Raw genomic sequence first — 141,112 nt, 5'->3', positions numbered from 1 at the left:
CTATCTTGTGCCATGTGTTTGTGAAGTGGTTGTTTTGTTTCTCCAATGTACAGATCTGCACATGTCTTACCGCATTGTACTGCATATATCACATTACTCAGTTTGTGTCTGAGTGTTTTAAGGCCTTCCTTGACATGTTTTAGTTCTTTTTCTTTCCCAACTTTGCTGGTAGGCAAACTTTCAGCCCAGTGTAGAGTTCTGATCAGCAACCTGAGAGGCATTCATTATTGATTGGCAAAAGGGATGCATTTTTATCACAGGTGTCACGTGGCCATAAGAACAAGCTGTAAGAGCCGTGGTGGTGCCATGGTTAGAATGGAGTATTGCAGGCTATCCTGTTCACTGCCAGGAGTTTGATTCTGACCTGTTCAAGGTTGACTCACCCTTCCATCCTTCCGAGGTTGGTAAAATGAAGACCCAGATTGCTGAGGGCAAGATGCTGACTCCGTGTACTACTTAAAGAGGGGTGTAAAGCATTGTGAAGTCTAAGTGCTATTGCTACTCTATAGATCCACAGTTGCATTCAAGGTTTTGGGAGAGGGAGCCAACTCTCTTGAAAAAGTTGACAATAGAGGCCTTCTGTAATTACTACACTGTCTTATACTATTAGTGAAAATGAAGTCAAGAACGAACCTGATCCTTACAAAACAAAGATTAGATGGAAACAAGCTAGCTTGTTCAAGAGGTGCCACATAATCTAATAGGACAGAAACAAAAGTAGGAAGGTTTGACTCTAGTTTTATAAATAGGGCTACTTCTTGAATATTTGCAATTGATTACATTGTTTTTGTAATATGTCCTATATTTTTAAAGTGATATTACTTATCACAGTTTTGTGATTTTCTTATTAGCTTATTTAAGTTGTTCCAATCTGGCTTCCAGTTTGAGCCTGACATCTCCCTTGTATATTTCTGTACATTGCTAAACAATGCCTGCAAAATATAGCAGGCATAGCAAATTTCTCCTGTGCTTCAGTAATTGGTACCTTGATACCATTATGTACCATAGACATTTTATTAAAGACCACATTACCACACCTATTCATTAGTCTTTTTTTTCATTGAGACATGTTTTTGTAAACGGTCTCCAAAACTTTATTGTAACACATAAAATACAGAGAACCTATTAGAATAGCCGCAGTACTGAAATATTTTTTTCATACAGTCAACCAACTGCTTAACTGAGATCTTTCTTTTCAAGACATCATCAGCTTGTTTATTCTCTTACTTTACTGAGGCCTTATGGATAAATTATATACCAGCATGCTGATGGATGAAAACATCTTTTCAATCAAATTGTAATTGATAAATCAGTGTATTTTGGGCTGAATATATAACCATAGATCTGTAGATTAAAAACTTAAGTGAAGTGAAAAATATACTTCCTCTTTTTTATATGGCATACTCATATGATATAGGAAGTGCTATCTCATTAGCATTTTCTCACTAGCAACTTAAAATATCTTCTAAGGTCACTAATCATTGTTATATTAAAATACAATAATGAAGAAAGACTTTATATCATTTCAAAACAGCTGGATGATCCTATATAAAGAGTACAAGTCTCTAAATGTGAAATGTCCATTGAAGAAAAAAGCCAGTACATTTGTTAAAAACACACACAATTATATTTAAAACATTTATTTTTAATTTGCTGCCCAATTGTTAGATGAGTACATTTAATGTTGAAAAATAACTGCTGATCTGCTGCAGCCTGAATTATTATTAGAAACCTCATTTTGTTGTTGTACACTATATAACATTGGGCTTGATGCAGAGCAACTGATAGCTGGAATATTGAGATGACAAGAACATAAGATTACTATGCATCTGATCTTTCCTGAATATGGATTAAGTTTACCCAAGCTGTAATGCATGAAGCCAGGAAGAAAAATTACTCCGAAATATCTGGGTCTGGAGCCTTCAAATAGTGGGGAGCAATGAATAGCATTTGCAGCATCAGGGGAGAAATGGAAGTAGTGCTGGGAAACATCTGTTCCTGGCAAAGAGCATCACCACTGTTTTCTCTCCCTGATACATAAAAGAGAAAGGGAAAAATCAGATAGAGAAGCTGCTAATCAGGAAGCACTACAAGATATAATTTTGTTTGGTTTAGGCAGTGTTTCTCAACCTTGACAATTTTTCCACTGGCTGTGGAATTCTGGGAGTTGAAGTCCACGTGCCTTAAAATTGTCAAGGTTGAGAAACACTGGTTTAGGGCTTCTTGCTATTGTTTCCTTTTAAGAGTAACACTTGTTGAAAAGAGATTTATTTACACTTAAGTTTAAGTGGCAGAGACTTATTATTTCATATGGGAAACACTGGCTTAGTGGTTTAGACTTGCATGGGTAAATCTTAATAGTTGAGGTTAAAGCAAGATCACCCATGTAGTTAATGGAAGGTGTTATAGTGAGATTAGTGTACCATCCATATGTTCTTCTACATGTATAGATACATCTTAAGGCAAGGACACTTTTACATAACCATCAGCCTCCTACTTCTTATCCTCTGTGGTATCTTCACACACTGCATGAACATTTTTAATTCCAGTATTCTAATTAATGTACATTTGGTGCAGGTATTTTGAGTCCTCTATGAGTATGAATACATATATGGTACATTGAAAAGATTGTTGTTGCATCCTATTAAAAACCAAGATTGAAAACATATGCACAGTAAAATGTTTAACTCAGTGAAAATATACAGATGGTGGTATACAAAATGTTTCCTGGATACCTAAAAACATCTTATTGCAATTAATGGGGAATGACAATTTTAGTAAATTATAATATTGAAGGATCCATTAAATTACCCAATTCCCAAACTTTAAAATTAAAAATATAGCATAGTAAATTTGATATCCAGTACCAGTCATTCATGACTTTTCAGAAGGCTTGTCCTCTGACTACAAATGCAGTAGGATTTCCGATCAGTTAAAAACAAAGGATGGGAAAAGTGCTGAGCTTGTTATTCAAGAAAAATCAGAACAGAAAGATGGGAAAAGATTCCCAGTTCAAATTGGTCTTTCTTGCTTTAGGACACATTGACAACAGTATCTGAACAACCATCTTTTTTTAAAAAAAGTCTCAGATCCAGAACTTTGAGATTTCAACATTTTGAGGAGCAAATTCAATATTTTGAAATTTTGATTTTGAACATATTCACATTTAAATGGGAACTGCTTACTATTGAAATTTTAACTGAATTGAAAATTTTGTCTTTGGGGTTTTTTTATATAAGCAAAAAAAATTTTTTAAAAAAATTTTTTTTAAGTAGACAGTGATGAAGCACCCACAACTCCAATACACAGGCTAGTGTGAAAACAGCAAGCACTTTCTTTATTTCCCTCCCTCCCAGGGTCTGCAGAGCAGAGTTGCCAATAAACAGCCCCCTTGATACAGCTGAAAATAGAGAGAAGTCAAGAAGAAGAAAAAACAACCCCAAACCCCCAAACCACCGGAGGAATCGACCTCCAGTGACTGAAAGTATAGAGACATAGTGAGGAAAAGAACTACTTCAAAAGGAGCAAGATCGCCACCTGTTGGCCATTAAATGTGACAACAGAGAACAAAGAGAAATCTCAGGGAGAGATTAAAAAAAAGAACATGATGTGAAAGAACAAATCATCAATATGTACCAGGTAGTAATATAGAACTATGTTAAAAGTGTACATAGGGTTCCTCAAAGTGGTCAGTATTAAATCTCAATGGGACTATCTTATTATCTGAAGCGCTATTATTTAAAGCCACACTTGGAATACTGCATCCAGTTTTGGTCACCACGATGTAAAAAAGATGTTGAGAGAGCACAGAAGAGCAACAAAGATGACTAGGGGACTGGAGGTTAAAACATATGAATAACAGTTGCTGGAATTGGGTAGTTTAATGAAAAGAAGGACTAGGGGTGACATTATAGCAGTGTTCCAACATATTTTCCAAAGCGCCTGAAGGCAGGACAAGAAGCAACGGATGGAAACTAATCAACCTAGAACTAAGGAGAAATTTCCTGACTGTTAGAAAAATTAATCAGTGGAACAACCAGCATCCCAAAATTATGAATGCTCCAACACTGGAAGTTTTTAAGAAAAGACTGGACAAACATTTGTCTGAAATGGTATGGGGTTTCCTGCCTGAGCAGAGGGTTGCACTAGAAGACCTCCAAAGTCCCTTCCAACTCTATTATGTTGTTGTTGTTGTTGTTGTTGTTATTATTATTATTATTATTATTATTATTATTATTATTATTATTGCACAGTCAGCCAGATGTTCAGACTGGACCTGACATCCTTGTCCACCTATTGAGTCCTTACCAAGGACCTAGGACAGGCAGTTGTGGATGTTTGATGGTATTACAGATATCGTCACAGGATGGAAGCAGTTCCTAGTAAGGCCGCCTTTTGCAATTGACTAATGGCAAATTTGTCAATGCCAATGGTGTTCAAGTGATACTCCAGTTGTTTTGGGATTGCACCCAAGGCGCCTATCACTATTGACACTACCCTTGCTTGTTTTTGCTACAGTCTTTCTATTTCTATTTGTAGGTCTTTGTATTTTGTTATCTTCTCCAGTTCTTTCTCTTTTCTTCTGCTGTCTCCAGGCACTGCCAGGTCCACTATCCAGACTTTTTTGTCTTTCTTATTGACAATTGTTAAGTCTGGGGTGTTATGTGGCAGGTGCTTGTCTGTTTGAATTTTAAAGTCCCAGAGCAATTTAACATTTTCATTTTCTAAGACTTTCTCTATTTTATGGTCCCACCAGTTCTTGCTTACAGGCAAATGATATTTCTTGAAGATCTTTCAATGCACCATTGTTCCTACTTTGTCATGCCGCTGCTTGTAATCAGTCTGTGCGATCTTCTTGCAGCAGAACTTTGACTGTTCAAAGTTACAACAGCACTGAAAAAAGTGAGCTATGACCGTTTTTTACACCTACAACTGTTGCAGCATCCGTATGGGCTTGAGATCAAATTACAAATGCTTGGCAACTGTCTCATATTTATGACGGTTGCACTGTCCCAGGGTCATTTGATCACTGTTTGTGACCTTCTGACAAGCTAAGTCAATGGGGAAGCCAGATTCACTTAAAAAACATGTTGCTAACTTAACAACTGCAGTGATTCACTTAACAACTCTGGCAAGAAAGCTTATAAAATGGGACAAAATGAACTTAAAAACTGTCTCGCTTAGCAACAAAAATTTTGGGCTTAGTTGTGATAGTAAGTCAAGGACTATCTGTATTAATAAGTGAATTGGTGGTTTCAGACTCAAATGAATGGGATTTAATAAGTTAGGATTTCAATAATTCTACTGTATGCTTGGATCCAACTCTTTATTAGTTAGCCTAGTTTCCAAGGTTATCTGTTAAAGTGAGCCAACATTTTATGGAAAGTAAGCCTTGGCTTATTTTTGATAATTACTGAACTCAAACAGAAACTGAATTTGCTAAGTACTTGTCACAGCAGCTATCATTACTAACTTGTCCTTTCAAAGAAACTGATTATATTATGGCTGATTGATAACTTATCACTGATTTTCTTTGCTATTTTCTTAGCAAAATTTTGATAATCACTCACTTTCTTTTGTTGTTTAAAAAATCAAGGGCACATAGTATTTAAATTTATTCTAATTAAAAAATTGCTCTTCTAACCTACCCAGTAAAACAAATATGGATTTTTGATATGAATAATGATATAGGTAAACAAAAGTAAAGAAAAAATCAGCAGAGGACAGCTATTGGGAATATAAAGCTAGGGACACAACAGTAATAACTCTGCACCTAATTTTTGAATCGTATTGATGGAGACATCATGAAGTGGGTGGTTCTGACACTAATGTATCTCCACCTATCAGAGGAAGTGGAGGGTGTGTGTGTTTCAGTCAATTGTGGCAAGACTAAGGATCTATCAAGGTTGGGTAACTGAGGACATACAGTACATTGCCAAAATTACATGGAAAACTCATAATCTTATCTTCTTATCTTTATATAATTATATAAATAAACTGACTTAATAAATCTTCCCTGAATTTTTAAGGCTCTCATTTTTTAATCCATTCAGAAAGAAGTCCAGAGCTGGTTTTCTATGTATCTGTTTTTGTAGCCACAAAACCTTTAAAACTTTAGCATATTTATTTTGTAAAGGAAATCAACCCTTACTGTTCTTTAGAAGGACAGGTACTGAAGCTGAAGGTCAAATACTTTGGCCACCTAATGAGAATTGAAATCTCATAAGAAAAGACACTGATGTTGGGAAAGATTTAAGCAGTGGTGGGATTCAGCCAGTTCACACCAATTCAGCAGAACTGGTAGCTAATTTTTTGTTGCCCAGGCCCAGAATGAACTTCCAGAAGTGGCATCCACATAACTGGTTGTTCACATATTTGAATCCCATCACTGGATTTAACACAAAAGGAGAGGGGGACAGCAAAGGATGAGATTGTTAGACAGTGTCATTGGCAAAATGAACATGAATTTGGGCAAATTCTGGGAGACAGTGGAAGGGGGGGGGACTCCATGGTCCATGGAGTTGCAAAGAATCAGACATGACTTGCCAATTGAATAACAAAAGTAAATAACATTTGTACTTTTGTTTGCCCTCCCCCCGAGAAATCATTCAAATAATTCAATAATTCAATCCAAATCCTTTTGTATATCCAGTAAGAAGGAGTTATACAAATTCATTTTTGGGTTTAATACTTACACATATCCTTTAGGAAATAGATCATCCATCTGTTCCATTTGTATATCCATATCTTTCTCCATATTATTCCTTACGATGGTTAATCCCTCTTCAAAGTAATTTCAAAATTATCCATTGCAGCTTGTCCTTGATTTATACATTAATTACTCACAACAGAATTTGTCCATTTTGTCAAGAGGTTTGTCTATTTTTTTTTCAAAAAGATAGGCAAAAAAGCACAATAACTCCTGTTATAGAATTCTGCCCCATTTTTTTCTTATCATAAAATGTGAAAAGCAAACACCATTTTTTTGTGAGAAAATTTCCCTAATTATATTAAAGCTATAACTCCAAATCAGTCTGGATCCTTAATCCATAGTTATTTATTTATCTTATTGTATTCATTAGATTTTATCCTGGTTTTATTACTTTATTAGCTTTTAATTTTTAATTAACTTTTTGAAATCCATATCTTGGGTACTCTTTTACTGTATAATCCAAAAACTCATATATTCCAAAAGTTCTTAAAATCATATTTGTACAATCTTCCTCTAAGGGCTACAGGGACACCTCAAATGATTATAGGAAAATCTTGCTGGCTTGAAGGGGCTTTGTCTCTCCAACAAAACAACAATAATTACAAACAGAAATCCAAAAAGTGATTAGGAAATAAGACTCAGTAGAACTCAATGTCCATAGAAGGCTGTGCTGCAGGGGTGAGCTTGGTAGCATCCAAACTTCCAACTGTTCATAAGCCACTCACAGAGTGACAATTTCTGTGGTCTACTCAAGAAAAGTGGCTGTCTGGAAGTGTGAATAATCTCAACAGTCCCTTTGGAGAGATTTCCCTGAACTGGATCCTGCATCCAGGAGTGATTTCTTTACAAATACAGTACAATCTTATAAATCAGTGGAATGTCAGCTCGTCATGGTGCTCACTGGAAGTCATTGTGTAGAATACTAATTTATGATTATTAAATAAAAATATGGAAATCTGAAATAGTAGTTCAGCTTATGTTTCTCACAGATAAATGAAATGTGAAAAATGTTTTCATAAAATATATGAAGGATTAGTAGAAAATGTGAGTTGGAAACATCTCTGGCAGATTGTTCCACTTGAGAATTTGGGATTCTTTTACTTTCACAACTGGGAATGGAAGGATGAATTGATACAATCTGGTTCTGGAATATCAAATTTCATGCAGGACAGAACTACCATTTTTTCCAAGGTTTAACAAAACTTTAGTAAGCATAAATTGAATAAAAGGTAACTTTGTCTAACCTTACAAAGATACTAGAGCAACTGGGATTATTCATTCATTTTCCATTAGTTCTTAAAACAATGGAGCAGCTTCCAAGGAAACTGATTATAGTTTTCCATATTGATATGTTATCATATATTATCTTTGCTAGCAGGTAAGGCTTTGTGAAGCCAAATTCTATTAGTTTTTTATTTAACATCAAGGGCAAAAATTCAATTGAAACTAAATCAAACAGAATTCCTATTATCCAAAAGAAAACAAAATATGTTGGTATTGGCTTGTTACAATAAGATTAAACAGAGAGATAGGGGCACAAGAACAAAGAGATTAAATAGCAGTGAACAGTTGCCTTGGATATAAAAGTGGAGTGAGAGCAGCCTAGTTGTTGGCAAAATTTTTGGATTCCCTGAGATAATCCCCCACGATGCCAAGCATCATGAAGTCGTTGATCCTGGCATTAGTTTGTATCCACCTGTCAAAAGGTATACATAGGTGAGTATCTCAGTTAAGATCATATATTAAATGAAAATAGCATTGAAACAATCTAGAGCACATCAGTTTTAGTCAAAAAATAATGGCAAAATTACGTTTTTATTGTTCCATGGCAAGCTTTAGCATTCCTGCTTCTTCGCTTAATCTCCTGTTTGTGTCGTATTTGTTCGGTGGGATACTATTGTTTCTAGTAACAAAATATTAAAAAATATACAGATTGTTGTGATAGTAAAGGACATTCTGACTATCTTTCTTGGCATGTAGAATCATTCTGAAGAAAGGAAAATCCATTCGTGAAAATATGAGAGAGAATGGAGTGTTGGAAGAATTTTTGGAAAAATACCATATTGACCCTGGATTAAAATATCAGTTCAATAAATTTGGTGTTACATATGAACCAATGACCAATTATTTGGACGTAAGTATTTAAACCACAGAAATCTGTTTTTTTTTTTCATTTCCCGCTCCTTCATCTGGCTTTGTAGTTTTTAGTTTATTATTATTATTATTGTGATAGCTCTTCTCAGAATCAAATAGGATGTTGTTTATGTATAATGAAGTATCACTTAATTATTTCATCTTTTCTTTTTCCCATGAGTAACTGTAAATTGTCTGCTGATGCCTGAGCATAGGAAAGGACACAATCCATTTATTTATTTCAGTCAATTTTTGATGCTACCTGATTATTCAGTAACATATTTTGCAGATTATTAGTTTTTGCTGATTATTATTTCTGATTATTATTCAGCAAAAATAGTTCTCTGTATTTTATTAGTGTCACATGATTGGATCACTATTTTCTGACAATAATACCCAGATATGTCCATCTTATTAAAGAGCAACTTACTGTAATATCGTATTTGGAATTTTTTTTTTTTACTATGACCAGTGAGCTTTCTGGGTTAGGGCTGCAATTTCTCTTTATTGATTTACTCCGATTAAATAAAAGACAAGGCAAGCAGTCCATGCATAACTTACTCCCAAAGAAGTGACGTAGTCTACAACTGGAATCATAAATCCATTTACTTCTGAATAAGTCACATTGGATCCAAATACTATATTTGATAGTAACAAGATAGTAACAAATCATACAGTCCAGTGTACTCTAAACCAACATTTGGTGTATTTGTTCATTTCATACTCAACACTGCTAAAAAGACAAATAACCCTTCAGATTTTTAAATGTTTTTTTCTCCTTTTCATGGAGAATGGGCAAGGTGAGAATAGAAAATAACTGTTTTTGTGAATGAATAGAAATCTAGTTTCTGAATAGAAATCTTCTGCCAAGATTTGCACTTCAAAAATCTGGAGACTGTGAGATGGCAGCAAACAGTACACTGTGCCTCTTTGCTGCCATTTTGTAGTCACCTGAATGTTTGTAGCCCCAGAACAGGTTCCTGTAGTCATAGAGATACTTCTGAGGTCCCACTAGATGGCAACATTTCAGGGAAGGGACTGGAGAGTGTCTCCCCTATTTAATCTCTAGGACAGGCATGTACTGTCAGGGAGAGGTAGGCCCCTACTTATTTAGCTATTCTGAAGTTTTTGTGAAACCTGCCTCATAAATATTTTCATTTGATAGTCTTTTTACTTTGGAAAAATAAGCATTGGGACTCCACCACAAGATTTTCTTGTTGCTTTGGACACCGGCTCTGGTGATCTCTGGGTACCTTCTACATACTGTACAACAAAGGCCTGTGGTGAGTAATCTGCTCCCTTGCTGAATGTTTTGAATGTCTACTTCTAGTGAAAATATTTATTTTTGTCAAAACCAAATACATCTTCCCTTATTTTAAACCATTTATACCTTGTCCGTTGGCAAGGAACCTTTTTCTGAGTTGCAGATCCTAACTCAGCTTTCCAATCAGTGATGGGATCACTGAAGGAAACAGCTGAAAGGGTGGACCCTTTTTTCATCATTTTAGGTCCTTTGAGGGGGTAAAGATAGGAAATAAACAGTTTCATCTGATTTTGCTCTTACCTGCACTCTTATTATTATTATTATTACTATTATTATTATTATTATTATTACAAAATTGAAACTAGTTGGTGCCTACAGCACAGTACTGGATTTCCCATTTGGTAACTGTATATTTCATTTACCAAGGCAAAAGTGACGATCAGTTTATGAGAATAAATTCAAAATTCTAAGTGTGTCACTGGTCCAAAATGACCCGAGTCATGTACAGCTCTATACATAATGGAAGTGCACTTCCTAATACCTCGGGAGTTATTTTAAAATGTTAAAAGTTGCCAAATTGTCCATAGTTTTGCTTTGATCTAGGTCCACAAAAGAGGACATCTTGACCTACTAATAAGGATGTTTCTTATGCACATCTTTGTGAGAAATGCCTCTTTCAAACACTTTCTACCCCCTTGCCATTTCACTGTAAGCAATTAAATTTTTGATGTGGGCTTTTCCTACAAGATGAGAGAATGAAAAAGTGTGGGCTGATAGTGATTTAAGTACAGGTCTGTTGTGATTTAAGTATAAAGAAAAAGATTTTTCACTACACATACAGCAAAACTTCTACTCTTTATTTTTTTCTTGTTTTGTTGTAGGAAACCATAATGTATTTAACCCAAAACAGTCATCTACCTATTACAGCAATAGTGACCAAACCTACGTCCTGGGCTATGGATCTGGTGACTTGAGTATAATGCTAGGTTTTGATACTGTGCGGGTGAGTGGATTAATTCATTAGAATTAGCTCTTATTTATTTACATTACATTTATAACTATTTTAGGGGACCATTGCATAAAATAAGCATTAAAATGATCATAAATCTAAAGAGAATAAACACAATGAAAGTAAATTGGTATCATAATAAAAGCCATAGAAACAGTGTTCTGATTAAAATAACATACTAATCTAACATTGAAGGTCCAACATCAGATTAACCTTCATTATTTCTTAAATGAAGGAAGCCACTAGCAAACCTTCCAGTGAGAGGATGCTATTACAAAAAGTCTGGTCTTGCAGTACTCACCTGCTCTACTTTTTGTGTGTGTGTTACAATGTCAATAAAATAAAATAATAAGGATGTAAGGATGAATTATGACAATCAGACATCTGCTACCATTGGTGGGTATAACTGGCATATTTGCTAAAGATGATATAATTCATTTAGGACAATGGCTCTTAATGAGATTCTACCACGTCTTCATCCTTTAATTGGGGTAGCTTCTTTTGTATTTGTGATCAACAACAAAAAGACAACCTCTTGACTTTTTTACTGCTTCCCACAAACAATACCATTTTCACATATGGATAACCTCAACGTTTCAGCAAGCCACCACTGTCCTTGCTAGACAGTGGCAAGCCATTTCCATGCTATTGCAAACAAAGTGATATGGAAGTCACCAGAAATCAAGCTTGACTTGAACAAGACATTATGCTTTATTTATTTTTATTTATTATTTTTATTTCATTATTTTATTATATCATTATTATGATAAAGAAATGTGAATTTCAAGAGACAGTGCAGAGTTGCAATGCTATAACCTACAAGTGAAATCCATTCTTCAATCTTGTTTCTCAGATCCAGAATATTGTAGTTCAAAACCAAGAGTTTGGATTGAGTGTGAATGAACCCACCCATCCCTTCTATTATAGCTACTTTGATGGCATTTTGGGTTTGACCAATCCTTCTCCAAATTACGGGGGGTCATACACACTGTTGCACCAGATGATGAGTCAAAATCAGATTTCTGAACCCATTTTTAGCTTTTACTTCTCACGGTAAGATTAACTGCATCATATTTGTGATATAGCATGTAAGAATAATTATGGTTTTCTTCCAGAATGAGTTATGTGGAATACAGCAATTTACTTTTATTTCATGGCTCAATCCCATCATCACAAATATAATCAAGTTCAAGCAATGAATGATATTGAAAGAGAGGGGAAACATCAGGATAAGAAAGAGATTTAAAATTATTTTTGAGTTAAATCATTGCTGGTTTAAAACTTATGTTCTTAAGTGCAAGCAACCAGAACAGATCCAAGGTCAAGAGATTTGTTTATTGTTGATTCACTAACTCAGAAGAATCTCACCAAATTGCCCACCTTCCCTTGGGAAAGCCTGATTTAACCCTAAATGTTTAATCTCATACATTTCCTCCCCCTCCAAAGAGTCCAAGATAGTATATCTCTTAAGTCCTATTCTATCCTCCTTCCTTTCAGCTGTTGATTCCACCACATATATTAAGGATTACTTTATTCAGAGTACATGTGTAAAAAGAAGATGCGTACCCTCATGAGTACCTCTAATTATATTCTTATCTCACAGCTGGAATTGTGAAAAGTTCAATGTTTCATAGCCTTTAAAAACATGATTCTCAATGGAGTGGGCAGTTGAATGAAGGATGCATATGTCAATGAGGGAACCTGGGATGGGTGAATATTCAGAATTAACTCAGTTTACTTAATTGTTATTTTTTAATTTTACTCAACAACTTTTTTTAAAAAAAAATTTTTGGCCACATTTCCTGGTGAAAATGATCCTAGGGTTGTTTATTCTATACAGAAAGTCCACATATAGATGAAAAGCTATAGCTAATACTCTTTCTTTTGCCCATTTTCTCATTCTTCTTTCAGCCAACCAACTTTTCAATATGGAGGAGAACTGATATTGGGAGGCATTGACCCCCAGATGTACACTGGGGAAATTACCTGGGCCCCTATGACTGACCAGGCTTACTGGCAGATCGGTATAGAAGAGTAAGTGATATTCTTTCTTCCTGATTTATATCTTCCATTTTATTTGAATGAGCTGCTCCTTCTTCCGTTGGTTAGGTACATTAGACATTTGGCAGAACTGATTAATCTAATACTTGTTTGCTACCTCTAAATACGTTTGTGGAAGGAAAAAGAGACAGGCCTTCTTCTGCCAAGGACACAAACTTGGAAAACAGATGGGCACTTCTCACCATCCACCCAGCCAGCCAGCCAGCCTGCCTGCCTGCCAGCCAGATCCTCAATTGGCTAGTACTATGCCTGCCAACCTTGGGTGGAGTGCAGAAAACTAAAAAACTTACTGTAAATATAAAACCTTCGTAAGAATCAACAAAGAAAACAGACCAAGGAGCAAGATGCAGTCAGCAGAAACAATAATAGTAACAATAGTCATAATGTCAAATCATCTTAATGCATTTATATATAAAAAGAGCAGTATTATAGTAATATTTTATTTGTAAGAACAATAAAATATTTTAAAACAACTTATTAAAAAAGGCTTCATCATCGAAAAGAGTGAGATGTAATTTTCAGGTGCGTTTCTCATTAGGCAAATTTGAAACCTTAACTTCCATCACCACATTCAAAGCCCTAGAATTGCAAGCCACAAGTTTGAATTAAAAATAAATAAATAAAAAGAAAAGTAAAGGTTGTTTTAAATACAAATAAAAATAAATAAATAAAAACGACCTTTCGATCAAGAAGATGGAAAGCCTGATGAGTGTTGACATACATTTATGAAGAAAAGTTGATAAAAACCCATTAGCAACACAATCCTTTTTTTTAATTAAATTTTTATTGAATAACAAAAATTAAAAACATTGAACATGGTAAATCAGATTTGACATACATTACAGTTCATATTCACAATTAACTACTAATATAAAAAAAAAAACCTTTACAATAACATCACTCTAATCTCAATCTTAATTTATCTCATTACAATGACTACCATATTTTTCCCCCCACCATCTATAAAATTTATTCCAGATTTGGTAAAAATCCGTTTCATCCTGATTTTTGAGTCTCTTAGTTAACCTATCTAATTCTGCGCAGTGCATAATTTTATGAATTAAGATTTTCTCACTAGGTATAGCCGTAGCTTTCCAATTTTGAGCGAATACAATTCTTGCTCTGTAACCACATGAGTGAATAAATATATATCTTCTTTACTAACATTATTTTCAAGAATTCCTAACAACAATGTCTCAGGCTTATACTGGATGTTTTGTATACTCATTTCTGTTACCCATTCCCAAACCATACGCCGATATCTCTGTGCTTCCTTACATAGCCACCAAACATGAAAATATGTGCCCTTTTCTTTTTTACATTTCCAACATAATGATGAGTATCCTTTGTACATTTTGGCTAATCTTGCTGGAGGGGGATGCCATCTGTAAATCATCTTATATGAATTTTCTTTGTATGATGACGCCAATGTAATTTTATTATTTCGCATCCACACCTGCTGCCATTGATCCAAATTGATGTTGTGTCCTAAATCTATCGCCCATGTCACCATTGTTTCTTTAACCTGTTCTTCAAATAACCTGTACTCCAATAGGTGTTTATAAATATTCCTTATTTGTTTTTTTTCCGGACCAAGCAAAATTTTATCTAGACCCGTATCTTGTCTATAAATATTCCATTCATGTTTATCTTTCAGATATCTTGTTTGAATCTGGAGATAGGACCACCATTCTATCTCTATTCCGTATTGTCTTAACTCTTGCTTAGATTTTAAAAGACCCTCTTCTGTCAAAATGTCTTTGTACCTAATAACCTTATCTTTCCTGAACAAATTTGAGTATATAACTGCCTCCAATGGCGATAACGAAGTCGGGATTTTTGTGTAATATTGAGATTTGACAGTATTCCAACTTTTAATTAACCCTTGCCAGACCTTGTGTTTTAAAAAATATTGATAATTTCTATTTTGCCTCTTCCACATATGAGCATGCCATCCCTGCTGAAGATCATAACCCTCTAACTGAATACATCTTTGATTTTTTAAGGTTATCCAATCACTAATCCAAGCTAGGGCCGCAGCCAGGTAATATAATTCCCAATCAGGAAAACCTAAACCACCCCTTTCCTTGGCATCCTGTAAAGCCTTTAATTTTATTCTAGCCTTTTTACCAGCCCATACAAATTCTAAAGTTATTTTATTTAACTCCTTAAAGACATTTTTATCCAAGAAAATTGGAATATTCTGAAACAAAAAAATTAATTTGGGTAGGATATTCATTTTTACAGCAGCAATTCTCCCAAGTAACGAGAGGTGTAAATTTTTCCAAGGTTCTAGATCAACTTTAATTTTTTGCATTAATTTAACATAATTATCTTCTTTAAGTGCTGAACAACATGCAGAAATGATTATCCCTAAGTATTTAAATTTAGAAACTACTTGTATACCTAATTTAACCTTGAGGAATCTTTTTTGAATATCAGTCATATTTTTAGTGATAATTTGTTTTATTTTTGTTTATTTTTAAACCTGCATAATCTCCATAATCTTCTAAAATTTCAAATAATTTCTGCCCAGAGTGTTCTGGGTCTTCCAGAATAAATGCTAAATCATCAGCATAAGCCTGAAGTTTATATTCTTCTTTCTTAATCTTGAGTCCTCTAATCTGTTCTTCTTGCCTTACCGCTCTAACAAGAATTTCTAGAGTATAGATAAACAGCAATGGCGAGAGAGGGCATCCCTGTCTAGTGCCTTTCTGTATGTTAAATCTGTCTGTTGCCACCCCGTTTATTATGATCTGCCCGTATTGTTTGGAATATATTGCAGTTATAACGTTTAAAAAATTTCCTCCGGCTTCCATTAATTTTAATTGTTGTATCATAAACTGCCAATTGACATTATCGAAAGCCTTTTGAGCATCCAAAAACAAAAATGCCACTTGCCGATCATTATGTGATTCATGTTTGGTTGAAAGAAAATGCTACTGAATTTAGCAAAGTATACCACTGAACAAATATATTAAATAACTTAATATACTATGGAATATTAAATCTATAGAGGAGATACATTCTCTCACACATGAAGCTATCAGATATCTGAAGCTCATTCATTTTGCTTTAAAAAAATTTTTTGTTGGTAATTAGCTTCCAAAATTTCTAGTAGAGATCTTTCCAAGGAGATCTCTACTAGAGTTGCAATATTCATGTCTGTTTGCTTCTGTAAATACAGTAGAATGTTTAGTGGACTTACTAATTGTAAAATATTGACCCATATTTATGCATGGTCATAACTATAGGGCCAACATTAATAGCTACTCCTCCATGAAGTATGGCATCTGCAATTAAATGTCCCATTGATTCTTGATCAGCCTTCCTCAAATTGATGCTTTCCACATTTGTTAGATTTCAACCATCCTGAGCCATCATGGCCTTTGTGGGCTATCTGGTCGGTAAAGGCTGATTAAAGGCTGTATGTAGAGTCCATAGGCTTTTATTTGTTTTACCAATTGTTGTCTGCTTTAGTTGTTTGTAACTGTTTTGGTAATATTCTGTGTTCTTATCTATAGATTTTCTATTGGCAACAAGGCCACTGGCTGGTGCAGGGAAGGCTGCCAGGGCATTGTGGACACGGGAACATTTTTGCTAACTATTCCACAACAATATTTAATGGATTTTGTTCAGACTGTAAATGATGGTTACGATGGTTCAGTAAGTAGAGGAAAGAATTTTGAACAAATTTTGTGACTGTTCAGGGTAGTATTACTATTACAACTCAAGAAATCTATCAGTTTTGATTTCATGCAGTTTCTCATTTCTTGTTCTTATGTTTGTTTTGGCTGCTTTCCACAATAGGATGTGAACGTGTTGTTGTATTTTATCTCCATGAGCATTTGTAACAGGGGTGGGGTGGGGTGTTGCAAGCAATTTCTTACAATATACCTTTCTGTGCACACTTGTACATTGCTGAGCTATAACAATATAGAATACAATTTTTAAAATTATAAAAAAAGAGTTTTGTTAGTGGTTTGCAAGTAAGCTCAGAATTATAAAATTTATGTCTATTCAAAAAAAAATGCCAAAATAATTATTTTTTCTATCACTCTAAATAGCCATAAATAATCTGAATATCATTTTATTGACCCAAAGACATTTTGCACAGCTTAAAGGCAAGTTTGACAGGCTGAAGAAAAGGTTTAGTGCTGGCCAACCTCTCTTATAGCCTCAATTTAACCTTCCCTTACATTTGTTCTTTCACAGTATGAGGTGGACTGCAACAATATCCAGAATATGCCTACCATTACCTTTTTCATTAATGGCTCCCAGTTCCCACTTCCTCCTTCTGCTTATGTCTCCAATGTAAGTATGCTTTTCTAAATTCTCCAGTGCATTATTGGAAACCACTTCATTTTAAGACGAATTGATGTTCCATATCTCAATAATAACCTCACATAGAAATAGCATTATGCTCATGCTACTTTTTTTATACAGAAAATATGTTGCTTAGTTTGGAGCTATTAGATCTGTAATTTACCTTCTATAATTTAGTCAGAATACTTGCAGATGACACAGGCAGCTGCCTTGAAGAATCAGCTGTATCAGTATAATATGGATTTTGTACCATGTCTTTGCAAGGAAGCCCTAGAAAATTATATTGCTAAACAATTGCATAATAAGGTGGAGAACCCAAGTTAGACAATTTTTTATGTCATGTAATTTAATCACAATCCAAATCCAGATTCCATTAAAATATGCTTGATGTTCCTTCTTTTCTGCAATAGGGGCAGAATCTGAAGCAGTTTGTTTATTATTCTTTTACAGAACAATGGCCGCTGTTCACTTGCAATTGAGCCAACATATGTGTCTTCCTCAACTGGGCAGCCTCTATGGATCCTGGGTGATGTCTTCCTTAAAGAGTATTATTCTATTTTTGACATGGGAAACAACCGGGTTGGTTTGGCCCCATCAGCCTAAACAAATACTAGTTTTCTTTTTGGATTAATGGAGCTGATTTTTGGATCCCAACAAAATATTTCTAATTAACTTTGTACAGCAAATTGTACGTTTCTCAACTGACATCCAATCTTAGTAGCCCCTTTACATAAAGTTTGTTCACTTATCATTGCTACAAAGAAATAAATTCGAACATGCCAAACTAGTGTTTGTAATATTCATTCTTTAACAATGTATATATTTTGGGTTTCCTTCCACAATATATTGTTTTTTGTTCCCAGTGAAATTCATCCTTTTCTCAATTGCTTTTTTGTAGTAAGAAAAAAAATGGGAAAAGCTGGCTCAAAATATGGGAGAAATGAAAATGGAAAATAATACATACTAACTGCGAAATGTCATGCTTGAGATAAGGCATTTTGGTAATATTTTTTTTCTAGAAGAATTTTTACCAGAAGGAAACATGTTTTACAATACTGCCACCTAATGGATTTTGGTCCATTTGTTGGTTGAGAAGTTTGCATTTATTTCAACTATGAACCTTTTTTCCATTGTCCCAAAAGGCAACTGGACTTTGTTTTTTCTTGGAAACATTTTGCTTTTCATCCAAGAAGCTTCTTCAGTTCTGACTGAATTGTAGAAGGTAGAAGGATTTATACTCCAGTCCTTGTAATCATCTGGTCGTTAGCACTCTTTCTGAGATTGTTGTGGCCACTTGGAGGATTTCTGTGCCCTCAGGATCAGATGAATAGTGCAAACGGGTATGGAACCAAATGGATATGGGCAACTCGCCACGGCCAACTCACTATGGCCAACTCACCATGGGACAGCTCACTGCAAGTCAATTTCACAATTCCATTTACTTATTTAAAATAATTTTTAAAATAAGTTTACTTTTTATCTTTCACATTTTATTTTGTGTGTCCTGTGGCATCCTTTCTTTAAAAATTCTTTTGGACTATTCCTTCAATATTAGTATAACTCCTGTGGCAAGTTATTCTGTAGTGAGTTGATCATGGCGAGTTGTCCCATGGCGAGTTGTCCCAGCAAGTTGGCTGCAGCAAGATGGCCATGGAGAATTGGTTGTGGCAAGTTATCCTAGTCCCTTTTTGGAACTGCTGAAAGGACTGTGTTGTAAACAGGAGATACATGGTATCATATCTTTCCTCCTCTGTTGACGGAGGGCTGTTCAGTCTTAATGTAGATGATCTCTTTGACCCCTCATTCAAACCTATGGTCCTCTGTGTACAGAATGTGGACTTTGCTGTCTTCAAGAAAGTGACCTTTATCTTTCAAATGTAGGTGGGCTGCTGAATCTTGTCCTGATGGGTTTGGTCTCCTATGTTGTGCCATGCGTTTGTGAAGTGGTTTTTTTGTTTCTCCAATGTACAGATCTGCACATGTCTTATTGCATTGTACTGCACATATCACATTACTCAGTTTGTGTCTGAGTGTTTTAAGGCCTTCCTTGACATGTTTTAGTTCTTTTTCTTTCCCAACTTTGCTGGTAGGCAAACTTTCAGCCCAGTGTAGAGTTCTGATCAGCAACCTGAGAGGCATTCATTATTGATTGGCAAAAGGGATGCATTTTTATCACAGGTATCACGTGGCCATAAGAACAAGCTGTAAGAGCTGTGGTGGCACAGTGGTTAGAATGGAGTATTGCAGGCTATCCTGCTGACTGCCAGGAGTTTGATTCTGACCTGCTCAAAGTTGATTCAGCCTTCCATCCTTCCAAGGTTGGTAAAATGAAGTCCAAGATTGTTGAGGGCAACATGCTGACTCTGTACACCAATTAAGAGGGTGTAAAGCATTGTGAAATGGTATATTAGTCTAAGGGTCTTGCTATTGCCACCCTATATATCCTACAGTTGTATTCAAGATGCAACTGTGGACTTAGTAAACTTAGATTTCAGTAAGGAATTTGATAAAGTAGACCACCACCTACTCCTTGGTAAGCTAGAAAAAGGCGGAATAGACAACATCACCACTAGATGGATCTGTAAATGGTTGGCAAACCATACACAATGAGTAGTCCTACACTACATCCGCATGGAGAAAAGTAAGCAGTGGGGTACCACAAAGCTCTGTCTTAGGCCCTGTACTCTTCAAAATATTCATCAATGAATTAATTGAGGGAATTGAAGAGGAACTCATCAAATTTGGAGATGACACTAAACTGGCAGGAGTAGCGAACACCCCAGAAGACAAACTCAGGATCCAAAAAGATCTTGACAAACTTGAACTATGGGCCCTATCCAACAAAATGAGTTTCAATGTGGAGAAAAGCAAAGTTTTACATTTAGGCAGGAAAAATCAAAGGTACAAGTACAGATTAGGCAAGACCTGGCTTAAAAACAGCAACTGTGAGAGGGACCTTGGAGTCCTAGTGGACGATCACTTGAATATGAGCCAGCAGTGTGCAGCAGCAGCCAAAAAAGCTAATACAATCATGGGTTGTATAAACGAGACATAGAATCAAGATCATGAGAAGTATTAGTACAGCTTTATAAAACCCTAGTAATACCTGGAATACTGCAACCAATTTTGGTCATAATATCACAAAAAGATGTTCAGAAAAAATTCAGAGGAGAGCAACTAAAACGATCAAAGGCCTGGAGACTAAAACATATGAAGAATGGCTGCAGGACTTGGGTTTGGCTAGTCTAAAGAAAAGAAGAAATAGGAGAGACAGTGTTCCAGTATTTGAGGGGCAACCACAAAGAAGAGGGAATCACGTTATTCTCCAAAGCACCAGAGGGCAGAACAAGAAATAGTGGTTGGAAACTGATCAAAGAGAGAAGCAACCTGGAATTAAGGAGAAACTTCCTGACAGTGAGGACAATTAACCAGTGGAACAGCTTGCCTCCAGAAATCATGGGCACTCCATCACTGGAGATTTTTAAGAATAGACTAGACAGTCACTTGCCTCAGATGGTATAGGTTCTCCTGCTTGAGCAGGGGGCTGGACTAGAAGACCTCCAAGGCTTCTTCCAGCTCTATTCTATTCAACTATTCAAGATTGTGGAGAGGGAACCAACATTTCTTGAAGAAGTTGACAAGAGAGGCCTTCTGTAATTGCTACACTGTCTTACACTATTAATCAAAATGAAGTCAAGAACAAATCTGATCGTTGCAACACAAAGATTAGATGGAAACAAGCTAGCTTGTTCAAGAGGTGCCACATAATCTAATAGGACAGAAACAAAAGTAGAAAGGTTTGAATCTAATTTTATAAATAGGGCTACTTCTTGAATATTTGCAATTGATTACATTGTTTTTGTAATATGTCCTATATTTTTAAAATGATATTACTTATCACAGTTTTGTGATTTTCTTATTAGCTTATTTAAGTTGTTCCAATCTGGCTTCCAGTTTGAGCCTGACACCTCCCTTGTATATTTCTGTACATTGCTAAACAATGCCTGCAAAATATAGCAGGCATAGCAAATTTATCCTGTGCTTCAGTAATTGACATCTTGGTAACTTTATGTACCATAGACATTTTATTAAAGACCACATTACCACACCTATTCATTAGTCTTTTTTTTTCATTGAGACATGTTTTTGTAAACGGTGTCCAAATCTTTATTGTATCACATAAAATACAGAAAACCTATTAGAACAGCCGCAGTACTGAAATATTTTTTTCATACTGTCAACCAACTGCTTAACTGAGATCTTTCTTTTCAGGACATCATCAGCTTGTTTATTCTCTTACTTTACTGAGGCCTTATGGATAAATTATATACCAGCATGCTGATGGATGAAAACATCTTTTCAATCAAATTGTAATTGATAAATCAGTGTATTTTGGGCTGAATATATAACCATAGATCTGTAGATTAAAAACTTAACTGAAATGAAAAATATACTTCCTCTTTTTTATATGGCATACTCATATGATATAGGAAGTGCTATCTCATTAGCATTTTCTCACTAGCAACTTAAAATATCTTCTAAGGTCACCAATCATTGTTATATCAAAATACAATAATGAAAAAAGACTTTATATCATTTCAAAACAGCTGGATGATCCTATGAAAAGAGTACAAGTCTCTAAATGTGAAATGTCCATTGAAGAAAAAAGCCAGTACATTTGTTAAAAACACACACAATTATATTTAAAACATTAATTTGCTGCCCAATTGTTAGATAAGCACATTTAATGTTGAAAAATAACTGCTGATCTGCTGCAGCCTGAATTATTATTAGAAACCTCATTTTATTGTTGTACATTATATAACATTGGGCTTGATGCAGAGCAACTGATAGCTGGAATATTGAGATGACAAGAACATAAGATTACTATGCATCTGAACTTTCCTGAATATGGACTAAGTTTACCCAAGCTGTAATGCATGAAGCCAGGAAGAAAAATTATTCTGAAATGTCTGGGACTGGAGCCTTCAAATAGTGGGGAGCAATGAATAGCATTTGCAGCATCAGGGGAGAAATGGAAGTAATGCTGGGAAATATCTGTTCCTGGGAAAGAGCATCACCACTGTTTTCTCTCCCTGATACATAAAAGAGAAAGGGAAAAATCAGATAGAGAAGCTGCTAATCAGGAAGCACTACAAGGTATAATTTTGTTTGGTTTAGGGCTTCTTGCTATTGTTTCCTTTTAAGAGTAACACTTGTTGAAAGGAGATTTATTTACACTTAAGTTTAAGTGGCAGAGACATTATTTCATATGGGAAACACTGGCTTAGTGGTTTAGACTTGCATGGGTAAATCTTAATAGTTGAGATTAAAGCAAGATCACCCATGTAGTTAATGGAAGGTGTTATAGTGAGATTAGTGTACCATCCATATGTTCTTCTACATATATAGGTACATCTTAAGGCAAGGACACTTTTACATAACCACCAGCCTCCTACTTCTTATCCTCTGCAGTATCTTCACTCATTGCATGAGCATCTTTCCATATTGTTGACCACACTCCAACCTTAATTATTCCTCCTGCTTCTGTTTGCAATATTTATTTTTAAAAGAAACTAATTGGTCATGGCAAAGGGTAATGATTAAGCTAGTTCCCCCATACAAACACTAAGGATGATTCAGTTAGTAGCAAAGCACCATATAGCCTTTCCATCTAGAACAAAGAGGGAAATCTCAGGAACCTTGACAAAACACCTTCAAAGGAATTGCTGCAGAATAGCCATTGCTATGTTTCATGTAGAAGGGGCTGACAGCAAGATCACCAGGTACTTAGATGAAGGGGCTCGTGATTCCCAATGAGGTCAGTATATGACCACCCATCTGTACGTAGATATGTTAAATCCCATGTCATCGGATGTTCTTGCTTTGACAACAGATGGAAATGCAGCCATTTTACTCTTTTGCTTTTAGAGTTAGTTGATGCTGGGAGGGGGAATGTGGACGAGAGTCCAGTTAGTCATAACAATAATAACTCAGCCATGGGAATCCAAGGTTATTGCGCCCAGAGTTGATAAAGATTTGGCAGGCTGGGGAGCTGGGGAGAAAGTAATTGGGGAATGTGATTTATGACTGTTAATTGGAGGAGGGAATTGTGCTTCGTAACTTTGTGCTCAGGTGAGAGGAATTCAGTTTTTAGCTTTAACTATGTAGTGCTGATACTTTGTTTCTGGAATAAAAGATTCTTTAAGACAATGCCTCAAAGTTCTTTTTGAAGAGTTTCATCTGTCAGAACCATGACATTCCAATCCTTGAGATTAAGGCAGGATGATTCAAGTGCTTTAGGGAAAGATGCAACTGATTTACAATTTTACAATGAATTTAGAAATTCATGAGCCATCTACAGATTTAATACCATTTATGTGAATTCAAGGACATGACATGTCATTATAAACAGATGTTGGTAAGTATCAGAAACTTTTTATTCAGAAGCACTATATCAGGCACTATTAGCTCTACTGGTGGAAATCATCAAAATAATTGATTTAATGAGCAATGTATAGTTTTCCTGTTATAGGAACACAAATAACAAAACTTCCCCTGTGAGCGTAGCAGAGTGCATTATATAAAATACCCCATTGATTTCACCAGGTTCCTCATATTAAATAAAGGACCAACCCATAATGAGGTTTCTGTTTCTAAATCAAAGTCTCTATAGTAACTTTTGCATGCTTCAGCATAACTCTAGTCTAATGCAAAACATCTCTGGGGTTAAGACAGCCTGTTCATATTTTTGTTTTGCTGCTTCAAGTTAATAAAAGAACAATCTTCCCTTATTTGTTCAGAATCTCTTTTTCTTGAATTTAGCTAATCCTCAAGAGCTTTATGTCAATTTTGTTGGAAATAATTCAGCTAAAATCAAAGGGCATTCCTTCTGAGCATACAAGTACAGGATTGCATTGTTAGATTGCATTGTTAATTTTTTAATAGCTGTGTATTCAACTTATATGTATAGAAATTCTTATATTTGGCCATTTTATGTATGAATATTCAGAGTATTAACTTTCAGTAACTCATTCTCTTTCTTATACCAGCCTCTCCCCTCCATTCTCCCCTCTCCAAAAATCCATTTCCGGTTTTCAAATTCATGTGCATAGTAAATAATAATGTAAATGTAACATATAAAACATAAGTAAAAGTAACTTGACTGTCCTTCTCAACTAAAACCAAAAACCTAAATCTGAAGTCCCCTTTAAGCTTGAGCTCTAAGCTAAATACTGATAACTCTTTCTTGCTTTCCAACCATGTCCCCCCATTAGCTCAGTGATCAGTCAATTCTAGACCAAAGAATTGTATTTTTAAAACGATCACTGAATCTTCCCTCTTATTTTAAGAATGTGAGTTATTCCTATTAAATTATATTGTGAATTTTTAAAAGGGTGAAGGCATAGCAACATTTCAGACTAGTGTTGGGACGATTTAACTTCATTGTTTGTAAACCTGAACAAGATACTATTGTTAAGAATGTTACATTATATGCAGAAAAAAACCAACAGCAGAAATTCTGAAAGATGCTTAGAAAACGGAACAGGCGAATTAAAAAACAAACAAACAAACAAACAAACACAAAAGGCATGCTATTTTTCTGTGAGCGCAATTTTAAGGCGGGAACTCTCTGAACTACAGTTCCCAGCAATCCATGCAAGAGGGGCGGAGTCAGAAATGGTTGAGTGCTGCCCTCTTTTGGGTATGCCTAGGAAGTTGAAGAACGAGAAGGTGACAGTAAATGAGGGGGACAGAGAGCTGTCTATAAGGGGGTCCCGGGACGGCGGTGAAAGTTGTGGAAGGAAACTTCTGCAACAGGTGGACTACTTGCTGTCCGGAAGAGCCCCCAAGAGGAGCCGACCAGCAGACGAGACCAAAACGTAAGTGAGTTCGCGAAGCGGCGCGGTAGTAGCGGCGGGGTTACTTTCCTCCCTTAGAGATTACAGCGGTTTCCTGACCTTCACGGCAGGGTGAGTAAGGAAGGATTGGAAATATTTTAGACAGGCCAGGCAGAAATGCTTAACACCGTGTAGCGCCGCGAGCCGGTGTTAACATGACCGGCAAAAGTAACAGTAACTCTTGCCGCCGCTCTGCCCCCCCCCGCCCCCCACATCCGCTGGTTGGGGCGGCAGCGGTGGGTCCAGCGCCTGGTTTGACCTGAAAGACATTCGGGGGAATTCCCAAGCCAGCAGGTGCAAGAGGGCGAAGGGAAAGAAGATGCCGCGTAGGGCAGAACCCGAAGCGGCTCGCGAGTGTCCGGGGAAACGCCGGGGAGGGGGGCGGCGGGCGAACCGGCAGACTAAGCGGAATGACTCGGCTGGGCGGACGCGCCAGCGGGGCGCCCCCTGCGTCGTCTTCTGTGAGCGGCCCCCAAGCAACTTCGGGGGGGGGCGGGGACCCCTTGTTGGAGAATCCTACTCCCCTGAGCACTTGGGGTCACGCGTGACGACAGGGAGACGAGTGGGAAAGAAGCCCGGAGAAGAAGAAAGTTCCTTGAGCCTGCGCGCCTCCCCCCCCCCCCCAGGCGGCGAGAGTTGCACTTCCGAGCCGATGGCAGAACCCGGAGTTGAGCCGCAGAGCAATTAAGGAGGAGGAAAAGCCGAGAGCTGCTGCCGGGCGGTGGGGGGGGGGAGGTCAAATTGGAGAAAGGAGGAAGCGGGGCTTGGAGGTGGGGCTGGCCTGCCTCGCCTCCTCTGCAGCGCCGCCAGGAGATTACGGGGATCCAGGGAAGCTTATATAACAGTTACTTCAGAAAGAGGAGGATTTAAGCGGGGGCTACCGAAGTTCTGGCCGTTTTGCTATTGGTCTAGCAGGCAGGACTAGGACTTAGTTCGCCTCTGGACTTTGTCCCTTCGCTGCCTCAAGACAAATCCTGAACAGACGAGTTCATTTCATTCTACTTGTCAAACGGAAGTTTCCGATGAGAAGCGCCGGAGGGCTCCTCGTTAGCTTTAATTGACGTTTATTATTGTTCATACAAAGTCTCGGGGAGTTCCCACGTGCTTTGGCGTTAGAGGTGTGAAAAAAAAAATGCCGGCCGCGTCATCCGCCGCCCGGCCTGTCTCCGGAGCTCTCTGGTAGTCAGCGCTGCTTGGGTGTAAATGCCTCGTGCTGGGGAAGGCACTACCACGTGCCCTGCTCCCCAAACTTGCCGGTGATTAAACAGTGTAGGAAGATGCCAGTTTCTTTTTTAGGCTCCTGCTTTAGTACTCTTTAGCAGTGGTGTTGTCCTGGAAATGTAGCTGCTCGGAGGTTTTGTTTTACAAGGGAGTTTACAAGTTTGTACAAGGGAGGAAAAAAAAATATCTGGGTGGCAAACTTCTTATCAGAACTTTCTTGTATCCAAAATACCTTGGCAGGTCAAAAGTTAGATCTAGGAGTAGCATACCAGGGCTGCAAAAAAAGAGAGAGATAATCATCAGATGGTAGCAAAAAAAATAAAAATAAAAAATACAGTATGTAGCATCTTAAAACATTACTGGTTTACTGTATTTATGCAGCTCTGATATGATACATTTATTAATAGCAGTTCCATGAACTTTCTAATGGCAGTAAATTTAAAGAAGGTGTGAATGTGTTTATAGCTCTAGTGCTAATACAAGTTGTAATTTATTGCTGCAATGCTGTAATGTTCTGCATAATCCTTAGATTTCTGAGAAGTACTGTACTCAGAGTATTTTCTTAATGCTTGTTGCTTTGAGGCTTGCACATTTTTTCTTAATGAACATGATGAGGAAAAAACAAACAAACCCCTGAACAGATGGTAACTTTGTGAACACATCTTACTGTTCTTTGTGCTTTTAATTTCCTCTACCATATTTGTTTAACTTCATGCATGGCTACTTCTACCACCCGTATGTGGGCTGGAAAGACAGGTCTCTGCCTGATTTTTCTTGAATCTGTTGCTTTCCTTTTTTGTTTACAGATGCTATATATGCAGGTCACACAGTATTGGACAAGCAAATGCAAGTAACCTGTCCTTTGGAGAAGAGTTTGGTTTCATGGACTGAAAACAAAACATGGAGTCCTGAGCATTCCTAGGGCTTGGTACCAATATATATACTACACATACAACCTCTCGGTGGCCATAAAACCACCTGCTGAGGAATAGTTGGGATTTTATGGTAGTATAGGCTACTCTAAAGTAATATCTGTCTCAACACATGCAACAGGAAACATAACTGATCTGCTTTCTGTACCGGTGTAGGAAATATGACTTACTAGTGGGAGAGTTGAGTAATCTTTATGGCCATGATTGGCTAGTTTGGGAGTAAATGGTCTCAAACTTCTGCAAAGCTGGGAATGTTGATTATTTTGGTCTATCCCCTGCTGGGGCATCTTTGTAGAGAAGATAAAGCCTCTTGGGAGTTTCCTTGTAGATTTTTCTGAGTAGTTGGCAAGGCTTACATCTAGGAAACATATCTGTTTCAGTCTGGATGGCCTATGCTGGAGGTGTATATATATCCAGTTCCTATTCTTGTTAGATATATTTTTCATCTTTTTCAAGCAGGGAATGAAGACAAGCTCTTTTAAGAGATAAGACCTACAGTCTGTTTTGGTGATCAAGTTCTGCAAAATTTTCTAGAGTTGGCTTCTCTGCATATATATTAGAAGTGATAATTGCCTCCCCAAGGATGATGTTTTTTAAAGGCAGTTTTTTAAAAAGCAGTTATAAAACTAATTTTGAAAAGTTACATTTACGTTCAATAGCTTTAGAAAATAATTGACAGGAAAATGCAAATTCAGCAATTTTAAATTTTGGCCACACATTTAATTAAATCATGGTTTAACTATGGTTTACTGAATCTATCATAGTGACTGGCATTATGCAATATGATGAAAAACTTGCTAAAATGAACAGACTTCAGAAAATCCCATTCCTTAGTGAACCTTGGTGTGATGTATAAATCTAATCTTAGATAGGTGGAATTGCCAAGTCTGAACGTGGCTCTTGTATTTTTAAATTTTTCATTCAACGTACTAACAAAAGGCAAGCTATATTATTGCATAAATTATTAATACTTTAACCATGATTTAACATTGTGTTTATTTAGTAAACTGTGTTTAAACAAATTGTATCTTAGCATGAAGCTAACTTCACCCAGTTGTTGCCACAAAAAGAAATCCATCTGATATCCCTATTATTTTTCCACGTGACAGAAGAAGCTGAATGGCTTAAGACTAAAAGATGACTTATTTTTCCTTTTACAGTGTCTAGAAAAAGTAGTGGAAAATAGTGAGCTTTTCTTTGTGACCTTTGGAAACATATAGCATGAAATAATGCTAGAGTGAACACACCTTTCATCAGCATCAGCATTTAAGTGCTACTTGGATACCCATAGGCACCTAGGAAGTGTATTCAGCGAAGCATGAATACATGATATGGTGCAACATACACTGATAACTCATCCTCAGTGTGCTCATCCGTTCTTGCTTGCTCACCAAACTGGAGGGAGCTGTCAATTTTGCATATGGCACAACACTGAGGGAAAGAGTCAATAGCTAAAGAGTGAGAAATAAATTTCAATTAGCTAGAAAAATAGCAAAATTAAATTTAGCAGAGAGAAATGCAAAATTTTTCGCTTAGGAAACATCAAGTTTATCAGAATATGGGGCAGGGTATCTTGTTTGGTAATAGTACTTAGACAGTATTGGAATAGGTCTTGGAATAATTAGTTGATTTGCAAACTGAATATAAGGCAGCAATATAATATGATTACGGAAGGGACAAATGAAATTTTAGGCTGCATCAAGGGAAGTATAGTCTTCAAATAACAGGATATAATCCCATGATTTTATTCTATATTGGTGAGATCCCATCTTGAGTATTCTGTGCATCTCTGGACCACATACTTTAAAAAACATTCAGTAAGAATAATTAGGAGACCAAAAACCAAACCCTATGAAGAGACATTGAAAGAACTGAAGATTCTTAGCTTTATTATTCCCACAGAGAGAGATTGATTGGCTCAAAGTAACCCAATGGATTCCATTGGTGAGATAGACTTGAACCTGGATCTCCTCTCCTAGTGGTTCTCTTATTATATATAAATTGTGGTATGACCAACAAAATATTGAGTCCTCCAACAATTTGTAGTTAAGGACAAAGTATGAATTAGTCATAGTATTGAAAAAAATGTTTATAATTAAGGTGTCTTCCTCTTTGTCATTAATACAAGCAGTATTTCTTATATAACTGAAAATAAAATGGGACAACTGAGTGGAACTTTGAATGGATGCATGAATATATTCATTATTTGGTGCTCTTTCAGAGCTTGATATTAAATGCATAGAAATATATATTATTGAACAACCTTGCTGTTCTTTCTTGTTGAGTGACTTAATATACATGTATTTATATTTGTATGTGTGTGTGTATATATATATGTATGTATGTGTATGTGTATGTGTATGTATGTATGTGAATGTGTGTATATATATATATATATATATATATATATATATATATATAGTTACATGATTAATTAGCCACATATTATGTGACCAAAGCAACTATTCATGCTATCTTGGTATCAAAGGGGAGACGCCAAATTATTACAAGGGACAAGAGGAGATGACTTTAAATGTTGACTCACTAAATGATAGTTAATTGGCAGAGTTAATTTGATCTCCCAAAATAAAACTTGCTATTACTTGTGTTAAAGCTCTACTGCAATAAGCCCAGGGGTATATTATCCATCCCAGAAGCATTCACTCCACCACCAATATAATTTTACGCAAGGATTATTCAAATACAGCACAATGTTGTCACCACATGCTGGAACTTTGACTCATTCTGTGTCTTCTATTATATCTAGTGAATCCCTTTTTCTTTGGTGCCTCAGTTTTTTATATTGGTTAATATTCTCTGCCATAGATTTATGACTTATAGTAGTAAATTTAAAAAATAGTTTTAAAAGAAATTATTGTAGAGGTGCACTTATACTAAATTTAATATTACATTCTATTTTCAGAATTTAGAGCTGAGTCTTGCTTTTTATATAACTAAAATAGCACCCCTGACTAGAGAAAAACATTGGCATATTTGCAGAAGCAGATGCTTTCAAGAAGTAAAAAGAAATATTTAAGCAATAAATGCTGTTGAGGGGCAAGCCAGCCCAATAAGAACTGAACTTTGCCCATGGACAAGGAATACTGACTGTCTGCTAGGCGAGTGGCAAATGGGAAAGAGAATTGAGTATTTTGGAAGAAAATATTTGTCTGATTTTATGTTATTTTAAAATACATTTATCAGGCCTCTCAACTCCAAACAATTTAGGGTAGTGTATAAGAATAAAAACAGGCAAGAAGACAACCCAATCAGCAAAAAAAAGATTAGCTCAGAGGGAAAACCCCATGTTCTTTTAACACAATGGTTCTCAACCTTTTTAATGCCGCAACCCCCAACCGGTCGTAAGTCGAGGACTACCCAACCGGTTGTAAGTTGAGGACTACCCAACTGGTTGTAAGTCGAGGACTTTCCCTGCCTGGGAACGCCGCGCATGCGTGGTGCCACCCCCCTGCGCTGGCCGAGGCGTAGCTGGCAAGGGGCAGCGATGGCGCAGGGCGACCACCGGCTGGGCCACCAGCTGACCCAGCCCAAGGCAGGCAAGGCACCCACTGGGCCCCACGCGCACCAGCAACCTTCCCTGTGCTAGCCTTACCTTGGCCACTGCCCGTTTGGGGTGGTGGCAGGCAGGCTCAGGCGCTCCTGGGCAGCCACGGCAAGCGGCAGCGACGGCGCAGGCCGACCACTGGCTGGGCCACCAGCTGGCCCAGCCCAAGGCAGGTAAGGCACCAGCAACCCTCCCTGCGCCCGCCGGCCTCCCACCTCCCACCCCTGGCCCTCTTTTACTTACATTTTTAGTAGTTGCTCAGCAGGGAGGGGTGGAAGCTTCCAGACAGCTCGCCTTCGCTGCAGACAACTTGCAGCACCGTTTGCAGACTGGGGCTTTTGGCGGGCTCAGCAGGGAAGAGACGGAGTAGCACAGCTAAAGAAAAGGGGGAAAAAATGGCAGACAGCCTTGTTTGGCGACCCCCGTAAAATGGTCGTTCGACCCCAAATGGGGTCGCGACCCACAGGTTGAGAACCGCTGTTTTAACACAATCATATCCTTGAGCCCCCCCCCCATCCTAGCCCAAAGTCTAGGAAGAGAGCCAGGTCTTCAGGGCACATCCAAAGAACACAGGATGGGGACCATCCAGACCTCGGGGGGGGGATATTGTTCCAGAGGGGAGGTACCATAACAAAACAGATATAAAAAGGAATATCCCTTAGTGCCTGTACTGTGGCATTCTGAACTCATTGCAGCTTCTGAGTAGTCCTCAGGGCAGAACCACATAGACTGCATTGTAAAGTCCATGCGCAGGGTGACCAAAGTGTGAGTGACCACGAGTGACCCCAGGAATTGGCTCAAATGGTACACAAGATGAATTTGTGCAAAGCCCCTCCTGGCTATAGTTTCCATTATTTTTTGAGCAGGCGCTGAAAGTTCAGGAGGAGCCCCAGATTATGCACCAGTTCCAAGTGGAGAAGTTCAATCTCATCCGAAACTAAAAGTCAAGGACTCCAGCTCCAAGTGCCTCAAGACAGCGACAGCCATCCAGTCTTGCTAAGGTTGAGCCTGAGTCTGTTTCTCCCCCTCCCATCCACACTTCAACAGTCTCCAGGCACCGGGACAAAACTTGGACAACATCACTCGGTCAACTTGGGATTGAAATGTATAGCTAGCTATCATCATGGTACTGATGATATTTGACCCCAGTTGACAGATGACCTCACTCAGTGATCTCATATAGATGTTAAAAGGAGGATTAAGAGCATTAAACATTCTGGTACCCTATAGATCAGGGGCTTTGGGCTTGATCTCTCCTTCTTGTTAATACTGACTGCAAAAACAAAGGAGGAGAAAAGAACAGGGCAGAATACTCTTGTCGGACTTGTAGAGAATCCATAAGGAATAACAGTAGTAATAATAAATTCCTTGTGGTAAGGAAAACATTACATAGTCAATTTCTACAAAAGGTTGAGGGAAAAGTAGAATAAAGATATAAAAATAAAATTTTGCATATAACTGGAACATTAAAAAAAATGGAAAGCTTGATTTTTGGCTGCTCAAGAGCAAGCTATTCAAACTAATGCAATCAAGGGCAGAATTGAAAAATCATTAAATGATTCAAAATACAGATGTACAAAGAGGCAGAAGAAACTGTAGAACACACACTCAGTTTGTGTAAGAAGATTGCACAAACTGATGATAAACAATGACATAACACAATCACCAAAATGATTCACTGGAACATCTGTAAAGATTTATCATGTGTCAGTAATGAAAAATTGGTGTGAAACAGAGTTGAGAATGGTCAGGTTCATTGGTTGGTTTGTTTGTTTGACTTGTATGCCACCCATCTCAGCTAGAGGTGACTGGGTGGCTTACAAACATTAAAAGACAGTAAAACATTAAAACAATAAATAATAAACTCTGGAATTTCCAAATACAAACTGATAACTAATAGTCATAACACATCAGATTTAACTGTAGTTGAAAAGAATAAAGTGTGGATAATTGATCTGGTAACATCAAGGGATTGTGGACAGAAGAGAAGATCACAAAGTATCAAATATTCATGTTGGGATGTTTTGCTGCCCCCTGACTTTTATCTTCCATTTCATAAATTCACAGTTCCATAAAACACACCAGTCATTACAGAATATCCTTTCCATTTTGTGAGATTGTTTCCATTGTTTCAGTGTAAATGTTGCTTTTTTTTTTAAATAAAAAAACCCAGATGTGTGTTCTTGGTACGTGCAAATATTTGCCTTCCATTTTCAATATATGGATATTGAGATACTTTCCGAGTGACACTGGATGGCCCAAATCCAGGAATTCTTATCTGCAGGAAGCTGTAGGAGGGTGCAAATGTAATTTCATTCCCCCCTCCCCTTCTTTCTATGTGTCTATGTTTTCAGTCTATAGTTATATCTTAATATATTGTGGATACTTAAAAATCTGACTGGTTTCATTCTTCGGTGTAGATTTATTAAATAAATGTTGCTGTTGTTTGGAAATAAAGAGGATACTCAAATCTTTTGATTTCCTTCCCAGAGGCTAGAATGATTAGTCTTTATGTATGAACAATACTCCTGGCTGCATTCACTAAAACTTTTTTTTAAAATCCAATTTATAACAATCAGTTGTAATATAAAATAGTACTAAAGTGGGGAATATGAGATGATTTCAAGGACAAAAAAAAGAGTTTTCTAAATAATTCTCCTTCTTGTCATCATTCCTCTGCCATCAACAAAATTACCAAGTGTTGGCAATTATTATTTTACTACTTGACAACTAGCAATTTCCTTCAGATTTCTGACTCTATGTGGTTGTGATCTCACTTTTGAATTTTGTGACATCATTCAATCAAAAGATGTATAGTATGTGTACAAACCAACTGGCCTATATGCTATGTGAAACTTTGTTTAACAAGCTTCCATTGTCTAGATCCACACAACTCACTAAGCCATAAATCAGGTTTACAAATCACAGCACTGTATTCACAAATTGGGCAAATCAATTTAAGGATGCACAATATTGTTTGATGGAAAAGGCGGTCCAGGATTGTTGTAATCCTGTAATGTTGATATTGTAGCAGCATTTCTTTCTACAGAATCCTTTTAAAATACAATATCTGGTCAAGGACTAGGATAGCATTACAATCTTCTCTCATCCAGATTGTACAAACTTTAAAAATCTGTAGTGCTAAGCAGGTTTGGGTGAAGCCTAATGATTTTTGTTTGTTGCTTTAATGGCATTAGCTGAGTTTCCAGAGTTGCCTAGCAGCTGTATAGTGCATTTGGCACAAAGCCTACTGGGTGAACGGCTGATGGAGACATGGACATCATGTTTTGGAGAAATTGACTTTAAAGTCTCTTTTAAATTGGAGAGACAAGCTTTTTCTCAGACAAAACCTTGAACTGTTTATGGACATGGTAGTGAAGTCCACTGGCACATGTGTATATTTATTTAATTTATGCAGTTTGACACTGCTCCCTTTGAAAGTAGCTTTGGATGACTTAAAGTGTATCTGCTTTGTGTGAATGTAGGTGGATCAAGATCTGGGATATTGTAGCAGCGATTTCTATGATTTGGGTTTCTCGGTAGTTTTTTCATCTTTTATTGATAAACTAGCAAGAGGCTTGTTTGCAGAATTAAGGGTCACAGGGGAGTTTTTGCTGGATATTTATCTCGAGAAATTGACATATGCTTTCCCTTAGAGCAAGTTATTTTAGAGTGTTTTAGTTAGCAAAAATATATACTTTCTTAGATCCTACAGAGCTGGTCTATGAAACTGTCTAGGAAAAGCCTGCCTTTCATAGAAGACCTATATATTGCAAAGGTCAGTAGGAAGGCTGAGAAGGTATCCTTGCATCCTGGACATAAACTGTTTCAACTCCTCGCCTTGGGATGACACTACAGGGCTTTGCAGGCCAAAACAACTAGACACAGGCAGAGTGTTCCCCCCCCCCCAGGCCCTCATTCTGTTAAACACCTAATTCTTGCAGTGCTGTCTATGTGTATTTACTCAAGTAGTGTGGCTGTAGCATTATTATTTATCCTTCTCACTCCCCTTATTATTATCATAATCATTATTCTGTTGCTTTGCATGCACACTGAGATCTTCTGCACTGGAGGCAAATTCTTGTGTGTCTAATCACACTTGACCAAATGAAGTATTTTAATAGTATGTATATAAAATGATGAAAAACAGATAAATCTTTCTGACCAATAACATTCTTGGTTTCTAATCTGAACAAAATGGAGGAAGAGAAATGAGTAGTCCTTGACTTATGACCATTTATTTAGTGCTTACTTGACGTTATGATGGCACTGAAAAAAGTGACTTGCAACTGGTCTTTGCACTTATGACTGTCACAGCATCCCTGCAGTCATGAGATCAAAATCCAGGCACATGGCAACTGGCATGTATTTGCGACAGTTGCATCATCCTGGGGTCACGTGATTGCCATTTGCAACCTTCCCAGCTGGTTTTAGACAAGCAAAGTCAATGGGGGAAGCAAGATAACACATACCTGATAAGTCATAAAATTGATGCAACTGACTTAATGATCACCTTGTTTAATGTCAGTCCTCCCAGGTAAACCAGACAGAAACACGACTAGATGAGCTAATTTCACTTTATTATAAGACTACATTAACAGAATCTTGCAAGTCTGAAGGTACAAATTTCCCAACCCTACTTTTAATTGCTTGATCAGTTAAGGGCAGATCTTTCCTAAGTTTCTTTCTCTGGCCACAAGGAACCACAGGGAACACCTCTCTCTCTCTCTCTTGTCTGATTGTTTCCTAAGCAGCATCTCTTCCCCTCATTTCCCAAGGTCATCCCCACATTCCATTATACTGACAGAGGGAAGTTCCAGTCGCAATTGTCATAAGTCAAGGACTACTCACTTCTGAGACTCAAAATTCTTTTCATTTCATTTAAAGCTGTCTCTATTTTAACAGATATTGATATAAAACAGAATGTTTCCAGTGCATTTTGGCAGCCCATTTCTGATGAATTCTCAAAACCTAACAACTGCTGCCAACAGATTACCAACAGATTTTAACTAATGGATTTCTTCTCCTTATAATAGAGTGAAAGAAGATGGGAAAGTAGATGAGGTAAGATCACTTACCTTCCTGCTAATGTGTAAAAGGAAAACTTAAGGATCTCTTACATGTGAGGTAATCTATAGAATCAAAATTCAAGAGGGGCTTGGGTTTGCCCCATTGAGGAAATATCATCTCATTTTTCTATGATCCTGTATTATAGAGGCATACCATTTTAATTGAAAAGCATATTGTATTTTAGAGGAGAAGATGTTGACAATATTTCCCATACACCGTGTTTTTAATTAAGAGACAGTTTGGTGTAATAGTGAAAGACATTGATCTAGAAACTATAAGAAAGAAACAAGGTGATTAATAGAAGCCAGCATAGTATTGTTAAAAATAGGTCATGCCAAACAAATTTTATTGCTTTTTGGGAGGTCAATTAATAAATCAGTAGTCCAAGGGATTCTTGTGAGAGTGGTGCATTTTGAGTTTGGTAGGACATTTCATAAAACTTGGTAAAAGGGGACAAATACACTTAGTTGAACAACTGTACCCAACACTTGGTCCTTAATATCTACATGGAAGGAATTATATGGTGGGGTTCTTTGAGATTTTGTCCTGGACTCAATATTCCAAGATTTTCATAAATGAATTGGATGGGAGGATGCTCATTGAATTTGCAGGCAACACAAAACTTGGGGGATTCTAAAACGTCAGAAGATAGACTCAAGATTCAAAAGAATCTTGATAGACTTTAACATTGGGCCCTATTCTACAATATGCAGGTCAGTAGTAAGAAATGTAAAGTCAGATGCATGTGCATGAAATACGGCACATTTGGCTTAGCAGCAGTACTTGTGATAAGGATTTTATGTCCTGGTAGAACACAGATTAAGCATGAATTACGCATGCTGCAGCTGCAAAACCAGGAAATGCAATCTTAAACTTTATCAATAGAGGTATATTGAGAAGTGATAGTTCTATGCTGCACCAGTTCATCCAATTTCACTTGCCTCAGTTCAAAAAGAATGCTGAAGAAGTGGAAAGAGTGCAGAAAATAGCAGCAAAGATAATAAGAATCTTGGAACAATAGTTAAAGGAGCAGGGCACATATAGCTTTAAAAAAAGAATACTAAGGGGAGACATGATAGTGGCCTTCCATTTTTGAAGGGCTGTCTCATGGAAGAGGATTTATTCTTCATAGTGCTCAAGGATAGGACAAGAACCAATGAGTGGAAGCTTTACCAAACTCGAAGGAAGAATTTTTTGCTGTTTGAACAGTTTGTGAAACTGCCTGCTTCCTAATGGGTGATCCATTACTTGAGATTTGCTGTGGACAAGGCGTGGTACTAGAAGACCTGAAAGTTTGTTCCAACACTATGATTCTGTGATTTCAGATGGCAAAGCCTCAAGCTATAATTCTGCATACTAAGCCAGGATTTTAGCATAATTCATATTTGAGTTGATGCCTGATATGAAAGTATGTTCTTTCCATAGACGTTGTTGAAACTTTGAGCCTCTTTCCAGAACACTGGAATAATCAGTTCCCAGAAAATAATTACTAGAGCCATTTGCTCATTTTAGATTTATAGCTTCTTTTAGTATTATCATGTCATCATTTTTCTGATGTTATAATAATAATGAGATTTAGATAACCTCATTGACTAAGTGATGCTGGAATATGTTGTAAGTGAATGGGTTGAATAGCCTCAGATTTACGAAGTTTAATATAAACTGTTTTAGAATGGTGGGATAATGCGAAACATTTGAGCTAAAATTAATGGAAAGGAAATAGAGGGAAGATGTCTGAAGTTGTATAGCAGTTCTGTGGTAATGTTTGGAAAAGAATACAACTTTCCTCTATTTTTGGCCATGTTTGCTACACATACTTTTTACTTGGTAGCATGACTTGCCATTCACTTCACAGACATGACTGGGTTTGGTTTTGTATAGTTTGTAGGCAAGGAAAGTGCAACCAAACTGGCTGACTTTTTTTCCTTAATGTAATTCACGTTGCATTTTGGGGAGGTTGCATCTAGATGAATCCCAAAACTCTTTGTCATGGTTCCGACAGATGAAACCCATCAAAAGAACTTTGAGGCATTATTTTCCTTAAAGAATTTTTTATTCAGGAAACAAAATATCAGCACTACATAGTTGAACCCCAAAACTAAATTCCCCTCTCCTGGATACAAAGTAACAAAGTAACCCACCCCAATAAACAGTTATAAATCACATTCCCCAATTAGCTTGAAGCGCGGTCTTTCTCTCCAGCTCTCCAGCCCGCCAAAACGTTATCAGCTCTGGACCCAGTTTGTCCTTGGATTCCCACGGCAGAGTTATTATTATTATGACTAACTGAACTCTCATTCCAATCCCCCATCCCAGCACCAACTAATTCTAAAAGCATAGAGAAAATGGCTGCATTTTCATCTATGGTCAAAGCAAGAATATCCGATGTTAGCAGCGTTGACACTCTTCTGTTTGAGGTTGGAAATCTGAGGTTACCTTACAAGTGTAGAATGTTCACAATGAGACAAAATTATATGTTCACAGTGAGACAGAATTATATTGCCACTTAAGGATCAAGGGCAGACAAAAATAGAGAGCTCCCATAACTGAGATATAGAGTCTGGCAAAAATTAAGCAGGAAACATGATTATTTGCATATCCAAATAGCTAGTGAAGATTTATGAGGCCTTGACTTTTTAAAATTATTCCATGCATTACTCTATCTGCATTACACTCTTAACCTATATTAATCCAGATTATGATAATTTGAAAGAACTAAACTCTGTAATGCATAAATGTATACCATGTAGCTCTTTTGTTGCTTTTTTTGCATGCAAATTGCAACATATGTTGTAATCCTCCAAATGGCCCTAAAGAGTAAGAAAGGAAAGAAGGAAAGAAAGAAAGAAGGGGAGAAATAATAATAATAATAATAATAATAATAATAATAATAATAACAACAACAACAACAACAACAACAACAACAGAACTAAAAGCAATGGATAGGAAGACCAGAAAAATAATGACAATGAATCACGCCCTTCATCCACGCAGTGACATTGACAGACTTTATGTACCAAGGCAAATAGGTGGGCGTGGAATGCTACAAGTACATCAGATGGTTGAAGAAGAAAAAATGGCTTTGGAAGAATATCTGAAGAACAATGATGAAGATGCACTGAAATTAGTATATCAGGAAGGCTTACTGACTACTGGAGAGACCAAACTGGCCTACAAGAAAGACCAAATGAAGAACAGAATAGAGGCATAGGAAAACAAAGCACTACATGGCCAATACATTAAAAAATAGCTTGGAAAGCAGATAATAACAAGACCTGGCAATGGCTAAGAGCAGGAAAATTGAAGAAAGAGACCGAGGGACTAATTCTGGCTGCACAATACCAAGCCTTAAGGACAAATGCATACAAAGTCAAAATTGAGAAGACAGCAACAGACAGTAAGTGCCGCCTATGCAAAGAAGCTGAAGAAACAGTGGACCACTTGGTAAGCTGTTGCAAGAAGATTGCACAAACTGATTACAAGCAGCGGCATGACAAAGTACAACAATGGTGCATTGGAAGATCTGCAAAAAATATCATTTGCCTGTAAGCAAAAACTGGTGGGATCATAAAATAGAGAAAGTCATAGAAAATGATAAATTAAACTGCTCTGGGACTTCAGAATTCAAACAGACAAGCACCTGCAACATAACACCCCAGACTTAACAATTGTCGATAAGAAGGACAAAAAAGTCTGGATAGTGGACGTGGCAGTGCCTGGAGACAGCAGAATAGAAGAGAAAGAACTGGAGAAGATAACAAAATACAAAGACCTACAAATAGAAATAGAAAGACTGTGACAAAAGCAAGCAAGGGTAGTACCAATAGTAATAGGCTCCTTGGGTGCAATCCCAAAACAACTGGAGCACCACTTGAACACCATTGTCATTGACAAATTCGCTATTAGTCAATTGCAAAAGGCGGCCTTATTAGGAACTGCTTCCATCCTGCGACGATACCTGTAATACCATCAAACATCCACATCTGCCTATCCCAGGTCCTGGGTAAGGACTCGATAGGTAGACAAAATGCCAAATCCAGTCTGAACATCTGGCTGACTGTGCGATGATCCATAATAATAAAAAACTTGGGAGGGACTTTGGAGATCATCTAGTCCAATCCCCTGCTCAGGCAGGAAATCCTATACCATTTCACACAATTGGCTGTCCAGTCTCTTCTTAAAAACTTCCAGTGTTGGAGCATTCACAGCTTCTGGAGGCAGGTTGTTCCACTGATTAATTGTTCTAACTGTCAGGAAATTTCTCCTTAGTTCTAGGTTGCTTCTCTCTTTGGTTAGTTTCCATTCATTGCTTCTTGTCCTGCCTTCAGGTGCTTTGGAGAATAGCTTGATTCCCTCTTCTATGTGGCAGCCCTGAGATATTGGAACACTGCTATCATGGCCCCCCTCGTCCTTCTCTTCATTAAACTAGAGACATACCCAATTCCAACAACTGTTCCTTATATGTTTTAGCCTCCAGTCCCCTAATCATCTATGTTGCTCTTCTCTGTACTTTTTCTAGAGTCTCAACATCTTTTTTACATTGTGGTGACCAAAACTGGATGTAGTATTCCAAGTGTGGTCTTACCAAGGCATTGCAAAGTGGTATTAACACTTCACGTGATCTTGATTCTATCCCTCTGTTAATACAGCCTAACACTGTGTTGGCTTTTTTGGCAGCTGCAGCACACTGCTGGCTCATATTTAAGTGATTGTCCACTAGGACTCCAAGATCCCTCTCTCAAAGAAGAGAAGAAAGAGCATAAGCAATGCTCTACTGGATCAGAGCCCTGACCCATCTAGTCCAGCAGTCTGTTCTTACAATGGCCAACCAACTGCACAAAAAAGCCCATTAGTCTCTCAGCAGATGGTCTTCAGATGCAGTCATGTTGCCATCTAGGCTAATAGCCATTAATCCACATGACTTACATGGATTTGTCCTATTCTTTTTTGAAGACAGCCCAAGTTGGTAGCCAATACCACTTCTCATAGTAGTCCATCCATTGGTTCTAGGAATGTGGAAGAATTCTCTTTTATGGACATATAGCACACTTTAACCATGTCAACTAAATACCCAGCATATTTATTTGTGCAGCATGCCAAGCTTCATTCATGTTAAACTTAATTAGAGCTTTTTTGTGTGTGATTTAGCAGGTAGTGTGAAGCCAGCTTGTTTATTATGATTCAAATTCAAAAAAGTGTTAATTTGATAACCGTGTTACATATGCTTGTAAACATAGCAAATGTATAAACAAAGTGTAAAAATCTGTACAGCAAAACACAGAAGATAGCCAATTGCTTTGTGCTTCATGTAACATGAAGTTTAGCTTCACTTCACTTTAAGTGAGCTAAGGTGTAGGAGAAATGATATATGTGAAACAGACTGATTTAGGATGAAGAAAATGTTTTCAAGATGACAGTATTTTTTCCTTTTCTACCCACTCCTCTTCTCCTGGTGTTTTGAATATGATGCCTGCTTGCTTGAGGCTTGAGCATGAGACAGTTTTCTTCTTTTTGCTTGGGTGTTCCCAGGAAGAAATGCAAAACTGCTTTTTGTAAATGGCTACTTCTACCCTTCCATTTTTGGAAGTGCCTTCAGCAAAGAACTAGACCAGTGATGGTGAATCTTTTAGAGACCAAGTGCCCAAACCACAACCCAAAACCCACTTATTTATCACAAAGTGCCAGGGCTGCATCAGCATTGTGGTGCCTTCAGGGGGAGCATAGGGGCATGGCCCACTGGGTGGGCATGGCTCCAGTTGTCATGGCAGACTGTGTGGGCATGGCTGGGGTGGGCATGGCCACCTCGATGTTGCTCATGGGGGGGATGCCTGTGAGGGCCGGGCAGGGTTGGGGGAGATCCAGGGGGTCTCTGGCAGATAGGACAGTGGGCAGGAAGCCCAGCATAGATGGGGGAGAGGCATGCAATCCTAGCTGGGACTGGGGGGCCATGATGCTGATGGGGATCCGGCTTTCCCTGCTCGGGGTGGCCTTTGGCTTGCTGGGTGTGGGCATGCTCTACCACCTCTACTCGAGCTTGCTAGCTGGCCACTTCGCCTCCTTTGTGCTGGGTGGGGCTGCCGCTTTGGGTGGTGGCAGCAGCCTAATGGACATGTGCAAGCTGCTGGCAGCAGCAGTGCGTGTGCCCACAGAGAGGGCTCTGAGTGCTGCCTCTGGCACACATGCCATAGGTTTGCCACCACTGAACTATAGGATTGCAGTTAGGTTGATAGGTATACTGGGTTACTTGGGTGCAAGTTTCAGTAACGTATCCTGAGAATCTCTGTTTTCAAATCAATTTAATGACCTATGAAGATTCCAATTCTGTAAATTTTATAATTGTAATTGCCAGTTTTACTCTTAGTGGAAAACGTGCTTAATTTCCCTGGCGTTGATTTGAGTTGTATAAGCCTGAGTCTTCTTTGGCTGTGTTAATGGTTGACCAAAGCTGGAAACTGGATTCCCCAAAAGTCATGCCAGTTCTTTTTGGCCTCTCAAAAGCTTTCAGTATTATCAATCGCAGTATCTTTCTGACTGCCAATTAGAGCTGAAGATAGGAGACACTGTTTTTCAGTGGTTGCAGACTGTTTTCAGAATTTTCCATGAGACTTACTTATTTACTTACTAGCGTATTTATTTTATTTAATCGATTAATTAAATAAATTAATTTGTATCCCACCTTTATTATTTTCATAAATAAGGAGATGAACACCTTCTTTCTTCTCCTATTTTCTCTATAAAACAACCCTGAGAGATGGATTGGACTGTAAGAGAGTGATTGGCCTAAAGTCACCCAGCTTGCTTTCATGGCTAAGGCAGGACTTGAACTCATGATCTCCTGCTTTCTAGGCTGGTGCCTTAACCATTGGACCAAACTAGCTAGTGTTTAAGTAATGTTTTATATCTAAGCCTTTAACCTATAGTATCTCAGAGGATCATATCTTATCCCCTATGCTAAAGAGTTAGGGGAATGATTCCCTGATTACTCCCTTATTTTCCTTGAGGAAAATAGATAACTTTACATAAGCAAAAAGGGCTGAAACATTCCCTAAGTTCTGGAAAACAAGATAGTATTTTGAAGAGGTTTTAGTAGACTTCTCCCTGATTGTCTTCTGTAGCTATATGAAACAGTTGTGAGAAGTCATCTAGTTCTTGAATGAGGTGTCAAGAGCCTGTGGATGACTTACAGTGTTACTGCTTTTTGCCATCTAATTTTAAGAATGCAGGCATTTCCCTTGAATAATAGCTAAGATGAACAAACTGATGTTAAACCCAGACAAATAAAGCTACTATTGGTTGGGAAGCAAAGTTCTGGAATGACTGTTTCAGAATTGCATTGAGACCGGAGTTGTGGGAGCAATCTTTGGCTTGTACTTGTGCATGGTTTTCCATGCACAAGTACAGTGGCAAGTAGTTCATTTGTACAGTTATGTCTGGAGCACCAGATGTAGCTGCCCCTAAGCCAGTTATCCATGCTAAGTTGCATCCTGACTTTCCAGAAAAGGCATAGATTTCCTGAGACCACAATGCTTGAGGTATCCTACAAAGCTCTAGGACAGGTGCTTTCTATAAGGCTGTAGTTGAAGAATGTCCAGAAACTTAGCAAAATGATAGCAGCCAAGCTGCTAACTGATGTAGAATACTGAGAGTACATTACACTTACACTGAAATGCTCCCAGTCATTTAATAGTGAATTAAGAGCTGTTTTCAAAGAAGACATTCTGTAAATATGGCAGCAGAGAAACATTGAAGTAGGGTGTTGGTGGCCTATTCTTCTCTATCTCACTATCCGCTGGCCTGGTACACAGGGGATTTCCCCTTTCAGTCCATCTGTTTCCCCTTCAATCATTTGAGTTCAATGTAAAAACATACATGCAATGAGAAAATGCTTCCGCTCTATGCCTAAGCTTGTACTGTGAGATGTAATATACAAATAAAAAGATTTATTGCTATCATTCTGTCCTTTTCATCACTTCCTTCTGTGACCCACAAAAATTGCAAAATCTAAGGAGTTGGTTTCCATTTTATATTCTTCATAATATGCCAGCAAGTTTACTGTTGCTGCCATTTGCAATGGTGACAGAATAAATAAAAAATATGTTGAGTTAAATAAGCATATATGAACAAAACCTCTTTACTGATCAGCCATTGAATTGTTGATCAATTCATCTTACCACTGGAGAATTTAAGGAAATTATTCTTTTGATTTTTCCCTGCACAAAATAAGGTAGAACAACGTAGTATATTAAATAAATCTTTACTATTAATTGACTTTCAGCTCTTTCTGATTTGGCAACCCCTTTCTTATAAACCCAAGGCCAGAAATTTAGGATAAATCACATTATTTTAAATGCATTCTTAAATGTTCCTGTATATTCACCACAACTTTTAATTGTGAATATAAGCCCTAGGAAAAGGCATTTCCAGAAATTACAAAGCTTGAAGTATCCTACAAAGCTCTTGGACATGTCAATTTCTGCAGCGTGTGGAATTTAGCCTAAACTCTTTTGATGTATATTTGCATTTATGAAATATTTGAATACTTTTTGCTAAATGCTGTTGCAGAAAGAAATATTCTGGAAATGGTGGACTTAAAGAGTCCTTGGAGCTCTCTGAGCTTGTTTTTTTTCCCTTCCTTGCAGACACTCATTACCTGAGTAGGTAATATCATCAATGCTGGTGAGTTTGCGGTTTGATCCCTGTTTATGTACAATAGCTTGCCCTGATGTAAACATCTGCAAGCAAACAACCAAGCTCAGAGAAGACTCCACAATTCAACCTTGAGCTACATATATTCTATTTTTTTTAATGTCTTGTGACAATCACATTGGGTTTAGCATACTCCACAGTTCTTGATCCACAGCTACAGTCTGCACATCCTTCCATTTAAGATTAATGTTGTTCAGATCTTCCTGGAATGTTTGGCTCTAGGTTTTCTTTGGCCTTTGTCTTCTATTAGGCAATCATTATTAATAAGAAATTAAATTAAATTGGGGCACAAACGTTTTCTGCAGTTTTATTTTTTTATATGTCACTTAGATTGCAGATTCACTGCAGATTTTTTGTGATCCAACATCCAACAGAAAGCAGCAAATTCTATTCAGCTGATAAACTGCTGATAAACCCAATATCAGAATAACAGAATTTATTTTATAAGTTGAAGAAAAAACATTGAGAAGGAGATATCTTCTACCACATTATCCAGCTTCAGGAATGTACACCTTCTCTTCTTCTGCCTCCATTCTCTCACAAGGTATTAGAAGATAGCTTGGGACATCATCAGCAACTGAATCCATTGTTGCTTCATTCTTTTCACATATCTGCGATTTGGAGGAGGCAGAAGGGTAAAGTGATTATACCAATAACGGGGCATGTTATACACATACAAAGACAAGGAAATGTTGTAAAAATCTCCGTGGATTTACTTTCCTCCCAACCTTGGGACAAGAACAAAGACTGTTAATTTGAGAACCACTGTCTCCATGGCTTTCCTCTTGCTGTGACTCAGGAACAAGAGCAGCAGGATTGCTGTCCTCGCAATAGTGACATTTCATGGTAATGATGCTATCAGAGGAGGAGTGAAAAGCAAGGAAAGACACTGTTCTCTGCTGCCTGTCCCTCTTCATCCATGGGCTGAGCATGGATCATTTGCTTTCTCTAGCTTTTCCATTACCCCTTCACTGGCTAGAAGGCATGACTGTGGTCCCAACAGTAGCAGCAGCAGGTCACCACCACCTGGGAACTAAATGCAGATCCCTTCAGGGCTGACTGTAGTTGTTGTGGTTGTGAGGCATAATAGTGTTCTCCAGTGAGTGCAAAGGTACGAGAAGGTGCAGAAGAGAGACGGAAGCAGAAGAAACTGAGAAGAACTCCTTCCCTGATCTTCATTCCCCTGACAGCATTGCAGCTTGGCCTGGGTGCTTGGCTATGGGATACAGTCAGATATGCAAGGGGGAGAAGTAAGATGTGGGACAAGAAAGAGGCTGTGATTGGTGTGAAGGAAGGTGGTGGACTACGCAGAAGTTATTGGTTTGTGGGAGGTATTCCACAAGGATGGTTTCTGAGGAAGCGAAAAAGAAAAAAATAGTTGTCAAAGGGTATTGGCTCTTTGGCAGCCCAGCCAAAAGTATCATCATGGCAGGACGAGAGGACAACATTTCTATAGTGAACCACCTGCAGGTCACTGGCCTCCCTGAGATGACTCCTCTGTGCAGCCCAGAGGTTCATGTAGCATACTGAGTTTTGTTTTCTGATGGAAAATATCCCTTTCCATATTTTTTTAAAAAGTCAGGGGCCATCCTAGAGCAAGGAAGCTATGAAATGAGCCTAGGTTATGAATAGGAAAAAACCAGATGATGGTAACAGAAGTTAGCAAAGGTGAAGACCACAGAAATTTTGAAAATGCCATATAAAGTGAGTTTTGTGAATTATGTATGATAAAAATGTGCCTAGTATTCATTCATGTCCTTTTATTTTTTCACATTAATTGGAAAAAAATCTAATGATTGAGTCATTGGGTTAGAGAATTGCCCAGCTTCCTGAATCAATTAAAAAAATCCTAATAAATCTTCATCTACTACAATGTTGTTTAACTGTCTGGTTCAGGAAAATGTGTAACACAGGATATGTGGCAGGGTATCTTTGAGCTACTTTTTATGTCATACTCAGTAAGACATTGTTAGGTAAACTATGACTTTTTGGATAAAATGCATCCCTCCAGTGCTCATATTCTTATGTAATAACGTGAAGACTTTCTTATATGCTGAACTTCAGTCACATTGACTATTGGCTTCACATTGACTATTGGCTTCCTACTATGGAATGATAGTCCAATACTTAACAGCGGCACAAGGGAAAAGCTTCTTATGCTGTGGCATTAACAGAAGACAGGATTCACATATTGCATTGATCCATAATTTGATTAGTTTTTTATCTACTTTGCTGTGTGAAGCCAGCCAATCTGGTTATATGGCTTACAATGATTTAATCCAGATACATTTAAAATTGATTATAACTTAGTTATAGTCTTTTGCAACAAAAATAATCTTCACTCATAACTTCACTTCTCTGCTCACATACGCACAAATACGCATTGATTCTTTATTGCAATCCCTTGTAAATAGTAGTAAATATCACTTTGACTAACCTCTGTACTCCAGATATGTCTGGATCAGTTCCTATCTTTATTCACCCTCTGACACACACCTATAAATTTATTATGTCATAGACTTTATGGAGTTGAATGTCATGTGAAATAAAGCTTTCCTTGATTTGCTGGATTAAAGTAAAATGTTATTCTAGTGTTTGACCTATGTAAGACCCTCTTTCTTTTCCTTGATAAAGGAGATTGTAATGTAAATATTAGGAGAGAAAGCTGAAAATAATTTTAGTTGCTCTGAAACATGATAATAATTTACCTATAAACCTTATGAGATTTTTCTAAAAGATGTCATTGTATCAAAGTAGTCTGTAGAATTCTTCTTATATTAATTTTATAAACCTATTGACAGTTGTTACTTGCAAATGTATAGTCATGAGAAGAGGTCATGAAGGGCAAAGAAGTGTGTGAGTTTGATTTGAGCAACAGTTGAGGTCTTATTCGGAACTTAAGTCACAGTCTGTTCTTTTCACTTGTTTATTATTGGGAATGAAGGACAGCTGCAGCCCCTGTACACAAGAGAGGCTAATACAACCACTGAAATAATTATATAATGGTAGCCCTCCCAGCAGAGAACTGCATATTTATAAATATTCTGCCTAGGACTGTGTGGTATACTTGCCAAATAAACCAGGAGAAACAAAGAGACAGTCTACAGTATAATTTCAGGGAGACTAATTTCTCTCAAGTAATTTTTTAAAATGGTTTGTATACTTGTGAATTTAGTATTGGTATAAATGCTGTTTCAAGAAACTGAATGCAAGACAAAATTGTAAGTTGAGGAATATGTTACACTGCAAAACTGTTAAGGAAGTTTAATTTGTAGTACTTTATAAGAAATGATAATTTCAATTCATTTCTGATTATGATAATTATGTGATAAGAGATCCTTATATTTTCAGTTCATTTTCCTGGCCTTGGGATGTGGTTGAAACCTGGAATCGTTATTTCTAAATTCTGATGCTGCTTATAACTCCTTATTTTCAAAGTTATATCTGGTGAGTGGACATACCTTTCATGGCATATGCCAGTTGGGATAGTATTTTCTCTTGCAGCCTTGTATGTGTAGCAAAATTCAACTGTGCACTTTTGTAGTATTTGTAAATTTAAAAAAGAATTGTAAGAAAAGAGTTGGATTGATATTTGAAGCTATCTTAAAGTCAACACTGAACCTGCAGAAAGAGGTGCACCAATTGCCTACATAGACTGTAAAAACCACTATGTTAGAGGCAGAACTCTAGAGAGAATATCAACTAGCAACCAGAAGACATGATGAAACTAATCTCACAGCACATGGACAGAATCCACCATAGTTTCAACTAGAAAACTGTAAGCATCCTAGTTCAAGCTAAATCCAAAAATACTAGAGAATTCCTGGAAGCTTGGCATTCAGATAAATCAGCCATCAACAGGCCTATAGAGATAAGCAACATTTACACATCATTCAAAAGAGACAATAAAAAAGCTAAAAAGGAAACAAAAAGACCAGAACACCTCCTCATAAACTGTGGACACCCAGGTAAACAGGGATTAACACTAGACAAACAAGTAGTAAATAATGCTCTAATCAAGGAACTACCAGCTCAGACAATCAAGCAGTAAATTACAAGCAACTACCTAGGAAAAAACAACACCCCCACCACTACTGACAGGACAAGCCACTGAATATAAACAAAGAGCAACTGTTCATATACTGGTATCTACTGCCTTCTAGTACTAAAGATGTTACCTAGTTGGGTAATGAAACATTTGTGGGAAAATAACCAAACTCAGAGAGCACAGTAAAATAAACTGTTTCCCCACTCAAGTTTCTACCTTCCCCAATAAGTGATAACAAGTGACTTTAAAGCTGGCTTAATCATTTAACTCTCTAGCCCAGCGCTATTCCTGAGGCCACAGGTTAGGCTAGGTTTCTGATATATAGTAATGATATGTTACAGTTGGGTGACTGGAATAGAATGGAACCACTGTCTTTACTATATGCAAATCAGAAGTTCTGTGCACATGAACACATGGCAACATCTATTTTTAGTTGCTGGGAAAAAAGATTAAATCTGGCAGGCTTCTGTTGTCTGTACAAAATTAATGTTTGTATGCTGTATTGATTTTCTTTCCTGGTTTAATTGTAATTTCTACTTGCTGAAAGCAGTCTTTAATTGATGAATTTGCCCCAGAAAATGCATGCATGAATGAATGAATGAATGAATGAATGAATGAATGAATGAGGTGGTTGTAAAATTAAGTCTTCAGTGTGGAAAGGGGAGTCACTTACTGTAATTAATGGGTACATTGATTAGAAAGTAAAGCGATATTAGGTTATATGCAGTGCTCAATTTGATTAACACTACTGTGTTACTGGAGTCCACAAGTGACTGTTGATAAAGCAGAGTAACTTGCGTAAGTCAGTTTTGGTCACTTCACAGAAAATATTTTGTCATAATTTGAGAAAGACAGGAAAATTGTTGTGGACATTCCTGTAAAAATCCAAATGCAGGATTGTTCAAGAGCTGGCACAAAATGTCACTTTAGTTGAACTTCTGAATAAACATATGCTTAAAATTAGTTTGTTAGAGTTAATTTATTTATCTAGTTTTAATATTAAATAGAAAGGCTTTTGCTACTTGTGCCAGTCTTTGCCAAGGAGGAAGCTAATAATATAATTTTCATACATTTTTGTATGATTTGTGAAATCTCAGATAATCTTTTTGTTAATGATGCTGCCATTCAATTTGCTGGGTGTGCAGTTAACACAAATATTTCTGCAGACAAGTTAATTATTTGTATCAGTAGATTAGTTTTAACTTCTGGTGCTAGAAAGCTCACTATATTTTGCATTTTGAAAAATTTATTTTTTTATTTATTGTTCTTTGAATCAGATTTTTGTCTAAACTAGAATTACCAAAATAGCTAACAATGAAATATGAATAAAACTATGAAGTTAAATGATTAAGAAACATCAATTAAATACATGGTGGTTTTTTAAAAAAAAAAAAACCCAGCAAGAGTAGCATATTTAAGTTTATTTCAACAAAAAGGTAACTTATATGTCAAAAGCTTTTCTGTGTAAAAACATTTTTGCCTATAGGCAAAAGAATCAAACAGGGATATAGGTAGCTTGGGTTTTATGAGGGAGGATGGTTTGGCAGAAATGCATGTCATGGCATTAAAGAAATCAATAATAAAACTGATAATTATAGGAAAGTTTTATAATTTAATTTAGGGCTGCAGTATAATAGAAGAAAGGTACCGCTATTCTTCCTGCATAGAGACAATAAAATGGAAAAGAGAAATGAATTGTGGTAAAATCTTACTTCATGATAATTTTAGAAAAAGCACTTCATTTGACAAACACTCCATACTATATGAATCCAATAGTACAAACCATGTCCAGACCAGCCATGTAGGCCTGCATTGGTTTTGTTTTATGTAGATGATAACAGTTATGTTCTGTATGTCCTTAGTAGATCTGAAAAATCTTAAGGCCCTTACCATTTTCTGTTCCTAATCTATGGATGACAAATATGTAAATGCCATTTTATAGTCCTTCTTGAAACTGTTTAATCAGAATTTCTAATGACCTTGTTTGGCATTTTCAATCATGTCTCTAATTTTCTACTTATGCCAGCATCTAATGCCTCAAATATAGATGAGTTTTTAATCCTCGCCAAATATGTAACATGTTACCAGGAGCTGCTGCAATAGCTTCCTTATAATGCCCTATGGGAAAAATTGAATCTGTTGGCCTTATTCTTCTGCATTGTCCTTTCTATTCATCTTAGCCTAAGGGTTTATTTACACTGTTTTTTTTTCAATTATCATGGAAATCTAAATGATAAATACCTTGTTCTTCTCTTTGGGAATATGTGAGTACTGTAATCACAGCTAGCAAACATACACAATTCAGTACAGTTGGTACAGCAATTAGTTGTAAGATTGTTTAGTTTTGTACTATACATTGAGGACTTTAAATTTTCTGTTCATTTTACATAATAATAGGCTAATATATCATTGGTGATTAACTATGATGCTACCTTTTATACCTTTTTTTGATTGTACAGGTAGTTTTCATTTAGTAGCCACAATTCAGACTGGCAACTTGGTTGTTAAACAAAGTGGTTGCTAAGTGTTTATGATATGATCTTACTTCAGCTTCCCTTTGCTTTACAGACATGTGAAAGTAATAAATGTGAGGATTGCTTGTAAAGTTACTATTTCATCACCATAAATGTAAAGGGTTGCTAAATGATATAGTCAGCAGTCAAGAACCATCTATATTGTCCTGTTTGTTTTGGTCAACTCCATCATTTATTATTATGATAGTTGATCGCATAATCAGACAGTGTTTAGATAGAATGTAACATGTTTATCCAGCTATCAAGTCCTACCCAAGGCCCTGGGAGAAGCAGATGTTGTTTGATGCTGTTAAAGATGTTATTGCAGAATATAAGCTGTTCTAAGTAAAGCTGCCTTTTGCAATTGACTGATGGTGATTTTGTTAATGCTGATGGTGTTCAGATGGTGTTCCAGATGTTCTTGGATTGCATAAAAAGCATCTATCACTATTGGTATTATCTTTGCTTTCCTTTGCCACAGTTGTTCTTCCATTTGTAAAACTGTGTATTTTATGATTTTTTTTAGTTGTTTGTCTTCTATTTTGCTGGCTTATTATTATTATATACATAACAATGTGAATTCACAGCTGGCTGTTCTTTAGCTGTTATTCTATTTATTTGTATTCTGACTTTATTATTTTTACAAATAATTCAAGGTTTTTTTAATAATTCAAGTTATTTTTACAAATAAATCAAGTTATTGATCTTCATATATATCAAGTTCTTCTTCAGAAGCCTAGGATGTCATAATGTATTGGCACAGTATATATCAGATCCAAATAGTGTGGCTTTTTGTCAATGCACAGATTTTCTAAGTGCCATTCAAGATTGTATAGCTGCTTTTAACTCCGATGCTATATATAATAATATACAGTACTATAACATGTAGATTTTTAAAAACTGCTTGAGCCTTGAGATTGGAATGGCATATAAATATAAATAAGTTAATTCTGACAAGATTTTGAGAGATCAAAAACATCAACTGGGGTGAAAGTTGATTTGCTTGTTTTTAATTTTAAGAATATTTTGTAAAATTCTTTTTTTTTGCCATGACAGGCTTGCCAACATTCCTCAGCATGTACAGCTGGAATCATCAGCATGTTGGTGCTATTAGTAAACCAAAGTCTGGAAAGGCTGGGATGATGCTGTGAAATGAATACAGCTGTGTCCCATGTGGATGAAATCAGGATTTTATGGATTTTGTTTTGTTTTGATTTTGGAACAGGAATTTTAAACTCTGTTACATCTATTTTAGGGTTACTCTTCAATTTTCATGCATTTTCCACCTTAAAAGGTAGGAGAATAAAATCAGGCAGTGTAGTCAGAGATGATTCAGTGAACTGTAAAAAAAGGTAGAGGGACAAAATTTGGGCTTATAATCAGCAATATAGAGTGTTTTTCTTTAAAATCCTTTGTCCTTTCCTCATATTGTTCCAAATTTTTCCCTGGAATTCCCAAGTATTCACTAGTACTTCCAGTTAAAAATATTCATGTAACTTGTATTATATATTGTTGATTGTTGAAAAGCTCTTACACTTTTTAAAGTTTGTCAAAACCAAAAAAACTTCAATGAGAACATTAACATTGAATGGATGAAAATCTGATAAACACATGCCATGTAGGTAGTAAGCAGGAATGTGAAGAACTTCATAGGATTAACCAATGCATCAATTGTTTTCTGTGGGAAAGCATGTCGGTAGTCCTCTCAAATGAGCCCTTCCCCTTTATTTGGAGTTATCATTCAGGATCTGCCACCTACCCAGAGTGGTAATGTTTTGACTATACTAAATATCTCAGCTTCAAACTGTGGTATTTGAGGCATGGAAGGGAAAACATTTGGCCTCTGACCCAATTACTTGTTAACAACACAACAGCCTACATCGCTGGAATGCCTGGGCCAAAACATTCTCACAGCTGAGTTGCTTATGGGCTATGCTGTACAACTCTTGCTATTATTTGCAGCTATCCTTTGGTCTGTAAAACTGCAAAACTGCTGCAGAGGCTATTAATGGCTTGCTTCTCCTCTTTGAGATGAGGGAGTCATTTTCTGTCAGTCATCATGTCTAGTTATCATTGTATATTTCAACCTGGTTGAAACGGCAAGGAAGAATTCTATTGTGTGATCTTGGGCTTTATAAAGTTTCCAATAGATTAACTCTGTTACTTTTAGAATGATCTCATGGGGAAAAAGAATCAGGAACAGCTAAAAAATACCCATGAACAAGAATTAGTATGCCACTGCCACTCTCTTCTGCAATATCCAATGACAAGCACTGCCTATTCTCCTTTCATGTCAGGTAACAATGAAACTCAACAGGCTTGTCCAGCAATCACATGAATTTAGTGTTGGTTCTAAATCATGCCCCTTGTCCTTGATGCTGCAGGCAAGTGAAAGGCAGAGAGTTTAAAACAACTGGGTTAATCTGATCCCATAGCTCAGTAGCTGTTCTACTAGGATTTCACTGTTGTCTGTTTTGCTATTTTACAGGGAGAATGGAGACCAAATCATAACATTTGTGTTAACTTACAGTAAACAGTGCTCTGAAAGCTGTACTATTTCAGAAACATAGACTACTTCACATATGGCGAACCGATTTTCATTACTATTACTATTTCAAATTATTTTGAGAACATTCATAAAATACATTTTAAATTAAGCATTACAAATGAAATATAGCAAAGCAGTAAAACAAAGCCCAAACAGCCTCCCCTTCAGATCTGTTAAAACATTGTTAATATTGTAGTATAATTCATCTTGCCCTGTTAATTTGTTCATTGACTGCATTTACATCTGACAGCCAGGTTTACAGATGGTGGTCCCCTAATTTACCTCCAGAAAAATGATTGTAGACTAAGAGAAAGTGAACTACTGGTAAATTCATCTAAATTCATCATGGTCTAAAGCTGATGTCTTAACACTGCTATACCTATATCGGTTCTTAATTAGGTAGATCTGCACCTCTAACAAAGGAAGAGCTAAATAATTGCTTTACCTAAGTGTTTTATAAAGAACTACAAATAGCTCTGCAAGGATGTGCAATAAGTACTTTAAGTAGAATGAAAATCATTAATAAATAAAGCTGTGTGCTGTTAAAAGGAAAGCTTCTTAATTATTAAAAACAAAATAGCAAATAGATTGCATTGGTTTGGTGTTAATAAAGGATTTGTTGTATGGATGGATTCACATAGTCTCTTATATGTTTCTATATATATAGCGCCTACAAGCCTGAAACAATTTGGTAATTCTTCAGTTTAGAGAGAATTCCAATGTATACTGAACTGTAGTTGGAGTCCACAACCTCAGTTCCATACCACTGCAGCAGGATTATTATTTTTTTGGCTAATTTTTGGTAGAAGATTATAGTTGATGCTCAGATATATTCTTCCAGGTACTAGTGATTGTATAAAACAGCTGCTTTCCATTAGGAAAGTGCAGTGCATTTTTCTAAACAAAACTTGAGGACAAAAAGTCCACACTAATAGAGTTTATTTTCCATAAAAGTATGCTCTTTCCAATGATATGGTGGCATGGAGAAAAGAGACTACTCGGAGCTGCTCTTCCATTCCTACCTATTTAGCCTGGCTAAGCACATCAGAGAAACTAGCCTGCTGCGACTAAATCCTGAGTTTTGGAATTCTTTTCTTGTGATGTAGGCTTCAGCAAGATCTGTCAGCATCTGAGAATAGCCTAAACGTCACCAGAAATCAACTTGATGCCTTGCCTCTCAGCAAGTACTTATGGGATATTGTTTTCTGTTTGTTCCCCTAAGTAGGATTATGCAAAAGCTGGAGTGTTGCAGATACTTGGTTTCTGAGCATGGTTGTAGATGTTTGTCTAGCCTTTTATTGGTGCTAATGCAGCATTAAACTGAAGGTCTCTCACCTTTTGGGAGGGGTAACATGTTTGTTACAATATAGTACGCTACATAATTAAGAAGTATTGCAGACTTCTGCATAATACAGGGTATATGCAAACACAATCCTTATGAATGTGAGCCTGTAATGGTGGTATACTGCCAGTGGTGGGATTCAGCCAGTTCACATCAGTTCGGCAGAACTGGTAACTAATTTTTTATTGCCCAGGCCCAGAATGGACTTCCGGAAGCAGCATCCATATAGAGAACTGGTTGTTCACATATTTGAATCCCACCACTACATACTACTACAATTACTAGTTTTCCTGCAGTTACGTAAACAATGGATTCCATGTGGGAAATTTGGGTTTGGTCTGTCTGAGGTTGATACTAATGGAAACCAGTTTCAAAGTTGGCATTTCAGGGGATGCCTTCTTGATTAGGACTGAGCTCTCTGAGTTTAATAACTGAAGCCTTCTGTATTTTCGACGGTTATTTAAAGCTTTCAATAAGGGAAGAGCTAAATATAGTCTCTTCAGCTGGTCCTTGGAATATGTACAGAGAGTGTCTTCTGAATATGCCTTGAGTGTCCTCTGAATCTCATACTCAAAGGAGAAAATGTGAGATGTATCTAATAACTAGTAAAATGTACTTCTCTTTGCCACTGGTACTAATTGGGCTAGCTGTTTACAAATTTCTTGCATATCTGGTTATGAGCATGAGGCTTCTGAATAGTGCCAAGATAGTCCTATCCCATATCCTAAATACTTGGCATGCCAAAACATTTTCTATTGGTGATTCAGTATATTTATTAGCCATGTAGAATTTTTTTTTTGCAAAGATGATTGTGTTCTGTATTAGTACATAATTATTTCAAGCAGCAGGAGAATTAAGGAGAAGCTTCAAGGAATGGCTGGTACCCCATTTTCTTTATATATGACTCACAATACTATTTAAAATATAAAACATATAAAATTGTTTGGAAAAAGATGAGCCTCCATTGCAGCCTATACTCACTTCTTACAAACATGATTATGGGTGGATGATCATGTAGCTAAGTGCCCCAAATGATCAGGTGTAATGTGGTGAAAGAGAAATATCCATGTGACTGTATTTTTTACATGTGACTGACTTACCATGTTGACACGTCTTCACACATTTGATATTTTAGGCACCTACAATCTCTTTAGTTGAATGAACTGAACATGAGCATTTTCTGTTTTTTTTTAGGAAAACCTCTTTTGACTAGCAGCAACAGAAACGTACATCTGTACTTGCTGTGTTTTGGTACTGCTGGAATCTTAACTAAATGCCTTTTCTGATAATGCTTTCCAGATGCCTTTGATTGTGATTCCAGTTTATGAGAGGTTTTCAGTGGCTTTCTGAATGTGAGATATTTTGTGCTACTATGGGAAAATAATTATCTTCTATATAAAAATTATTGTAGAATATTACTGTTTACAAAATGGCGGTCAAATAGCTACTTCTGCAAGCCAATATGCTGTTATTATTGTATTTGGTCCTGGATTGTTTTGATTTGATTTGTTTAATAACAAATTGAATTTAGTCAATTCTTCAAGTTTCCACCCTCCAGATGTGGTTTGACTGCGTGATTGTTCCTACTTCTGGAATTGCCATTCTACCATATCTAGAGCTGTTATTGTTTCTACTTTTTTCTTTATATATTCTTAATTATTTATTTAAAAAATTTGTATGGATGCCCATCTTCAAAACTTTGGGCAGGTCATGGATAATTATGCCCATTTGGTCCTTTGTCCTTGAGAGGACATGTGAGATGTATGGAACAATAAAAAAAGGTCTTGCTAGCTGTATAATGTGTTGCATTATACAGTATATGCAACTGGTTGGAATAAATGTTAGAAACAGTGAATTATTTTAAAAACTAGAGAGCAGATATATATTAGCTTTCCAAACCACTTGATTATTTGCAATCATGATACTTTGGCTGAAGTTGGCATTAGGATTAAGCATATCTTTCAACAGGGAAGTGAGAAAGACATTCATTCTGTATATAAGGGCCTTGCAGTATTCAAGGAAGAATCCTGCAAAGTAAGAGTTACTTGGTTATGTTCTTCATAGATGATAATGATCATCTTCAGAGAGAGAGAGAGAGAGAGAGAGAGAGAGAGAGAGAGAGAGAGAGAGAGAGAGAGAGAGAGAGAGAGAGAGAGAGAGAGAGAGAGATCTGTGTTTGACCAAATTAATGTAACAATATACAATTTGTTGGATCTCTTCTGGTCATGCTACTATATCCTGAGTAGCTAGTAGTCTTTTGCTTTTCCACTGTCAGAATGTAATAGGACATTCAGAGGGTGCTGAAAACATAGGCGGATGAGGTATTACCATATAGTTTTATTTATTGTGTTCAGTGTAAGTATTTATCTATTTGTTCATTTATAGGAGAAGAGATCATTTTTATATCATTCAAAGTCATGTGACTGGCAAATATTACCACTGAGCTCGTTAAACTCAACTTTGCTTTCTGCTCTAGATAAAAAAAATGTGTAGCCTTTTGAAGTAGTATTCAGTTGTTGAATTTTCAGGGGCCTGTTTGTAAATGGAGATGACCTTTTTCAGTCAAGGTCCCAAATGCTTGTCAGCTACTGAAGATCACATGAAAATATTCAGGTAATGGTCAAATTCCAACATTGGTACTTACATATAAATACCATCAAACATTTGACCAAGCCTTTCATATTTAGGTTGCAGTGTTATACATATTTACCTGGTACTATCACTCAGTAAACTCAATGAAACTTCAGATAGTATGAATATGGGCAGGGCTTGCTTAATGGTCATTTGAAGTAAGGACAGACCTCCCCAGAGTTATTTATCACCTGATTCCAAAGCTCCAACATCTGCAACTTCCTTTCATTCATGTGATTTCATTTTGGCAACCGGTTCACATTTAAGGTTATTTGTAGGATCCTATGGTCATGTGACTGTGGTTTATGGCATTTTTAGTCAGTTTCCACTATTTACTTCTGGTTCCGAGCAAAAAGCATCCATCAAAGAAAATGGGTTTGTTTAACTACTATGACCTTTAGTTAATAACCACATTTCGTTAACGATTGTCACACAAAAGGTAGTAAAATAGGGTACAATCACATGGTGACCTGCTTAATGACTGCCATGACTTATGACCATAATTCCAGGCTCAATTCCAGTCATAGGTTGAGGACATCTGTGGTATCAAATGTTTGACCACAATTGTTAAATTGCTTTTATATAAAATGTATATGAAATTTGCACCACTATTGGCTTAAACGGAATTCTGTCTATGTTACACTGAAGTGTCTTATCAGGTGCCTGTCCAAATTTATTTTGAAAATCTGAAATGAAAATCATTCCATACAGGTGAAGGTAGACTTTAATAATATTCAGTGGAGAGTCTTAAATTTTAGAAGCCTGTTTTTTCAACATCAAAAGATGTTCATGTTTGGAGGGGGGAGGAAAATGTGAACAAGGGAGGTGGAATTCTACAAAAAAAGAAGGAGTAGGGGGTCTTAATTCATTCCCACAAGCCAAACATTCCCAAAGTGAGCATTTCTCCTGTACTAGGACTGTTTCTGAGCAACTGTTCACTTATTGTAGGCATTTGAGCTGTCATTGGGAAATAAGTGGACTCTGACTTACATGTATTTTACAGTGGTCTAGTTAAAGTAAGGACTTAAAGAAATTAAATTAGTCTCTAAGCTCAGCCCTCTAATTAAACCCATGTTTTATAATTTAGTCCCAAAGTATAACTTTTTTTGCACAAATGAACTCAATGAGTACTAAATTAGATCTTTTTCACTCAATCTTCATCTTTTCAGTAGTTGTCTCAAATTGATGCTGGCATGTTGCTAAACCTGTTTAGGATTTTGGACTTGCTTTATGTTACATTTAAATCCTTGTACTTTACATGGTTAGAGGAGGGATGGGATGCATAGCAATGCTAAAGGCTAGGACAATATTCCTCAGGATAGAAATGCATTTGCATTTAGTATAGTGCTCTAATTGTTAAAACAGAAAATATTAAAGGGATATAATTGAATACCTGAGTCATGTTTCTTTGGCAGAATGTGAGTGGGAGAAAGAATTTTAATAGAATTGTGAGAATCTCAGTTTGCACTCTAAAATGGAAAGTTTCTCGCATTCCATAGAGGCAAACTTGAAAATCTGATTTCAGTATGCTGAATGCAACACAACTGCAGCTAGGAAAGTATGTGGGAAACCACAGGGATAAAAAAAAAAAAAAAAAGGTATTTTTGTTGCACTGACTTACTGAAATAGAGCAAATACAGGGCTGCTATCTTCATTAGGGAAATATAAATGTTTATTTCTATTTCTGTACAGTCAGCATTTGAGAATGAAGGCAGCATTTTTGGCTTTATTTTTTTATTCCCTACAGGCATATCAAATCCAGTGTATCTATAAGCAAAAATTTCGCAAGGAGAACATGGTTTCTTTTAACTGAGTCACTAGATATTTTGGAGGAGGAGATATGGAGACTTGCTAGTTTCTCCTAACATAATTCCTAGATGGTGGTTTTATAGCTTATTGTATGTTTAGGTCACATCAACTAAGTAGCCATGCTATGTTGCAACTTCCTGCCTCTATGGTTACTAAACAATAATTTTAAAAAGCTCCTAAAATGAGGAAATTCAGGGTTCTAAGTAAGAATTTCAGATTAAAGAGCTTTTTTAATGAAGAAATAAATAAGCAGAACCTTTTTGTTTTGATTTTGTCACCTTTTCTTCCAGCGTTTCTGATTAGCAAGATAAATGAATGTCAAATGAATATGATAATTCATTTGAATCTGAGATCAGCTTGGGAGATGACTTGTACTTTTGCTTCTTATTGATGAACTTGAGGAGATAGTTGTGTGACTGTTCTCAAGACTCATGAAATTCTAAAGTTCCTCATAGGAGCAGTTTTCTTCATTTTGGAAAGTAGCAGACAGGAATAAGCTTAAGAGCAAAGCACTGGTTACTGCATGTGAATCACATTTGACTATATGAATACCTTTCCAAAACCTCATATAAAATTTAGAAGTTAATTCAATTTGATCAGTGCTGACATTCAAATTTGCAGTTTTCAGTAACTTGTATGGATCAGGAACTTCAAACCAATAAAAGCCTTCTGTTTTGCTTTCACAAATTGCAGTGCATTTGAATTAGTCAGCTAACCAAGAATCTGTACATTACTAATTGAGTCCTGAATTCATAGTCCTATGATTGCATGAATTAACAACATATGGAGAACTTCCAAGTACAATATTTCCAATAAATAAGAACTTTGGCTTATTTTTCTATTGTTGAGAAATTATTTAATGTGGAACATTAGCTGACTGGTGCTAAAAGCATGAACTCTGCTTATGGCAGTATTGTCTGGTGACTACTTTCTTTTTGTCCTGAGTTAGAGAATTAGAATTAGAGATAGAAAATTCATATAATTCACAATATTCCTACTGTGAAGCTTTAGGCTCTTTTGCTGTGTTTAGAAGCAAAAATGTACGTCATCCGCTGCTAAAACAACCTCTTTGCTGTCATTTCCTAGATAAATGATTCAAAGTTGAGTGATAACTTGATGAGTCTAAATACTAGGAATTCATACTTAAGTTATCAGAATTTTAAAATATCAGAATATTTGATCAGAATATCCTTCTTCTTTTATCTTAAGTTCTCAGTGACTATGTATAAAGTTTGGACTGCCAATTAGGATTGGTTGACTTGTGACCTACTGTCCATATCCTGACCATATCCTCCTAGATTACTAGGAGTTTCCACCCAAATATTAATAACCCTTTAAGGTTATGTGTGGGTGTGTTTGTGTGGGTATTTATCTATAAGTTTTTATGAACTGGAACTCTGTACTTCAGCCTGTGGTCTGTGGACCCCTGGGGGGGTGCAATGTCATCACAGGGGATCCGTGAAGGCTTGAAGAAATGTTATGATTTAAATCTTAACTCTTGGTGGTCTGTGCCCATGGTCGTTGGCACATAAGGTGTTTAAAAGGGATCTGTGATGAAGAAAATGTTTAAAACCAGTCTTCAACAAGAGATTATACAGTCAGATCATTTATAAGGGAGAATTACTTTCTCCAGCAATGTACATTTCTCTGCTTAGACTATTGTTTCAAGTACAGTGTAGTTCTGAGAACAGAGAAAATGGGTATCTCTTTGCTAAGGATATTCTGGGATCTGGGTAGCTTGGCTTTTCTGGTGTTTCTTCACACTACATTTCTTGCTTTGAGAAACTAGAGCATTTATTTATTTAATCACTGAGTTTCCACAGCAGTGTTGTGTGTGTTGTTTTTGGCATATATTTTAGAATGCTGCCCTCCAGAATGCTTTCTCTCTGCTTGCTTCATAGTGGCACTCAGAGAAGGTAATATAGAACAAAGAAGAGAAAACAATGACAATAAGATTCTCTGCCCCACTCCCTAACAAATCCTTTTCTTTCTTTCTTTCTTTCTTTCTTTCTTTCTTTCTTTCTTTCTTTCTTTCTTTCTTTCTTTCTTTCTTTCTTTCTTTCTTTCTTTCCCTCCCTCCCTCCCTCCCTCCCTCCCTCCCTCCCTCCTTCCTTCCTTCCTTCCTTCCTTCCTTCCTTCCTTCCTTATTCTGTAATTACTGGATCCCTGCTGGACCTTTGTGCTGGCAAAGAATTTTGAAATATAATCTGATAGTGAAGTTGATTTTTATCATTCATAAAACATCTCTTGTTAGTTTCAAAGTAAATATTGTTCCAGAATCAGAAATATGGGGGAGAGGGTTGGTATTCTGCAGCACCTGTTTTGTCTTGGACAAATTGTAACAACAGCAACTAGAAACTGAAGAGCTTCTCTGCAACTCGGATAAAATTTTAGTATGAATCCTGGGAATATTAGAATAGTAAGAGTGTATTGAAGAGACTCTAAGTATATGTTCTCAGATAGGGCATCCCATCCCATTCTTTGCCCTTATCTGATTGCTTGCCGGATCAGTCCTTGTACAGATAATCATCCTCTCATCTTGAGGTAATCTATTCCCAACCTTGCTGTGGTCAAAAGAATCTATGAAATGTAAGTCCCCATTGATAATAGCAAATTGATCCACCTCTTGTTAATTTTCTAGATTTAGCTTAATTGATCATCAGCTATGAGCTGTACACTCTTGAAGGCCAAGTAAGAGAGCAGTTGTGTTTCTCCTGCTGTATCCAAGTTCAGAATTGTGAGGTTTTTCCTCCAGTAGTCCTGAACTAATTTTTGTAAGCTACTATCTGTATCTGGGATCTCCAACAGCTGCTGAGAAGGATGTATCTATCATTTGCAAATAGTCATAACTTATGAAATTTATGGAAGGCAGAAGTCTTTTCGAGCTTCTCTTCACTATTTCTGGAAAACAACAACAACACTTCAGAACCCTTAACTTTGCATCCACAAACTTTGGAACACTATTCTTGAGGGTTAGCAATGCATACAAACTGTATTAAAATCCAGTATTAAAATCCACATGCTTCTTTATTTGAAATAGAATGTTGCATTTAAAATAGAAATATCGCATTATGTTTTAACAATAAAAAGTGCAATCAGATCAATTGCTAGAAACTGTACTTTTTCCCATCAGCTTTAAAGAAGAATTATTTAATATCCTAAGCCTTGTTGCCTCCTTGAGTAGAGTGAGAGCTTTGTAATCTAACCCATCTCTGGGCATTTTGAATGTGCTAAATATAGTTGCAGTCTTCTTAGAAGTTTATTTTCGTCTCTCTTCATAAATATATTTTTATAATCATTAGTCACTCATTTCCCCCCTCCTCACATCAAATGTTTGGAGAGTAGAAAGTTCAAATAGGTTTAATTAGGAACTGGTTGAGTTAATTGTTCTTTATTGTATTGGAAAGCGTAATATGGACATTTGTTGTTCTGTATAAATAAGCTGTAGGTATTATGTGATACTGAGCAAGGATGCTTCTTGAATACAATAATCATTAATTCTTGAACAAGCACAACAGTTCCTACCAACATATTAGCCTTATAATAAAGCATATTAGTTGCTAAACTGCAACTTTACCATACAGTCAATTTAAAACAATAACAGATAATTCTTATTGCAAGAGTTAACTTATTAACTTAACTCTTATTGCAAGTGTTATGCATTATAGATGAGAATGTTCTACAAATAGTGTTGGCACCTGCATCTTTGTGATATACCATTTTTTTCTTGCATAAGAATAAAGGCAAAAGGAAACATTAAAGATTGTATACAACAGACAACCAAGCCAGGAAGAAGATTCATTTTTCAGATTTTTTCCTGCATACTCTAACAAAGTCAGCTTGCAGCAGTTTACAACATTGTAAAATGTTGGAGCATATTACAGAATTTTCAGAGAAGAGGAACATTAATAATGGGGGTTTAAACTATTCAGACATATGAGCAGTGTGATGGCCTAGAGGTGAAGACGCTCTCTTCCAACTCAAAAGGTTGAGAATTCAGTCCTAGGCAGTGACAGATGTTTCTCTATCAGGGCACAAAGAGAAAATATCTCCTGCAAACTCCATGTAGGTGTCAGGAAGGGCATCTGGCCAGTAAACACTCAACTCCATTCAATCGCCTGACTGCAAGGGATTACAGGGTCATAAAAAAATAAACTAGCCAGACATATATTGGAAAATCATCTCAGCCAAGCTGCATGATCCCCAAAATTCCTCAGTGATGTTGCTGTTTCATTTTCTAGAAAAAAAATTGATCAGTTTCTTGAAGAGACTCTTAAAGAGGAGACAGGAGAATTAACTGTCACTAGATCTGCTCCTAGTCAAAGGGGAGAGTTGTATCAAAAAGAATGGGAATTTTTTTGATGAAGTGATCATATCATGTTGGAGTTCAAGATATCATAGAAAAAGAGAAATCGGAGTATTATATGGTGAGATGGATAGCAAATAAATAAATACATAATCATACACTATATACACCAAACCTCATGTATAATTTTTGCTTCATTTGTCATGGCCAGCAAATCAGTGAAGTCTTCATTATAGGCTCTACTTTGGCACTCTCCCACTATATGTTGGATAGTTTGTTTTTTGGTCCCACAGTCACAATTCAGTGATGCTATTTTGCCTCACTTATAGAGGATGTCAGCACATCTACCAGGGCCAGTGTGAATTTGGTTCAATGTTATCCTTATCGCATAGGGCTGGTCAAATCCAGCTGGTTTTTTTTTTCAAGTTTTAAATGACATTGTGGGGGGCAATTTTCTATTCAATACTGTTTCCACATACAGTAGTGGCCAAAATTGTGGAAATCTTTTGGGAAAAGTGTACAGTAGAAATGCCACCTTTGGTTAAGTTTCCACCGATTTTTCTTCTAATTTCTTTATAACTGTAGCCTTGTTCACTTAATAATACTATTTTACATCGGTTTCTGGGCAACTAGTCAACTCTTTGCACCATTACTTTAATTTTATTATGTTTTACAAGCTCACTAAATGAAAGAGAAAAAAACCCCAACCAACTTGATAGCGATCACAAAACACACTGACCAATGTCCTCCTCTCAGCTTCAATACATGACATCAATAACTGAATCCTAGTGTGATCTGATTGGCTGATTGCCCAAAAAAGTGATGTCATTAGCCATCAAACCTCAAAAATACACTTTTCCCAAAAGGTTTCCACAATTTGGCCACTACTGTATTGTGCATGTGAAAATCATCTTCTACAAGTACTTTAGCAGTAGAAATAGTTGGATGTCTGGATCTCAATCTGTTTCACTCCAGGCAGGCTACATTGCTCAGTATTAGCAGCTGGGAGTTGTCAATAATATTCAGGTATTCTTCGAAGAGGCCATTTTTTTGTATTACTTCTGGGGCTGATATAGGCAGTCAGTATATGGGAATAGTTCGGATTATCCCACTAACAATGCTTATTGACTCATGCAAATATGCATCAATCCTATTTGTATATAGACTATTAAGCCATACTGGGGCACAATACTCTGTTACTGAACAAATCAAGCTGAATGCAGATATCTGTAGTGCGTCCATTGCCAAACCCCAACTAGTGCCACTCAATTTGTGCAGGATGTTATTTCTACTTCTCAATTTGGCAGCATACAAATTTAATGAACAAACACACAAACAAACTTAGGGAACTTTTGTGAATGCAACAGGAACTTCCAACTGAGATAAAAAAAAATTAAATACATTTATAGGATACAGACAGTGGCTATAATTTCCAAGTAATTTGTTTCCTTGTCAGGTAATAAATGCTAAGGCAAAAAAGGAAATGTGGCTCAAAGTTGGAAGAAATAAAAATAGCTTTTTGTTATGCTAATAGAAAAGGGAATTAAAAATGCAAGAGTTAAGCCTGTCTTAAAAAAAATAGACTTCTCAAGATATGATAATGACTGCCAAATGAAAGCAAGACTCTTGAGGCAGTACTGGCATCTTCAGTTCTGGCATTCTTGTTGGATTCTGATTATTTTACTCTGTTCTACTCTGTTTTAGACCTAGTTTGTGGATTCAAATTGCACCTTGGGGATGACTGCCATTGGCAAATTCAACTTTCTTATATTGACTTCTGATAACATTTGCCATGACATTTTGAGAGGCCTATGTGGGTTGAATTTAGGGAACAAGGTCAATTTTGTACTGTGTGTGTATGTGTGTGTGTGTGTGTGTGTGTGTGTGCACGCGCAATGGGAGAATTTATTTTAAAATGGGCCTGGAATTTTATCTGTTTGAGAATGAAACCACTCAACTCCTTGTTGAAGCCAGATTAATAGTTCATGATACACCCTTCTGAATAGATCATTACCAATATGGTTTCAGATCCAATAAAAAATAATGGTTATTTGAAAGGCTGATTAAATGAACTTGCTCTTTGTCTTAAGATCACATCCAGTCAGTTATGAAAATAAGTTAGTAATATATCCTTTCCTTTTCAGACATATATATTTTATTTAAGTTCCTAAAGCTTGTTTGTTTTCTTCAATATTACTTCAAAGTTCTGTTTCTATTTGTTTGAAATGGATTGTTTTGAAATGTATATAAAACAAATTAATATATTTGAGCTATTTCTATTAGATAAGAAGTAGAAACAAAAACAAAGGTGATATACTGGATGTTTCTATCTTGTCAGTAAGAATTAAGCTCAACGTGAAGGAATTAAGCTCAACTTGAAGGAATCTTTACTTTTTGTTTTGTTAAACTCAGAAACTGAAGTTTTGAAATTTGAAATGCATTTATGTAAATAAAACCTACCAGCAAATAAATACAAGTGAACAAACATCTGATAGCCTATCTTCCTTGTTTGATTAGCTTTGATTATGTTGCGAGAAATGAATTTGCAAGTCAGATATTACAGATTCATGCATCCTGGAATTACCACTGTTATTTTGACATAGGCTTTTAATATGTAGCATAGATAGAATTTTCTCACTGGATTTTCCTAATCACAAAAATCCCCTCCCATCTCTGCTTACATGTCCTATCTATCTCATAAATTCATTCTCATTGTCTTGTTGCAAAATTTATTGCTTCTTAGAATTCAGTACTGTAATGTAATATTCCAGAAGAGATTAAGAAGAGATGGCAAAACTACACAGAAGAACTATACAAGAATGAGCTTAACATCCCAGATAACCACAATGAGATGGTCACTGACCCCGAACCAGACATCCTAGAATGTGAAGTGAAATGGGCCTTAGAAAATCTGAGCAACAACAAAGCTAGTGGAGGTGACAGTATTCCAGCTGAGCTATTCAAAATCTTAAAAGACGATGCAGTACAAGTGCTACACTCAATTTGCCAGCAAATTTGGAAAACTCAACAGTGGCCACAGGATTGGAAAAGGTCAGTTTACATTCCAATTCCAAGAAAGGCAATGCCAAAGAATGTTCAAATTATCGCACCATTGCACTCATTTCACATGCTAGTAAAGTTATGCTTAAAATCCTACAAGCTAGACTCCAGCAGTATGTGGATCGAGAACTACCAGTAGTACAGGCAGGATTTTGAAGAGGCAGAGGAACTAGAGATCAAATTGCCAACATACGCTGGATCATGGAGAAAGCTAGGGAGTTCCAGAAAAATATCTACTTCTGCTTCATTGACTATGCAAAAGCCTTTGATTGTGTGGATCACAACAAATTGTGGCAAGTTCTTAAGAGATGGGAGTACCAGACCATCTCATTTGTCTCTTGGGAAACCTATATGCGGGTCAAGAAGCAACAATGAGAACTGAACACGGAACCACTGATTGGTTCAAAATTGGAAAGGAGTCCGGCAAGGCTGTATACTGTTGCCCTGCCTATTTAACTTATATGCAGAGCACATCATGAGAAAGGCAGGGCTAGATGAATCAAAAGTTGGAATTAAGATTGCCGGGAAAAATATCAACAACCTAAGATATGCAGATGATACCACTCTGATGGCAGAAAGTGAAGAGGAACTAAAAAGCCTCTTGATGCGGGTGAAGAAGGAGAGTGCAAAAGTTGGCTTGAAACTCAACATTAAGAAAACCAAAATCATGGCATCCAGCCCTCTCAATTCCTGGCAAATAGATGGGGAATAAATGGAGGTAGTGACAGATTTTATCTTCCTGGGCTCCAAGATCACCACAGATGGGGACTGCAGCCAAGAAATTAAAAGACGCTTGCTCCTGGGGAGGAAAGCTATGGCAAATCTAGACAGCATACTAAAAAGCAGAGACATCACCCTACCAACAAAAGTGCGTATAGTCCAGGCCATGGTTTTCCCAGTTGCAATGTATTGCTGTGAAAGTTGGACCATAAGAAAGGCTGAGCGCCAAAGAATTGAGGCCTTTGAACTATGGTGCTGGAGAAGACTCCTGCGAGTCCCTTGGACTGCAAGGCGTTCAAACCGGTCAGTCCTAGAAGAGATCAACCCGACTGCTCTTTAGAAGGCCAGATCCTGAAGTTGAAACTCAAATACTTTGGCCACCTAATGAGAAGGAAGGACTCACTGAAGAAGGGCCTAATGCTGGGAAAAATTGAGGGCAATAGAAGAAGGGGACGACAGAGAATGAGTTGGCTGGATGGAGTCACTGAAGCAGTAGGTGTGAACTTAAATGGACTCCAGAAGATGGTAGAGGACAGGAAGACCTGGAGGAACGCTGTCCATGGGGTCGCGATGGGTCGGACACGACTTCGCAATTAACAACAACAAATGTAGTATTCATCGATTTTAACTTTCTTTTTAATGCTTGGGTCAAATGCTGCTAACCTTCCATGATTATCATGCTTTTGTAGTTGGAAGAATGAATCTTCCAGCATAAGGATTTCATACTATACTTTCCCTATAATATATTAATAAATAATAACATACTATGTAGGTTTTTACACAAGACATCTGTCTTTAAAAACATACTTCAGTATGGCCAGATGAGTAACTTTGATTTTCTCCCTATATGAATGTAGGAAGCCATACTAAAGAGAGATTTGAAGGAAAGATCACACCATCCCATATGTACCTCCCTAATCCCTGAGGACATCAGAAGAGGCCCTGCTGCAGGTGCCCCTTCCAACTGAAATTGGTGAGTAACTGTTAGTTCTAGGGTCTTTCTCTGCAGTGAAACCATTGATCTTTGGAGCTAGTGGTTGTCCAGATTTTGGGAGCCCAGACACGATCAAAGAGGGATAATCATTTTCAAGGATTTGACAAAGAATGATAAAACTTGTGCTTGCTATTACTATTTAATTGTTCGGTCCCATTTGTATCCAATAGCAGAAATCTCAAAGGGATTGCCAAACTCTGGCATTATTTAATAATCTGACCTCAGATCTCACATAAGAGCACCAAAATTGTGAAATTTAATATCTATGTATATGTAAATGTAAAACACACATATATATTCACACACACACATATACATTAATGTAGTCTCTTTCTTAGGTAAAACTTTTCCAGGGCCATTTTTTTTCTTTATACATTTCTGCTTCTGTTGTGATTTACTTTGAAAGAACCTAAAAGATAAATTTCACAGCTGCAGAATATTGATAAATTGTAATGTACTGTAAGAGGTATGGTCTCCTGAAAAATTTCCAGAAACCGCAACTGCTATAAAACTTAGTAATCTGTAAATGACTGTTGTGAGCATGCTAGTTATAAAACAGTCATACTGGTTATTGGTTCATTTTTGGGGTTAATTTAAAAACATGAGCTTTGCCTTTTAAAGCTTTGGACAGGTAGACAGATCTGGACATTGAATGATTGTCATTTTCAAACAAACCTACTTATTAAATAACATCTTTATCAGATATCTACTCCATTCCTAGCCTGAGGCAGTAGGTGGAGAAGATATTTGTATATGGCACCAAATTGTGGAATTTCCTTCTTTAACTGGTACCTAGGTTAGCGTGTTTTCAGCCCTGGGAGGAGGTTATGAAATTCTCTTAATAATATTTAATTGCTTTTAAATGCATATTTATTCATTAAAAAAAGCAGTTTATCTTTTTCATCCAGAAAGACTTTCAGAATGACTTACGTATGCTCTGGAAAACAGAACACAATAAAAAAAAGGAAAAGAAATGGGAGACAAAAAATCAGGAGGGGAGGAACAATACATTTAGTTACAGATAGTTCTCTACTTAGACAACAGTTCATTTAGTGACTATTTGAAGTTACAGCAGTACTTTTAACTTATGACCATTTTTCACACTTATGACCGTTGCTGCATCCCCAGGGTGATTTACATCTAAATGTGATTTACATTTAGATGCTTTACAACTGATTTACATTTATGACAGTTGCAGTGTCGCAGAGTCATGTAATCCTATTGTTATCTTCTGACAAGCAAAGTCAGTGGGGAAGCCAGATTCATTAACAACCGGGTTACTAACTTAACAACTGCAGTAATTCATTTAACAAATGTGGCAAGAAAAGTCGTAAAATGAGGCAAAACTCATTAACAATTTTTGGGTTCAATTGTGGTCATAGGTTGAGGACTACCTGTACTAATATTTCATAAATAGTCTATATTATGATTATGAGTCTTTTCTTCTTTATAAATTATATGTTAACATATAGTTTTTATTTATAAGGATATTAAAAATATTTACTTTGTTAGCTGCTTTGAGATGTAAGGTATAAAAAATCTTTACTTTGTTAGCTGCTTTGAGATGTAAGGTATAAAGAGTTCATAGATTGCACTGATTGCTACCTTGAAAGCTATAAATTAATGTTTTTCAAACTTGACAACTTTAAGATGTGGGCATACTGGCTGGGGAATTCTGCGAGTTGAAATCCTCATGTCCTAAAGTTGTAAGTTTGAAAAACGCTGCTCTAAATGGTGAATATGGACACTTTATAAGCGATCTCCTCTCTTACTGCTATCTTGCACACTATGTTCAACATGAGGTTCCAGTTTGGAATCCCAACAACAGGAAGACCACGTGGAGAGCCAAAAGCCAGGATCTTTTCAACGTGATGTGAACACTCTGAAATGTCTTTCCTATGGCCTGTCATTAAGTCTCTTGGCTCCTTAAACAATAAATTGAGGAAATAATGCAGTCTTATGACCAGATACATGATTATTATATTTGTATGGTTTTCTGTTTGCTCAAGATACTCCACAAGATCACTTTAAATCTAATTTCCAGCTTTCATTTTAAAAGTTGACAAAAGGCACTTCACAACTGTTAATATTATGGGGTCCACTCAATGAGAGGAGGATGGTCAAAGAAACATAGGGAGCAGAGTTGGCTCATTTTTCCTTCCCAACTAGTGAAGGGATAGTCCAAAGCAAAGTCTTTGTAGATAACTGTGGTATATAGGCATAGCAATATTTTTTCACATTTGTTGATGTAATCTTTATGTAGCTATTTTATATCAGCTATGCTATTAGCTGTTTAGAACTCTGGATGACAAAAAATAGGATAATGCAATCTCATTTCTGTATTGGCATAGCTATGATCTGAGGAAGAGCAATATACAGTACTGTTAAGATTCCTGGCCTGAACCCATGATTAGCTAGTTAATGAATCTTTTCTATACAGCCCATGTCAGTACACACTGGTCTCATGGACATATCTTTCCTGAATGAGTTATTTTCTTAGTTCACCTAAAATAAAATTTACATTTAAAGTTTATTTACCAAAAGGAAGAATGCTTCCACAGTATTTTTTTTTTTTTTGTGAATGAAAGGGGTTGTTTCTCATTCCCTGAAGAACAGAATAAAAGGCTATTGAAAGCAAGTGAATAAACTTGATATAAAAAACATGAAGGCTTTGTCAGGTAAAAGCATTTAGCCAAACCTGTATGATCTCAGACGCCAAGTGGGATCTGTTTATCACTTGGATGGGGACTATTTCAGAGTTCCAGGGCTATAGGCTACAGTGGAAGTTGAAAAAACATCCCAGAAGAAGACAGTTGCGAATTATCTCTAAAGAAACTGCATGGAAGCACTGAAATTGTCTTTACTTTTACAAAATAGAGACAAAAGTAGGAGCTTAGAAGTGAATATATCAGTAGAAACAGTGGTGGAATTCATATATGTGAACAACCGGTTTTCTGTATGGATGCCACTTCCGGAAGTCCATTCTGGGCCTGGACAACAAAAAATTAGCTACCAATTCTACCGAACTGGTGCGAACTGGCTGAATCCCACGACTGAGTAGAAAGTAAAATTAATGCAAGCAAGCAACTGAGAGATGCCCTCCTTTGATTGTCCTTCATGCCTCTGAAGTGCACATATTCATTTAGGATTGAAATTCTGAGTGGGGAAAGTCCTTGGTTAAAGAGAGCCTCCATCAGAGATACTTCACCTCTGTGCATGAATGATATCAAGAAGGGAGACAAAAAGACTAGAGATCCTAAGCCGGGGGTGTCAAACTGCTGGCCTGCAGGCCGGACGTGTCATGACAAAACCGCACCCACCCTATTGCCGGCAATGGGAAAAAGCTCCAATACGTTGTGCGATGTCATGTGATGTCACGAGTTTGACATGTCTGTCCTAAGCATACTTATTTAGCAATAGTAATAGCAATTAAACTAATATACTGCTTCACAGTATATTAGTGCTTTACAGCCCTCATATTGCCCTCAACAATCTGGGCCCTCAATTTACTGACCTCGGGAAGGATGGAAGGCTGAATCAGTCTTATGCTGGTCAGGATCGAACTACTGGCAGTGAACAATGAGTTAATCTGCATATACTGCATTCTAACTCCTGTGCCAACAGAGCTCTTTAGGAGTAAGATCTTTTGAACCTGATGGAATTTACTACAGAATAAGAGCAGATGGGTTTCCTTGTATTTGGAACTCAACATAAAGGCTCCAGTTAGCTCATTTCTTGTTACGTACAAAAGGCTAAAACAGCTCAATATTTAGAATAAATTCCCTAATTTTAATCTCAGTTTACATGGAGTAAGAGGGGACAAAAAGAGGCAAACAATAGTCTACATCACTGGCTAATAATAGCAGTTAATACATACACGATGAATGTTAGAACAAGTGATAACATTGCAATCAGTATGCAAAATAAGGTGTTTTTTTTTTTTTTAAATGTAGGGAATCAGTCATTTCTAGCATTTGCCATCAATTTTGGTGTAGATTTTTACTGTAAAACAAGAAATCTGAAAAAGCAGTAAAAATATAAACTTCAGCTTCCACTCTCAAAGCAGTTCTATATTACCCTTCTCCAGCCTGCAAAAAATTAGGGAAAGCATCTCTTAGAATTTCCAGCCACCTGCCTTCACTCATAAAGATAAATATTTAGTTAAGTCCAATTCTGGAGATTATTTGCCATTGCCCACTTCTGGGATTTTTTATTTTTATTTTTGTTTCCCAGTCTGGTCTATAACCCTGGGATTTCCTGGGTAATTTCCCATCAAGTGCTATTCAGGCTTAACTCTGCTTTGTTGTTTTTTGGGGGGGAGGGTGGAGGAAAGGAAGGAAATTATCAAAGTCATCAAGAAAACTATGGCAGTTGTGACAGTTTTCACCCATACTGTAATGTTTGGAAATTATGAGAGTTGCAGTCCCAACACATCTGGAGGTACCAGAGTAAGGACAGGGCTGTGTACTGACCATTTGGTAAATGGTTGTCTGAATTTACATGTAATAAAATATTGAACAGCTAGAGCATTTCTTTACCCAACAGAGAACTTCCATTGAAAATTACAATTGCAAACTTTGATGTAGTCAAAGTGATGTTCTTGCAGGGCATCTTTTTATACAGTGTTGAAAAAGAGGAATTGCATTGCTAATCAAGGAAATATTTTCATGGCAACTTGTACATGCAAATTGATATGTATAAACACAGATTCAGAAATAGTTACTAATTTTAAAGAAACACCTTACCAAGAAGTGACTGTTCAGGCCAGTGTGTAGATAGCAGTACTAGAAGATGAAGCAACTATATATATTCTGCTATTAACCAACAGCTACAAGCAGGGATTTCTGATCAGTAAATCAATAAATTAGGCAGTCTGTTAGAGCTAAGTAAAAGGTAAAAATCACCAACTAATAGCTGGAGCGTGAGCCTAAAAATGAGAAGAATTTGCCTGTGAGAACCTGAAGTTAGAGAAACAGGCCTTGCTTCTCTTGAACCCCATGATCCATCTTACCTCATGAATATTTATTATATTTACAATTCTAGTGACAAAGCTCATTGTGTAATTGTTGATGATATTGAAGAATCTTGAATTTTGATAATAAATTTTATGTTCTCTTTCTTGAGTGAATGTCTTTTCAATCTTTTTAACAGTTTGCTCTGCTCTGCAGTAGTGCTATAGGACTATTTGATGAATTTTGAATAGTATTCTCAGTTTTAGTATTCTTAGTACATACTTAAATGCATGTTAGAACTTAGAAGATTTAACTCTCAGATGCATTTCATTAATTTGTACATACAAAGAAGGGTGTCCATGGTGGTGGGGACAAGGTACATGGTGGTGGCCGTCATACTTAATTTTAAACCTCTCCTTGCAAATATTCCTGCTTCAAAGAATATGAATCTTCACCACTACATTCTTCTGGCAATCTTTTCCCTTTTCTCCACTGCTTTGATATAGTTTGGCTTACCCTTTATTCTGTGTTCCCTGCCTCCCTCTCTGGTAGTTCAGTTTAATTTTTCAAGGCAAGCTTCAAAAGTGGGCTATTTTTAGCAGATTTTTCTTTTAGAAATCAGGAAGTAATAGCTTAAGACCAAAGGCAGCAATTTTGAGACTTTCACATGCCACCATTTTCCCTCACCAAACTGTCAGAAGCAGTTTGAAAGTAATTGTGATTGTTATCACTTCTGTTGGCTTGAAATGCTAAGAACAAGGAACAATTTTTTTGTCTGGCATCAACAAAAATCCCCATAGTCATACTCTAAACAAAAGGAAAGACAGAATGAAAGAAAGAACCAGTAGCCTGCATCCTGTGCAGAAAAGAAAGGGGAACTGATAAAACTCTTGTCAGTTTCATCTCTCCTGATGATACATTTGAGCTACTGAGGTGGGGCTGCAAAGTCGTCAAGCAGCATTATATAGGAATGCTTTATACTACTAGGACCTGAAGCTTAGGAGCCAGGACAAAGAGTAGGGGAAATAGTTTCCTCCAATGGAGAAAGAGCATCATGTCTCAAAAATGAAAGCTAATTTTGTAGTAGTTTCAAATATTCTGAAGCTGAGCTGGTAATAGGTCAGCTTAGTTCTCCATCACTGAGTTTATAGGAATTAACTAGAATATGGAAATTCCTCTTGATTTATGTGTTTGGATAAGAACTGCTTGGGGGGCTGGAGAAGTTATTAATAGAGAGGTATAATAGGGATGTGCAACACTTTATTTATTTATGTATTTCTAAAATTTATATGCCGCCCAATCCCAAGGGACTCAGGGCGGCGTACAAAATTTAAAACAATAATATGACAATAAAACAATAAAATAAATACATTCATACAGCGTGTCCGATCATATCCCCCCCCCCCGGGGACATCAGCCCCAGGCCTGCCGGAACAGGAGAGTTTTAATGGCTTTCTTAAAGGCCGGCAGTGTGGGAGTAGTTCGAATCTCAGGGGGAAGTTGATTCCACCAGGTCGGAGCCACCACAGAAAAGGCCCTTCCCCGAGGGCCCGCCAGCCAACATTGTCTGGCCGACGGGACCTGAAGGAGGCCCAATCTGTGGGACCTCACCGGTCTCTGGGAACTGTGCGGCAGTATGCGGTCCTGTAAGTAACCTTGTAACTTTGGATTCCAAAGGAAAAATATACTCTGGACAGAGAGAGGCTGTGTGCATGCAGCTTCTGTCAACAACAACTCATCCTTTCCTGCAATTATGCTACAGCTGAGGAGGGTTGTCCTTGTTTAGCAGCCATTATTGGGATTGGCAACTTGGTTGTTAAGCAAAGTGGTTACTAAGTAAAATTGCAACTGTATTTATGATTTTACTTCCACTTTTTTTAGCTTTACAGCAGGAGTGTCAAACTGCTGGCCCACGGGCCGGATGCGTCATGGCAAAACCGCAATGGAAAAAAGGTTGTGATACATTGCGACACATCACGTGATGTTGCGAGTTTGACATCCCTGCTTTACAGACCTGTGAAGGTTGTAAAAGTGAGGATTGATTGCAAAATTACTTTTTCATCACTGTTGTATCTAGTAACAGTTACTAAACAAGGCAGCTGTTAAACAAGGATTACCTGTACTTGCTTTGAAGAATTGTTTATAGATGCTGCTTTCCCCTTTTAGAATCCAAAACATTGCACTGCCTGAAAACATATTTTATCCATTTTCTTTGGTTTATTCCATTTTTGTTTTAAAATCCATGTTTCTTATTGTAGGAATCAAGGAAATACTTGTAAAAAACAGCCAAAATTTCCCAATTTTCCAGTGTAATCTTTCTACCCATGTCAGAATCTTACAGGAATTCACAATGGAACAAGAAGAAATCAAGAATATTCCTATTCAGAATGTTAACATTTCGTGAAAGAAAGTACAACTATAGAATAGAATAGAATAGAATAGAATAGAATAGAATAGAATAGGAGAGGAGAGGAGAGGAGAGGAGAGGAGAGGAGAGGAGAGAGCTGGAAGGTACCTTGGAGGTCTTCTAGTCCAGCCCCCTGCTCAAGCAGGAGAACCTATACCATCTCAGACAAGTAACTGTCTAGTCTCTTCTTAAAAACCTCCAGTGATGGAGTGCCCACAATTTCTGAAGGTAATCTGTTCCACTGGTTAATTGTCCTCACCTGTTAGGAAGTTTCTCCTTAATTCCAGGTTGCTTCTCTCTTTGGTCAGTTTCCAACCATTGTTTCTTGTCTGCCCTCTGGTGCTTTGGAGAATAGTTTGATGCCCTCTTCTTTGTGGCAGCCCCTCAAATACTAGAATACTGCTATCATGTCACCCCTGTTTCTTCTTTTCTTTAGACTAGCCAAACCCAAGTCCTGCAGCCGTTCTTCATATGTTTTTGTCTACAGGCCTTTGATCATTTTAGTTGCTCTTCTCTGAACTTTTTCTAAAGTCTCAACTTTGTAGTATAGTGACCAAAATTGTTTGCAGTATTCTAGGTGTGGTCTTACTAGGGTTTTATAAAGTGGTACTAATACTTCACGTGATCTTGATTCTATGCCTCTGTTTATACAACCCATGACTGTATTAGCTTTTTTGGCTGCTGCTGCTGCACACTGCTGGCTTCGTAGTCAAGTGATCATCCACTAGGATTCCAAGGTCCCTCTCACAGTTACTGTTTTTGAGCCAGGTCTTGCCCAATCTGTACTTGTACCTTTGATTTTTTCCTGTCTAAATATAAAACTTTGCTTTTCTCCACATTAAAATTCACATTTAAACATCACATTTAAACTTCTTAAAGGCCAATTACAATGACAGTTTCTAGCTATTTTTTAATCTATCCATCTACATTCTGGATGAATCTTAAAATTCTTCTTTTGTTTATTTTTGTACCATAGTTTTGATAATACTGAACAGAATTCTGAGTAATTGTGCATAGACTTCTTCTGTTTTCTGTGTTTCTATTAGTTTACTCATTCATTATGTTTAGTTTTTGCCTTTCCTCCAAAAGAAATCCAAGAATATTTACATGAAAATCTTAACTTTGTCCACACAGTAGCAGCCCTGTGGGGTAGTTGGGGTGACTGACCCAAAGCCACCCTGTGACTTCCATGGTTAAGGGGAGATTTGACCTTAGGTCATACCTTAATGACTTCACCACACTGGTTTTCAGACCTCCTATCCTATCTTCTCCCCCTCCCTGTCCCTCCTGTGAGTCAGAGTGAAAGCAGAAGCTGGTGAATATTACATAGGGTGAAGCCAAGCAGAGCCAGAAGAGCTATTTAAAACTTATCTTGGTTTTGCAGTTCTCCTTATCTTTTAAGCAGCCCCCTTTGCTGTGATGAAGATCTTGTGATATAAAGGAACTTCCTAAAGGGGAAAAGCTGGTAAATTGTTGACCTGTAACACTGGTGATTGTACTTTTTATAATAAATAACACGAGGAGAGTCATTTAGCTCAATCAGAATAGAGCTGGAAGGACCTTGGAGGTCTTCTAGTCCAACTCCCTGCTCAAGCAGGAGACCCTATACAATTTGAGACAAGTGGCTGCCCAGTCTCTTCTTAAAAAACTCCAGTGATGAAACACACACAACTTCTGAAGGCAAGCTGTTCCACTTACTAATTGTTCTCAGTGATAGGAGGTTTTTCCTTAATTCCAGGTTGCTTCTCTCCTTGATTAGTTTCCATTCATAGTTTCTTGTCTTGCCTTCTGGTGCTTTGGAAAATAAGTTGACCCCTGCTTCTTTGTGGCAGTCCCTCAAATACTGGAATACTGCTATCATGACACCCCTGGTCCTTTTCTCTAGAGTAGTCATACCTAGTTCCTGCAACCATTCTTCATACATACAAAGGTCTCCTGGCCTTTGATCATTTTAGTTGCTCTTCTCTGCACTTTTTCCAAAGTCTCAACATCTTTTTTGTAATGTGACCAAAACTGGATGCAATATTCCAGGTGTGGCCTTACTAAGGCTTTATAAAGCGATACTAATGCTTTGCGTGATTTTGATTCTATGCCTCTGTTTATATAACCAAGGATTATATTAGCTTTTTTGGCTGCTTGCTGTCCATTCCTTTTCACTACACACCATGCAACAATAAAAGAGCAATTGTGATTGTAGCAGTGAAAGGAAAATATATTTTTCCTGAAAATTTACTGGATTGTTAATTCTGATAATTTTAAAGATAATTTAAAGCACTGTTTATTCTGTTAGCAATTAAAGCATTAACCTTTTATGGTTGATAGCTACTTTTGATTCACAATATAGTTTTATAGATTGAAACAAAAATGAATAACAAATTATGAGAATAGTTGTGTGAGCAATAAGCAGAATTCTTACAAGAATGACAGAGATTTTATTTTATATAAAAAAATGAAGGGAAACAGTTTTTATGTAAATATCTAATGAATACTACAGTAATCCAGGAAAGTTTAAGTTGCATCAAAAATGAAGGCAAATGATTTTTCCCCTTTCTTTCGGTGCAATGAAGTGCACCTCCCTATGGCAATGCTTCATAAGCTGAACTGGTTACCGATTGATTTCTGTGTGTAATACAAGATGGTGGTTATTAAGCCCTTCATGGCATAAAGCTGTTTTAGGGACAGCTTGTTTCCAAATGTTTCTACTTGTCAGATAAGGTTAGGTTAAGCTGGGATGCTTTGGGTTCCAGTGATTAAACAATGTCATTTATTGGGACCCAGAAAGCGTGCCTTTTTTTGATGTGGTGCCCTCCCAATGACATTCAAGAAACTATTAAAAGTTTTGTTGTTCTCCCGGTCTTGGGATAGGATGGTTGTGGAATCCCTATGATTTTAATTATTTTGGTTATTGAGCTAACTTTCTGGTTGGTTATGCTTTCTTCTATTTTTTTTTTCTCTTTTAATTTAAGCTGCCCAGAGTTGTTAAGGTGTTGGGTGGACTCCAAATCAAATGAAATAAAAAATAAATACGTAATAATAAAATATTCTGCATCTACTACCAGTTAGAGCCATTCCTGGATTAAGTTATCATAAGAGAAGAGAAAAAAGCTTTTCTTCCATATCACATAAAATGTTATGCATTCTATCCCGTCTCTCGTCTTAATTGTTTTTTAAGCTGAAAAATCCCCCTCGTAAGCCTCTCTTTATGGGGAGCTACTCTTGCCCTTAATTATTTGTGCAATCCCTTTTTTCCAATTATATAAGTTATATATAGCACCATTTTAAGGACAATGATTAATACTGTATACAGTGTAGAATTCAAAGATTGGTTATACTATAAGAGATTATAGCATTGGCCATTTTATACCCCTTAAAATTTGTCAACACAAAAGATTGGGCATCCGTGTAGAATCTTTAGATGATCTTGTTCAGGTAGTGTTTAGTTTTTTACAAGCCTTAATTATTTTGAGAGACATTGGGTTGTAGAAAGAAGTTAATGGAAAAGATCAAAAGGGATTATATAAATTATGTGGGATAGTTTTTTGAAGTAAAGCACATTTTCTTTTTCTTGCAATATCTGAACAAGGTTGTTCGGCCTGTGAATAAACCCTTTATTCTTTTATATGGTAGTTGCTATGTATTGCCTGTGTTATGACAGCAAGAAGTATGACAGCTTAATCAGCCCTGATAGGGTTTGTAAACTCTTCACAATCTATGACTGAAGAAGGCAGCTTGTGAAAGAGCTGAAGCACTTTAAGGACATCAGCTTCACCAGCGGGGTGTAAACTCTTGGATGGATATTTAGGAATCCAGATAAACAGCTGCATTCATTCTTAGAAGTGCTGAACAGGTCTGAAAAATCCATGAGGAAGCTTATCCATTGTAGGAATTTTCTTACTACAAATTATGATTGCCACCCCTAAATCTTAAACATTCTCCAAACACTTTCTCAGGCCAGTACAAGTAATGACTGTGGAGTCTGAGAGTAAGGAGGGCTTATAAACTATTACATTAGAGAGCATTAGTAAGGGAAAAGTTGGTGCAAGGCATATGATGATTTAGCATAATTAGAAAACTCATGAGACATATCCTGAATGACAAATCCAATTGCTTACTCAGAATGCTAGAAATTGTCTGAATGCTACATATAGACGTTATACGTATAGAAAAAGTATGAGAAAGCAGTTTCTATCTCAAACACCATCTCTCCTGTGAACTTGCTAAACCATTGAGTCTCATCCTCTATCACTCATCTATCACATGAGCATAATAATCTAAACTTTTTAAATGTTAAATTTAACTCTGAAATATCCTACTTTGATAGGCAAACACTGACTGCAATATGAAGCAAATTATTAGAGAGAAGATAATTAGCAACTTGTTCTGTGTCATCTCCCTTTCTGGATTTTTTTAAAAAGAATTTCCTAATATATCATCTTATTCTTTTTTCATGGGCCTCTTTAGTTCCATGCTAGAGTTTTTGGTCACCTGCCCAAAGATGATACAGAAAAAAAAAATAGTTGGAAATTTTTATTCCCTTCATGACATATATTACATAGAGGGAAGTAAGATCGTTACTTAACTCTGATCTGAAATTCTTTTTTTCTCTTCCTCTTAAAGTAATTAAGGAGGGTTATAGTTTTGCGGGGGGGGATTGGATTAGCCCCAGAGAATCAAGTTCACTCTCAGTCACAGAAATTCCTTGGGTGGCTGGGCCACTCACTCTCTTCAAGCCCAGCCTACCTCGCAAGCCCAGCCTACCTCGCAAGATTGGGGAAAAATTGAAGGAAATGCTATGTATACTCTCCTGAACTCGTTGACAAAAAACAAATATATATGTAACAAGTACAATTTCTTACAAGAGGAACAAAGACAGTGGTGGGATTCAGATATCTGAACAACCGGTTTTCTGTGTGGATGCCGCTTCCGGAAGTCCATTCTAGGTCTGGGCAACAAAAAATTAGCTACCAGTGCAAACCGGCTGAATCCCACCACTGAACAAAGATAATAGTAAATGAAAAGTATGTGTAATTTAAAAAGCAAAAAAAATTTAGCAAGTTATGGAAGAGAAATTTTTGGAAGAGAAATTTATTCAAAGCTGTTTTTGCACCAGCATTTGCACATTTTAGATTTTTATGAAGCTGCTTGTAACTTGAAAAGTACACACAGAAATGCATGCTGCTTATGCACAAAACCTCTCATTAATATTAATGAACAGTCACTTGCTTAAAGACTACAAGCTTGAAAATGAAAAACATATGATCAAGCATATGTACATATTTTTGTATTTATTACTGTTTTACCTTTTTTCTCCTTAATATTGCAAACTGATGCAACAAAGGCTCAGGAAAGTGAGAAGAGGAACAAAAGTGTTGTTATATTTTAACATTTGGGAAATATTAGTGAAAACAAATTGTAATTTGTTGTGGATAGTTGATATCAATTTCAAAAGCAATAGCTTCCTTCAGCTTGCTAATTGAGAGTTCTGGGAATTGGAGATTAACACATCCAGAGCTGAGAAGTCTGAATTAGATGTAAAAAAAAAAAAAAAGATAGGCAAAATAACAGGTTGTAAGTCCCCTATTCTACTAGATTGATTATAGATGGTTCTTAATGTTGAGAGATTTGCTGCACTTAGATCAGTTTTAATGACTTGTGCAAGTGATTGAAAGCTAGCATTTAATGCTGAATCCCTGAGTCTCAACCCTTCTACTTTCTTCTTAGGGCTTTAGGTATTTTTAACAAACTTTGACACATCCCAAATATCAGCTATGGCATCTCGCATTGGTTTACGGATGCAGCTTATGCGAGAGCAAGTACAACAAGAGGAACAACGGGAGCGCATTCAGCAGCAGTCAGTGATGCATTACATGCAGCAACAGCAACAAATGCCAGTGGCTCCAACCCCAGCCATCAACACTCCAGTTCATTTCCAATCACCACCACCTGTGCCAGGAGAAGTTTTAAAGGTACAGTCGCATGAGTAAAACTTTGGTTACAGAGAACGATAGAGGCAAATAGAATATTTGTTAAAACTGTTACGTTGCAAGAAATGAATGGCTTGCTGGCTTGCTTGTTTATTATTTATTTATTTATTAAATTTATATGCCTCCCCTCTTACTATCAAGTGAGTCTTGGCAGCTTACCAATATATCTGATATATCAGTTGGAAAAATACATTGAAAACCAGCAAGTCCTTTCATTTGAATTGAGCATTTGTGTATGTTTAAATGGTGAAAGGGGGAGAGAATCTATGCAGAGTTTTTCTTTCAAATGGTTTTACTTTAGTATCCAAAACCGCTCAGAAAAACACAAGTGATTATCTGCTAATCAACTATATTTTTCCAATTGAGTTATTGGATTCCTATAGTTTTTCTTTAATCGTCCTACAAATTTTATCCTTTGCTATAGTTTTGTAAAGTTTGAAGTGGCTTCATCATTACAAGGCAATTTATTATCAATTTTCTATGTACAATTGACTTTATTTAGTGCTGGGATGATGTAGTCCAGTAATTTTTTGTGTGTCATGAGATTTATCCTTCAAAAGTGGGTGAATTCCTTTAGTTTAGTTTGGCTTCTTATAGGTAGTTCTTGTCTTATGACTATAATTGGGCCTGGAATTACAGTCATTAGTCATTGCAGTTATCGGTCGAGATTAAATCGTGTCTGATTTAGAGTTACAGTCATTTTTTTACAACAATTGTTTAGCAAACGCTGTGGCTGTTAAATGAATCAATTTTCCCTAATGGGTATTTTTTAATTGGAAACCAGACATAAATCCCAGAAACCAGCAAAAGAGTTGCAAATTGTGATCACATCATTGAGGGATGTTGCAAACATCCATAAAAATAAGCTGGTTGCCAAGCACACACAATGCAATCTCGTGACCAGGGGTATGCAGCCATCATAATTCTGAAAGTGGGTTGTAAGTAGCTTTTGGGATGGTCCATGTAATTTCAAATGGTTGTTAAGCGTCTGATCATAAATCATAAATTCTTTCTGACCCTGAAATGTGTTTGGTTTTTTAGGGTGGGATATCAGGGATCTTATAGTTATATAAGCAATATAGGTCTCTGACCTCTTGCAATCTGCAATCTGTATATGATATATAATATGAAAAATCAAGATAAGGAGAAATGAGGCCGAGTGCTATTTTAACAGCTTTAAAAGTGACTCATAGCCAATTAGACGCTTATTAGAGGATGATAACAAAGATTTGTGACATTCATTTGTATAGCTGGGCTCACAGTCATTCATTCCTCAATTACCTCCCAACTCTACATGGGGCTGTCCTTGAAGAGCATTTGGAAGCTTCAGTTGGTATAAAATGTGACTATGTGTGCAGTTATGAATGCTGGTTGTTCAGCACATGTGACACCTCTGCCCTGTGAGCTGCATTGCCTACCAGTATGCTTCCAGGTGTAATTCAAGGTACTGATGGTTACCCTAAAAGCTCTTTGTGATTTGGGAATAGACTATTTATGGGGCCATCTCTTCCCAATGATGCCTATCCATCCTGTTAGATCCCTACAAGAGAGACATGTTCTGGGACTCATGTGTGAGAGAGTAACCTTTTGTGTCATAGTACCTGCCTTGGAACTACTCCGCTCCAGAAATCAAACTTTTGAGACAGTGAAAATCTGGCACTTCCATCAGGTCTGGGGCCCTGATATTATGGATAGCTCATTTTGTGGAGGTTTTTTTTTTTTTTTTTTTTAGTATGAACCCAGCCTATTTCTTTCTGAAGACGTATATATTTGAAAATTATGTTTACCTTTACATGATAGCTCTTCTATTTCTCCAATATTTTTTAGGTTCAGTCCTTCTTAGAAAATCCTACTACATACCATCTGCAAAGGTCACGAGACAAGAAGGTCCAAGACTATCTGTCTGAAACTTATGGGAACAAGTTTGCACCGCTACTTGGTGCTCCTTCTCCCAAGCCTCCTCCTTCAGCCTCCCCTGGGGTGAGACCATGTCATGTCATGTCCTCTTCTGCAGGCAACAGCACTCCGAACAGTCCAATGGCAATGCTTAATATCAGCTCCAATCCAGAGAGAGAGGTTTGTAAGTTCCTTGGGAACGCAGGAATTGTTGGAGAGGCTGGGATAAACTGTGGTTAGGAAGTACTCAACTCCTGTAATCTGAAGTGGAAAAGTCCAGCTGTAATTGAATCACATGATTCTCTGATTATGTAACATAGGTTGGGGGGGGGGCTACACAATGAAAGGCAATGTTTTGCATCACACTTCTGTTGCAGGAAACTATCAGAGAGAACTTGGAGTTTGGGTGATTCAGCTGAAGGCTTAGTCAGATAAAGTTGCTCAAACAACAACAAATCTACTCTGATTTGGACCCTGACTTAGCAAGTCCGTCAGAGATGTCTGGGGTCTGTTCTTATGGGGTGAGCAGCCCTGAGTCAGTTGGAATCAAGTGTCATCTATTCAAATCAATCAATCATTCAGTCAATCAGTGTCAAACTTACATTTCCCATGTCTGTGAATTTACATACATTTTGAAAAAAAAAAACCCAAAATGCATTAAAAAAAATCTATATCTGATAGCCTTTTTGGCCCTATTTTAGATAGATGATGTCATTGAAGATATTATGCAGCTGACAACCACTGTCGGGTGTCTTAATCCAGAAATTCATATGTCCAATACTGTGAGTATACTTCTTTTTTTTTTTTAAAGGAGTTCTTGTTTCTAGGCAGGGAAGTGGTCATGGGAGAAGGAATAAAACAACTGAAATAAAGTGGTTGCATCTATCCTTCCTTTCTTTCCAAATAATTAATTTGGAGTCACTGTTTTGTAGGAGACCAATAGTAATATTTAGCAAACATTTTAAAAAAGTAAAACTTATTTTTAAATGGTGAGATCTAACATTGTTAAATTAATCATATACAGTATAAATATTTGAGCCATCTGCATATAATGAATGGGAGATCCATGGTTGGGAAGAGTGGTGAAGTGCTAAAAGCACAGGATATTCCTGTTGGGAATCAGACCTTCTGTTGGCTGATACTTTCTTATCCTCTATTTTCTGTGTTAAAATAAATGTGCATTTGTCTTCCTCCCTTTGTTTTCCAGTTGCCTCTATCCAGCAGCCATATGAATGTCTATAACAGTGACCTCCAGATGACGCCTTCTATGGTGGGCATTACCAGCAGTTCCTGTCCTGCTGATCTCACTCAAAAGAGAGAGCTTACAGGTAACATGGGAGATTGTGTGGTGGCCAGTGTGTATATGTCCAAATGGTCAGGGTAATTTTTAGTAATTTGCTTTGCCTCAGACTGTAGGTCAGCAGTGCATCTATTTATACACTTGCATGCATATGTGTATAAAATGAAACTTGTTCTGGTTGGCCCGTTGCTTTTCATAACAGCTTGTTGTGTTATCTTTAGATGCCGAGAGTCGTGCCTTGGCTAAGGAACGCCAGAAGAAGGATAATCATAATCTCAGTAAGTGGAGGCTGGTTAAAACCATGTGGTTGAAATGCATTCTGCTATATTTCATTAGCCCTTTTGTTGATCTAATTTGTGTGCAATGATTTAGAAACAGTATTTTTATGCACAAGCATGCGTATTCTCCATTTATTATTCTGATGCAGAGAATGTAGCTACACTCAATGGTCATTGAATGCACGTGGAGATGATTTACTACCCTCTGGGTCTCTTGTGATTTTACCCTCCGCAGAACCATGTTTTCATACATATAACTATTTTTATCATTTGATTTGTTTCACTATCTGATTGATTCATAGATTTCCTCCCCCCCCTTAAAATGTCCTTTTTGGTTTTGTTTTTCTTCAGGGGAGGAGAGCAGAGGGCTGTTTTCATGTAATGTACAAATTCATGTAATTGTACTGCCGTGGTCAGGAAAAAATATAATTACCTATAGTTTTATTAAATTTAATTTAAAAAAAACATCCTCTTCTTTAGGAATAATACGATTACAAATTGTGGAAAATAGTAAAAAAACAAAAAACCAAATGCTGTAGTATATTGCTGTCCTTGGATTAAATGAAGAACCCTTCCTTTCTTTTCTGGGCATGTGTGGTGAAATGACCTTACCTCTGCTGTGATACCTTATTATATTACCAGCTGGTAATAAAAGATTACAGCAAAAATCCTACTTGGTTTTTCTTTAGAAGAAAAATCTCTGGCTGTTTATTATGATGCTTTTATAATGTTTGATATTTACAAAGTTACCAGAAGACCAGAAATGATCACAGTTAGCAAAGACATTTTAGTCAGGATGCAGATAAACTATTTTACACAGATATCCAGAAAGGTATATTATGTATTTCAAGCCACTTCCATTCCTTTTGCTAACACTTGGTCTTCCCCTACCCCATTCGCTTTCTCTCCCCTATTATATCAAACCCCCCTTTTTTTTGTATTGGAGTTGATGTCCGTACAGTTAGAGATACATGCACCTATACATTGCTACATCCTCGTTATACTTACATACACGAACATGCAGACCTCATCTTATCTGTTGATGTGCATCCAAATGAGCACAGAGAACAGAGAACTATTTATTGGCCAAGTGTGAGTCAACACCCTAATAGGGTGCACCCTTAATGAGTATTAGAACCAAGGAGCATTGTAGTTCTGTTACTCGTATGATTCTTAGTATGCTGCTTGCTTCTTTTTAAGCTTTTGTTTGTTCTTTCTCTAATTAGATTAACACATGAAACATTTTGATTATTCTAACAGGATGTTAAAGCTTTTGTTAGCAAACATTTTGTTTTAAAACTGTAATTGAACAGAGAACTCAGGGTAGATAGCTAGAAATCAGTTGACACATGGTGTTTATAAATAATAATAGTAGTAGTAGTAGTAGTAATAATAATGATAGTAATAGTAGTAGTAGTAGTAGGAGTAGTATGAGTAGTAGTAGTAGTTGTTGGAAGGGACCTTGGAGGTCTTCTAGTCCAACCCTGTCTCAGGCAGGAAACACTATACCATTTCAGACAAATGGTTTATCTTTACATCTGTAATTCTTTTGCAGACATATTACAGAGCCTGATTTAATGCTCTGTTGTGGGAAAGTCAACATGGTGGAAACAACCTCACTTAAGCATGACTTTTATTAGAGAACTACTGAAAGACAGATTTGAGTTGATTCTTAATGTTAAACATGTCCTGAGGAGCACAATGCTGGTATCACTCAGAAGCTTTCATTATATTTAAATGTAGTATAAAAAATCTAAGTTGTTTGTAAATGGTAATTTAACTTTTCCCATTTAATCATAAAAATATACAGTTATTTCTGCATATTGTTAAAAGCATAAACTTAATGTTTTTATCTCAATGTGTAAATTATTCTTAATGCTAAGTTTTTAAAACTACAAACATGAATTATTTTAAAAGAGAATCCTGTATTGTATTAGAATATACAGAAAATGCCTCATTTGGAACGATGTCTATCATAAAAACATCATATAAACATGTATTCTGGTACCTACCCAGAAGTTCAATCAACTCTGATAACTGAAATACAAAGTAAAATACATGAAACAGCATAAATCATTAAACACAATGGCTTATCAAAAATAGAGACTAAATAGATTAAAAATAGAGATGGACAACAGAATGCAGTGTGCATATTAATGTTTAAATACTTCTTGAATCAATACAGAAAGGAGACAGATTAGATTGTTGGATTGGAATGAGATCTTCAATTTTTGATTAAATATTGTTCAAAGAGCTAGAGAGTTTTGAGAGAAATTTAAAACAAACTTGCAAGAGGCTCAAAATGAAATGATGGAGAAAATTGATAAAAAAACTGATTAAAAATAAATATGTGAAAGATGTTGAAAAAGTGGCTGCTACAGGCATAGACTTTTCTAAGTTATTTGATTAATCGTGGAATATAGATGCTTAACATGGAATGTAAATGGGGCAAATTCCTCCCCCCAATTAAAATTTAATTATTTGGAAAAAAATAAAACAACTCAAAATTTGCATAATCCACATTAGAAACAAAGATGTTATTACAGACTATTTTATAGGTGTGAAAAATATGTACTAATAAGCAACAAGATTTTATTAGGAAGTCTGATCGAAATTAGTGCTATTTATCCAGCATAAGTGCTTTATCAGGAGATATTTGATATAAGCCTAGCCACCATGATTTGAACCCATGGCAATTTCTGTATTGCCTTGCAGCCTCATAGGAAGCTCAATGCAGTAATGTACAAGACTTTGATTATAATATCCAGATAAGAGCTGTCTAACAAAGGACAGAAATGTGTGAGCATCCAGATGGATTGACTGTTGTTCCTGTATTAGGTTAATGAGCAAAAGGAGGGAATTTGGGAGAAACTGGGGTAATGCAAAAGGAGGAACTTAGAACTTTCTAAGGGTGTTAATCAGTATAGGCCCAGCCCTTCAAACCAGAGCTGTTTTTCTGCTATTGGTTGTCCATTGCTCAGATATTTTATATCTTCCTTAAAATAAGCAATATCTGGTTATTTATTTCACCATTTTATATTTGTTTTTTATTGACAAAGTTGATATTTTTTATAATGTTTAATATCTCATATAGGATTTTTTCTCTCTCTTTCTGTTCTAAGTTGAAAGAAGACGCAGATTCAACATTAATGATCGTATTAAGGAATTAGGGATGCTGATTCCAAAAGCTAGTGATCTGTAAGTTCTATTCAATGGTTTATATTTTCCTGTTGCCTCTTAAAGAGAGACAAGAGTCCAAATCGAGAAATAGACAACCAGAGCAAAAGTTGGATGGGAAATTATTTTCCCATGTCTGCTGTGTTGAAAACTATATTTTATTTCTGTCTTTAAAAACCACAAACGCACCAAACAACTTTAAATTTCAAATGAAAAATATTCCAAATCAAAGGAAACTCTGCATAATGACATGAATGTAACATAAGCACAGTAGCTTGCTTTGGTCCCATTTGACAAATTGCAGAAGATTATTTAAAATATCTAGAAAAAGATATATACGGTAGCTATTTTACAACTTCAATTATTAATTGTTTTAAAAGTAAAATATATTATAAACAATAGGAAATTTATTTTTTCTGAAGATTAAATATAGTATTTATCAATCGCTGAAAGCAGAAGAGAGGCGGGAGCAGGGTTGGTTCGGGGTTCCACAGTGGGGTCAAAAAGTCAAGAGGGGTCTGTAAGCTTGCCAAAAAACCCCGCAAACCCTGCGTTTCAAGTATATGTTGCATGCTTTAATCGTGTTGTGTTGGCCACCATCTTAACTGCTTTTTTTATTGTCCCCATCAATACCTCTGGGGGTAATATAAATGGGAAGGCTGACCTTCCACCCTGCATCTACTCTTTCTTCCAGGAAAAAAATCACTGCAACATCCTGTTTCTAAAGCAGTTTTACTCCAATAGGCTCTGTACTGAATAGCTGTAGTTGGAGAGAAACAAAATGCACAAGAAAAGCCATTTTGAAGTACACCACAGATATGGCCCTCATGCCTGCACACATTGTGATTTGATTTTTTTTTTTTTCATTTTATAGTGTGAGAAAGGCTTCACAGGTATAAGCCTGCATTTGCACTGAGTGTAGATAGAATGAGTTCTGAGTAACAGTGCTGTAAAATGCCAAAATAGCACCAAGGGAGCAAGGCCATATAAGAATAGCACCAGAAAGGAGCTCCAGTGTTGTGCTCCCTTAAATAGCCATTGGCTGAGCGAGGAGTGAAAGCTATTCCTTCATACTTCACACACCAGAGCTCTTTGCTATGGAAAGCTTATAAACAAACTAACACAACAGCCTACATTCAGATTTCAACAAGTGGGTTTGGTTAAAGATAGCATGTGATCAAGATGACACCTCGTATGAGTTTTAGATAAAAGGAACATTAGTCCTATCACGTATTAGCTTTATGAAACAACTTCTGTTTAATTTCTTCAATATAATATAATATAATATTATACTCAAAATCTGGACTATAATCTTTGAAATTTATGTGCTCCTCTGAATGGGATTTGTTTATCTGTCAGGACTGACTTTTGAAAATAGACTATCAAGCTTTAATAGGCAGTTGCAATGGCTATTTTTAGATTTTTAAATATGTATAAAACAAAGGACTGATTGCTGCAGTGAAGTAAACCACCTAATTTTGCACTATTTATGTGACATGATCCTGTTTTGATCTGGATGGATTGTGGCTGCCAGCTGCCAACCCCTAATGTTTGTAGCCAGAATGAGGAACTGTGATTACAAAAATGCACACTGGTTGGGAACCCTGGAGTTGTAATCCCAACACATCTGGAGAGGCTGGCTCAGAAAGAGTGTTTCTGAGCAAGGACCTGATAGCCACAAAAGAGTTGAATTAGTATTAATTGGTAATGTTGGAAAAGACATTTAAAAATTATCTGGCACTTTAGAAAAAGAAAGCCAAGTTGTAGTAGAAAAATAATGTAGTCTATAATGCTATGGCAAAACTTGCAAGTAGTACACACACCACTGATTGTAAATGAATGAATGAATGAATGCATTTTAAAAATGCTGAAATCTTGCAAGACTGTCATATTTTACAAAATATCCAGCTGCAACAGGCAATTTTTAAAATATATATTTTGATTTTAACTTCCACAATGCTATCTAGTTGCTTGTTAATATCATGCAAGACATAGCTGCTTCATCTCTTCAGTATGTTCTGATGGAGAAAAAAATTGTTCTGTCACTTATATAAACATGCAATATGGCTGATTGTTGGCACAGCTTAATTTCTTCTGGAGATGTCAATGCTATGACATTGTTTTATTGATTCCTATGAGTTCCGTATGACATCTACCGTATGAATTGTATTATAATTGGATACTTTTTTTGGTACCAGTCTTGCTATGCTTTGTGTTCTGAGAGATTGCTTCATCCAGACAAGCTGATAAAGCAGCTTAAAAGCCCAGCAATTGGGAAGGTGGCACATCTGATCTAGAGAAGTCATATCATTTGGCCTTAGAAAGTGTAATAATTCTATACATTGTCTTAAATTATTGGCTGCTTTGTCCATTTGTTTGAAAATCCCAAACAAAAAATTAAACAGATTTTGAACAAGAGTTTTTCTAACTCTGGAAATAATCTTTTGGAATGACAACAGTTTCCCCCCCCCCCCATCTTTTTTCCAGAGATGTGCGCTGGAACAAAGGGACAATCCTGAAAGCCTCTGTTGATTATATCAGAAGGATGCAGAAAGATTTGCAGAGATCACGAGATCTTGAGAATCATTCTCGGCGTCTGGAAATGGCTAACAAGCAGCTTTGGCTTCGTATACAGGTGAACCCCGTGTCCTTTACTTATTCTGCCTACGGTATTTCTGTGTGCTTGTAGAAACTACTTTCTTTAATTATCTCACTGAAAATAATTAGCTTAATTCTACTTCTGTTTGGAAGTCTTGCATCATGTTGTCATGTTAGGGAAAAGCATAGAAGTGATTCATAATATGGGCTACAAAGCCAGCACTTACAGCGATAATCATTTCTGTGTGCTCATTGATGGAATTCAGTGATTGCCTGAAAGTCATCCATGTGTTCTTTTTCAACCCAACATTACTCTCACATGGTGATGTGGCATCCAAAAAGTTTTGAAAAGACATAGTTTTGTTGAAAAATGGTTTATGGAAATACTTCTTTTTCTTTTTCCATCCTGAACTTCAGGAGTGGGCAGACTCAGGGCTACAGGTGGTTCCAGGTGTCCTGTTTTCAGTTCCCCAGCATCTGATTTTGCTGCTAAAAAGTATGACCACTTTTGTTTTGTTTTAAAAAATAAAAGTGGAAATAGAAGTGAGATGTTCTGGAAGAAAAATTACTTTCAGCATACCCATCCCAAATAGTTTGAAATTGCACTGTTAAACTGTGCTCGTTTGATCATCAAATGGATAGAGATTGGGTGGAAGACTGGAAAACTGAATGGAAGACTGGAAATGGGACAGTTTGCCGATCAGAGTTAATATTAAAAATTAAGGAAAACACCAAAAAATGGCTGATAAGTATATCAGCTACTCCCCTTTTGGTGCTTTCATCTGTTGGGAAGTTAATTATGGCTTCTGAATTTAGAAAGTTGCCTATCAATGCTTTACTCCATTTGGTGCAGGAAAACATTTAAGATGATTACTTAGAGCATTTATAAACCCAAATGCAAAATGAAACCAGTAAGGAAGAGATACAGAGCATGGCTTTTGAATTTTCTTCCCAGCTCTTTAATAGCACCTTCATTCTAGTTCAGTGTGATCAGGAGGGAGGGGGACTTAAAAATGGAGAAGTTGACAATATTCTTGATTACTGCCCAACTATCTCTTCCATAGGGAAGCATTGTTTTTTTTTTCTGGATTCCCCCCCCCCCATAACTATAAACTAGATCTGGAAGTTTTGAACTTAGTCTTTCTTTTTTCAGCTTCTCTCTCTGTACTGAACCATTCTGGGTTTGGAGAGTTATCTCACTGACAAACTGAGTCTTGGACCCTTTACATAAATTCTTTTCAATTTTTGTTAGATTGGAAAAAATAGAAAAATTGAAAAAATAAAGTAGCTGCATACAGTATGTATTGTAAAATTTGCATTTGCCATATGGACTGTTGTTTATTGATCATACTATACTTATCCAGTGTAGGAGATTCCCCAAGCACAGACCATACAGTTATTATTCATTGCACACTGTTGTATATTCATGGTAGAACAGAGCGGAGATGGTGATGGCTGTGATTATATATCCTATGCTTTTCTTTTGTAAGAATCCTTTATTTTGGTGCTTTGTCCTCAAGGAACTGGAGATGCAAGCTCGAGTCCATGGGTTGCCAACCTCTTCACCCTCTGATATGAACATGGCTGAACTAGCTCAGCATATGGTGAAGCAAGAAACTTCTGGAGAGGAGGGGACAGCAGAGCTCTTACAGCAAACGCAACTCCAAGCTGAACCGGAAGCTCAGCATCAGCCTCACTTTGCTCCTCCTCCTCCTCCTCCTCCTCCTCAGTCTCCCTACCACCAACTGAACTTTACCCATAGCCTGAGCTTTGATGACAGTTGTAGAGGTTTTCATGACCCGCTGGACCCTAGCCAAAATGTCTCTTTTCCCTCCTTGTCCAAGAAGGAGTTAGACTTGATGCTAATGGAGGATACTATGCTTCCTGTGGCTTCTGACCCCCTGTTTTCTACTGTGTCCCCAGAGGCTTCAAAGGCTAGCAGTCGGAGAAGCAGCTTCAGCATGGAAGACACTGATATGCTGTGAAGAGAAGCCCTCCAAACAGATTAGGAATTCAATATGGTTTATTTGTGAAGTGAAAATTTCTTCATTTGACTTATCTGTTTAGACTTCCTCAAAGACTTATGAGGTTAATAAGAAATGGATCCTGAATCAGAGATGGTTTGTGTTCTGGTGGGAATGGGAGAATCTTTAGCACAAAGGATTGTCCATAGTTCTTGAAATTTTAATCCTTGACTTTCTCCTCTGCCTTGATTTGCCAAAAGTGAACAATCTGTCCTCATCTTCCATGATTGCACAATTAATATGGTCAGTCTGATTACTGCAGACCTCTCCTGTGCCCTGTGCTCTTCATACTCCAGCCCCACAAAGCCAGTTAGAATATTTTCACAACAATATGATTGTGAACAACCTTGGACATCAAGGTAGCTGTGTACCCTTTTTTTGACAAGCAGTTTTAATAAAGATTTGGCATTCATATGTCCAGTAAATAGCTTAAGGTCAACTGTGTCTGTTCCCACCTTTTGATCTATTATCAACAGGCCAGTGGGAATGTCTTCTTCAGGTGTGCTTTCATATTGGACTTTTTTTGGTATTGAACAGGAACACTCAATACGTTCTGTAGTGGGTGGGGAAGTCACTAGTTAACTCTGAGTAGTGATGGATGGTGATTTTTTAATCCTTTGAGAAAGGAAGAAAGTATAATAACATTCACAGAACCTTTTTAATGTTTTCAGTTTCAATTAAGGCTGGGATACAACAGCCTTAATTAATGACTTGCACTTTGTTAACCTTGATGGTTGTTAGCCTAAATTTTGGCTTGGGCCTCCCCACTGCTTTTCTGAATCTTTTTTTGTTATCAATCCTTGACAGCTTAATGGCCATACAGGAATAGAAATGTATGAGCATCTGAAGGCATTTGAACAGCTTTTACTGCCACCAGTCATTCAAGAGACTGGGCAAATTGTTTTGCTAATTTGAAGTAGATTTTACTTCTCTTTTTGTTGGTTTTTGCTTTTCAATGGAAGATGTGGGTGCTCTGATAGGTTGGTAGTGTTTTTGTGTTTGAGAAGTATCAAATGATATTATTTGATTTATATTAAGCTTGTTAGTCTATTCTGTTCCTCTTGAACTTCCAGCTTGTATGATTTAAGGTCCTATTGCTTTGTTTCTGAATTTAGAACTGTGGAGAAACATAGATGAATGTATACTTTAAGTCTAAAGTCCACTTAGAATGATTATTGAAGGGTTTAAAGTAGAGCAGTCATAGCTCAGTAGTAAAACACAAAGGATACATGCATAAGGTCCCAGGTTTCATTACCAGTATTTCCAAATAAATTTATCTTGTAAAGATAGCAGAATTGGAGATCCAATATAAATCAAAGCAGGTGAGACTTAGGCCACATCCACGCAGCTGCTTTGCCCTTTCATTTTGCACCAAAACCAGCAGTAAATCTTGCTGTCTTAATTCTTGCTGTTCCCACAGCATACCCTTATACTGCACACAGAACAGTTTCTGCTACACTGCTGACACATAGCAGTTTATTCTAAAGGCTGTCATTGATGGTTCTGAAATTCCAGTCCTGACCAGTTTCATCAATTGAGAAATGCCCTCCTCTTGACATGCACGATATTCTGTTTACTTCATGTGCTGATTTTTTCCCCTTTTTTCTTATCACACTCTTGACTGAATGAACATTTCTGTATTTCTTGAAATTATGGATGGGTGGTTCAACTATCAACCACTAGATGACAGTGGTAAAGAATTTTTGTATTGCTTGGCTGCCACCGAGTGATTGCCCAGATTGTGCAACTACTGGGCCAATGCAGTTGAAACATTAAAGTCTGAGAAAGATATTTTGTTATAGGGATTGGCATAGGAGCTGCATACTATCCAACTAACAGTATGTTAGAAGCCAGGTCTCCTAAGAACAAAAGACACTGGAAACAGAATTCCATCCTAGGCAGGCTACAGAGACACAAGCGGAGGATCCTTTCAGTTGCACTTCTAAGATATCATGTGCATCATGTATCTTATATAACTTGCACATAGTATTCAGAAGCAGAATAGAAGGGAAAACATCATTTTCAGAATGGAGTAGCTAAAGTCATCTTCAGGTTGCCTCACCCTCAGGTGGGCAATGAGACCCAGATAGTGACATATGGACATGTTTTATGGGAACAAGAATGGCTTTAGGTTAAGGCCAAGTAAGCACTGGCCAAGGATGCCAAAGCACACCAATGTTATCCGTCCTTCCCAATTACCCTGAAAATGCAAATCTTTGTGTTAATAACAGGAGATACCATCCATCAGTGCGTCTTGGAGTATATGCCCTTGAGCTAGCCCTGTTGAAATGATTAGTGAGCTATCTCTAGAGGCTCTAGGACAGGGGTGTCAAACTGCCGGCCCACGGGCTGGATGCATCATGTCGAAACTGCACCCACTCCATGGAAAAAAAGTTGTGATACATCGCGACACGTCACGTGATGTTATGAGTTTGACACCCCTGCTTTAGGGAATGGCATTGAAGGAAAGGAGGAAGAACTGCTATAAAGGTAACGGGCTTGAGCCTGGGCCAAGAAAATAACTCGAGAAAGTATCTCAGACAAGCCCCTATGTAGTTCATATGAAGATAAAATGAGGGAGAAGAAACACATTCAGACTTGCAAGAGTCTCTTATAAAAGATCTGGCAATAAAAATAGTCCTGACCTATATTGCTTTGGTTTCTTAGTCTGGTCTCCCTTATTGGGCTGATGCTGTGCTTGCATCAAAACAAGGATACTATGTTGATTTGTTCCTAGAACTGCTAGACTAACAATCTCAGTGTGTCCTGTCTCCTAGAGTGTGGTGTTTGTAGCCTTTTAGTATACTTTTTGCACAGTCAAAACTTTCTCATTGACGGTTTAGTTATCATAGCAACTGTTGCAATTCTTTTGTTTCTTGGTCTGCATTTAATAGAAATAAAGAGAGTGGATACTTTGATTCAAGAAGGAACAGTATGATGGGAAAACCAAGTTTTTTTGGGGGGGAAGATTTATTATATTGTTATTATGGTTAGTCACACAGCCAGATATTTACACTGGATTTGGCATTCTTATCCATTTGTTCAGTTTATTATTATTTTATTCTTTGGAGTTTGTACACTCCGCTGCTATGTATCTCCAACATGTGCAATCTCATCTAAATATGTATCTCTAGCCTTTTAGGGATGGATGGATGGATGGAGAGCTAGATATTTAAATGAGTACATAAGTGCAGCAGAAAAAATATATAGCCTCCAAAAAATGAAAATATTATCTTCATCTTGGAAATTAACCAAATGCTATCAGCTAGGAAAAAACAACTGCAGAATCAATTGTCACTAATTCCATTATAAACAAAATCTAACATGTGCTTATGTGATGGTTGCAAGCAGGTTTCATGTAGCAGTCACAATCTGACAGGAGGGAAGTTCAAATGTAATGTCAGAAAGTATTCACAGAAAGAATAGTGGAAGCTTGGAACCAACTTCCTGTGGAGGTAGTGGGTCAGTTATCAGTAACTGAGTTTAAACATGCTTGGGATAAATACATGTCCATCATCTGTCAAAAATTAAAAAAAAATTAAAAACTCAAAGGGCAGACTCGATGGACCACTAGGTCTTTCTCTGCCATCAGTTTTCTATATTTTTAACACATTGCATGCAGTGGAGGGGGAGAAAGGAGAGTCTATCATTTTAACTGAGGAATACCTTTTTTTGCCAATAACATAATTTAAGAGAGGACGTGATGACCCATGTGACTGGAGCATTTTCAGTTCTGTGGGTTTGGATAGTATCAGTGATAATGTTGCATTAAAATATCCGTGTTGTGAAAATATTTAAGCTTTTTTATGCCAAAGCATTTTCTATAAAGCTATGCAAGATTGCCATTTGTTCTGTTATTTCTTTTCTAATGTACTTTAGTTTTAATCCAGAATATCTAAGGCTAGGACGCCCATGCTTCCGTGTGGCCAACTGTGAAATAGGCCTTCATGTGACGTTTCGGAACCTTTGGTAACCGAGAAAGCAGTGAGTGGGGTACACTTAGAACTTCAGAGACTTTGATCAACAGATTTGAGATAAGGTGCAACTTTACTCTGTGGAGGAATTTTCCTATGGTATATTGTGGCAGTCATGCAGCCTTCCTCAATGTGATGTCTTCAGGCTATGCTAAGTTAACAAACCCTTCAATTCTCATCCAGTATGACTACAGCAAGCAGTTTGGGGAAGCCTGCTTACGTAGTATAGGCATCTCTTGGGAGCATATCAAATCTTCTTCCTCTCTATACCTCATTTTAGTATATTTTCCTTCCTTAAGGTCCTGCACATCAATTTGCAACCAATCCATCTTCTAAGATACATTTCAGTTACTCTACAACAGGGGTTTGCAACCTTGACAACTTTAAGACTTGTGGACTTCAGCTCCCAGAATTCCTCAGCCAGCATACTAGCTGAGGAATTCTGGAAGCTGAAGTCCACAAGTCTTAAAGTTGTCAAGGTTGCAGACCCCTGCTATACACAATAAGGCTGTTTCTTACTGTATAGCACCAAGGATTCCACAAGACTTACTACTTCTCTTCATTAAGGAAGACTTTAGGAAGGAGTTTAGGAGTTGGATTGGTAATGATTAGCACAGTTTTAGTTATATAGGAAGACATGTGTTCAGTCATATGGCACCAAATTCAATTTAATTTTAGATTTTTTTTGCACCTTGATACTGGTGGTGGCACAATTGGAAGTTCATTACTGTATAAGGAAATATCAGAATCAGAATAACAGAGTTGGAAGGGACCTTGGAGGTCGTCTAATCCCCCTGCTCAAGCAAGAGAACCTATAGCATTTCAGTCAAATGGCTGTCCAGTCTCTTCTTGAAAATCTCCTGTGATGGAATATTATATTTATATATGTATTGTATTATATTATAATATAATATATAATATATTATAATTATAATATAATATTATAATATATTATATATATATATATATATATATATATATATATATATATATATATATATATATATATATAATATTCTGAGGTTTTCGCAGGTGTTTGTATGTAGGTCTTTGGTTATTCGGATTTTCTTCCACATCAAATTGGAAGTGTCTTGGCGACGTTTCGATGAAGTCTCATTCGTCATCTTCAGGCTGGTGTTTTCGGCTTCGTGCTTCTCTCCAAGATGACGAATGAGACTTCGTCGAAACGTCGGCAAGACACTTCCAATTTGACGCGGGAGAAAACCCGAATAACCAAAGACCAAAACCCGAATAACCAAAGACCTATATATAACATATATAAACACACACAGTTTATTGACAAGGAATGTGTTGGAATCATTAAAAAAAGGATAACTAGATCGTGTTCTAGGCTTTCAATGCCAGGATCTCTATGTTCCATTGTGTGCTAACAGATTCAGATATTTAAAAGTATATCTCATAGAAATTCTGCTATAAGTTTATATGAAGTGCTCATGGAAATTCTGCTATAAGTTTATATGAAGTGCTCATTCTATAAATCCACTGTAGATCCTCTGAGAGGCTGTGTTTGTATAATTTTGAGCTAGACGGGAATAGTGTAAAGATCTAACAAATAGACAAATAGCACCATTTTTATAACAAGATGTATGGCAAATTGGATGGATCTATTTAGTGCCTATGTACAGTGTAGTACATCCTTGGAGCTTTGTGCCCACTGCCTATGAAAGTAAGTTAATTTATGCAGGATAACAGAAGTTTAGAATTAGTTTTATTAAGTAATATAATGCATATTTCAGTCAGCTCAATCATCATAAGCAACACTGTGTGAATTTGTACTGGAATATTTTTTCATACAAGGAATGTACTAAAAGATATATTGTTGTACTTCTAATTCATATCAGAAGTATTTTTTTTAAAAAAAGTGAATAAGAAAATTGAATAACTTATTGAAAGTGGTTTGGGATTTTTGCAGTTGACTGCAAGTACTCTATTTTAGTATTTCATGATGCATTGGGTCATCCTTTCAGAGATACTTGCTTACCTAAACAGAGAAACATCATGACCATAGGTGGGCAAAAAAGCAGAGGAAACAGAAAAGATTTCCAACTTCCTGCCTGTTTCCTCACTGATGTTATAAAAAGCTGGAAACCACTCCTTCTTCTCCTTGGCTGACCTTCAGAATTGTCTGCCACTCTGCTGGGGGAGAGGGATAACCAGTGCTTTTTTTCTAAAAAAAAAAAAAAAAAAGGTGCCGTAACTCAGACACGTCATACAATCTGCCTTACCTACCCTACAAGGTTCCATTCAAAAAAGGTGCTGGAACTCTGTTCTGGGCGTTCTATAAGAAAAAAAGCCCTGGGGATAACAAAAGGAGTTCCAGACCATGAGGAAACCTGTACCTCTGTTCCCCATTCCAAAGGGTCTCCTCTCTCCAGGGAGGAAGAGGGCGCCCCTGTTGATTGCCAATGCCTTTCAGTCAGCCCTATCTTGCCAGCAGCATCCAAATCACTCCCTCCTCCCTTGCCAGCTTCTATTTTCAAATTTTAGCCTGGGTTCCAAAGCAGCCAATTGCCACTTGCCTGTTGGCCCTTGCCAGCCCTTGCCACGGGATGCCAGCTCTCTCATCTTCCCTTGTACCATACAACCTTCAAGTTTCTGCTAAGTGTGGTTGGAAGGCATAATGGTGCTGAAGCAGCCATAACTTCCCCAAATTTCATTCCAATAGTATTCATGAGTCCTGGCATTCTGTAATTTAAATTACCTTGGTTCAATAATTTGAATTGTCTTGGTTCAATAATTGTTGCCCTATATCTTCCAGTTTTGCCCAATTGGAACTTGCATACAAACAGACACAAGAGTTTTAGTAGTATATAGATGTTATGAGGTGCTTCTGCAGATACATTATGTAATTATGTAAACAGGTATTGTGCAGTGTGTGTCACTGATTTCCAAGATTCATTGCTCAGAAGACCTTAATCCTCAGGATTAAAAACTGTTTGTAACTCCTCCTTGTACAAGTCATCATTATGTCATAATTGACATAATTTGTGAAACAAAACATTAAAACCTAGGTCAAAGATTTGTATATGTTCTGTTCCCATACCGCTAGGCTAGCATGCAACATCAGGAAGTACAGTATATACTTTGAGTATATGCTCTTGTTGTGTTAGAAATCAGAAGGACAGATATAATATAAACAGATGACAAGCATATTGTGTGCAGATCCTAACTGGAGTGGAGAGAATATTTTTCACTTTGAGAATTGGGAGGGGGGAATCCTTATATGAGAATTAATCATACTTTTTGTTGTTAAAAAAAAGTTACTTTAAGAAAAAGGAAAAGAAAAATGCACTGTGCTCTGATTCTGAAATGTTACTACTGTTTTATAAATAAATGTTTAACGTAATGGACTGGAACAGAGGTGAAACAATCATTAAATTTATTTATTTAATATCAATTGATATATTATTTGCCTGCTTTGGAACTGGAGGTGCTCATTAATGCATTAATACCACTTCTATTATAAATTTGCTTCTTACCACTGAAAGATAATATCCCATGTGGTGTGTGGAAAATGGTACCTTTTGTAAACATATCTTTCCAATGATTTCGGTTTTCTTTGCCTGTCACAAAAATAACATGGAAGAGAAAAGTGGTATTATTTGTAATAAATCCTGAATAGAACTATATTGTTATCCCTAAATTCTGCTGTTTTAGAAAAAAGCAGTACTTGAACAATGAACTTATTTTGGTCTGAGAAAAGGTCTGAGAACCATTCTATTGTTGAAAAACTGAGTAAAGAATGTTTCAATTACAGCAAGCATCTTTTGCTTTAAAAATACTGTACTTTTCTTGTTTTTTGACACTTATCAAACTATATACTTTGTCTAATGAAAAAGGCCAAACAAATATTCTGGTCAACTTTCAGTATTTTTCAGCTGGAAAATATTTCAATATTCTATCAACCCTAAGGGGAAGGGGAGATTACATTGTGGTTCAAAGACTGAGGATAAATGTGTCATTTTCAATTTTATACTTAACCACATCCTATTGCTGTGCATCTCTTTGTATGAGAGGCTGTTCATTTTAGTCAAGGAGGCAATCATTAAGATGATCTTCTTATACTAAGTGGCAATGTGAAAATCATTTTAAAAACCAAAGCCAGGGAAAAAAAGTCCTTTATACCTATAACTGTTATAGTGGTTAAAAAATTGGGCCTAGTCTAGGGGAACCTTGATTCAATGCAGCCATAATCATGGAAACTTGATGACTTTGAACTAATGATCCTGTTAGCCCAATCTCCTAGAGTAGGTGCTGTAGAGATAAATCAAAATCCTCACTTCAAATCTAACAAATAAAAAAAACATGGTAAATCTACCTTGAGCCACCTTCAAAATGGTACTTATCCTGTGAGTTCCCTTCTTTCCATTTTCCAGGACCACCAACTGATCAGACTGACTCAGCTCACTGTTAATAGCAGCTGGAAACCAATGACCTGCAATGAACATTCAGGGAGAAGAAGAGCTGTTCCTCTCCTGGTGTTTGGCTTATGATTGATGGAATAGCAGGAAGCCAGCAAAGGACAAAGATCCTCCTCAAGGAAGAGGAGGGAGGGGTATTTGACTGTGAAGTATGTGAATAGGGACAGGTGTCTCCAGCTTCCCTCGGTCATACCTGTATTTCTGAATCACAAATCTTAGTTAGCATTATGATTAAAAGCTCCAAAAAGATCTTTAAACTGAGTGAATGTGCCTTAAAATGACAAATGGAAGTTCAATGCAAGCAAATACAAATGAATACTTATTTGTACATGCACGCACACAATTCTAGGCATCATGTATACCTAAATGGAATTGCATCTGGTAGTGACCATCAGGAAAGGGAGCTTATGATCACTGTAAATAGCTTAATGAAAATATGATCACAGTTTGCAGCTTCTGTTTAAAGAAGTCAATTTTTAAATTTTTCTAGATACAAGATGTTAATACCTATTGAAACTAAATGTGGAGAAATGGAGAATTCAGAACTCATAAAAAAAGGTTCCTTCGCACAACAAATAATTAAACTGTGGACTTTACTGTCATCAGATAAAGTGAAGCCCAATTTAGACAGGTTTAAAACAACTGTAGAAATTCACAGGGGATGGGACTATCTTGGCAAGAGACAACTTTTGTTAAGTGCTCTTGCAATTTCAAGATCTTTATCACCACTTTTTATCACTTTATTGATTTATAACACTTTAGTTTGGTTTTGTGAAAGATAAAGCTGTAAAACTATAAAACAAACTAATAAAATCAAAATTAAAATAGTTAACCGTGAAAGAAGTGCATAAAATGAAACAGCAATATAAGTTTAGTCAAGATCCAGGGAAACAGACATATTAGGGTAGATACTAAAAATGCTTAAACTTGGTGCCCATTATAAATAGTCCAGACGGGAATTCCACAGTCAGAACATTTGCATTATGAATATGCTTTCTTGGGTTATTGCATAACAAAAAATTGGCAAATACTATATCCTGAAGGATATATTAGGCACAATTTACAATATGGAAGGGTAGGGTTTTAAAGAGGGCCTCTTTACATACACCCATCCCCTGGATCTTCAATTTTCTCAATTTGTTCATGATGCCAATCCACTTGGCGTATGTTTGTTCTTCACCAAACAAACAAACAAAAAACAAATACCTGTTTTTGGACCTTGTTTATGGTTTCTTAGTTAGCTTTTATAGTATCAAATTTTCCATTATGCCTATGATTTAGTTTCATAAATCCTCCGTGCTACATGTGTTTCTTTACATACATACATAAACAGGTGTATATATAAATAAGAACAAATTTTAACAAGAAAAAATCTTTTCCTGCTACTTCATCAGATGAGGAGATGGGGGTGGGGAACCCAGCCTGTGATAGAGTGGGAGAGGCAAGTAGATCTGCAATGTGAAATAATTTGGAAAGTGTTGCTGTCTTTGCTGAATATTTTTCCCAGGAAATCTGCACAGTTTAAGCAAATTGTGCTTATGGACTAAGAGCACCAGATGGTGCTGTTAGCATGGCATCCAGGAGTTTTTAACTGCCAACTGGTTTCAAGCTCAGATTTTTCTTTTATCCACATTTAAGTATAATTTTTCTGTACTGAATCTTCTGCATGGCATATCAAATTGACATACTAGTACTTGCCATTCCTTGCACTTTCAGAAAGAAAGAAGTGCAAACAACTATTGAAACTGCTTTATTTCAGCTTGGTTATTTAGCATATGAGTTTTTCTCCCTTTTTAACATTTTTAAAAATAAATCCAAATTCCACAGAAGTTAATATAAGGGTCAGAATGGGGAGGCAACTATCAGAATGATCAATAATTAACCAAATAAAACCTTAAGAAAAATAGCTTAAGGCTGATTTATGTTAGTAATTACATAGACTGTATGTTTACTCAAAGGTAAGTCCTATTGGATTTAATTAGATTGTGACTAGGGAAAAATGTATAGGTTTGCAGCCAGACTTTGGTCTTTTGGTTTTTTGCAATATTATATTGATTGACTAATTTAATTTATAAGCTATCCCACTTCAGAATGAATGAATGAATGAATGAACCTGTATATCATATTTCAGATGAAGTGATCAAGCTGTGGCTGCAAGCCGATAAGATACTTTTCTTGGAGTAAGCTAATTAAAGCCAATTGCCTTATAAAAGTGTTCCTTACCATGTTTCTGTCTAGAGCTGTTCAGTCGAGTATAATCTAAAATACAGATCAGAAGACACTAGTTTAGGAAACACTTATTGGCATGATTGATTGTGAGGAGTCTTCGAAAGCATCATATCAATGTTAAGTAGTATAATATATCAGTTTAAGGATGAAATCCAGAATATAGTAAAAGCTCTGAGGAATTTCTAGATAAACAGCTGGAATCTTGTGATCCTACAATTGAAATGAAACCAGGTTTGAAGGCCCAATTCCTTAAATTATGAGAATGCTATGGGAATGACCTTGTTTAATTCTTCAGCTCTGCAGTATAGGCAGACTTATGATAGTCAATCATAATTTCCAGTTATTGGTCAACAAATTAGCACCGAAATGCCTGAGCTGTTTATTGCTCAGCTATTGGTGAAAAACTAGGATGCATCACCCTGTCCAACAAGGTTCTATTGTGCAACCTCAAAAAATAAAATAAAATAAAATAAATAAAGCTAAAATAAACTACTGTACATTTCAAGCATTTTTCTGTCTGCTCTTAGTGTTAAGCTTCTGTACCTCAGTGCTTTTGTTCAATGGTGCATTCAGCCTGTCATATTAGAGTAGCAGGAACTGCAACACAATGAACATGTGACATCTCTACAAAGTAGCCACATTACTCATAACTCAGGATGCAGCAACATGCAAACCTGCAAACTGCAGTGACACTCACTCATTAATATAAGCACTGCAGGAGCAGGAGACTGGGACAAAGCACAGAGAAAAGCATTCAGTAATGGCCTATTCCATTGGGTGCTTAATCTATTTCAGGAGCAAAATAAAATGCCATGCCACTAAGGGATAGCTAGTGTCAGCATCCCATGGTAAGGATGATAATGGGGGTCATGTAAGCCTGGAGTCTGAAACCTTGACAACTTTAAGACTTGTGGACTTCATCTCCCAGCATAGCATAGCTGGCTGAGGAATTTTGGGAGATGAAGTCCACAAGTCTTAAAGTTGTCAAGGTTGCAGACCCCTGATGTAAGCTGTGCCTCTTGCAGGCAATGTAGTACATGGGCCATGATGTCATTATACAATCCACATCACCCACCAGCTAATGTAAGTATATAAAAAGCTAAATAAGACCAAAGACTTACAATTTTCCTCCAAAAACATTTGTGAATAAATTCACAAGGATATAATTATATTAGTATCCCTCTTATTGTGTTCCCCGATACCTTACATCCAGAGAAATTATGTCTTGGATACTGATAGTAATATATAACTTTCAAAACCAGTAGCCATTGATTATGTTCATAATCTCTGAACCTGATGGAAAATAAGGATGCAATTTAGCGAACTGCTCAGTAGAGGACAGGGATCACAGCTGTTGACTTAGCTAATTATGTAAAGCAGTTGTTAACAGCAGAGACAGAAGTAAGCAAGGAAAGAAAAGATAAATATTGAGTAATAAAGAAGAAAAGCTGGAAAGCCCCAAAGGCAAGGCAAGATACCAAAGAAAAAGGTGGTGGCGGCGGTGGTGAACTAAGATGGTGAAAAAGTTGCAACTGCTGAAATAAGCTCTCATCTTGTGACAGGCCTTAACCCTTCTGGTTCAATCCTATGGCCCAAAACTGCCACGCAGAGGCAACAAAAGAATCTGGACTAGCCCCAGTAATGATACTAGGTTCCATAAATCCAACAAAAAATATGAATAACCAATCTACAGCTTCAGGACTCTTTTCATTTCAAAAATTATGACACAACCCAGTAACAAGACAGACCTCATCCATGACTTCTGAAATACTCAGCCCAAATCACCCCGGAACAAGTCTCTGAAATCCCCCCTCACAAGTATTCATTCAATCTTTTCTGCAAAACTCTGGTCTTTATATGCAACAGCTAAGAGGCATTGCAGTTACCTCCAGCTTTCAATAAGTCCTTGATCTGCAAATCCCCCATGGCAATCAGGGGATTAAAATGGCAGTAGAAGCCGGCCGGCCACGTTAGAATTCTGGTAGCTTGTCCCTTGATGTCAATAAGGCATCTGGAAGCAGTTGATACAGCCAACTACTTCTGTGTATTACAGAAAAAACAACTCCTCCTAGAGATTCATCAGAATGTCCATAGATGGAACAACTGCAAACTTACTGTGACCGCCCTATCTTAGCTCCCAAACCGCAAAAGCAGAAAAAATGATTTGAAAGATTTTCACTACTTACCCAGCTCATGAAATGTTAAATGCATAATTTTAACAAGCCATTTCTTCCCACCAGACTCACACAAATGAGCAAATTTTTATGGCATCACATCCAAACTGTCAAGTGTTCACTAAGAAGGAGTTAGTCCGTTCTATATAGATAATGCAAATGTGAGACTAGGTCAAAAATACTCAGCTAATGCAGAAGTAAGAAGAGGGGTCAGACAGGGATGTAGTCTGTCTCCACTGTTGTTCAATGTCTACTCTGAGACAATCTTCAGCGAGGCACAGGAGAACATCAATCCTGGCATCAAAGTAAATTGTGTTTGGATCAACAACTTAAGATATGCTGACGATACAGTTCTGCTTGCCAATAAGCATGAAGACCTTCAGCTCCTCATCAACAGAGTCACAGAAATATCTGAAAAATACGGCTTGAAGCTTAATACCTCAAAAACCAAGATCATGGTCGTCAGCAAACAACCCGTTAATTTACCACCAATAAATTCAGAAGGAATACCACTAGAAAAATTTGAAAGGATCACACACCTTGGTTCCAATTTACATGAAAGCTGGGACATGACTGTTGAAGTAAAGACAAGGATAGAAAAAGCTCAAACAGCATTCTTTAAAATGAAAAAGGTCTTCTGCAGTCACAACATAAGCCTAAGACTGAAAAATCAGGCTTGTCAGATGCTATGTTTTTTCTATCCTGCTCTATGGAGTAGAGAGTTGGTCTCTGACAGAAGGCCATCTGAAGAGACTAGAAGCATTTGAAATGTGGATTTACAGGTGGCTGTTATGTATAAGCTGGGTTGACAAGATCAGAAATGAGGAGGTGATAAGCCGCCTGGGAAAGCCAAAGGAAATCATCAAAACAATTAAAAAATGAAAATTAGAATATTTCGGACATGTGATGTGACACCCAGAAAAATATGGCATATTCCATTTAATCCTCCAGGGAAAGACTGAAGGCAAACGAGGTCCAGGCAGAAGAAGAACTGAAAATTAAAACTTTATTGTATCATTATCTTTATTCTTCTTCTTGTGCCATATCCGTTATCAGACGTTGGCGATCATGTTGGCGATCCTGTTTTTATCAGCAGCCGCATGAAAAAGTGCTGCTGAGTTTTGGACAAAACTCAGTTTTGGACAAAACTCAGCAGCACTTTTTCATGCGGCTGCTGATAAAAACAGGATCGCCAACATGATCGCCAACGTCTGATAACGGATATGGCACAAGAAGAAGAATAAAGATAATGATACAATAAAGTTCTAATTTTCAGTAAGAAAAAGAAAATGTATAGCACGAGGAAAATTGCTGTTTCCTTGTGCTATACATTTTAAGCTTTAGTAATATTGTAGTATGGTTGGAATAAGAAGAGAATCTCTACTTGCTCTTATATGACCACAAAGAGAAAGTAGTAGAGCAAATAATTATTTGCTATATAATGTCACAAGGAAAGAAACTAAGAATGTTTATAATTAATATAAGTATATAATGATATAAAGTACTACTTTGGACATATTATCCCACAATTGCTTCAAAATGAGATGGGTGGCAAATAAATTTAATCAATAAAAATAAAACACTAAATGAAAGTCTACCTCTCTGGAGGGGAATCAAATGCTGGGAAAAGTGGAAGGAAAGAGTGGACGAGGACAACTATAGCAAAGTGAGTGGACTCACTTACATTGGAAGGACTAGGTTAGGGACAGATCACAATGAGAAAATCTATATATTCACTAGGAGTTGACACCAACTTGATGGCATTAATTATTAAACGATCAATAGTTCTAGCAAAGGATTCAGAATCCTAGAGAAATGGTTGAGTTCTCTGTTAGGGTAATGTGTTGATTAAAAGACAAAGTGTTTACTGAACAAACAGTATGCAGCTAATACAAGTTCACTCTTTAGAAAGCAGCAGAGATGGTAAGGCAATCTGAACTGTTTAAAGCAAAATAGATTCAGAATATGGTGGAGAATGTTTATTAGTTTTATTCTATAAACTCTAGATGGTATTACTGCAAATATTTGAAAAGGGCCAATTTAATCTGATTATCTCTGTAAAAACTGACTCCCACCTAGTAGATTTATCCATAAATGCTTTACTAACTTGGGGAATGAATTTTTAAAAAACAGGATTACCAGTATTACTAACCAGGACAAATCATATAGTATGGGAAAATATTAGGTCCAATGAGCATTCGCATTCACACAAAATGGGAAAGAATTAGTCACTTCTGTATACAGGATTCATAGCTGGTCAGCTTCTTGTAGCAACTCCATATGCAGAGCATGTCTGCTAGAGCAAAATTTTCACATGTATGACTGTTCTGTTCTGCTTTGAACAGCTGAAATTGCCTTACATCTCTGTGGCTTTATAAAGAGTGAACTTGTATTTGCTGCATACTCTGGGTTCAAAGTTCTTCTATTAAGATTCTGATTCAAGTGGAAGCCAAGATGCATGCAAACTGCACAAAAAAGTTTTCTTCTTGTAGTCATTTTAGATTGCTTACATGGATGTGTACAGGTGGCTAATATTGCTGGAATGATGTCAGCAGGAGTAATGCTTAATTGGAGCATACTTATAGTGATTAATACCTGTAATATCTGAATAAGACTAATTATTAGCTGAAATATGGTTCTAGTCAAAGTCTCTGGAGAAACAGGGATGAGTCTGTTCCATCTTCCGAGGACAGGTTTCAGATATTTGAAGACTGCTATGATGTCTCCCTTAATTTTCATCTTCAACTTGAACATATTGAATTCTTCCAAATATTTCCAAGAATATAATTTTACCCTTTTAAAAAAGGTAAGGTGATTTCATTAAGTGTGGGATGAGAGAGAGAGAGAGAAGGGGAGAGAGAGGGAGATAGATAGATAGATAGATAGATAGATAGATAGATAGATAGATAGAGAGAGAGAGAGAGAGAGAGAGAGAGATTCTCATAAAAGGTACAATGCATGCTTTCGGATCTACTGACAGTTAAATTACGGGAGTAGGGATTGAAAGTGTGTATTAACAGCATTACTTAAACTATCTTACAATAATCACAGATACAGGTGTTCCTGTGGAATAACTATAAATTATTTTAAATGCAATAGAAGCTTTGACTATTGCAACTCTAAATGCCCCTGCTAGGCATTCCTTTTTGCCAAAACCTTCTGAATATTGTAGGAAGCCATTCAAATCATACTGATTTCTGCTGAGACAGGATGAATATCAAAGTTCTTCCTTTTTAAATTAAGGGGATATTCAGCATGTTGCCATGCATAGGATACCAAAATGGAGAAGGGTTTGATACCTAAGGAAGGAACCATTCAAAAACCTTCTGCTCTATAATCAGTCTTCCTTCAGCCTAAATCAAGGGGCTGTGCATGGATGTTTTTCTCATTGTCTTGAAATCACCAATGCACTCTTGCCTGAAGAGGCAAGATCTTGCCCAGAAATTCATACTGAGAGCCAGTGAGAAAGAAGGCCAGAAGGACTGTTTTCCTGGACTTCAAACTCAGGTGGGTCTTATATTACACGTATCCTTTATTTTAAAATGTGTCCAAATTATGTCCGCCTCTTGTTCTTAGGTTGTTCTGTGTGAGACCATTTCTTTTAAAAGACATGGCAAGGGACCTCAAAACCTGGAAGTGACCTGGGACTCTGTGAAGTTCTAAGAGGGCCTATTTATGCTCTAGTTACTTGGCATCTAGATTACTGTAATAATATATTTGGGGCTTTCCTTGAAATGTATACAAGAAAAAAAAGTAACATCAGCATAAGATAATGATGATGTCTGGACTAACTGTACTCTTTTATGAATATAGACGGAGAATAAAAAGTTAAAGCTGAAGCACCAATGGTTGTAGAAAGCTATCTGTAGCTATGGCTTGAGAAAGTATTTATATTCTCCATAAATAACATTATTTGGTGCTAACTTAAAAAAAAGACATCAAAATAGCTATGTAGAGTTATCTACTGTTGCAGATTTAAAGCAGTAATTCTTGATATCTATAGACCCTAATTTATTATGATTTTCCATCTTGAAATTCATTGATGATTAATGATGATTAAGTCAGTCAATACCTGCTTCATATGTTTTGCAATTCACTATTTTGCATAAAAAAAGAATATGATTAATACCTTTTTAATTTCTGACAGACTGGAGAAATATATAGAAATATATTATGGAGAGGACAGAACTACGAATCAGTGTTTCTAAGCCCTGGATGGCAAATGATAGTCCCTATAAATGAGAAATAATTGGACTATAACACTGTAACATTGACTAATGCCATACTATAAGAAAAAAGTGGGACCTAGAAATTCCTGCTTAAATTTTAAGTTCTGTAACTAGAGGAAAACATCATTTATTTTCATATACTAACCCTAAAAAAGGAAGGTATGCCCTGAATATTGTTCTTAAATTCACACTTGATTTGAGAATATCAAAAGGACTGTGTGTTAGATTAGGCTAAAGGTGCTAATGGAAAATTCATAAGTAGTAGACAATAGGTGAGCATTGGGTTGAAAAACAACATTGAAAAAACAATGACATTAGGACTGTTCCTGCAGTTTCCCTGGTATAGATTTATTATGTGTTATATTTATGTACTGCTTTTCCTTCAGGAGCTTATGGTAGCATCTATAGCACATTCCTCCAGTTTTTACCCATAATAATGTGAGGTAGGTTGGACTGAATGTCTCAAAGTTATCCAGTGAGCTTTTGTGCCTGAGGCTGGATTTGATTGTGAAAGTTTCTCGATCCTAATCCAACATATTACCTATTACATTACACTGTTTGACTTGGGATTTAAAATATTGACACCACCCTGCTATGCAGACTTTGAAGAAACAGGATAGGAAAGGAACTGATGTGTTTGAACTTCATGCTATAAAAGATTCCTGAGAAGACTCGTAACCAAGAAAACAAACACATGGAGTTTTGAACAAATTCAGGTTCAAATTATCCTACTTCAGACATATTACACCAAACATTTGGAGAAGAACTTTTGCTTTCACTTGAGCAAAGTATCTGAGGCCACTATCTACACAAGATATTGGAATATTCTCATCAACTTTTTTCTGTTAATGGGATGCACTTCTCATGTCCTTAGTTGATATACTTGTCTTATCACCAAAATTATTAGAACAGAAGCTAATCACATCACACTCCATGTACATCAAAACTGACATCTCAAGTATCTATCAAGTAAGGAACTGAGTGAGGACCCTTCTTAAGACTGGACAGAACTGATTAAACACACCTTGATTATCCTCTTTGTAAGTGAGATTTGGCAGCGGATACTGGGGAAATTACTATGAAGGGTAGTTAGACAGCTATATAAGTTGATCATTTATACATTGACAAACAAGAGAAAAAGACAACCGCTTGGCATAATATTTGCAAATACTAGTTTATATTGTAGCATGTCAACTTAGAAATAATTACTGTAATTTACTTAGAAATACAATAATCACAGTGCAGGGAAGGTGATTAATATACTTATTCCATCTGCCACTAATGTCTGCTGTTTATATAGCAATTGTTGATGGGCGGCTTCAAACTTTCTACTTTATAGTTCTAGATTTTGTTAAAAAATTTTATGGATACCAAGTTGCTAGTTCACTACCTGACATATACCTTGTCAGACATATCCAACACCTGAGGGTCAAAGGATGCAATTTAGCTGCCAAACCTTCCACAGAGGTGCAGGAAATCATTCAGAAGTTTAGAAACATAGAAAACTGATGGCAGAAAAAGTGTTAGTGGTTCATTTAGTCTGCCCTTAGAGATTGGGTTATTTATTTAAATGTTTTTATTATTTTTAATTATTACTTTTTATTACTTTTTATTTTATTTTTTAATATTTGTTGGATGATGGACATATGTTTATGCCAAGCATATTTAAACTCAGTTACTGATGATTGATCTACGTGATTACAGCAGTAGCCTAGCAATGCAGCAGCAGCCAGTAGCCCTGAAGCAGCCACAACATTCTCGATTTGCATTCCCTTGGGAATCCTGGGTTTTGGATTTTGGACATTCTGTAACTTAGCTCATTTCAAATACCTTTGTTCAAAAATTGTTGCCCTCTAATGCACCTTTTGCACAGGTAAATGTTATGACAACAAGAATTTTAGTAGTGTATAGATAGATTCAGCACCCATCTGCAAGCCAACCCATAACTCTGTATTCCCACATCATCAGCAATATCAGAATTATTTCTGAATCAGCTACAGTATAGTTGTAGCTGCTGCAGTGTTAGGTTTGGGGCTGTTTCTTTGTTTTGGAAACACTGTGCTTCAGTTTCCCCACTGGAGGGAACTCTTGTTCCTCTTCCTGATCTCTTGCTCCTCTTCCTGTTCCCACAGCTTTGGCTCCTATAAGGGAAACACTTGCCTGACATTGACAGCTTTGCAGCTCTCCTTATTTTGGACCAAAAGAGCAGGGATGAAATTGACAAGTGTTTTGTTAGTTTCTCCCTTCTCTCTCCTAGAGGAGCAATCACCCTCCAGAGTGCCATATGGTTCCCTCCTCTTTTTTTTTGCCTTTTGTGTAGAGCTGGGGGGAACCTTTGTAACTGCAGGACCTACAGCAACTCAGGGCAGAACAGTGATTTCTCGCTCCTTGTTCTCAGCCTTTCAAGGCCACCTAAGTGAAGACTGTAACAGATCGCCTTCAAAGTGCTTCTGATAAATTGGGGAATGAAAGTGCTGGTGGTGTGGAAGTGCCCTGGGTGCTGTAGTCATGACAACAACTTTTTTTTCAATAACAATCCTCTAATTAATTGCTCAGCATTGTAATTAAACCCTCAGGGAACGTACTGGGTTTATGTTTGACACTAACAGTTCAGAGAAATAGCAGAGAAGTCATGTATGGATCTCACACCATCACAATATTTCTTAACAGGGAAGAGGAAGAACAGGAGTCCTATGGCCAATTATTCCAGTTGGGATAAAAGTGTTCAAGAATGGCTGGTATAAGTGCTATGACTGCACTATATTTTCCCAACAATTTTGTTTTTGCTTTAGTAGCTTTTCATTAGAACTGTGATGTCACCATCACTGATCTATGAAGCAGTGCCTTTTTAATTTGGGGACAATAGGAGATGTAATCCAGGCATCATGTTTTAAGACGTAAACAGTTTCAGTAGTTTAAATTTGATGGAATACCATTGAGATGAAAGACTCCTTGGGTTTTTTTTTTATTGAAGATACCATGGACTCTGGGTTAAAATTCTTCTTTATTAATGATTTCCTTGGGAAATATTTATGGGGAGTGCATAATATTAAATTGATTTCTATTTTAACGGGGATACAATGAGCAGCTGCTGAAATTCATAGGGTAAAACTTATTCTCTCTCTCATTTTATTACTCTGCTTTTGTTTTCAAAATTATCACTATGTGGTGTTCCTATACCACATATAACCATTTAGGAAAAACAGAAAATGTTTTTCTTATGAAAAGTCAGCAAGCTTCCAAAACAGATTTGCTAGGATGAGGGTAAAAAAAAAATACCCAGACTATATCTTGGAAACTTTATTAAAGAAAAAGAGAGTGAAAGAGAAAGAATGTGTGTTCAGACACTTAAAAAAAAACCTCATCCTGATTTGATTTATCTGGGGAGTGTGAACACTAAATAGAGAACAACGCCTGAAGTGTGAATTATTTCCTATATTAACACAGAGGAAAAACTGATAGCCTTTTCATGTCAGGAGAATAGTAAGAAGGGGAGGAGGGAAAGAATGACATTGTTCAATCTCAGGGTTTGCTCACTCTTTATCAGGCAGAGATCAAAATTTATTCCCAGGATGAGGCCTGCGGCCTGGCTGAGGCCCTAGAGATTTTTAAGGGCCTAATTAAGAAAACAGGATGAAAATGGTGAAATAAGAGGCCAATTTACTTCTTGCAGAATAGGGAGATCAAATCAACTTATGAGCAATTAATGTGCACAAGGAGAGAATAAAAGAATGCTGGGAGATGGTAGAGGGCCTCATTTTAATGACATGCTCTGGTGTGGGTATAAAGGATTACTCTGAAGGTCAGATGTAGATTGAAACGACCTTGCAAATTCTTAACCCTCCTTCCAATTAATAGAACCAACTCAGAAATGCAAAAGACCAGTCTAATGTTCCTTAGCGATCAGAAGGGAGAAACAGAGGACAAAAGGGGGTTTCCTTCAGTTCAACAGTGGTCACAAAGAATGAGGTTTGGAAGGGCTGTTGATTACAGAATACAAGTCACTCAAGGAGGGAAAATTTGTGTCAAAGCTCTAAGCAGGATATAAAAAGTCAGGTAAGACTACCTGGGGTTGAGCTCATTATTAATTCTGCAGAATCGGCCAACAACCTATGACACTAAGAATTGCTATATGGGAATTTTCATTCCCAGGTAGACAGATATATGTGAACCATGAAGTTGTTGACTAAATTAATATTTATATTTTTTGAATAGGATGTTCAGGAATTTCATCTGCTGCCCATAGTCACATCCTATTGGATACTATTCAAACAGTTAATAGTGCTGGATGAACCCAATTTATCAAAAAAAAATTAGTTGAATTATAGATATTTCCCCATGAATCAAATTCTCTTTTTTGTTATTTTATAGAAAGAGAGAAAGGTTCATTTGCAAATCTTATTGAGAGTATAGGCTGTTGAAATGTATGTGACTTATGATAATTTTTTTAAAAAATTGTAGTTATACACCATTTTTCTGAAGATTGTCCTTCTGACTACAAATCTTAAAATGATTTATTCCTAAATGTTGCCCTCAGAATGATTTATTGTAAACTATTTAATAGATTAACTAATGAAATTGGATTTGTTACTTCTCAATCTTCATTAAATCTAAAAATGTATCATTTGTGGCAATTGATGATATTTGTGCAATGTTATACAGATGATGCAAATTATGTCATTTGCATCACATCACTGGTGTAATTACATCATTATATAAATGATTTACATTGACACTAATGACATCACACAATATAAATTTAAATGCCTTGTCATGATGTATCAATTACAAATTAAAACCCATTATTTAAAATGGCTGCATACAAAGAGGAAGAGAAAGATTTAATGTAATTAACAAGTGGAAAAAAATAATATTACTTTTCTATGTGAGTTTTCTACTTCCAACCGTACCCATTCTAAACTGGCTTTTTCAGTTCTAAAAAGTCCTGCAGATTAGTTTTACACATTTTGTATGTAGCAAGTAGTTTTATATGTAGCAAGTAATAGCTTAATAACCCATTGAGATAATAAGCTCAATTAACATGACTAGGTGAAGTTAACAGGGGAGATGACCATATCAGTCAGCTGTGATTCAAGCAAAACTTGTGAAGAAAGTGATTAACTTAATCAAAGTCATTTTATTATGATCACAATCCCAAATTGGATTGCTTCTTTTCTGGGAGGATCGGCTCCCACAGTTACACATAGGAACATAACAGTAAATTGATAAAAAATAGATTGGACTTTTTTTTCTCTCATTCTACTCATCCTACCCCTGACTCCAATGACAGTTAATGCTGAAGGGGAAGCTTGTATGGAACTTCCATGGCCACAAGAGAGAGCCAGATAGTTACTAGAAAAATAAAGTGAGAAGACAAAGTGTCTTGATTGATTCTTAACTAAGTAACTCCTATCACAGCTGAACTAAATGGTTGCAGAGACATTTGTATCTGACAGATTTAGTGGATTTGCATTAGTGGCAATCTGGACATGGTTCTTAATTATATGAATTTCAATTACAAAATGTGAATGATTAATAATTTTAAAAAGTGGGTCAGGAAAAAACAGCCAGAATTTTGCACTTGCTTACTTAAGATTTGAGGCGAATTTATGACATGAAAGCTTGCATGTGTAACAAAAAGTAAATTCAGTCCAACATACAATTTACTTCATTATTGACCTCGGAGAGCATCCTTTACTACAGCCAAGGGGCAAAACTAATTTTGAAGTTGTAGATTCCCATAGCTCTGCACCTTCCAACATTTAGCTACTAGTCCTTGTGTCAGTATCTGCTCCAGGTAACTGCTGTATTGCATCGATTGATGCGTCTGGCCTCTTTTGAGGGTTGTAGGGAGAGGAAGAAAGTTGCTTTGCATAACAGAAGACCACTTCCTTCAGATTTCAGTTTGGTATTGCAGCTTCCATATTTATATACAATCAGATAACGGGGAATGTTCAACTGAATGTTCTGTCAGTGAGAAAGTGCCATTCTTAAATTTCCAATAGTTTTTTTCAAAGAAAGTCTAAGAATCTTGAGGGTTTGAACATTTTCAGTAAAAGCAACTATTTGCGAAATTACTGTATATGTGGGAATGATGAAAACAGGAAACCTGTGATACGATGAAGCATAGCAAAGAACTATTTTTTTTACTCAAGGAACATAATGCCAGTAGAAATGTCACAAACTTTTATGCATTCTGCATACTATAGAGAGAAAAATAAGATTACTCCACATTCTATGTCATGGATCATATGCTGAACAGGACACTTTTTTTTTCTAAAACAGTCTGACAAATTCTCTAAAACAGGGGTCCCCAACCCCCCGGACCACGGACCAGTACTGGGCCGTGGCATGCCAAAAACCGGTCTGCGCAAACAAGCAAACCCCATTTGTGGGATGCAGGCAACACACGAAACCACGCCCCTTGTGGTCTGCGGAAAAACCTCTCTCCAATGAAACCAGTCCCTGGTGCCCAAAGGTTTGGGGATCACTGCTCTAAAAGACCTAGATGGAAACTAGAACATCCTGCTGAAAGAACAGTGTCCCATATAGGCAGTCTATACAATTCCTACTCTTTAAATTTGAAAAGGTATCTTATAACTCAGTACAGTATAATAAAAATAACACATTCCAAATGTGATGTTGGATGTGTGTGTGTGTGTGTGTGTGTGTGTATGTTTTGCATTATTTTATGCTGGAGAGACAAATGCTGATTATTTTTTTTTTAAAAAGCAAGTTCTTCTGTCCTTGGTTAGTTTTACTTATTGTGATACCTAGATTTCTACTGGAACCTGAGTACAAAATGCTGCCTCAGTGTCATATAAGGACCTGGATATCTATAGTATATCTGTAATCTAAAGGACATGACCTATCTTTATAGGAGAAACTTTTGAAATATTTTCAGTTAGAATAATTATATTCCTGAAAGACTATTTGAAAAACACCAAATGGCTTAATTTAAATGGTAGAACAATGTTCAAGATGAAACATGGTTGTAGAGCAGTGTTTCCCAAACTTGACAATTTTAAGGCATGAGGACTTCAACTCCCAGAATTCCACAGCCAGCAACGCTGGCTGTGGAATTCTGGGAGCTGAAGTCCTCATGCCTTAAAATTGTCAAGTTTGGGAAACACTGTTGTAGAGGGCCTTCCCTCAGTTTCTTTTTCTCTCTCACTAAACAATTTTTTTCATTCTTTTTTTTTCTTAGCTGTAACTTTCCCTTATAAGCCATCTTGAGCCAAAAAAGATTACTATAACCAAGAATGTCCCACAAACCATGATTCAAAACCATGACTTGGATGGTTCAGATCAGATCATATATAAGCTAGAGAAAGCATAATTACTCTAAATGAGTTCAAATATCAACATCAAACAACAATATTTTTGAGCGGGGGTGGGCTTTTTTGAAGGTAGGATATCTGTGAGAAGAATAGATTGCATTAGATAGTTCTCAAAATGGGGGAGAGGAAGATGGCTGTTCATTTGGAAGATGGGATTGTCATATTTTTATCTCTGCCCTCAATACAATGTCACATACTAAAACATTTCCCCCAGAAACATTAGTTGTCCCATCTAACAGCATGCAGGCAATAAATGCATATTACTGAATACATTGTAAATTAAATTTTAAATGAGAAAATCAATGTCTTAAAAAGCGGCAATTAAACTTCTACTTCATGAATATTTTTTATAAAGTGAGGGCCTACCTTTAGAAATATTGGATTCTGATCTTCCAGTAAGTCCCTTGTTTGGCTTTCTTGATTACTGGATGGAATTAGTAGTCAACTACCTATGGAATTACTAAATTACAAGATAGTCATAGTAATATTTGGGTGGGGGAGTTTGAACCAGTGCTTTCTAGAGATTTTAAAAAAGGATTTTTGTTTTTGTAAAACTAGTACTATAACAGGATATTATCTCACCATTTTTACAATACATTATTTGGCTAGAGTCATTACCATGCTAGTTTTATCTGTAATATGCTATAAAGCTTGGACTTAAGTTATCTGAAGAACCATATTTTCTCATATCAGGGTACCCAACCTCCCTTCTGTCCTATCACCATACTCACCAGAAAGCAGCTTGTATCTCCTAGAAATCTGTAGTTCTTCCATTTCTCTTTAAGAGATGTATTACTTCAGGTACATGAAGTAATGCTGCCTTCAGATTGCCTTTGTTTTTGAAAGAAAAATCTTCTCTTGTATGATCCTAGAATGGGCTTTCAATTTTAGAGCAATGAGAAATGTAGAAACCTGGAGTATTCATCTTGAACAAAAACAACGATCAAACAGGAGGTGGGGGAGGAAGTAAAGAAGAAGGAATTGATGGTGCTTCAGGTTTCCTATTTAGTTTTGCCATATAAGCCTGTGAAGATGTCTCTCTTTTGATCCATCATGTTCTTAAAAACTTGGAAACGGGGCCTAGAAAATTCAGTTTAGCTTTAGATAATTTGGATTTTAACTTTCTGGGGATGCTTTCTCTGTCTTTTTATCCTTGATATATATGTTGGAATTCACAGTTCGCATTTCTATCCTTATACAGTATATATAATCTCAGTTTGAACTCAAATCCTTCCCTATTGAAGAGCCATTTTAGACCTCTCAGAGTTTTCATTTCATGCCTTTCTCTCTCTCTCTCTCTCACTCCCCTTTTTAAGGGGGCACTGAAATTTATACAATATTTAAGTAGCATAGCAAAGTCCTGGAAGATATTATTAATGTAAAAGGGACAGGCTGGAAATGCACTTGAACCTGGTTACAATTAGAGGGTGATTTTTCTAAAGGTCAATGAATTCAGATAATATCCAGGGGGGAAAAGAAATTTAATACCTTTTTAGTGAATTAATTAATTATAATATTATATCGGCTTGGGGTTCTTTTCCAGAGTGATTAAGGGAGCGATCTGTCTTCAGAGAGGCTGGGGGAGTCAGCAAGTGAGCAAGAGACTGACAGAGAGAGGGGGGGAGGGGGAGAGAGGCACTTTAATGCAAGAATAATGGAGCCTTTCCTTTTCTTTAAAAACTTACTGTATTTTAAGGCCATGCACTCCCTGCCTTCCTGGATCTATTTCTTTCTGCTCTTTGGCAAAGTATTATGATTATTCTTGCACCAAAGCCCATGCAAAGCAAAGGCCATTGTTTCCAACCCTATGAGTCAAAAGCACATTATGGTGTGCACATTTATATACATATATGTGTGTGTGTATATGTATACATTTATAAAAGTTCATACACATGTGGCAGATAATGTCTAAAAAAGGGAGAGCCTAAACCTTTAGGCTTCCTGACCATCTCAGGATTCAAAATTTTACAGATGTTTTGGTTTATTAAACCTCTCTCTTTTAATTGATTACATTGGAATAATTTGCATAGAATCCCAATATAAGCATTTTTTGAGCAACAGCTTTTAATAATCTTTTATAAAATCTTTTATAAGCTTTTATAAAAGCTTTTCATAATCATCCTCTATTAGAATTAAAGTTTGTTTTGAGACTGTCTCCATTTATTAGCTTCAGCAAACAGACAATTATATATTTAATTCTTAGCTCTACAGATTAACATTTGCTTTCTCTGATTATTAACTAAAGTTGCAATCTTTACATTTACATATCTACACATATCTACAAAGCATGGATTTCAAAGCAGTAAAAATATTAAGATATGTGTAATTGATAAATCCAACAACTGAACTAATGAAGGTGCACTTTAGTAAGGAATATTCATAAAATCAGAGCTGACTTCTGAGAAAACATATTTGATTGCATTTTGATTGTGAACTTTGCAGTCCAATTCTATTTTTCTAATATTGCAGACTGTTATGAATGTCTTCTCTTCATATTTATGAAGATGTATATATCTCCATATGTTCTGCTTGATCTCACCTTAACCTCTCTTTACCATAAGTTAGGCTGAGGGTCTTCCAGATCCAACTCTTTCTCGTTGCTAGCATCCTTTTAAAAAAAAAAACCTGTGAAGTTTCAAGAGAAATCCTATTTTGCAACTTGTTAATTTATAAATGAAGCTTAATGCTTCTGGGACTATTAAAGTGGATCTTGGAAGAATACGAGACTGCCTTGAAATGAATGGTTTCAGAATTGCATTCAGAGTGATTTGATCTCATTGGGCATGGAATGACTTAAGCAAAGTAGTTATTTCAGGTGGTTGTTCTTTCAATCCAGTATCTTCAGCTGACTCAAAGCAAAATAGCATGGCCATCATGGTCAATAAGACTGGTAGTATGGGGCTGTCTGTTGCATTCACATTTTAGCAGTTTATACCCTGGGATCATAATGCAATGATGCTTGTCTTTCTTAAACAACACTTTACTGAAATTGCTGTATCCCCCTCATTTCCTCTCCAACCATTGGTTTCTGAGACTGAGCTTTGAAGGGAAATCCTTTGAAAAGGGGATTATTTATATCCTCACATAGCCTTCTCTTTAAAAAAGAGGCAAAATATTTTACAGAAGGATATCATATATGCAGTTAGTACATTCAACATTAATTATGATGTTATTATCTCTAGGATACGACTCTAAATCATTATATAAGCCTAGGAAAATGCTTAAAACCAAAATGGCTTGTATCACAATGTTTCCTGGCATTAGTTTGTGTTTGCCCAAGACAGACTGAAATTTATTGGCTCAGTTAATCCACAAAGCCAGTGAAATTAGTTACAACTTTGTATACTAAAACTTAACATAATATTTCTAGAGATAACTATTTGTAACCAGAGGAGCATGCTGGAAATCTCTCAGCTACTGTAATTGGAGTTACTTTTTCCTAAAGCTTTCGAAAGAAAGAAAGAATAAGAAAGAGAGAAAGAAAGGAAATAAATAAATAAATTTCAATATCTGAACTAATTAATCACAAATCCATGGAAGTTGCTAAGAGTTTGCAATTGTACTCTGTCCTGAAGGTGCTGATTTATGGGGATAAAATAGAGGTGTGTCTTATAACTCATGAATATTCAAATATTCATAGAAGAGGGTGAGGTTATAATTGACTGCCTCAATAGAAAAGCCACCTATCAGATAGAAGCTTTGGCTGGCACAATATTGAGGGTCTATGGCTGATTAAAGCACAAAATTTCACATGTTTCAGTGAAGCATTTATCTATTTTTTAGTTGCATCAAATTCAATAGGCACACAGGAATGCTCATGATGGTCTAGTTAGTCATCAAATGATTGCTTCTTCTTCACAAATGGTCTGTCATTCAAACCTTAGGAGGATCCTCCCTAACCTACTAGCTCACTATCCTAGCAATACGGTATGTAGAGCACCTCTAGATACTAAAGCATCACATAATTTCTTCACACAGGGTAGTCAGTATAGTAAATTCTCCTTCAAGATGAGATTATCTTCTAATGACTCAATAGACACATACTTGGCTAACAATATGTTTTGTCCACTGGGATATTTACCGGTATCAGCTGCTGAGTCTAGCCTACAACCTTGGGATTTCTTGGTAGTCTTTAATCCAGGTACTAAGAGGATATGACCTTATTGGAGCTGACCTTAAGTCGTTTAAAATCAGCCAAAGGCTCACAGGTGTTCATATTTTAATAGTTTTCTAGCAGCACTTCATCATAAATATTTTTCAAGCATTTGTTTGAAAAGGAAAGAAATGTCTACCAAGTGATATTGCTCTCCCAAGAATCCACCAATGGATGAGAAGACTGGTTATAGACATATACAATACAACTGGTCTTTCTTTGAAATATTTATTGGTGTTCTTCTTTATTAACAAGGAAAAAGCCATAATTTTACAAGAGGAAAATTGAAAATAGATATGATGCTTAGCCATTTTTAAATGCAAGATAGACACAAATGATCAAGAATTGTTTCGTGACTTGCAGAAAAAATGACTGCTGATTGGAGACCTTTGAGGTTGTGAAGACTGCTATGTAAAATACTTTCTGAAGATAGAAATGGCATCATCATAAGAATAAGTGAAATCTTCTTTCCCATTGGTAATACTTTCTTTACCCGCTCTTTCCATATTCTGACTAGCAATATTCCTTACACTCTACTTTGTTCTTTCATTCCATCATTCAAGCTTTTTCTTAATAGTGTGCAGAGTTTTTTCTCCTTTTTTAAAGATACACATAAGGATAATTAGTTGTTTATAACAGCAACATTCCACCACCTTCTTACATCTTTCACAGGATAGAGACTGAATTGCAAACTTACTTTGCAGATATAACTGTTCTACATTGCTATTTAGAAACATATCCTATTGAATTCAGTGTGACTTAATGAACTAGTTTCAAAGTTGATCATAATCAGATGTTGAGTTTAAGATCATAAACAAATCCTGTAAGCAGATACAATGTGGCTGGAAGTTTATTTTGGATATTTATATAACTGGATTTCAGGTGACAGGCTATATAGATGGAAATCACATAAATGGTTCTTGATTCTGCACTCACACTCAATGCGCTTCAATTTCAAAGTTTCAGTTTAATGAATAATTAGATTTGATTCTTAAATATGCAGAATATTAACAGGAAAGCTCAATTCCTTAACTACACTTTTCACTTTAAAGCTAGCTCAATGGGGGAATGAAAAAGTACTGCAAGATCATTATGGTAACCTGAATGATATTGAACTGTCTTCTGCAACCAGATGCCCTCCAGATTTGTGGGACTCCAGATTTTAGTGAGACTAAAAATTCTGGAAGCTATCTATAGCCCCAACCCATCAGGGGTATATTAGGTTATAGGATGGTTAATCTTGAAGAGCCATCCCTAAAGTGCTCTTTCTGCACTGGTTTTGACTTCTGTGTTTTATAATATAGTAAATATCTTTTCCAGCCTTCTGGAAAATAACAACAGCCAATGGCTGCTCTGGTAGCCTCTGTGTTCATTCAAGGGTATAAGACTGGAATCCAAAATGATAAGGAGATTCCTTCTGCTAACTGGACTAGAGAAAGATAGTACAAGAAATCTGATGGAAAAATTCTGCTGATGATGTATTTTAGCCAAATCTAGATATTTATTAAACATGGTGGGTGCATATCAAGGAGAAGTTGTCACAAAGCCAGGTTACATTTTTACAGTATTACTTTTAAAAATTCCTGGTGAGGAAAAAATTCTTTTCATTGGAAATTATTAAACCAAAATTTCATATGATGAGGAATCTTTGGCACATATGCTTCATGCAGTGAAAGATTCAGGCACAAATTATTAGAGTATAGTCTCTAGCTTCTTAGGGATGGCTTGTGTCAATCATTTGACATTTAAGGACAACCCTGATTCTTTGAGCTTCATCTGCAAAGTTTTATGCAAAATATGAGATACAAGTCCTTACTAAGCACAGCTGCAGTGCTTTATGAGTTTCTGTGTTGGGACAGACATAATACTTCCACCTAACTCACTTTAAACTATCCTTCCTTCATTTCATCTTCTTGAGACAAAGCCCACCATATATCTGCACACAATTCTGTTCTGTTCTTTCCCATCCCCTGGCCTCTCCCTCCTCCTGCCTACATGGCTGTGTGAGAGAGAGCCTGCTTGTTCCCATTGTGCTATCTTTGGGTCCTAAATTAAAATTTATGACATCTTGAAATGAGCAGTGAGGGTAATTTTGCTTCTGAGTGAAGATGCTAATGAGTCTCCTTAATGGCGTGAATAAGGAGTTGACGGGTCGTGTGTCACTTTACGCAGCCCGTGCCGGTGGTGTAATGGCCACAGTAAGTGTCTGTAATTATACCCTGTCTTTCTGTATTTTGGCAGCTGTTGTGGGAGAACAGGCGGCTCAGTCACATACATGGGAGGAGGGGGAAAAGAGGGGGAACAAATCCCTTGTTCTATGGCATATTGGACCAGCCCTTGTTGCTTTCTATATCCCTTAAGCAGCAGGTTTCCTGGACTTGGCCCATAGAATGATTCAGGTTTGGAACTTGACCTTCTTATTCAAGTTGTCTTCTGGCTTCACAGAAATGGGACTCTGCATGGATAGTCTGTAACATCTGTTGCCCTCTCCTTTCACTCTGCATTTTCACAAGAACATCTCATTTTAGATACTGAAAGACCAGAAGTTGCAAAAAACATAACCTGAAAAGTTACAATTCAGAGAGAGAAATGAGCCAAAAGAGGAAAAGAATCCTTGATTATAAAGTAGGAGGATGAAACTATTGAACAAAAGCTGAAAGTTCACTTGTCTACTTTTGTTATTCTTCATTTTTTCCTATCCTATACAATAAACACTTGCAGTAACAGCATTTCCTTTGCACTCCAGCTGTTTTGCTAGAGCCTTGTTTTAGTTATCTCTACTACAATTTACTCCTTACCCATTTGTTGTTAAATGTTATTTGCATTTTTGCTCTCTTTATAACAAATGGAAAGATAGATTGACTGCATTATACATATTGGTTTAGTAAAATGGCTTTTCCCACTTTTTATTTTTGCCTGAATAGCTTTCAGACAAAACATAATCCAAGCTAACATGTATTACAGCCACTGAAAAAATTGTTCCACATTTCACCTAAACCAATACATAACTATTCTAAGCCCTTCTCTATATTGTTATAGATGGTATTGTGTTCCACCTAACTCAATTTCTTGACTAATCTATACTTATCCCCTTTGGGAGAGATTTTCTGCAACTATAATTCCGAGCCTGCTTTTTCTGCAAGCCAATTTTGCAGAACTTATGATTATACAACTGAAGGTGCTGATCTCCCTGATGAGTTTCACGCTTCTAATATATTTAAAAATGCTTATTGTTTTCTTTTAATTGCTTTGCTTTGTCTTGCATTAACTAGTAATTCCCAATCATACTTTCATTTTTTAATGTCTTTTCCAGAGTATTTCCCATAAATGAAGGCTTGCATATTTATTGGGAGAAAAAGCAGAGCTGGAGATGGGTTAACTACTAGGGGTTGGAAGGAATATATTGCTGTTCCTTAATGCTCAGAAGTCACTACTGAAAGGTGGGTGGCATGACAATAAATGTGTCTTGAGGAAATGATATGACTATTTACCTGCTTACGTTAGGCATCATGAGAGAAGTACATAATTATTGTCACAATGACACCATAACACAGATGTTACAATTTTGACATCACTATGGCTTGCTATGGTCATCCAAGCAGGGACAATATAAACCAAAACTAATTTTAACAGAAAAAAGTGAAACATGCTTTAAGTAACAATTTCTAGATAGGTTACAACTTCCCTACCTTCAATGTCTTTCAGGTAACAAATTTAGTTGAGATAGGTTGTGCACGACATCTAGGGCAAGTATTGATAAAAGAAAGAGAATTTTTTTTTTCATTTGTGTACTTATCATATGGTGTTAAATATGACTGTGTAGACATATAAACTAAGAAAGATAGAGGAATGGTTTTCAAGGAACTTAAAATGCATTTAAGGCCCAATGCTTTTGGGGCCAGAAAGTCTTTTTGCAAACACTGGCACTAAACTAAAACAATCAAGCTCATTTTAGATTAGCAAGCTTTAGCAAGCTGAAAAAGGTTATTTCAGGAATCTGTGCCTTTAAGTTAAGATCTACAGGTCTGAAACATTCAGAACATGCACGTTTGCAGAAAAGATGAACCTGCTAAAATGTCACTTTCACTTTTGAGACTCTGCAGCACATGGTGACAACAGATGCTGCTCTAAGTGCTCTCTATTGCTACCAGTCATTGGCTGAATTTTTGATTGAATTGCAATTGAACGTCCACATTTCAAACGTCCTGCCTTTTAGGAGGATGAGGGGATCTTATTATGTTTTATGCAGAGGGCATGATGTAAAAGTGAAGATATGTTCATCCGTGATTGATCACAACAAATATCTTTATCCCAACATTTAGAAAGCAGTGACTCCCAGGCAGGGCTTTTTTTCTCATAGAACGCCCAGAACGGAGTTCCGGCACCTTTTTTGGATGGACTCTTGTAGTGTAGGCAAGGCGGATTGTATGACATGTGTGAGTTCCGGCACCTTTTTTTTGTTTGTTTGTTTAGAAAAAAGCACTGCTTCCAGGCATCATTTTAACAGCTTGCTTTGTATCTGCATGTCATCGTGGCTTTTAAAGTTATACATGTACAGCTTCAATAAGAGTTTCTGCAGTATCAAGCAGGAAAATTGAAGATAAAGTTACTTCTTAGTAAACTCCAGTAACCAAAAATATCTAAATAAATTCTGAAGTTACTTTATTTTTAGTTCAGTTTTTGTTCTGTGTTTACTTATGAGCCCCAATACTTTTTACCCAAGAAAATCCAATCTTTAAATTTAGTCCATTTCACAACCAGAATTAATGAAATCAAAGTCATCTGGTTTGGTTCAGTACCAGATTGAAAACTGCAGGCTTAATTTCTCCAGTGCAAGGCAATCATCCCTTTAAGGATATGCTAGAACTGAATGTGCTATCTCTATCTTCAGAGATTGTATTTCTCTTTTTCTTTAAAGGATTTTCTATGGACAAAGAGCTTGAACATAAACATTTGCTTTTTCAGAAAGTGACAAATTGGCTTAGGGAATCTCAAGATATGGACTAAGTGCTGAACCAGTACATTGATCTTTCTTTTCTCCCTTCCTCCTCCTCCTACTCTACTACAACAACAACAAAGCTCCCAGCCTTTTCCATTACAGAAACGGGAATGCTGTCATACAGGGACTCCTGTCAACATGAGCTACAACAGAGTCCGCCTCAACTTAATGCAGCACCATCCCTTAGCTGCTTGCTACACACTCTTTTGATGTCAGTGTTGGGCATCCCTCCAATTGTCTTGGCATGTTGTCAGCCAGAGCTTTCTGAGAAGCAAAATTTGGACAACCCTCTGTTTTCCCTGCCCCACCTCCAGGCTCTGCAAACCAAGACTGTATCAGAACAATTACCCCATGAAAACCTCTTTCTACTAATGCCATCTGTCGTGGGAAAATGAATGTGTCAGTGGAATTATGCCTAGAATATTCAGCAGATCAGAGAGCCGGCTTCTTGCAGAATCAATAAAAGTGTCTGTTACGGAGATACAAGCAGCAGTTTTAGAGGACAATATCAATAAACTCTGGAGAGCTGCTCATCTACTCAAATCGGAGGTTAGCCAGGAGATTGTTTCCCTGCGCAAGGGAGATCATGGTCATTGAAATATTGAAGTACTTGTATATAAACTGCTCTTTCAAGTATTTTTGACAAGGGTGCTAATTAAATCTTAATTGACACTGCACTAATTAGCTTCTTAATTACATGGAACCACATAATTAGCAGCACACTCTGTGCTAATTGTTAATTAGGAAAACCACGCTTCTCCCACCCCACTCCTCCTGTTGCCTTTTTAACTGAAGGGCCTCTTGTAGCAGAGAGGCTCTCAAAACAATAGGACTGGTAAATCCCTCTTCAGAAAGGCCCTACCCTGGCTGTTGCTGCTCCTCCTCTCTCCATCAACTGCTCCTCAGCCCGGCTACTGCTGGTTTGAAGGTTTGCATTCAGAAAAATGAGCTCTAGCTCAGGAGACTTCCCATTCTATAGAGCTGTTGGCAGTCTACCAGAAGAAGGTGTTTAGAACACTTTCCAGCTGCTAATTAATTACTACAGGATTATGATTTAGCAACATAACAAAGTAAGTTCATCATTTGGCAAACTGGCCAATTAACCCTTCCTGAGGTTACTATCCCGAGATACTATCCCTTTTTAATTAACTCTTTCTAAAATCCACAGACCTTAGCTACTATGTTCCTGATTTTACGCTTTCTTTGCATTTCTGATCTGGGGTAGGATTAACTGTTTGATGAAACTGATTGATTGATTAATTTTTTTATTTGTGTCTTTTTGTTACTCATGCCTATGCCATGTTTTCATGTGCAGTGCCTGCAGTTAATTCCTTGTATACAATGGATTTTTATTTTTCACAAAACCGCATTTAAAGCTTTGAGCCAGGAACATTGGAACCAACTCTGGCAGCTGATTTTGGAGGTGGAGAACCATAGCAAGTTGAGAGAGGATCAAACTAGACTTTTCTATGAGAAAGGACACTTCCACATCACCATTCCTGCAGTGAGTCCATTCTCTTCCTAGGTTCCCATCCTAGGCCTCAGCTGAGCAGCAAGTGGACTATTATCTACCTCAACTGCCTGAAATGTTTAATTGTAATGTACAATTAAAACTAGTAAAAACAAAGTAATCACACCAACAGGACTTAAGTATCTTTATAAAGTATAGATTTAAAGGATTAGATTTGTTAATTAGAGTGCCTGAAGTTTCTGGACTGAGATTTGTGACATCATTAAAGATGAAATAAATACCTCCAGTTATTAAACAAAACAAAACAAATAAAAACCAACCCTCCCACACACAAATGGCGATTCATGACACAGCTGAAGAATGGCATATAAAAAACTACAGAGAGAAGGAAATTTTTCATTTTAAAACTAAAAAGGGACTATATTGTATTAAAGGTTCTAAAGCCAATGAACAAATCCACTTGTGTTTCATGCTCTTAAGGAATGCACAATATTGTGCAATCTAGACTTTAACTTTGCATAGAATGAAAACTGCCAGAAATACAAGCTAAATCCATAAGAGGCAGGAGTTCTCAAGATCATATTGGTACCTTTTCATAAATAATGTAAAGAGGCAGGTCGAAGAAGTCTAGGCTTGCTTACTTAAAACTTTTGACTATATAGGTCACCATAAATTGTGGAAAAATAAGTGTACAAGGCAACTCATCTGTCTAGTAAATAATTTTTAGAATGACCGGGAAGCAATTTTTTTTTAAAAAAATGGACCAACCAAATGGTTCAAATTTGGAAATGAGTGCATTAAGTATACATATTGTCCATTTCTATATTTAATCCATATACAAAATATATTATAAAAAATGCTGGACTAGAAAAAAAATAGAAAATGAAATTAAAATTGCTTGGAAGAACCACTAGAAAAAGGTTGATCTTTGTCTGAAATTCCTGATCTATACTAGCAATATATCAATAGATCCAAAGCATTATTTTTTAATTCCAGGAAAGGAGCCATATTAGTCTATGGTAGCAAAAGAAATCCTACATCAATGTAATGACTATTTATGTTATAAAAGAATGTTTTTTCATAGGCTGAAACCTATTCTGATAGATGCATGAGCTATTTAGCTGCAGTTAGGCAGGTACCTATATATGAAGAAAAAATAAAGTTTATAGAGAGTAGAACCAAATGCCCATGAACTGCAATACATAGCAGTAAGGCAAATGTATTCAAGATAGCAGCATTGTGATTTCTTCATTAATAAGAATACAAATTTTCTTGCTACATTAACTTTGCGCTAAAAGAGAATATTTTGAAACTGCTTCATTACAATTTCCACAGACTAAAGAATCCAAAGTGATAATTCTGTAATCCAATATTAAGCTTGTTTAGAATAAAACACACAAACAACTATTTATTTAAAACAAAATTAAGAAGATTAAAACTGGCAGGAGTAGCCAACACCCCACAAGACAAAGGATCCAAAAAGATCTTGACAAATCTGAACAATGGGCCCTATCCAACAAAATGAGTTTCAGTGTAGAGAAAAGCAAAGTTTTACATTTAGGCAGGAAAAATCAAAGGTACAAGTACAGATTGGGCAAGATCTGGCTTTAAAACGGTAACTGTGAGGGGGACCTTGGAGTCCTAATGGACGATCACTTAACCATGAGCCAGCAGTGTGCAGCAGCAGCCCAAAAAATCTAATACAATCCTGGGTTGTATAAACAGAGGCATAGAATCAAGATCCTGTGAGGTATTAGTACCGCTTTATAAAACCCTAGTAAGACCACACCTGGAATACTGCAGCCAATTTTGGTCACCATATCACAAAAAAGATGTTGAGAGTTTGGAAAAAATTCAGAGAAGAGCAACTAAGATGATTAGGTCTGGAGACTAAAACATACAAAGAACAGTTGCAGGACTTGGGCTTGGCTAGTCTAAAGAAAAGAAGAAATAGGGGAGACATGACACAGTATTTCAGTATTTCAGGGGCTACTACAAAGAAGAGGAACCACGTTATTCACCAAAGCACCAGGGGACAGGATAAGAAACAATGGTTGAAAACTGATGAAAGAGAAAAGTAACCTGGAATTAAGGAGAAACTTTCTGATAGTGAGGACAATTAACCAGTGGAAGAGCTTGCTTCCAGAAATCGTGGGTGCTCCATCACTGGAGATTTTTAAGAAGAGACTAGACAGTCACTTGTCTGAGATGATATAGGTCAGTGGTTCTCAACCTTTTTAATGCCGTGACCCCCAACCGGTCGTAGGTCGAGGACTACCCAACCGGTCATAAGTTGAGGACTACCCAACCGGTCGTAAGTCGAGGACTTTTCCTGCCCGGGAGTGCCGTGCATGCATGGTGCCACGCCCTGCGCCGGCCGAGGCGTAGCTGGCAAGCGGCAGAGACGGCGCAGGCCGACCACCAGCTGGGCCACCAGCTGGCCCAGCCCAAGGGAGGTAAGGCACCCACTGGGCCCCACGTACGCCAGCAACCCTCCCTGTGCCCGCCGGCCTCCCACCGCCCACCCCTCTTTTACTTACATAATAAAAAGGAGTAGCACAGCTAAGGAAAAGGGGGGGAAATGGTGACTGCGTTGTTTGGCGACCCCCGTGAAATGGTCGTTTGACCCCAAATGGGGTCCCGACCCACAAGTTGAGAACCACTGGTATAGGTTCTCTTGCTTGAGCAGGAGGCTAGACTAGAAGACCTCCAAGGTCCCATTCTATTCTATTCTATTCTATTCTATTCTATTCTATTAAGTTTTAGAAGTGTTTCTCTAAAAATGAGGGGGAAGAATAAAAAGAATATTTAAATAAGTGTTTTAATAATGCTTCTAAAGTTCATTGCTAATCCATGGAGGGACAAATGAAATTGCAAATAACAACTTTAACCATATTACCTTATTTTGGAAGGAAGCTCAAGACCTGATGGCTGTTCTCATTCATTCTGGTGGTAGAAATGGTAATCTTTATCCATGATAAAGGAGAATTAATTTCTGAGAGCATAGTATAAGTGTTCTGAATAATGGACTACTGGCATAGAATTGGTTGTATCCCAGAAGGATGTGTTTCTCAAAGCACTGCAAATTTGATCAAGAAAATCTAAACTGATTTCTGAAGTTCAAACTTCAGATCAAGATCTGTACATTGTAAGAGAAAGTGATCATATTGTTGTGATGAGATCAATTAAACTCCTCTGTGAAAAATCAGAAATAACATTCACAACTGACTTCTTTATCTACATATACCGTAATGTTCAAGTACAAGAAATAAAGATTAATCCTGATTTAATAGGAATAATGAACATCTGGTGGGTTGTCCCCATGACTGAAATATAAGAATTGAAGGACATACATAATTCAAAATGAAGTAACAGAAATGGAGAAAGAATAGCACTCTGTGTTCAAAATATCTACACATGTTCAGAAATGCAAATGAATAAATTTTACATCTGGTTTACAGTTGCTGGCATCTACTATTGCCCAATCAAGGAGAAAACATGGATAATGCTTTTCAGAAGCAATGTTCAGATTTTTCAAAATGATATGAAGTAGTAGTCAAGGGAGACTTTAATTATTCTGACAAATGTTGAGAGACAAAGTTTGCAAAGGAGTTTCTGATTTTTACTTCTGATTATTTTCTTCTTAGAGGGTAGAGGAAAGTGCAAAAATATTACTTGTCCTTCACAAAAAGATGCACTTATGATGTTACATAGTCTGATAATGAAATGTCTGCAAGAAAACAAGGACCCTGCAGTCTAAGCCTGAGCTACATATATTCTCTTCTATTGGAATTTAACAAAGACTCAGATAAAGAAGTAGGAGTGTTATGGCCCTTGGGAGAAAGTGACCATATAGTGCTGGACTTCTTGATTTTATTGTGTATCTTGGATTTTAAAAAAAGTAGATTTTAACAAATGCGTTAAAAGTTTTATTAAAATCAATCTCTCATGGATAAAATTGCATGGAAAGAAAACTTAATGGGAATCAAACTACAAAATAGGTCAGCGTTTCTAAAATAAGAAATGCTGAAAGCAAAATTGCAAAAATAGAGGATCACAGAAGAAGCCATTGGCTGAACAAAAGTCTTAATACAAATTTGAAGACAAGTAAATAGACACATAGAGAAGCAGTATAGTTCACCAAGGAGGAGTGCACAAAGCTAATATTCAGAATGAGCTTAATTTATCAAAGGATAAGAATATTAGAATAGCTTCTTTATGTATGTTGAAAATAAAACAAAAAGAAAAAAAACATTATGCCATCTTCTCAGTGAAAACTGAAATGCTTCTAAGAGACAAAGAAAAGGCAGAGCTACTTAATTTCTATTTTGGTTTATGTCTTCTATAACAGTAAAATTTGTTTTGTAGCAGGAAATTGTGCCCAGAAATACAGGATGGGCACTTGAACTCAATAACAAATATAATCAGGTTTAGTTGGCTTATTCTAGCATTCAGGACATCTTCTATGGGACAAAGTGACTTGTCTATGTTAATACTCTGGAAATAGAATTTGAAATCTACACAAATTAAACTAGAACTTTCTCATAACTTTCTAATGATGAAGTTCTGGCTTTAAAATGTGTTTTCTCTAATACAGTAATCATTATAGTTTATCTTCTAAGTGAAGAAAAAATTAAAAAGGTGGAGGTTTTTCATTTGAGAAGAGAAGACTAATAATATTTTTCAAATATCAGAAAGAATTTTATTTAGAAGGGGGACTTTAATACAAGAATCAGGAGGAGGCAGGAAAAAAATTTGCAAACATTTTAATTTGTTAATTAGGTATTTTCCTTGGCAAGTTGTGGGAATGTTATAGACATAATATATACAAGTACTCTTGTCTTGATAATAGTACTTTTGGGGAAAGTTCTTGGAAAGATAATTGATTACATATTGAATATGTATCAGCAGCTTAAAACAGCTGCAAAAAAGAAACATACTGTAAGATTAAGCTGTGTCGACAGGATAAAATTTTCCTAATTACAGGAAATAATAATTCCTTTTTATTTTGTACTAGATAGAATCCACCTTGTATATTTAAAAAAGATTCATGCAAACTAGAAGATCTTATGAGAAGAGCAATGAGGATCATCAGAGAACTAGAAATTAACTCTTAGGAAAAAGATCACAAGAACTGAGAATGCTTAATTTGAGAAGAGAAGACTAGCAGTATTCTTTAGATATTTGAAAGGATTACAAATAGAAAGTCAGTACCTGTTCTTCATTATTCCAATATGCCTGGTATTTGTATTTGTATTTGTATTTAATTTTATTTATATGCCACCCAATCCCAAAGGACTCAGGGCGGCGTACAGAGTTAAAACAATCATAAAACAATAAAATAATACAGTCATACCGCGAGTCCGATCATATCCCGCCCCCCCGGGGACATCAGCCCCAGGCCTGCCGGAACAGGAGAATTTTAACGGCTTTCTTAAAGGCTGGCAGGGTGGGAATAGTTCGAACCTCGGGGGGGAAGTTGATTCCACCAGGTCGGAGCCACCACAGAAAAGGCCCTTCCCTGATGGCCCACCAGCCGACATTGTCTGGCCGACGGGACCTGAAGGAGGCCCAGTCTATGGGATCTCACCGGTCTCTGGGAACTGTGCGGCAGAATGCGGTCCTGTAAGTAGCCTGGCCCTATGCCATGAAGGGCTTTAAAGTGATAACCAACACCTTGAATTGCGTTCGGAGACCCACAGGAAGCCAGTGCAGCTCGCGGAGGATAGGTGACACGTGGGCGTACCTTGGCGCACCCACAATCGCCCTCGTGGCTGCATTCTGAACCAACTGCAGCCTCCGAACGCCCTTCAAGGGTAGCCCCATGTAGAGCGTGTTACAGTAATCCAGTCTTGAGGTGACAAGGGCATGAGTGACTGTGAGTAAAGCCTTCCAGTCCAAATAAGGCCGCAACTGGTGCACTAGGCGAACCTGTGCAAAGGTCCCCCTGGCCACAGCCGATAGATGTTGTTCCAAATTTAGCTGTGAGTCCAGGAGGACACCCAAGTTGCGTGCCTGCACTGAGAGAGGTAAATTTGCCCCCCCAGGACTAATGATGGACCATCCAGTTGGCCTTTGGGAGGCAAGACCCAGAGCCACTCGGTCTTGTCAGGGTTGAGTCTAAGCCTGTTCACCCCCATCCAGACCCTCACATCTTCCAGGCACCGGCACATCACATCGACTGCTTCACTGAAAGGACACGGGATGGAGATATATAATTGGGTATCATCCGCGTACTGATGATACCTCACCCCGTGTCGCCGAATGATCTCACCCAGTGGTTTCATGTAGATGTTAAAAAGGAGGGGGGACAGACCGAGCCCTGAGGCACCCCATGATCGAGGCGCCTAGGGGTCGATCTCTGTCCGCCCGCCAACACTGACTGCGACCTGTCAGAGAGGTAGGAGGAGAACCACCGCAATACGATGCCGCCCACCCCCACCTCTCTGAGACGACGCAGAAGGATACCATGGTCGATGGTATCGAAAGCCGCTGAGAGGTCAAGAAGCACCAGGATAGAGGAATATAACCCCTATCCCGGGCTCGCCAGAGGTCATCGGTCAGTGCGACCAAAGCAGTCTCAGTGCTGTAGCCGGGCCTGAAACCAGATTGAAAAGGGTCCAGATAATGAGTTTCATCCAAGGATCGCAAGAGTTGGGACGCCACCACCTTCTCTACAACCTTCCCCACAAAGGGGAGGTTGGAGACAGGACGAAAGTTCTTCAAACCAGCTGGGTCCAGGGAAGGCTTCTTGAGGAGGGGCCTCACCACCGCTTCCTTTAAAGGTTGCGGGAAAGACCCCTCCATCAAGGAGGCATTGATTATCACCTGGAGCCAGCCTCGTGTCACTTCCCTACTGGCAGAAACCAGCCAGGAGGGGCACGGGTCCAATAAACAGGTGGCGGCATTCATTGCCCTCACGGCCTTGTCCACTTCATCAGGGGTCATAGGCTCAAACTCGCTCCAGATAACATGACTAAGACCAGCCCCTGGCAACTCGGCTGGCACTGCCCAGTCGGAGTCCAGGTCTCTCTGAATCTGAGCGATTTTGTCCGAAAGAAACTGAACAAACTCCTCAGCTCTCCGCCTCCTCCACTTTAAGAAGGGAGTGGGTCACCCTAAACAAGGCGGCTGGGCGAGATTCTGCGGACGCAATAAGTGCGGAAAAGTGAACACGCTTTGCTGCCCTTATCACCACTAAATAAGTCCTAAGATAGGCTCTTAATAGTGATTGGTCAGATTCAGAGTTACTGGCCCTCCAACGCCGCTCTAGACGTCTCTTGTGGCGCTTCATCTCCCGGAGCTCCTCAGTAAACCAAAGCGCCCTCCGGGGACCACCACCACAGAGAGGTCGCAAAGGCGCAATTCGATCCAGGGCCCCGGACGCCGCCTCATTCCAGGCCGCAACCAGGGACCCGGATGAGTTGTGGACAAGGGAGTCAGATATTTCCCCAAGCTCCTCCTGGAACCGATCTGGGTCCATTAGGTGCCTGGGGTGGAACCACCTAGTTGGCTCCCTCTCCCTGCGATGGGGGAGTGATGCTCTGAAGTCCAGCCTCAATAGGAAATGATCTGTCCATGACAAGGGCGAGATCTCTATTCCCCTTAATTCCAGATCATGTCTCCATTGCCCCGAGAGAAACACAAGGTCGAGTGTGTGACCACCCCTATGAGTCGGATCCTGAGTTACCTGGGTCAGGTCCATGGTTGCCATGGAAGCCATGAACTCCTGCGCCGCCTCTGAGCGATCGCCGAGTGATGGTAGGTTAAAGTCCCCCAGTACTATAAGTCTGGGGAACTCCACCGCCAACCTGGCTACTGACTCCAGCAACGCAGGCAGGGCTGTTGCAACGCAGCTGGGAGGTAGGTACGTCAGCAGCAAGCCCAACTGAACCCGTGAACCCAACTTCAATAGGAGGGACTCACACCCACCCACCTCCGGGGCAGGAATCCCACGAGGACTCAAGGACTTCCGAGCGATGACTGCCACTCCCCCACCCCTGCCCTGATGTCGAGGCTGATGAAGCACCACAAACCCATCCCGGCACATCTCCAAGAGGGAAACACCCCCCTCAGGGCCCAGCCAGGTTTCGGTTATACATGCCAGGTCTGCCCCGCTGTCCAATATTAAATCACGGACAAGGGGGGCTTTGCTAACAACGGACCTGGCATTAAGCAACAGCAGCCTACAATTAGGGCCCTATACTCCCCTTTCACCAGTACTACAGGATGAGCCTTTTGAGGGGCCGGAACAAGGAATCGCTCTAACATAGCGAGTCCTCATTCCCCAAAAATGGCCTGCCCCTCGGCTCCCGCCATATCTGCCCATCCCAGTCATAACCGGGATGCTCCGACCTTCTCCCCTCCCCAGAGTACCCCCACCCTCACCAGCCTTCTCCCTTCCTGACCGGACTCGCTTTCCATACAGACCAAGCCCAAGGGTAAGTCCTGCCCCCCCTACTTTTGCTATTGCACTCAGCAGAGGGGGTACCAGGCTCTGCCCCCGACTCCACCATTCTCATACCCCAAACACTCAATACACACTCACATTCAATTTATATACATAGAAAATAAAAATATTCACATTCATACGACCTAAATACAATAATAAAATTTATACATAACAGGGCCAGCATTCATCTACAGGCATACTCACACCCACAACAAACATTCTCTAAAAAAAATAATATTGCCCCTCTGTGCCCCAGGCTGGTCCAATGTGGCCGGCTAGGTGATCATTAGGTACTTGTCTTGGGGCAGACCGTACTTGGCCTTATGCTCCTCAAAGAGCTGGGTCAACTTCTCCAAGTACCTCTCGTGCAGCTCATCAATGGCTTCTCCGGACATCCAGCAATTGTGTAAAGTCAACCCAGCCACGGCGGGATGGCTAGTCAAACTGGGGTTCCTTAAAGCTGAGTTGGTTTCAATTGCTGGGATTGCAGCCGGGAATGGAGAACGTAACAACACCTCTGAGTATGTACAGAGTAGATTTCTAGGCCACAAGCTCGCCTCTCCCACTCCTTTCACGACGTGGCACTCGATGACGGGCCCAAACTCCTGGAAGAGGACGCGCAGCTCGCCGCTGGCGCAGGCGGCCGAGACGTTGCCCACGAAGGTCTTGACGGTGTGGGTGGGCCTTGGTCGGGAGAACTCCACGACCACGTGGTGGCAGTGCAGGAGGTGCCCATTGAGCTTCTGGATGGCGCGCTCGGCCGCCGCCTCGTCGCGCAGGTAGATGAAGGCAAACTGCTTCATGAGGGCCACCTTCACCACCACGCCCGGCACGGCCGCCTCGAAGAGGTCACGCAGCTCCACCCACAATGCCCCCCTGGGCACGCCGTCCACGAACACCTCCACGCCCGGCTGCACCGGGCCCGCCTGTCTCGAGGAGGCCCGGAGAGAAGGAAAGAAGCCAGACGACGCGGACCCACAAAATGGCGCCTGCGAAAGAGACGCGGCCCCCCTCTGGCAACAGTCCTTCTGCCTCTTGTGACCTGGTGGGCAAGCTGGCTCCGAGGCTGCGGGGGAGAGGGCGGGGGAGAGGGCGAGCAACACTGGCGGGTCCTCCACGGCCGGTGGGGTCCGACGCTGGGCTGGGTTGTGCTGCGACTTCGCCTTGGAACCTCCAGGCTGGCAATTTTCACCGTCTTCTTTGCTCCACGCCACCCGGAGATTCCAGGAGCCGCCTTTGCAGCAGCAGCAGCAGCAAGGGCCGCCGCCGCGGCTTAATGGCGGTTTAATGGCGGTTGTTCTTTTCCAACGCGGCCAGAGGAGGCTTCTTCATCTCGCGAATTCCTCGCCCGGCTTTTGCTCGGCTGCTCGGGATGGTGCCTGGAGAGAAGCTGCCCTTCCGCTCCGCTGAGTTTGCCTTGCCTTGGTAGAAAACAATGACATTAAGAGAAAATCAGATTCTGCTGAAACGTTAGAAAAAGCTTTGTAAGAGTAGTTTGACAGTACAACCAATTAGTTAGAGAGTTGGTAAGCTCTTCTTTACTAGATGTGTTCAGAAGAGCTTAGACAGTGAGAAATCCTTTAATATGGATTCCAGCATTGAAGAAAAGGTTGGATTCAATGGCCCTCCAAATCTATGATCCAATTATTCTAACGTCTGGGGACAGATTTGTCAAAGGAAATGTTAGAGTCAGTAGTCTGTCTGTAGACTAGACAGCCACTTGCCTGAAATGGTATAGGTTCTCCTGCTCAAGCAGGGGGTTAGACTAGAAGACCTCCAAGGTTCTGTTCTATTCTATTCTATTCTATTCTATTCTATTCTATTCTATTCTATTCTATTCTATTCTATTCTATTCTATTCTATTAACAGTTTGCTTATTTTGATGTTTGGTCAAGATTACTGTGCATGCTGAAAGTCCACTTTTCAGAAAGATCTGTTGAAATAAAGGGTAGTTCCATACCCTCAGATTGTTTTAGGAGCACAGATTTTCTGTGCTTAAGAAACACTATTCTGATCTAAAAATATTTTCAAAGGAGCATTGATGAACCCCTAAGACTCAGAAAGAAAATTCAGATAATTCATATATGTTCACTTTTGAAAAGAAGGCAGTGCTTGTTACTGATGTGTCAACTGAATCTTGCATTTTCCTTAAAGGACATGGAAAACATAGATATTCAAATAAATTTTGAAATGGAATTTTTATGAAGGCAAAATATGCTGCCTGTATCAGTGTAATCCATTAATTAATTTTCATGACCTTTGACTGTTTTACTATATTACTATATAGTAGTTGAAGGAGCGTTGAGAGACGCAGGAGCATTAACACACACACACACACACACACACACACACACACACACACACACACATATATATATATATATATATATATATATATATATATATATATGTAGATCTTTGGTTGTTCGGGTTTTCTCCCACGTAAAATTGGAAGTGTCTTGGCGACGTTTCGACGAAGTCCCATTCGTCATCTTCAGGCTGGTGTTTTCAGCTTCGTGCTTTGAGCAGCAACGTCACCCTTATATCCTCCTCCCTTCCAATGATATTTACTCCCATTGCGTCTTTCTTTCTACTGCGGGTCTCGGGGGCATTTAATTTTCCCTTAATGTTATTATACGTCTCACTAGAGCTCCAGGTACTTTTTCCCACCCCCTTCAAATGTGGATCGATGTTTACTCTCTGTTCTGTATTCTCCTGGCTCTGTTCCTTGTCCATATGGGTAGTGCTTGTGCGAGCGCTACGCACTTGGGCATTTATGCTCCCATCCCCCCTAATGTTCTCTGTGTTAACTGTCTTCCGCTGTTCTGTTTGCCGATGATCACTACTCCTATCCAGGGTGGGCTTCTCATGCTCACCTTGGGAGGGATCCAGCTGAGAACACCCTTCGTCCATGGTTTTTCGCCTGCCTACGAGGTGAGGGGGAAAGATACTTTCCCCCCCTTTGGTATGCAAATGGAGAGATGAACCGTTACCACAAAAGATGCGCATCTCTCTGCCTTATATTAACAACGTCTCGGAAGCAACAGCCAGACTGCTGGCCCCCCATGGGATAGAGATGGCTCACAAACCCAATCAGACATTATGATCCAAAGTCATGCGCCCCAAAGACCCACTTTCCGTCATGGAAAAATCGGCGGTAATTTATAAAATCGATTGCAAAAATTGCCAAAGCAATTATGTGGGTGAAACAGCTAAACAGCTAGGAACTTGCTTACATGAGCATAGGTTAGCCATAAGACGGGGCTACACACACACACACACACACACACACACAAACACAAACACACACATATATACCCGGACACATACATACACTCACACATACATATACACCACACAAATTTCATTAGTATTTTCATTAAACTGGCCAGTTATCCCCAAAGAGGTTTATCTTTTTTTTCTGCCACTCTTACTTTAGTTTACTAGGAAACTGCCATTTGGATTTACAAAAATAAATTCAGAGGTACAAACACATGAAAAAATAGCTTATTTAATTTTTTAAACCTTTGATATGGCTGTCAAATTTGCCTGTTGCAAAAAAAGTCCCAACGTTTTCAATAGGAGAGTTTTAAACTGAAATCCAGTTTAAATTAATGTTTCGTAAAATGCATTGATAAATTTTGATGAGGCTAATATTAAGATTCATATTCTATCTAGAAAAACCTATTGGCCAATAGCAGAATAAGAAAAAATATAGAATCTTCATCAAGTATTTTGATGAGCAATTTAATGATTAAAAAATAGAGAATCCTTAATTTTAGATTATATTAAATCACTCTTCTCCATGCTGTTCAGATGTGTGGATCCTCATGCTGACAGAGGTGTATGGGAATTATCCAACACACCTGGACAGCACTAGTTTAAGAATGGAGGGACTGGAGTGTCATTGGTATCCCTTACCTGTTCAAAAGTCTATATTTTATGTAAGCAATCAGGAGAACATTTGCATTTTCTTTCTCTTGGGATCCTTGTTTGACTCCTCTCTTTCTTTAAAGCATATTTTTCCATGAAATATAAAAGTGGCTTAACACCTGTCATGCAGTTCAGCTGTCACAATAACTGAACTAATGGAACTCCAGAAGAAAAATGCAAGTGGGAAAAGTCAGGCCTGCTTTGCAAGGAATGGGGGGACAGAGAAAAA

General features: G+C 37.4%; 2 protein-coding genes across 7 annotated transcripts; both read left to right on the top strand.

The window, feature by feature from the left end:
- The first annotated feature begins 8,285 nt into the window (after positions 1-8,285).
- On the top strand, positions 8,286-18,289 carry LOC120306532 (pepsin B-like). The gene is made up of 9 exons (XM_039339930.1): positions 8,286-8,428; positions 8,693-8,846; positions 10,011-10,128; positions 10,991-11,112; positions 11,972-12,171; positions 13,030-13,152; positions 16,704-16,845; positions 17,395-17,493; positions 17,956-18,289. Exons 1-9 carry the CDS (start codon positions 8,361-8,363, stop codon positions 18,106-18,108), a joined length of 1,179 nt encoding a protein of 392 aa, XP_039195864.1. The 5' UTR covers positions 8,286-8,360; the 3' UTR covers positions 18,109-18,289.
- A 6,918-nt stretch (positions 18,290-25,207) lies between these two features.
- TFEB (transcription factor EB) lies at positions 25,208-97,014 on the top strand. Of its 6 annotated transcripts, none has more exons than XM_039339880.1 (11): positions 25,208-25,388; positions 48,252-48,347; positions 68,735-68,850; positions 81,952-82,196; positions 84,042-84,290; positions 84,812-84,892; positions 85,318-85,438; positions 85,632-85,688; positions 88,811-88,886; positions 91,353-91,500; positions 92,984-97,014. In XM_039339880.1, the coding sequence occupies exons 4-11, from the start codon at positions 81,999-82,001 to the stop codon at positions 93,446-93,448; spliced, it is 1,395 nt and encodes a 464-aa protein (XP_039195814.1). In that variant the 5' UTR covers positions 25,208-25,388; positions 48,252-48,347; positions 68,735-68,850; positions 81,952-81,998; the 3' UTR covers positions 93,449-97,014. The 6 variants fall into 6 exon arrangements, with proteins under 6 accessions (XP_039195814.1, XP_039195806.1, XP_039195849.1 ...); XM_039339890.1 differs by lacking the exon at positions 25,208-25,388 and adding an exon at positions 27,518-27,555; XM_039339906.1 differs by lacking the exon at positions 25,208-25,388 and adding an exon at positions 35,527-36,188.
- Positions 97,015-141,112: the final 44,098 nt, after the last annotated feature.

The sequence above is a fragment of the Crotalus tigris genome, unplaced genomic scaffold, assembly GCF_016545835.1.
Source record: "Crotalus tigris isolate CLP2741 ecotype Arizona unplaced genomic scaffold, ASM1654583v1 scf7180000017550.10884619, whole genome shotgun sequence".
Classification (NCBI taxonomy): domain Eukaryota; kingdom Metazoa; phylum Chordata; class Lepidosauria; order Squamata; family Viperidae; genus Crotalus; species Crotalus tigris.
This window is presented reverse-complemented; position numbering and strand designations above follow the sequence as displayed.

What these genes read in the sequence shown, in the direction of transcription:
- TFEB (XM_039339915.1), top strand. Translation starts at nt 81,999, where the DNA reads ATGGCATCTCGCATTGGTTTACGGATGCAGCTTATGCGAGAGCAAGTA. An exon ending in GCTCCAATCCAGAGAGAGAG is followed by an intron (nt 84,291 to 84,811) that starts GTTTGTAAGTTC and finishes GCCCTATTTTAG; the next exon opens with ATAGATGATGTCATTGAAGA. An exon ending in GAAGGATAATCATAATCTCA is followed by an intron (nt 85,689 to 88,810) that starts GTAAGTGGAGGC and finishes TTCTGTTCTAAG; the next exon opens with TTGAAAGAAGACGCAGATTC.
- LOC120306532 (XM_039339930.1), top strand. Translation starts at nt 8,361, where the DNA reads ATGCCAAGCATCATGAAGTCGTTGATCCTGGCATTAGTTTGTATCCAC. An exon ending in CTGTCAAAAGGTATACATAG is followed by an intron (nt 8,429 to 8,692) that starts GTGAGTATCTCA and finishes CTTGGCATGTAG; the next exon opens with AATCATTCTGAAGAAAGGAA. An exon ending in TGGCAGATCGGTATAGAAGA is followed by an intron (nt 13,153 to 16,703) that starts GTAAGTGATATT and finishes TCTTATCTATAG; the next exon opens with ATTTTCTATTGGCAACAAGG.